We start from the raw sequence: 138,705 nt of genomic DNA, 5'->3' as shown, positions 1-138,705 counted from the left end.
ACTTAAGGAGCACATCCTCAAGTAACTGCCTAAGAAAGGGTGCATGGGAGGGAAATATTCTGGACCTTACAAGTCTAAGTGTGTTGTTTTCTTTACCCTTGCTTTTTGATGATTACAAAGCCATACCTTTTACCACTCTGCTATGCTGACCCCTAGCAAAATGAAGAAAGACACGTGGCTTACTCTGAGGTCACTGAAGTTGGAGATGTCTTTTCTAGATTCTGAGGTTGTGAACCCAGCGTTATCAGTGGAATAAAAATTACTATAGTTAATGCTTTTTGAAGGTTCACCATGTGCTAGACATTGTGCTGACTGCTTTACATAAATTATCTCATTTAATCCCCACACCAAATTTATAAAAATAAGCATGGTTATTGTTCCCATTTAAAGATGAAGCTGAGGAGCTCCTGGGTGGCTCAGTCAATTAAGTGTCCAATTCTTGATTTCATCTCAGGACATGATCTCACCTTTCGTGAGTTCGAGCCCCATGTCAGGCTCTATGCTGACAGTGCGGAGCCTGTTTGAGATTGTCTCTTCCTTCCTCTCTGGCCCTCCCTGCTCACTCTCTTTCTCTCTCTCGCTCTCTCAAAATAAAGAAATAATTTTTAAAAAGTTTTAAGGTGAAGCTGAGCACTGAAGGGTTACTTTAAGTGACCTGGTAAAGCTCATGGAGTAAGTGATAGAGTCAGGATTCAAACCCTGGTAGGTAGGTTGACTCTGGAATCCAAGTTCAGATTCAGTAACGTACATTGGAGGAGACTTAGAGATTAGTATATTCAGACTTTGTCTTCCTCCCATCCATTTTGTAAATGTGGAAACAAGACCTAAAATCTAAGTGACTTGCTCAAGGTCCCTTAACTAGTTAATAACAAGAACTAGAAACCCAGGTTTCCTAGTATCACCCTTTCAATCAAGGAAAGAGTGTTCAAATTCAGGATTCATTTCTGAAAGTTGGTTTCCCTGGTTGTTTAGTGGGGAGAAAACTATTAGAAAGGACAGATATCAAAGATTTATGTCCCATCAGATTGTAGCTGGGATGTGTAGTAGAAGCATGTATGATGCACTATGGAAACAACGAAAGCTAACTCATGTGATATGTTATGGAAAGCTTCACAGGGAAGGTGCCATTGCATTGGACCTTGTCTAAGGATTTGAAAGCCAAGGAGGGCAGTGCGTTCCAGAGGAAAGGCACAGCAAAAATGAAAGCCAGGACGATTGGTGAACAGCTTGTTTGGGGAACAACTACAAAGCTTGGTTACCACATTGCAAGTCCTCTATGTCCCTGTGAAGACAGACAGAGACACCTGCCCTCCTTCCATTCGATCTTCAATCACACATTCATTCAAGATTTTGTCAGTAAGAGAGATGGAATGGTATGGTAAGAAAGTTCTGGGTTCTATCACTAATTCACTGACCGGCCTTGAGCAAATCTCCTCTGGGCCTGTTCCCTCATATATCAAATAGGAGAGTAGATTTTTGATCTCTAAGGTCTCTTCCTGCATTTGTGATAATTACAGAATGAGAATAGGGCAAAAGGTGTCTAAGTGTCTTTGACTTTCCTCCCTTTGGAGTAAGGAAGAAAATAACATTTGTTAACTTCTGCTAAGTTCTGGGCATAGCCCCCTCCAGCCACCCTGTGAGGAAGTGTCATCTCCCCATTTGACAGAAGAGAAGACTGGAGCTCAAACTATTTGAATAACTTCCTCAAATTGTCCCAGCAAGTAACAATAAAAAATAATAGCTAATATGTATGAATGTTTACCATGTTCCAGACACTCTGTCAAGATCCTACATTAGCTCATATAATCCCTCAACAACTCCATGGTGTGGGAATTATCATCTCCATTTTCAAGATGAGGAAACAGAGATTCAGAAATTGAACAATTTGTCCAGGGTAACTCTAACAGTAAGTACCCACCCAGGTCTGCCTGATGCCACAACCTCTGATGACATCTGAGTCTGCACCATACTTCATAGACACCAATCCAGAATCAAGGCTTCCAGATGACAAGGGACAGTCCCTACCCTCTGTCCAAACCACCACTGGGCCCCTGTGGTTTGACCATGGTGGAGGAAAGGTGACAGAAGGCACCTGGCTGGCTCAGTTGGTGGAGCATACAACTCTTGATATTGGAGTCATAAGTTGAAACCCCACGATAGGTATAGAGATTACTTAAAATCTTTTAAAAAAGAAAAAAAAAAGAAAGAAAAAGAAGAAGCTATCCTTTCCCCCACTCTGGACTCTCCTGAATGCAAGCCACCCTTTGAGGTTCTGATGCCCCCACTGCTGTTCTATTAAAGGAGAGAGTATGGAGCACAGAGAATGGGTCCTTGATTCCAAGATTCTCAAGCCAAAAGGGACCTTGCAGATCAGCCATTGCCCTCCCAGACCCCAGATTTGACACCAGCCATTTTCTAGACTCAAATTGCAAACCTCCAGCAGCATGGACCTTACAGCTTCTGGAAACCTTGCCCATCCCCTGATAGTTTGGACTGTTAGAAAGTTCTTTCTTCCATTGAATTGAAGCTGATCTTTATAGCCTTTAACCACTTGTCTTTAGGACAAGTCCCCATCCTCTTCTGCAGACTCTACAGTCAAGCTTTCTGTTCAAACTGCAGGATCACCCTTTCCCAGTTGTGTGACCTTGGGCAAATTTGTTAGAGGTTCAACGCCTGAATTTTGGTTGGTTTCCCACTGTTCCTCTGGAAGCTAATGCCAGATTTACCCAGAGTGTTCCTCACTGATCCACAATCTTTTCCCGTTTTCTGTGCATCACTTTATACAATGCTTTTGCAACGGCAAAGTGTTTTCCCATGCCTTGTCTTACTAGACCCTGGAGAACAGGGTTGCTACAAAAGGAAGGGGGCAAGATAGTCATGCAGTTATCTCAGTTTTGCAGGTGAGGCTGGTCTCTACCCTCGATACCAGACTTACCTCCAAACGTATACTCCTCACTCCTATCCCTTGCTCTCCCTTTCTTCCTGGTGTTTTTCAATGCTTACCCCTCTGTCCAAACCACCATTTCCCTTACTTCACTTTTCCCTTACTTACTCATTCTTTAGGCTCCAACAGAGGTGTCACCTCCTTCAGGGATTTCTTTGCCTCCACCTACTCACCCCCCTACCACCTCTTCACTTGTTCTTATGGTACCCTATATTTCGACAACAGAGTATTTCCCTCACTTTATTATATTTGGTTATTTGTCTTTCCCGTTTGCTGCTAGAATGTAACATCATGAAGTCAGAGACTACGTCTGTCTTCTTCATTGTGTGCCCAGCACACAACACAAAGCTTGGAAAAGAGTAATAGTTTGTTAAATTAAATGTTCATTGAATTGGGGGGGGGGTGCCTGGGTGGCTCAGTCAGTTAAGCAACTGACTTCAGTTCAGGTCATGATCTTATGGAGTCCCCCATTGGGTTCTGTGCTGACAGCTTGGAGCCTGGAGCCCGCTTCAGATTCTCTCTCTCTCTCTCTCTCTCTCTCTCTCTCTCTCTGCTCCTTCCCCACTCATGCTCTGCCTCTCTCTACCTCTCAAAAACAAACATAAAAAAATGAATTAAAATGACTGTTTGTTGAATGAACAAATGAGTGACTTGCTCAGGGTTGCATGAATAATAATGGCCAAAAGTAGAATCCAGGTTTTATTTCTAAGTCCAAAAATTCTTTTTACCATCTTCTGAACCAAACCTAATTCTTACCCTTAACCCTTGCTGTTAGCCCCTGTCCCCACTTAATTCCTTAGAATCTTAGATTGTTTATCTGGAAGAAAGTTCAGAGCTCATCTGATTCAACCCCTTCATTTTGTATATAAGAAAATCATGAGGAAGAAGAAAGAAGAAGAAGAAGAAGAAGAAGAAGAAGAAGAAGAAGAAGAAGAGAGAAAAAGAAAACCATAGAGGTTAAGAGGCTTGCCTAAGGCCACACAGTAAATTGTGCTGTCCTTCCTGACCACCAGACTGGTGCTTTCTCAGAGCTCATCAGTGAGTTCATGGACTCACAGGGCTTTGTCTTCAGCGTGAGAGTAGTAGCAAATAATTCTACCCAAGTCCCTGCTTTTATGCTCTCTAGCTGCTCAAAAGTCCAGATCCCAAGAGTTTATTCTGAGATGTCTCACAAGCAGAAGTTTCAGACCAGACAGGATGGAGGGGGAATGTATGTGTTGTGGGGAGGAGCAGGTCATGGGAGCCAAGGATACAGACGTGAAAACCAGGCTGTGCAGCACAGCCCCACGTTGTGGGGTCCCTCGAGGCCCCACTGTGGCAACACCACTCCCTCTGCCCCTGATGCTGACCTTTGGGGCCAGAGATCAATAACCTGGGACATTGGCTTCAGCCCCCTTTAGCCCTCCAGTGACCACAGGCTGTTCAGAAGAGCTAGCAGGACTCAGGGTCATTAAGTAACTGTCACTCTTCCCCAGCCCCACTCAGGGCACTGCTGGGGGAGGGGCCAGGAATGGGAAACATCACAGGGAGACATAGGTATGGCCAGCTCTCCTCCCCACCAGGGAGTTACTTCTATCTCTTCTTGACCCCCACCCTTTCCCCCAAGATTAACTCCTGCTGTCTCTGTCCCCCCCCCCCCCCCCCAACATATCCCTAGCACTGAGCTCTGACCCTCCTCCCCGGACCCAATCTCTTGGTTGGGCCTCCATCCTGTTTGTTGAGCTCTATCCCTCCCTCACAGAAACCCTACATCTCTCTTAGCTGAATCTCCTGTGGTTGCCCCCCCCCCCATCCCCCAGATTGTGCTGTATAATCTAGAGATGTTTTATGCTTTTTCAGCCAAAGCAGTAGACAGGAATTCTTTATTCACCATTTTCTAAATATCTCATACCAGGTATTTTCTCATCCCCTTCTTCTCCCCAAGAGCGAATCCGCTTTCCTGTCTCTAACGTTAACAGGATCCCGTTTCAGAAACACACTCACCCACCCCAGCCTCAGCCCCTCCCAACTTTCCATGATCCTTGCCCACCATTTCTTCCCCACATCCAGCCCAATTCTCCAGCCAATCACTTCTGATTGATTGATTAAGGAGGAGGAAAGAGGATCGATGGAAGAATCTGGGCCTATTCTTATTCAAAGCTAAAGGTCCGGAGGGGGGGGGAATGGATATTAATTCTGGGGAGGATCAGAGATCCGCTATGGAGCTGGGAGGAGGGTGAGGTGTTCTGCAGTGTGGGGGAGGATGGGTGCAAGGCTTAGACTGTTCTCTAAAGGCTGGAAGGAGAGTTGGGATGGAACTTATAGAAGTGAGAAGGCATAAATTGGTAGAAGTCATAAATGAGGTTGGGATCCCCAAGACTACTGCGGTGAGAAATTTACCACCTCATCATTCTTCCCAACTAAGAGGAAGTCCTCTGTCCCTCGTGCTCTGGTGTCCAGCAGGGGGCGCTCTGTCTCCATATTTCCCCTTTATTCACCCAACAGAACCAAGTTCTTTGCTCCTTCATTCATTCAAAAGTATTGAGCCCCCTGTGTGCCAGGCACTGTGCACCGGACACAACGCCACTGGACTGCAAAAATGCAAGTACGAACCAGACAGACAAAGACCCATTCTTTGCGGTGCTAGCAAGATAGAATTACAGTGAATAAATAATTACAGAGATTTAATTTAAGGGAAAGGGGATCAGGACAGACTTCCTGCAAAACTGACTTTTAAACTGAGACTTGGCAGATTCCTAAATCTTGGCCAGGTGACGATGTGGAAAAGAGGTTTAGATGGGTGTGTTGGGGGTAGAGAACAATGTGCAAAGACCCTGAAGCAGGAAAGATCAGGACCCCTTCAGAGGGAAGGAAAGAGGCCTTCATGGTGGCTGCATTCAGCTTTGGTCAGAGCTTTAACCCTTTGTATTGTGGAACATGCACAGCTGGAGCCTTGGGCTTTCCTAGGCTCAGTTCTCTTGATAATTGCTTTTTTTTTTTTTTTTTGAGAAAGGGAGGAGCGAAAGTCAGCAGGTCGCTAGGGCCTTTCTAGAGCGACCAAGCTTGGAAGGGAGAATTTCCGTTATCCCCTTCCTAAGCTCAAAACTTTTTTTTTGTCCAGGAGTGCAACAGAAGTAGATTTAGTTTCAGTAGATTCAGTAGATTTAGAAGTAGGTTTAAGCTCAGGGCCCCTCCCGCGGCTGTGGGGCAGTGAAGTCATGTGCTCACATATTTTCATGAAACGGGCCCAAATGAGATATTTTAATCACAGCTGGGAATTTGAAAGGGGGCATACCAGCAGTGACTCTGTTGAAAAGTAGTATAGAGGTGTGCCAGGCAGTTAATTAATACAAATATGTTTAATGAAGTTTGTGGTATTTTTCAGCTTTCGAAAGATGTGATTTATCATGCCTTCTTTTCTCGTTCTAAATAAACATTCTCTAGGGGTATACATTTTATGTTTATAATCTAGTTTTCCTTTGTTTAAAGAGGACCTCCTAAATTATAAAAGCTCCAGGTCCAGTACCCCTGGATCTGCTTGAGTGGGACTCCAGAGCCCCATCTTCTGGTGCCAGATCTTAACTGGCCCCTGGCCCCTCCCTCTCCCTTTGCTCTGTGGTCCACACTCCCTGGGCAGACAGCTCATGGGTAAGGAGAATGCTAAGGGGATAGAGCTGCCCCTTGGCTCCTGGGGGGAAGCATGTTGAGGGGTACAGAGTGCCAGACTGCCGCTGCCCAGCCCCTCCTGAAGAGGAGACATCTCGAACTATCCAAGGTCTTTAGGCTACAATGAGAGTCTGTGGGAGTGCTGCCATCCGCTCATTCATTAGTTCATTCCTGCATCGTGTTGTTGACCCACCCAGCAGCTCTAAGGGGCCTTGTTGGCTTTGATGTCTGTTTCACTGGTGTGTGTTAGGCTTGCGTCAGGGGCATCTCTGTAGACCCACTTCCCCAGCGGTGCTGTGGACAAATAGGGCCCATTCCACTGGAGATGCTTAGGTATTTTGAGATGGGGTAGGGGGAGGGAGGTGAGAATGTTTTGAATGGTGTGATTTCTTAGGACAGATAGAGACTCCGAGCAAGGGATGCATCCCCATTAGACACTGGATGATACTGACCCTTCAGACCCACACGGAAGATCCCTGGATCTGAGGCTTGGAGATCTGGGTTCAAATCCTTTTTTTAATTTTAGTTTACTTATTTATTTTGAGAGAGAGAGAAAGAGAGAGAGAGAGAGAGAGAAAGAGAGAGAGAGAGAAAGCATGCAAGCAGGAGAGAGGCAGAGAGAGAGGAGAGAGAGAATCCCAAGCTGGTTCTGTGCTGTCAGTGAAGAGCCCGACTCGGGGCTTAATCTCACAAACTTGAGATCATGACCTGAGGTGAGATCAAGAGTCAGATGCCAACTGAGTCACCCCAGGGCCCCATCTGGGTTCAAATCCTGCTTCACCCATTAATTTAACAGCCTGAGCAAGTACTCTCAGTTCTCTAAACCCTGTACCCACATTTGCAAAATAAGGATGTCATGGGACTTTTTCAAGTTGTACGTGAATTGCCGATGAGATAATTGATGGCCAGATGTTATAACTTTCTTTTTTTTTTTTTAAATTTTTTTTCAACATTTATTTATTTTTGGGACAGAGAGAGACAGAGCATGAACGGGGGAGGGGCAGAGAGAGAGGGAGACACAGAATCGGAAACAGGCTCCAGGCTCTGAGCCATCAGCCCAGAGCCTGACGCGGGGCTCGAACTCACGGACCGTGAGATCGTGACCTGGCTGAAGTCGGACGCTTAACCAACTGTGCCACCCAGGCGCCCCATATAACTTTCTAATTTGAGATCATCTCAGGCTTACAGAAAAGTTGCAAGAAGAATAAATGAATTCCTGTATCCCCTTACCCAGATTATCCAAATGTTAGCAATCTACCTCATTTATTATTATTCTCTCCTCTCCTACTTCCTCTATCACACTTAACTATTTCGGAGTGAATTGCTAACCTTATCCCTTTATCCCTAAATACGTCAGACCGTGTTTCTTAAAAATGCAAAGATATTCTCAAACATAATCATAATACAATTATCAAAGTCAGCATGATATAATACAATCTACTTGACCTTACTTGAGTTTTTGCAATTGTTCTACCAAAGTTCTAATAATGTCTTTTCTTGTCTAGAATCAATCCAGGATTACTCATTCCTTTAAATTCTCACATCCCTATCTCTTTAATCTGGAATAAGTCTTTTATTGTTTCTCCACATTTTCTTTCTTTATTTTAGAGAGAGAGAGAGAGAGAGCATGAGTGAGAGAGGGGCAGAGAGGGAGAGGGAAAGAATCCCAAGCAGGCTCCACTCTCGGCACCGTCAGCACAGAGCCAGACATGAGACTCGGACCCATGAACCGTGAGATCATGACCTGAGCCGAAATCGAGTCTGACGCTCAACTGACAGAGCCACCCAGGGGCCCCATGACCTGACATTTAAAAAAATAATAGGCCAGTTATTTTGTTAAGTATCCTTCCATATGGGTTTGTCTACTGTCTCTCGATGATTAGATTCAAGTTTTGCATTCTGGGCAGGCACATCACAGAAAAGATACTCCTCTCTCAGTACATGATGTCAAGAAGGAAATGATATTTATTTGAACCATTATGTGTTGAGGTTGAATTGGTTGGTTGAAGTGTCAGGTTTCTCCACTGCAAAGTGACTATATTTTCCCTACAGGGATTTTTTAGGGACATATGCTGAGATGACATAAATATCCTGTTTCTCCAACCTTTCACCCCATAGTTTTAGCATCCGTTGGTTGGATGCTAAATCAGTTTTTATCAAATGGTGATGGTTATCAAATGGTGATTTTCTAATTACATTATCTCTGCATTTATTAGAAGAGGCTTGCCTTCGCCATTTGTTTACTCATTTATTGATATCAGAATGGACTCATGGATTCCCACTTTTCAATGGGCTATAATCCATTCTATCATTTATTTTGATGTTTAAATTGTCCTCGGTTGGGCCAGCGGGAACCCCTTCAAACTGTTTCCTGGGTCCTGGGTCCTCATCTTTCTTGGAGCACTCTCTTGCTTTCTGGCACTTTCATCCGTTCCAGGCTGACCTGTGCTTTCCCAGCCCAGCACTGAGATCAGCCGTCTCTTCAAGGAGCCAAGTGTTTTACAAACTGAGAATGATAAGCGGGAGCTGTACTCCTATTTGTCTAGGGCATTGTGTTTGTAGAGCCCAACATCCCAAATTTCTTAAAGAGCCTTGACCTTAAAAAAGAGCTGAGCATTGGGGCGCCTGGGTGGCTCAGTCGGTTAAGCATCTGACTTCGGCTCAGGTCACGATCTCACAGTTTGTGAGTTCGAGCCCCGCGTCGGGCTCTGTGCTGACAGCTCAGAGCCTGGAGTCTGCTTCATATTCTGTGTCTCCCTCTCTCTCTGCCCCTTCCCTGCTCATGCTGTGTCTCTCTCTGTCCCAAAAATAAATAAACATTAAAAAAAAAAAAGAGCTGAGCATGAACATCAATCTTGCTTAGTGGTTTTGTGATCTTAGGTAATATGAAACAGAAACAATAATGCCTAGCCCCCAGAGTTGTGGTGAGGATGTCAACTAGAGTTGACAAGAAGGCAAGGATCAGGGGCACCTGGGTGGCTCAGTCGGTTGAGTGTCCGACTTCGGCTCAGGTCATGATCTCACGGTTCGTGGGTTTGAGCCCTGCATTGGGCTCTGTGCTGATGGCTCAGAGCCTAGAGCCTGCTTCAGATTCTGTGTCTCCCTCTCTCTCTGTTCCTCCTCTGCTCTCACTCTGTCTCTCTCTCTCTCTCTCTCAAAAATAAAGATTAAAAAAATTTTTTAAGAAGGCAAAGATCATTGTATGCTTTTGACTGTAGTGCCTCTGGCACCTAGCAAACCGAGCAAGGGCCAGTGCACACAAGGAGCTTGAAGGAATGAGCTGTAGTGTGAGCATCGTGCCTGGTACGCAGCAGGCAGTGGGGACCACTGTTCGTGTTTACTGCATGTGGTCTGTTTTGTGGACTGTTTGTATATGCACAGAGTTAGAGCTATTGCCAGGAGTCACTGGTTGGCTGGAGGCCTCTGCCCCTTTTAGAGGCAGGAAGGCTTCTGGCCGAACAAGCAGAACTGAACTAGGCTGAGTGTGCGAGGAAGAAGGCCTAAGATGGGTAGTAAAGTCCAGAGAAAGCTACAGGTGGCAGCCAGAAGGAGTGTGGCAAGGCTGGACCTGTAGCACAGGACAGGGTGGAGGGCACTGATGGAGGCAGACTTCTGGGAGATACGAAGAAGCTTTGCATGAGACTTGGGGAGATGAGTGGACAAGGCTGCGTTTCGGAGGCTCCGCATGAAACTCCTGACTCAATGCAAGATACATCTCAAGGGGAGACCAGGACATGACTACCTAGGAACCCCTAGTTAGATGGGGGAGAGACAGACTCTGCTCCTGGGGATCTTACACCTTGACCTTCTCACCACTAACCTTGCCCCCTTCCTCCTCATTCTGCTCCAGATCCCCCTCCAAATCTGATTGGGCCTTCAGACCCTCGGCTTGTCCCCCATCTGTCCAGAAGGCCTTGTGATCTTGCACCAGGCTACATTTCTTAAAAACCCCCTCCTTGGAAAACAGTTTAAACATGCTAAGATTTAGGAATTTTTGTACCCATGGACCCTTCTTGAGTCTCCAAAGAATAATCATTACAACAAAAGATGACCGGGGAGGGGCGCCCGGGTAGCTCAGTTGGTTAGGTATCTGACTCTTGGTTTCCGCTCAGGTCATGATCACCTGGTTTGTGAGATTGCTTCCCTAATTTGTGACAGAAAAAAAATGACACATGGGAAAAGGATGGGCTTTTTGAAGAATCATTCTGGGTCAATTTGTATAATGTATGAAGAAAAAATAAATTTTGATCCCCATCTCCACCTAAAAGAAATAGATTTTTAAAAATAAAAAAAAAAACCCACCACCACCACCACCACCACCACAACAACGCCCTCCTTCACTCAGCCTCTGGGGGTTTCCTGGAAACGGGGTGGCGCTGAGTCTGCTTCAAAGTAGCCAAGGGTTATTTTGGAAGGTGACACCTTACCCCTGTCTACCACAGCCCCCTTTCCAAAGCCACGTCACCTTCTAGCACCCACAAGTGCTCGGACAGCTGACAGGGGGGAACCAGAAGTTCAGAAGTGGAGTCTGTCTGCTCAGGAAGGCCACAGGCAGAGGATGGTGGGGGGGCGAGGTCCCTGCTTGGCACGCCCAAGGTGGGAAGTGCAGAACCAGTAGGCCCTGGTGCCACAAAAGCAGTTACGTTGCCATGAAGTCCTCTGCCTGGGAGTTTGTCTCTAAGGGGCACTGAACAGCAGGTCCCCAGAGACAGGTATGAGCTTCTCTTGTTTGAACCCATTTTAAGGTGTAGAAACTAACAACTTGAAGAAGCTCCCGGAACAAGCCAGTGACAATATTATGCTAGAACCCACATTTCCCACTCTGTCCTGTACCTTCTGTCCACAATCTCAGTTGTCCCTTGGCTAGGAACCCATGGAATTCAGAACGCTCCAAAATGTTTTTTGAGACTTCATGTCGTTTTCTATTTTTTAAAAGATGTTTATTTGTTTTCAAGAGCGAGCATGGGCAGGGGAGAGGCAGAGAGAGAAGGGCAGAGGATCCAAAGTGGGCTCCGTGCTGACAGCAGAGAGGCCGACACGGCACTTGAACCGTGAGATCATAACTTGGGCCAAAGTTGGATGCTCAAGCGACTGAGCCACCCAGGTGCCCCTTCGTGGAGTATTTGAAAGCACAATCAAGGCTAGTGATGTTTTTTCTTTTAAAATTTATTGGAAAAGTATATGCCTCATAAAAGCTAAACACATTTCTATGATTGGCCTTGCTGTGACATAATGATTGCCTTTAATAAATGGCACGTTATGCCCAAGCATTGTGCATGCCCCAACTGTTAATGGCATAAATCCCTCACCACATTCTCTCCGAGGCCATGTTTCCCATGGCTTGCCCCCAGGCAGTGACTAGGCAGGCAAGGACTGAAAGGCAGGGCCATCTTGGGAGATGAGGGAGTCCTCTGATGGGCAATTTTGAATTGAAAACTCCCCCTTGGCTCTGCTGAAACTTTCTTAGAATTGTATCACGGTCTAAGACTTTTCCTGCCCAACCTTCATTCCTTCCTCTGTCCTCCATGCCCAGTCTTCTGCCAGGCCTCCCAGCTTCATCTAGTTCCTTTCCCATTTTCCCTCACTAGTGTTTTCCCCAATAAATCCATCCCACATCTAACCGTCTCTTGACATCTGCTTCCAGAGGGGCCTGAACTAACACCTTCCTACAAGCTCCACAAGCTATTCCCCAAGGAGGAAATGCATTGTTTCAGTCCAACAGATATTTCCCCACTTTTGTATTTAATGCATCCACCAACCACACGCTGAATCGCGTTTAAGATATTTCATAATTCAGGGCGCCTGGGTGGCTTAGTCGGTTGGGCATCTGACTTTGGCTCAGGTCATGATCTCACCATTTCGTGAGTTCGAGCCCCATGACAGGCTCAGAGCCTGGAGCCTGCTTCGGATTCTGTGTCTCCCTCTCTCTTTGCTCCTCCCCTGCTCTCGGACTCTCTCTCTTTCCAAAATAAACATTAAAAGAGAAAGATATTTCATAATTTCACTGTGTCCTGCAACTTTTCTTACAGTTTCAGTGGCTGGGATACTCAATGCTTGTTGTCTACCCTAAATAGGAATCGATTTTTGATCATTTCTTGTAGCAGTTAATTTGTGACACCTCTGTTGCTTTGTGAGAGGCTGGGATATCTCCTTTAATCTGGAGGTCATGACCTCCTGGCAGTATTCTAATATATTCTTACTTTATGAGTGTTCTGTGGGAAATGAGTTTGTGAAGAGCTGGCCCAAACCCAACTGGAACATATGTACCCTCTCAGTTCCTGATGCTGCTCAGGACAATGGGCGTTAGACAGCTTCTTCTGGCCGAGGGCAGAGCAGAGACTGGCCCTGCCATCATCTGCAGTCTTCCAGGATTGGTGCCTGCCCATCCCGTGCAGAAAAGAGGACCCTCCGTTTTGTCAGCCACCTTGTGTTGACCTCATTGGTTTCCTTTGATGTGTTACGAATGACCAGATCTAGAGGTAATAACCCTTGGGGGTTTTGATCAAGGTGTCGAAAACATTTTTGAGTTAACTCAAAAGATTTTTACTATAAATGGTGTCTTTAAATTTTTCTCCTATGCTTTCCAAAGTGTTTTCACAAGTTGTTCATTTAGTTTATTTATTTATTTATTTATTTTTGAGAAAGAGAGAGAGAGAGAGGGCACAAGTGAACAAGGGGTAGAGAGAGAGAGAGAGAGAGGGAAAGAGAGAGAGAAGCGGGGCTCACATAAAGTGGGGGTCTTGTTTTTTTTTTTACCTGAAGCAGGGCTCATGCTCACCTGATGTGGGACTTGAACTCTGGAATGTGAGGTCATGATCTGAGCAGAAGTCAGATACTTAACTTACCAGTGAGCCACCCAGGCACCCTAAAGTTTATTTTATTATTTCTTTGAGTAGGCTTCATGCCCAGCATGAGCCCAATGCTGAGCTTGAACTCACGACCTTGAGATCAAGACCTGAGCTGAGATCAAGGGTTGGACACTTAACCGACTGAAGCACCTCAGCACCCCTCATTTAGTTCTTAAAAAAACACTGATTCTTAGAGTATAGGCTCTGACGTTAGGCCTGGGTTCAAATCCTTGTTTGTTATGTACCCTTGGGCCAATCATTTAAAATCTCTGAGCCTTATTTGCTTGTCTGTGGAATAGAGATGATACCTCTTTGGCAGGATGAAGTGAGGCCATGTATACTTAGTAGTGGGCTGGCCAGGGGCTCCATCAGACTAGTTCACAGACAGAACCAGGGGGTCTGGGAAGGCGCTGAAGCATTGAGTCATTAGTGGCACTGTGAGATGGCCTTCTCAGCCACGGGTGGGCAGAAGTAAAGCTCCCTGCTCTATATTCCCTCAAAACTTTTCTCTATCTCTTAAAGCTCTTCATCATTACCCCTTATGGTGTTCTTTTCTACCCAGACCAGGAGATTTTGGTGGCCAGAAGGTGCGGAGTCTACTGAGGTTCAGACATTGTGGGCTGGAATGGATCCAGGAAGTCATTGTGTACAAGGCCTGCCCCCAGGATGATGAGATGGCCAAGACACTGAGCCACAGCCACTGGGTCCGATAGGCCAGCAAGCCCACTTGTCAGAGTTGAAGGAGCTGCTACCATGAGGGACTCTGATGTGTCAGACAGCAAGCAGTGCCGGTGTCAGCTCTCCTACCCTTTGCTGACAGAGTGGGACCCAGGTATGAGGGGGATATCCTTCCCATTACTGAGAGCAGAACATGGCTTTGGTATGGTAGGCATGACTTGGTGGTTCAGTGCTTGGGGAGCCTCAGGAGACAGTGTCCTCGGCTTCCCATGGACATAGCTGGTGGCATTCCTCAGGTGGCACGTCTGGGAGCCCACAAGACCATCCCCAAAACTTCCCAGAAATAATCCTCCTAACAGCTCCCATTCATCCAGCTTCTTCTCTGGGCAAGGTGCTGGGTTAGGACTTTCCATGCACGGCCTGCTACAACCCTCATAACAACACCAAGACTTGGATCTGTTACTAGTCCTATTTTGTACTTAAGGAAACTGAAGCTAAGGCATGTTACAGAACTTGCTCAAGGTGCAAGCTAGAGTGGCAAAGGTGGGATTTGAATGTAGTCTGGTTGACTCTGGGGCCTTGGGCTATTCACCAAAATATTGAACACCCTCAAGGAGAAATGACCGAGGGAGGCTTCAAGGTTGGGTTGGAATGAAATTTAAGTCATTTCTTTTAACATGGCCTCATTTACTCTCAAGCCTGGTAAAGCCTGGGTGTTTGGGTTACATTTGCATCCTGGCTGCTCTAGGCACCTACCTGGCATCTGTAACTGTTTGTTGTGACACAGCTATGGCAGCAGGAGTCGGGACCATGGGCTTTCCTCCAAGACTCTTGCCTCTGGTGCCCAGAGGAATCTGTCTGGCCTTGGAAGTGCCTCCTGCCCAGAGCTCAGAGGTTCTCCTAGTCCTAAGCATGAACACTGCATCTCGGTGGTCCTACCTCCCTTGATCTTTGTACATGAGCAAAGATGGTAAAAATCTTAACAGACTTGGTTTGTGATTCATTTCTGCTACTTATTGGCTGTGTGATCCTAGACAAGTTAATGAGCCTTTCTGAGCTCAGTTTCTTAACTGTAAAATTGGAGGAAGAATAGCCACCCCATAGGGTTGTGGTGAGGAATGAATGAGGGAATAGATGTCTAGCCCTTCACTCACTAAAAGAAATCTATCATAACAACAGAAAAGTTCCAATTCTTCTCCTCTTCATTATTACTATCACCATTATTTTGTATGGCTTCTCAACCTCATGGTTTCTACAGCCCAATAAGGAAGATTCTGGGTTCTCTCCCTGCAGCAGGGAGGCAAGTTAGAGCCAAACCTGAGAGCTGGGACACCTAAGTTCTCTCAGCAAGGCCACCAAGTTTGCCATGGAACCACGGGAAAATCACTTTCCCTCTCCAAAGACCAGTTTCCCCATTGGCAGGTATAATAGTGCCTTGTTCACCTCACTGGGCTGTTGGGAGATTAACAGGCTACAAGGGGCATAAAAGCATTTGTAAGGGGTCAAGCCCTAGAAGGGGTTATTGTGTTCCTTGAAAGAAGAGTAAGGGATACAGGAACCCAGAGGAGCCAAACCGTCTCCTGCCTCCAAGCCTTTGCCTAGAACCCATCCTCCTCCTTGTCTGCCTCATTTATTCATTCAACATAAACTGATTGGGATCCATACCAGGAAAAAAAAAAAAAAAAAAGATGCTTCAAACCTTGATCCTGGGCCGGAAAGGATCCTGTGAGGACACTCTTGCAAAAATGGCTGACTTAGTGCCTTTGACCTCTTCATTTTCACCCTCCAAATTTTATCCAAATGTATCTAAATTAGCAGAACCGTATTCACACCCAGAGTCCAAGCTGCAAGGGAGTCTGGAAAATGTAGTTCTTTTTTTTTTTTTTTTTCCCACGTTCCACCTGTGTCCACCTGCGCAGTACAGGAAGGCACGCCAGGAGGAAGCAAGGGTTATAGATGCTACGCCACCATTTCCACCACCCTTTCTGCCGGGGCAGAGTCTGTACATTGAATTATTCTGCCCAGGGTCTGCTCTTGCCCACATACCCTTACGACGATGGTGTGGGGATGCTGACATATAGGTTTTAATAGAGACTTCACTGAGGACTCATTTCTTGGAGCTGCCATCCCAGCAGGAGGCGTTTATGGGAAACTCCAAGAAAGCATCCTGGTGTCAGGAAAACAAGAATACCCTCATTTTTCTCTCTTTCTTAACAGTTTTAAGATATAAAACATATATTATGCGATTCATCCACTTAAAGTGTACAATTCAGGGGTACCTGGGTGGCTCAGTTGGTTGAGCATCTGACTCTTAGTTTCAGCTCAGGTCATGGTCTCGCAGTTTGTGGGATCGAGCCCTGCTTCAGGTTCTGTGATGACAGTGTGGGGCTTGCTTGAGATTCTCCCTCCCTCTCTCTCTGCCCCTCCCCCACTCATGTGAGTGTGCTCTCTCTCTCTCTCTAAATAGACTTTAAAAAGTGTATAATTCAGTGGTTTTTAGAGAGAGTTGTGCAACAACCATGATTTATTTTAGAACATCATCAGTAAAAGTAGACCTTCCTCATTTGCTCCCAAAACTGCCTGCTCTAAGCAATCACTAATCTACTTTCGGTCTTTCCATAGATTTGCCTGTTCTGGACATTTTACATAAGTGGAATCATATGTCACCTTTGTGACTGACCTCTTTCTTTCACTTAACATAATGTGTCAGTGTTCATATTGTAGCATGTGTAAGTACTTTATTTCTTTTCATGGATGAAGAATATTCCATTGTATGAGTATACAACATTTTGTTTATCCGTTCATCAATTTTTTTTTTTTGAAAGAGAGAGTGCATGAGCTCTCGAAAGCAGGGAGGGGCAGAGGGGGAGAGAGATAGAATCTTAAGTAGGCTCCATGCCCAGTGCAGAGCCCCACATGAGGCTCAATCTCACAGATCGTGAGATCATGATCTGAGCTGAAATCAAGAGTGGGAGGTTTAACCAACTGAACCACCGAGGCACCATATCCGTTCATCAACTGATGGACATTTGGGTTGTTTTCACTTCTTAGCTTTACAACAAATGCTGTGGGGAGGGGTGGAGATTGAGCCTCACGTTGGGCACTCTCTCTCTCAAAAGAAAAAAGCCAAACAAAAACCAAAAAACTAAAAAACTAAAAAACTAATGCTGCTATGAACTTTGTGTGCAAGTTTTTGTATGCACATATGTTTTCAATTCTCTTAGGTATATATGTCTAAGTAGAACTGCTGGGTCATATGGGAACTCTCTGTTTAACTTTTTGAATGACACCAAACTATTTTCCACAGTGGCTGCACCATTTTGCATTCCCACCACCAGCAATGTGTAAGGATTCTGATTTCTCCACTTTGAGCCAACACTTGTCTTTTATTATACATGCATATAATCTCTATACCCAGTGTGAGGCTCGAACTCATGATCCTGAGATCAAGAGTTGAATGCTCTACCGATGTAGCCAGCTGGGTGTCCCTTATTTTATGTATAATATATTAAAAATATTATATATATATATATATATATACATTTAAAATTACAATCATTCTAATGGGAGTGAAACAGTGATTCATTGTGGCTTTGATTTGCTTTGCCCTAATGACATATGATGTTGAACATTTCTCTACGTGCTTACTGATCATTTATACATCTTCCTTGGAGAAATGTCTGAATGAACACTTTTGCCCATTTGTAGTTGGGCTATTTTTCCTTTCTTATTGAATTGTAAAGGTTGTTTATATATTCTGGATACAAATTCCTTATTAGGTATATGATTTGAAAATATGTTTTCCCGTTCTGTGGGTTGTCTTTTCACACTTTAAACACAATAATTTATTTTTTTAAGTTTATTTACTTATTTTGAGACAGCGTGTGAGTGGGGGACAGGCAGAGAGAGAGGGAGAGAGAGAATATGAAGCAGGCTCTGCGCTAACAGTGCAGAGCCCAACACAGGGTTTGATCTCACAAGCTGTGAGATCATGACCTGAGCCGAAAGCAAGAGTTGGACGCTTAACTGACTGAGCTACCCAGGCGCCCCTAACATTAAAAACTTTTGTGCTTCAAAGGATTCCATCAAGAAAGGAAAGTGTGGTTTTACATTTTTTTTTAAGTAAAATAAATGTTGGCAAAGTTGTAGTGAAATTGGAACACTCATACATTGTTGGTGGGACTGCAAAATGGTGCGGCTGCTGTGGAAAACAGTTTGGTGGTTCCTCAAAGAGTTGAATAAAGAATTACCATATGACGCAGAAATTCTACTCCTAGGCATATACCCAGAAGAACTGAAAACAGGTATTCAAACAAGCACCTGGATACACATGTTCATAGCAGCACTAGGATGGTTGTAATTTTTTAAAAATGTTTATTTATTGATTTTCAGAGAGAGAGGGAGAACGTGAGTGGGAAAGGGGCAGAGAGAGGGAGAGTAAGACAGAGAGAGAGTGAGTCCCAAGTAGGGTCTGCACCACCAGTGCAGAGCCTGACACGGGTTCGATCCTACAAACCATGAGATCATGACCAGAGCCAAAATCAACAGCCTGATGCCCAACCGACTGAGCCATCCAGGCACCCCGGATGGTTGTAAGTTTTAAAAATAGATAATAAAGGGCACCTGGCTGGCTCAGTTGGCAGAGCATCTGATTTCTCTACATCGTTGCCAACACTTGTCTTTTATTACACACAGTTTTTTTGTAATGTCTATGCCCAATGTTGGGCTCAAACTCACAAAAACGAGATCGAGAGTTGGATAAAGACATTAGTCATTCTTGGGGTGCCAAGGACATCCACGTGCATGCTCTGTAGCGTTGCATAGCAGTTAAGAGTGTATCGGTCCTACTGGATTTGAATCCAGTGTGTCACCTATCCACTTGGAAAGGGTGAGATGAGAGGATGGGTGGAATGACTCAGATGTCGTTTGAAGACATCTCTTAATTTTGTCCCCAGGACCGGGAGGTCATGGGTAGATGCAGGAGAAGATGCAAGAATTTGAGGCCCGTTCTGCAGATGTGAAAGCTGGTGCGCCCTATCTCAGGATCTCCCCGCCCTGGGGTGTGAAGCCAAAACGAACTCATTGCATCTGACAGACTGTCCAGGGAGATGAGATAAGTGGGTGTCAGGCAGAAGGAGGAAGGTGTCAACCACAGAGCAGAGGGAGGTGAGAGCATGGAGCTCCCCACCCTTACCTCTGTCCTCGGAGTGACATCGCACACAGCTGCTTAACTTCTGAACCAGTGATGGTCCCAGATCTCCTCCTGACCTGGATTGCATACCTGGTGTCCTTCAAACTATCCATGCAACAGAGATCCAGGACCCACGCGCTGGGCCAGCCAGGAGTTCAGCCGGCTGGCCAAACGTTTGGAGGTGGCCATGGTGATGGACTGGAGAAGTTTTTGAGGTTTTCAAAGAGGAAGTAGGGCTTTTGCCTGCGGGCCCATTGTTTCTCCCTCTTACTGAACAAGTCAGCTCGACACCCCTGGCTGTGCTTTGCTTCCCAAAGTAGAGGGTGCCTATTCTAATAATAGTAAGTCCTGAGAATTGTATCCCGCTTTCTATTTCAGCAGCAACCAGCAAGCCTTCTGGTAACTGAACTGTGAATTTCCAAGGTCTAGGTCGTATTCCCACAGGCTGTATTCCCAGCAAGTAGTCCAGTGCCTGAGACAGAGTTCTCATAGTCCTGAAGGGAATCCAGACTCTACTGTTCCACGTTTGTGGCTCTTTTTACCTCTTCAAAGTGGCCCTCCAATAATTCTTTCTTGGGCTCCCCCTTCCTCCCTGGGACATTGCAGTCCCAACTTGGGTCTTGTGATCTGAAGCCAGTCCCTCTCTTTCTCTGAGTTTCAGTTTTCCTGCCTGTAAAACAGGAATAATAGTACCCACCTCGGAGGGTCACTGTGCTGACTGACTTAAGCAAAACACGTCAAAGTGCGCTGCACGGTTCCTGGCACATGGTGAGCGCCCAAATGCCGAAAACTATAATTATTGTGGAGCGTGGACTGGCGTGGGGACAGGACAGTATTGGGTGAGCACGATGGTCTCCAACTAGGGGCGGATGAATAAAGCAATAAAACAGAATGTAGTTAATCTTTCCAAGTGTGCTGCTCAAATTCTGGTCTTTCCAAAGTGAGCCAGGAACATTCATCACAATTTTAACACTATTAGGAAGCTGCCTAACTTGCTTGCCTAACTAGGCAAAGATTGATGTACAATGTTAACATTAATCCACATTTGTCAAGTGCTTGCTTTGGGCCAGGCACTGGCCTAAGAGCTTTAGGTGAATCAACTGGAGGAATTTTCAAAAGAACATTGTTTTTTTTTTTTTTTAATTTTTTTTTCAACGTTTATTTATTTTTGAGACAGAGAGAGACAGAGCATGAACAGGGGAGGGGCAGAGAGAGAGGGAGACACAGAATTGGAAACAGGCTCCAGGCTCTGAGCCATCAGCCCAGAGCCTGACGCGGGGCTCGAACTCACAGACCGTGAGATCGTGACCTGGCTGAAGTCAGACGCTTAACCGACTGCGCCACCCAGGTGCCCCTCAAAAGAACATTGTGAAGCAAGTACTATTATTATCCTCACTTGACAGATAAGGAAAGAGGCACAGAGAGGTTAAGTGACTTACCGTACGGTCACAGAGCTGGGATTAAGTCCCAGCTAGTGTTCTTAATCACTCTGCATACTACTTCCATACGGAGGTCTTTTCCAACCTTGTGTGGAAGAGGGAAGAACTGAGGAGTCTACACTACAGGAATGCCAGTTGGTCCAACCCTGCTGTGGAACACTATGCAATCAGGAAAAAGCAGGAGGCAGATGTGTTTGTTCTGCATGAAGTGATGGTCACAGCAGATTGTTGGATGGAAAGAGCTACAGAAAAGTATATGTATCTTATAAACTAGGTTGTATAAAAACAAAGTTAAAAAGTTCACTTACTCGTTTGTAGGTTCATATGTAAATGTCAGGGGCTAAACACCAAAAAATTCACATTGGTCCCTAGGAAATTGTGAAGGAGGGGAGCTTCCTTTTTTTTTTTTTTTTTTTGTCTTTTTGTTCTCTGCTGTTTGAAATGTTTACCGCTAGTATGTTTTATCTTGTAATTAACAGAACGAAGAAGAAAGTAAGCGTCCATGAGCCAGGAGCCTGAAGACCCTTGTCCAGCCCTCCAGCTCTTGTCAAAGGCCTCTCTGGTGCCCCCCGCTTATCCCTGAAGGCTCCGAATCCTCTCTCCCATCCACAAGCACTTCCCAAGCCCCCCTGTGGTCACTGAGGACTTGCCTTGGCCTGGGTCTCTCATCTGGGTCCAGGTATCTGCACAGGTTCCCTGGCTAAGAGGCTGTAGTTCTATGCCTGAGCTACCCCACAGGGATGTGAAACATGGTGACATCACAGTTAGGCTGATGACATCACGGTGGACTTGGAGGCTGACAGGACAGAAGACCTGGCAGGGCCCAGGAGATGAGAACAAGGAAGGGGTTGGCAGGTGGAGGCTGTTTTGGGTGGGAACTCGAGGCCCTATGTCCTCAGCCCACCTCCCAGGACATTCTTAGCCAGGCCTTTCAGGGACCGGACAGTCAGAAATCTCCAAGTCTACTTCCCTTTTTGTTTCGAATCAAGAGGTTTACAGACTTTTCTGAGAGTTGGGAGCAAGAGTGTGATGCCGGGGTGGGTGGAGTTAGCAGGTGGAAGATAGGAAGCCAAAGGTGCAGGTGACTCCTCCTTGGAGATGAGACTGGGGTTTTCTGTGGGTGCCTAGCCAGGCCCTGGCTCCCCTGTGATTCCAACAAGGCTGCGTGGGAAGGCAGGCTTGTGGCCTTGGAGGCTGGGAGGGCTCCAGCTTTTGGGGCATGCAGTTTGGGTGGATCAAGGCTACAAGCGGCACCAGGGAGGAGCTCCTTCACCAATCTGAAGGATAGTGAGAGGGCAGCTGAGAAAGGCGGGAAGCTCTTTGTACAGGTAGCTGACTACTCAGATCCTGAAGGCTCAGTATTCCAGCCTGAACGCTGTTGCTTATCTTTTGTTCTGGGCATATGTTATGGAGATTCTCGGGTTAAGCTACAGAAACCATTCCAGGAGGGTTGAAGAAAAGCAATTCTTTAAAAGATATGGGGAAGCTCACAGAATGTCTGGAAATGCTGTAGAGCCAGACTTGGAGAATGGGCTGGATCAGGAGAAGCTGAGACCCCCCCCCCCCCAGGACCCAGCTCAGAGAGGATTCTGCAACGCCCTCTGAACCCCTTTCTTTCCTCTGTTGCCCTGGAAGCCGACGTGGCATGATGTGCAGAGTGGAGTCTATACTTACCTGCCTCTCTAGGGCCCCTGGTTTCTGATCCAGTCTGGATGGGGGCATCCAGTTGGCCCAGTCCATGTCATGTGCCTGTATCATGTGCTGGGTTCGGGGAGGTCGTAATTAAGTGTGTGGCCATCTTGGCTTTTATAGTGGGAGGTGCATTCTGGCTCCCTCCAGATGCATGTGGGGGGGAAATTCCACATTCTGAGCATCCAAGAAACCCAACAAATGTCTGCACTGGAAATAAAAATGAGTAGACAGTGGTTCCTGTCCCTGAGACACTCACAGGCACATAGGGGTCATTATGTGGGCAAATAATTCTGATGGGAAGTGATGGAGGCCATGGTGGAGGTGGTCACCAGCCAGGGGCTGGGCTGGCAGAGAAACACCGGTCATATGCCCCTGCTCGTGGTGGAGTGTCCAAGATGTCCCTGTGTGCTCCAGGCCACCTCGATGGAATGGCTGGGTGGAGTCTGATGAGTGGTTGGGCCTGTGTCACACGGGGCCAGACATTGTGTGATACGGACCCACCAACTGGGCAGAATTTGAGTCTCTAGAAATGTGTGCCTTTTCTTGCTCTCAGAAATAATGAAACTGCTTGGCCTAAAAAACTGCTTCCTAACCAATGGAGCTTCTCTTTTGATATCTAGCCATTCCTTATATGCATTTTGCTAGGCCACTGAATCACCTCTTACCCCTGTTGGGGCCTCAGCTCAGTATCGGGATGAGAGAAAGGATTTCTCAGGATAGGCAGATCAGAGATGGGACGAGAAAGAGGAGGGTGTATTTGCTGCCTCCGGGGCCTCTGCTCCGTGAGATCAGATTCCTTCTCTTCTCTGCTCCACTCCATATCCTTCCGTGTTGCCTGCTCTGGTCTATGTCTATAACTGTCCCTGTCCCTGCACCACCATCACTGTCCTCCCTGTCATCATCACTGCCCGGTTCCATCTTGGCCAGGCCCCTGTCTCCAGAAGGACCCCAGCTTCAGCCGTTGAGCCTTGCTGTGTCCCTCTTGGCCTCACATAGCCCCACCCCACTCGCCCCAGCTCCACACACTGATATTCCAGAACCCCAGTTTGTAGTGGTCCCAAATCAGCACATTGTCCCGTAGAGTTGCCACAGGTAGGTAAAAGCTGGTGGGTGGGTCCCTCTCATCAGGTCTCACAACCTACCCCCCCCCCCCCCCCGCCTGCCCCCTTCTTCCTACTTGTGGCAACTTCAAATGAAGCACCTTCCTGTCACACTCACCGGGGCCTCAACCACAGGCAGCAGCTGCCCGCCTGCCCACCTCCCTGCATCCCTCAGAGGGAACTTCTGCAGAACCAGGTGAAGAGGCTCACGCAGGCAGGTGAAAAGCCTCTGCTGGGCAGGGTCGGGAGGAGTGGGGGAAGGGAAAAAGGAGACTGTGCTTTGGCAGGCTGAGACACTCAAGTGAGGGTCCGCGTCCGAGGAGCACTGGAGGAGGAGGGAAGTGTGGCCACTGAGGAGAGGGGGAATGAGCCTTGGGACACTTGCTGAGCTGAGGTGGTCCCTGTGCTGTGTGGCCTTCAGTGAAAAGAAGGCAGAGAAGCGGACAGCTGAGCAGAGAATCTTCATGTCAGGCCAGTCAGGGGACCCAGGGGACTCTTGGCCTGCTTTCTCAGACTGTCCCTGGTGAGGGAGCTGAGCCTGGGTAGTCTGGGCAGCAGGACCCTAGGGCTTCCTCTGCTGCCCAGAAAAGCTGTGTCGATGATCTCTGAGTTCACTCAGAAGTACCTCCCATGAGGATCTTCCTCTCCGTCCTCTTCCCCAGGGATGAGCATAAGGCCAGCTCAGCTCCTCACCTCTGATTGTCTCCATTCGATCTTCTTCCTGCACCTACCAAGAAGGCATCATTGGCTTCTAAATGTCAGTACTGAGTCCTTAGACATCAGCCTGTCCAACCCTCGTGTTTTGCAGATAGGGAAACTGAGGCCAGGAGGGGCAGTGACTCAAAGTCACACGGTGGTGTAGTGGAACGGCCAGCTCTAGAAGCCAGGCTCCTGTGTGGAGGTCCTTCACTGCTCACCTGTGACTGACCTGTCTTCCCATCAGGTAGTAGGGGCATGAAGGGGGAGTCTGCTCCAGAATTGGGTTGTTGCCACAAGACTCAACCTCTGGGGAGTACAGGGAGCTCCCTGTCCTCCGGCCTGGACTTCCAGCTCTGCCAAGGCAACCAGGTAAGGAGGGATCCCAGCCCAATCTTTGAGGGCAGCCTGCTTACAAAGGGAGAGGACATTAGGATGAAGTGGGGGGGGGGGGAGGAGGAAATCTGAAGGGACCAGATTCCCACTGGCCCCTGGTCCTGAGCACTCCTACCCCGCCTGGTACATCATGGAGATGTGCCCCGGGGGTGCCAGAGACCCTCTCCCATGCCCCAGGGGCCAGACCTTTCCTGTGGGGCGTGAGAAGGGATAGCATAGCGCCTGCAGGAGGCTTGGCTGTATGACCACGACCTGGGCCTTAGCGGGAGGGAAGCTCAGGGCCATCTTGTGGGGTTTATAGTCTTTGATGAGGGTTTTCTCCAAGTTCATCTAGGCTCCATTCAAAACAAGTAGATGGTCTGAGACACAGTGGGGCCAAAGGGGTCAGGAAGGAAGGAAGGGAGAGAGACCAGAGCTAGGTGAGGGGTTGTAGAGGATAGGAGGAGGGCAGTACTGGGGTGGGTACAAAAGTCTTTGGGGAAATCTTCAAATGAGGGATGGGGAAGCCGTTTGAGTGACAGACATGATACAGGGTGGGTCTTAGCTTCTCCTCTTTTGGAAACCAAACTGGAGCCGGGACCATCCTGGGAACACAGGTGTCCCTGTCTCCCACCCCCAAGTCCCTTGCCCCCTGTCTGCCAGGTCTCCTCAGCTCGCAGGCCACTTCCTGACACTGTGGATGCCCATGGCTCATCTTGTGCCAGCTGGCTGTGCCCCTTGCCGCTGGCACCAGCTAAGTCTGCCTTGCTGACCTGTCCCCAGGGCCTGGACCTATACCTGTGTGCCCTGCAGCCGGCATCGCTGGGCATGGCCCCACAAGGTCTCAGAAGCGACACCTTGAGCACAAGTAAGCCAGGGCAGAGGGCTGCACCGTGAAGGAGGCAGCGGGTGGGAGAGGACTCTTAGATTTCAGGACAGGAAAGGGAGGGGACCCAGTGTCACTGGTGAGGACGGAGCCTCAGGCACGCTTTACTTCCATATTCTGGCCTGGAGTCCTGGCCTGGGGCGGGGCGGGGCTTTCAGGGCGACACCTGAGCCAGAGGAGGTGGATGGGCAGTGGCTTTCTCAGGCATGAGCATGGGACCTGGAGTAGGGGTAGTCCGAGTCCTGGGACTGAGGATGGCGCCCTGTGCCTAGAATGTTTGAGCTAAAGGGGTCTTCATTATGAGATAGGAGCACTGACCGGGAGCCAGAGAGCTGAGGATAGAGTCCTGGTTCTGCCCTTCCCGGCTCTGTGACCTTGGGCACATCACCGAGGCCAGTTTCTTCTTCCATGGGAGTAGGATGTCACTATACCTATGTTCTAGATTTGCTGCACTGTAACGCCCCATTTCATCACACAACTGTAACCTCCTGGAGGGCAGACTGTGCTGCCCGGTCCCTTATTTCCCCAGCACAGAGTGAAACGACAGGTCAGCGAAGTTGGCTGAGCGAATAAATGAGGATCCAAGCAGACATCTACTTTGTGACCTTTTTTCTTTTCGGTATTTCACCTTATATGTCTCCCACCTTGTCTCCCACCTCCCTGGCTGTTGTGCCTCAGTCTCCCTTCCTCGCTCTTCTCTGCCTACCTCCTAAATATCCCCATGCTCCATAACTCAGTCCAAAGCCTTCTTCTGTCCCCTCCCCCACCCTTTAGTCTCACCTCTTCTCTTCTTTCCCGCCTCTCCTGTTCACTTTACGGAGGGTAGTAGTGCTGTTTGACAGCTACTTCTTTCCTGCAAGAAAGGAAGTGATCCGTACTTGTGCTGTTTACGACCGTACCTACTGAGCCTTTTGAACGTGGCTCGTGTGAATGAAGAACCGAATTCTTATTGTACTCATTTTAAGTAGTTGAAACGTCATCACATGAGTCAAGTGGCTACCGTTTTGGACACAGCAGATCAAGGGTCGTCCTTATGCGGTCTCCTCGGGGTCCCTGGCACCCAGATTTATGTCTTCAGCTTGGACCTCTCTTTTATAAACTCCAAACCAAACAGATAAACAAACAACCAACCAAATTCCAAACCAATTCATCCAACTACCTACTTGGCTTCTCCACTTGGATGTCTAATAAGGTTCTTTTTTGTTTTTAATGTTTATTCATTTTTGAGAGACAGAGACAGAAGGTTGGGGGGGGGGGGGACAGAGAGAGAGGAGACACAGAATCCCAAGCAGGCTCCAGGCTCTGAGCTGTCAGCACAGAGCCCGACACGGAGCTCAAACGCATGAACTGAGATCATGACCCCAGCCAAAGTCAGACGCTTAACCGACTGAGCCACACAAGCGCCCCTCTAGTAGGCTTCCTGATCATCTTCTCTCCCTAAAATGGTTGAGCACCACAGACATACTAGGTCCTTTTGTTGGCAAGTCCAAGTGCAGACCAGGAAGGCCCAGGGAGGGGAAATGCCTGCCCAAGTCATCCAACAGGCTTGCAAGGCTATGGCGATTTCCCAGCCTGAGCAGGGCAGGTTAGATGGGGAGCAGAGCTTTCCCCCAGGCAGTGGGGCCCTGACCACTGTCTTCCTTTTCTCCCCCGCTCAGCGCTCCAGCCCCCAGGGCTGCATGCAGACTCCACTGATGGCGAGAAACTCACGGCCAAGCACTCTGCGAGCAGGGACCAGAGGGGAAGCCAATGGGAAAGAGCTGGAGAGGGGGCCCGCTGCCCATCCTTCTGTCCCCACAGCAGCTCTTGCCCACCCCCCTGGCAGAACAGAAGGAGCCCCATTCCCTTAGCTTTCTGCTCCTGTCTGTCCTGCCTGCTGCCCACTCCCATCTCCAAAGAGCTCCCATTCTGCCTTCACCCCTTCTGTCCTGCATATCCACTTCTCCTGCCTCCTCCTTACCTGCTTACCTATGGGGCCCTACCTTCTGTCCGATGCCCCTGCCTCTTCATGCAGCCCCCAGATCCCTCCCACCCCATCATGGCTATGCCCAGCTTGCTGATGAGTGTCAATGAGCCTGGGCCCCCCACGGCCCAGAGGGAGACCCTGTATCCTTACCCAGGGGCCTCCCAAGCCTCTGGCCAGATCCAGCCTTTCCAGGCCTGGAATCCAGGCCCTGGAACTGCCAGGACCTACTCCTCAGGGCAAAAGAGTGCTGGCAGGGCGGCTCCAGCGAGGCGGACCCCACTGGGCTCCCGGACAGGCACCGCAGCGCTGCCTTACCCACTGAAGAAAGAGAATGGCAAAATCCTGTACGAGTGCAATGTGTGCGGCAAGAACTTCGGGCAGCTCTCCAACCTCAAGGTATCTGCGTCTTGGGCTCCGCTGCTCCCCTCGGCATCCTTCAATGACCCCGTGCTATCCTGCTTCCAGAATCAAGGGCCTTAAAGCCAGAGCAACTCCTGGGCAGCCTCTAGGCTGTGACCTGGAATGCTTCCTTTGGCCTCTCGGTGTCATGTTTGTGGAGAGGAGACGACAAAATGGCCGCCAAAAGTCCTCTCCACTCTAAGAGATAGTCTGTGAGAGCGTCCACTGCACTCAAACATGGGGAAACTGAGGGAAAGTTTTGCCCAAAGTTACTTCGATTTAATGGTGAAGTTAGGCCTTGATATTAGCCTCTCAACATCTAGTGCAAAGCCCTTTCTGGATCCCCAGTTAAGCCTCTTCTTGTTTATTTGTTTGAAGGTCTGGTGGGGGCATAAATTTTAGTGAGCCCAGGCCACCCACCTGACAACCAGCTTTTTTCACGTGGGACCCCATGAAGCAGCACAGTGCCGTTGGGACCATCATCCACATCGCCCAGAGGGGACCCCATGGGCACACCTCTGTGTGTCAGCAGAGATGGGGATCTACGCACATGTTGGGGGCACTGAAGTTGAGGAAATATTATGGTTGTTGAGGAGGGACGCTTCTGGGTCCCCAGGGCATGGGTGCTTAAATTTTAATGAGCCTCAAACCACCCAGAGAGGTAGGAAACATGCAGACTCCTAGGTTCCAACCCCAGGGATCTTGAGTCAGCTGGCCTGGGGCAAGGCCTGAAAATCTGCATTTTTAAAAAAAATTTATTTTGTGAGAGAGAGAACACAAGGGAGAGAGAGCACGAGTGGGGAAGGGGCAGAGAGAGAGCCAGAGAGAGAATCCCAAGCAGGATCCGCACTGTCAGCACAGAGCCTGACACGGGACTCGATCTCACGACCCGGGAGATCATGACCTGAGCCAAGATCAAGAGTCAGAGGCTTAACCAAATGAGCCACCTGGGCACCTCATTATTTATTTGTTTGTTTGTTTGTTTGTTTGTTTGTTTGTTAGTTAATGAGAACGTGCATCTTTAACATGCTCCCAGATGGTGCTGACGCTGCTGGTCTGTGGACCACACTTTGAGTCGCACCGCCTTACCTAGCCTTCTGACCACTGTCATGTCCCCTCCTGCAGGGCAGCAGAAAGAGTGAGGGTATCCTGGGGAAAGGCAAGAGGGGCCCTGGGGGCAGTGATAGAGAAGCAAGGGGATTGAGAAGCCTCAGGGCTAAATAGGGGTCCCGTGGGGATGTGGGGAGAGATTGGGACAGGATCCCAGACCCTGCCGGAGGGGTCTGGGCAGTTGGCAACATTTGTCCCACACCTGGCTCAGGTCCATCTGCGTGTGCACAGCGGGGAGCGCCCATTCCAGTGTGCCCTGTGCCAGAAGCGCTTCACTCAGCTCGCCCACCTGCAGAAGCACCAGTTGGTGCATACCGGGGAGCGGCCCCACGAGTGCCTGGTGAGACCCTACTTCCCCTCCCCTGTACTCCTGGGGGCTGGCGAGTAGTTCCAGGGCCCCGGAGGGATGGCACCTGTAGCCTCTATTCCCCAATCCTCCCGAGCAGGTGGAGACAGGACTGGAGGCAAGGGTGGAGGTGGGGAGGGAGGTGGAGGGAGGTGAAAATGACCCGAGTCAGCCTGGAAGGGGCAGAATGTGATACGGGAGCTCACTCCCTGGGCCTGGCGTGAGGAATAGAGATGAAGGCCTATGGGAGGAGAATAACAAAGTTGGGGGTGCTGGGGAGTGAATACCTATTACCTGCTTCCCAGGGCTGCTGCAGAGTAAAAGGCCCAGTGTGTGAAAGTACGCACTACGGGTAACACCAGCTTGGTGTTAGCTCCCTCTCTCTGAAACTCACCACAGCCCTTGGGAAGTCAGAACAGCAGGAATGCTTCCCCCGTTTTACAGAGGCAGTCGTGAAAGAAATATAGAGGTTCTAAGTCTGGGCTACTTGGGTTCAAATTCCAGCTCTACCTCCAGCTTGTTGTGTGATCTTTGGCTAGTGGCTCCCCTCCTCTGAGCCTTGCTCTCTCGCTGAAATATAGGAGCTATACTGGTACTTAGTCATGCTTCTCCAGGGTCCTGGGGAAGACGATGTGAGAGCAACTCCTGGCATGCCGCAGCTCCCAGTAAATGTTAATTACGCCCGCTAAAGCTGTAGACCCACGCACGAGGGTCCTATGTGATTATCTCGTTCAGTCCATCATCCCTGTGAGGTTAGGTGTTTATAGTAACGTGTTTCCAATAAGGAAACCAAGGCTCAGACAGAAGTCACCTATGCAAGGTCACACAGGGAGTAAGAACCAGGATACTAACCCAGGTCTGCCTGGCTCCATCCAATGGGCCAGACGCTGTGGGTCCCAGGGAGAAATCATCAGGGGAAATCTTCCGGGCCTGCATTACAGGGTGGTGGGGGGTGTCCAAGGTGGGGAGGGGAGCAGAGCTCCTGAGCCAGCCAGGTGAGCAGAGCTGACACCAGCGCCCCTTCCCACTAGATGTGCCACAAGCGCTTCAGCAGCTCCAGCAACCTCAAGACCCACCTGCGGATGCACTCAGGGGCCCGGCCCTTCGGATGCAGTGTCTGCTCAAGTCGCTTCACCCGGCATGTTCACCTGAAGCTGCACCAGCGGCTGCATGCCCGCCGGCCCTGCGGCCTAGCTCACACCCACCTGCCCCTGGCGTCTCTTGCCTGCTTTGCCCGATGGCACCAGGAAGCCCTAGGTCTTGTGGGGGTGTCATCAGAGAGGCAGCTGGGCTGGGATTCGGAAAAGGTCAAGAGGTCCTCGGCATCTGGGGCAAGTAAGGGCAGCCAGCCTGAGCCCTGGTGCCAGGACTGTCCTGGGGAGGGGGCAGGGCAGAGCGATTAAAGGATTTTTCTCTACGGCAAGTCGAGGCCTCCTGAGCTTCAACAGTGGCGGGGGAAGCCACTGTGTATTGGTCAGACTTCGCAATCCACCAGGTCAGGGGACACAGCCACGGAGATTCTGTGATGCTCTCCCCTGGGGTGGGGCAGGCAGCCATCTCCTGCTCCCGGTCTGGGACGAGGCCCTCCAATCTCAGCTTGCCAGTGGGTAGTTCGGCCTTCCAGGACTCTGCACGGTGCAGACTGCTGCCACGCACCGGGCACATTGCTCTTTTTCCTGAACAGATGTTCCAGCACCTGCCCAGATGCATGTCTGCTGCTTCCCACCACCTTCTTGTCTCACAGTTCGTAAGAAGCCACTGTGCCTCCTTAGCTGGTATTCCCTGCCACTGTCAGGGGGCGGGGTGAGCTCCTCCCTCTGCACCTGCTAGGAGCTGAGTCCCCTGTGGGGTGGAGGGACAAGAACACAAGGATGTCGATGTCTACTCATGACCCGGAAGCAAGATATCCCCCTGTGTGCCAGGACCAGCCACCAAAGAGGGCAAAGGGCTAAGGAGGTGCGAGCTCAGGGAAGAGGTAGAGGCTCTACAAGGAGTATAAGGAGGGAAGAACTGGCAAAGAGAGCCTGAGGAGCTAGGACCCTCCTGATGACCTTTCTCTCTGCAGTCCCAGAGGATGCCCTCAGATGTGCAAGGTCTTCTGCCCCCCACTTGGGAGTTAGCAACAGGTGGGGAAAGGGCACTGCCTGAGAAGCAAGATTATTAATCACAATAAACAGTAGCTATTATTGGGGTGCCTGGGTGACTCAGTGGCTAAGAATCCACCGACTCTTGATTTGGACTCAGGTCATGATCTCACGATTTGTGAGATCCAGTACAGAGCCTGCTTGGGATTCTCTCCCCCTCTCCCCCTGTGCCCCCCACACACACACACACACTCATGTGAGGGCGCTCTCTCTCTCTCTCTCTCAAAATAAATAAAGTATAAGAAAATACCAATAGCTATTATTAAACAGTAATATGGGAATGCAAACTGGTGCAGCCACTCTGGAAAACAATATGGAGGTTCCTCAAAAAATTAAAAATAGAACTTCCTTAGGACCCAGCAATTGCACTACGAGGTATTTACCAAGGGATACAGGTGTGCTGTTTTGAAGGGGCACGTGCACCCCAATGTTTATAGCAGCACTATCGACAATAGCCAAAGTGTGGAAAGAGCCCAGATGTCCATTGGCTGATGAATGGATGAAGAAGATGTGGTTTCTATATACAATGTAGTATTACTCAGCGATGAGAAAGAATGAAATCTTACCATTTGCAACTACGTGGATGGAACTGGAGGGTATCAGGCTAAGCGAAATTAGTCAGAGAAAGACAAATATCATATGACTTCCCTCATATGAGGACTTTAAGATACAAAACAGATGAGCATAAGGGAAGGGAAGCAAAAATAATATAGAAACAGGGAGGGGGACAAAACTTAAGAGACTCTTAAATATGGAGAACAAACAGAGGGCTACTGGAGGGGTTGTGGGAGGGGGGATGGGCTAAATGGGTGAGGGGCATTAAGGAATCTACTCCTGAAATCATTGTTGATCTATATGCTAACTAACTTGGATATAAATCAAGAAAATAAATTAAATAAACTAAAAAAACCCCAGTAATAACTGGCCAACTTCCAGCAGGGGGCCTCCATTCGCACCCCTGTGGGTTTGAGAGCGGCTTCCCCACCAGGGACCGGGCAAGATTCACCCTGTGTTGTAGGCTCCCCAGGAGCGCAAGAGAAAACTCTTATGGGGAGCCCCTCTTGTCAGGGCAATGGCGGGGTGGGCTTTGGCCTTCCCCGCAGTAATCAAGGTCCGAGTTTAAGCCCACCTCGTCACCTCTTTGGCTCTGCGCCAGATGCCAACCCCTCGGGCTAGGCCCCACCCACTCCGCAAGACCAAGCCCACACCGGTCTTGATCCCGCCCCTGCGTTCTAGCCCCTCCTTCTCGGGGGAGGGGAGAGACCTCTCATTCCTCCCTGCCTCTTGACCCCCGCAGGACCTAGGTTCCTCTTTCCCCGCCCACCTCGTGCAAGGCCAGCATGGGGGCTGCCAGCACCCGGTGTACCCCTGGCGCCTCCCCATGCCTAAAGAAGTAGCGCGGACCTGACTGAGAGCATGGCCTGGGCGGGGGTGGGCGAGGCTCTGGCGGAGCGGCCCGGGTTGGGGGCGGCCCCTGCGGAGCGCACCCGGTGCCCTGCGCCGCGCACCCCGTGCCCTGCGCCAAGGGTAGCATCTGGGTCAGTCCCCCGCCCGTCCCGAGTGCGGGCGGGGCCGCTGTTTGCTCCGGGGGGCGGGCCGGGGAAGGCGTTTCCCTGCAAATAAGCGGATCCGGGTGGCCCCCGTGGCTCCGGAGCGGTCTGGTGTCCCGAAGCCCGGGGCTTTGCCTTTGCCATGGCCGAGCGGCACGGGGGCCTGGGGGCACGCCTGGCCCGCCGCTTGGCAGGGCTAGGGCTCGGGAGGAAGCGCAGGGGGAAGAGGACCCCGGAGGAGGCCAGAGCTCGGGATAGGTGAGGGGGATGGAGGAGGGCCGCAGGGGCTCCCCTTGGCCCTAGGGATGTGTGTGTGCGTGTGTGTGTGTGTGTGTGTGTGTGTGTGTGTGTGTGTGTGCGCGCGCGTGTGTGTGAGTGAGCGCGTAGTGGATGTTCAAATAAGCATGTATGAGTGTCTCGGAGCATAAAAATATACGTGTCAGTGTACTAAGATTTTGGATACGTGAATGTGAAAACGATCTTTATAAAAGTATCTGTGCTCTTTTAAAACTTTAAAACAACTTTTGCAATTCCGTAAACGCGACAGGCGGCCTGCAGACAGTGATTTCCTCTCCTGACACAGTTTAAAGGCAAATGCGGTAGCTCCCCCTGCCCCTGTGGACTTTGATTCTCACATCACAGTCCAGTTTACCTCTGGTCTTCGTTCCCTTTGTCATGAGCAGGACAGGTACCTGAATTGCCTCCAACTGCACTGCATTTCCCTTATGTGCCACAGAAAGGATTTCCCCTGTCGTCCCAGACTGTAATAACAATAAACTTTATTTGCCTTTCATGCCCTACCTGGATTATCTCGTTTAATCCTCACAGCAGCTCTTACGAGGCAGGTATTTCATGTGATTCAGATATAGAAATGGAGGTTCAGAGAGGTGAAGTCACCTGCCCAGTCACACAGCTGGGAAGTGGCCGAGCCTGGTTACAGGCTTAAGTGGCCTGACTCCAGAGCCTACATCCTGAAAGCCCTGGATGTGCTAGAGAGATTTCAGGACTGCAGAGCCAGGGGGCCAGAGCCTCATCCTAACCCTAGGTGCCACTGGGCTTGTCACCTTGAACAAATTGCTTCCTCTCTGAGCCCATTCACTGGTGGCTAATGTCTAAGTGAAAGGGAAAAGGCTCTGGACGGCAAAGCTGAATGGCTGGGAGGGAGGACAGTGAAGAGGATCCCAGCAGCTCACAGTGGAATCTGAAAAGAGCTAGGAATGTGCTCTCAGGCACGGGGGTATTGTGTATCTACGGAGTTATCCAGCAATTTGTTCTGATCTTATCATGACAGAGCTGTCTTTGGCCCCTCTGGGAGGGGTGGGAGCGTGATGGGGGCAGAGTGAGAGGAGGGGTTGTACTGTTCTTCCACACCAAAAAGAGAGGGGAGGGGAGGGCCTAGCCACCCTGAAAGCCTGGAAGCCTGGATGCCCCGGTGGGGGGGGGGGGGGGGAGTACCCACACCCTGACACTGCCCTGCCCGCCCCCACTTGGAAGACACACCCTCTCCCATTACCCTGTATGGCAGGAACCTGCCCTATAGGCCCAGGTGGCACTGCCCCTCCCTTTCCCCACTTGAGAGGAGGCAGGGTTGGCATGCAGGTGAGTCAGGGGTTGGGAGGACAGGGGAGGGACTGCACATGCTCGTGGGCCAGAGTGATGATACATCCCATGCATGCACTTGGAGTTGGTTCTCACCAGACATGGGAATAGGACTCCAGCACTAAGGCACAGGCCTCTGATCCCTGCTGATTGCCTGGAGTTGGGCGCAAGGTGCATGGAGGAGGCAGTCAAGGCACTTCCCCGTCTTGCCCCCATTAGTGCTGTGATGTCTAACCAGCTTTTGGAGTGGGACGGTCCTAGTGTCTTAACTCCAAGGGTCACTAGCTGTGTGACTCCAGGCAAGTCACTTCACCTTTCTGGACTTCAGTTTCCTTACTGAAAAACTATGGGCATAATATCCACCTTCTAGGATTATTGTGAGGCTCAAAGAAGATCATATGAGCACCATACCTAAGGCTAAGCCCGGCATGGCATGGGGAGGGCCTCCACAAATGGCAAGCTTTTGAATTATTGAGGTGCTGTCCTGCTTCTATATTCTGACCCTGCTACAGACCTAGTCCTCATTTTTGCCTCAAGCTTATCCTTGTCTCTTTCTCTCTCTTTGGGAGTACACAGCTGGGGGAGGAAGCAGAGAGGAGGCTGCTGCATAGACCTTGCCCCACTCGCAAGGTTTCAGGAGCTCAGCCTGCCTGTGTGCCCTGAGAGAAGTGGGGAAGGACCCCAAGTTCCAGTCTAGGGGTGGGAGAGGAGGAAGCTACTTCACTCCCTTCCCTTTGCTTCCTTCCTAGGCCCTGGGGTGGCCAGAGCTGCCCTGACCTGGCCCAGGGTCTGGGCAGCACCAACAATGTCAGCCTCAAGGTAAGAAAGAATCCGAAGGGGTGGGAGAGGAGGAGGGCCAGAAGCTTGGGGAGGAGCTGGGCAGGCCCTGAGAACCCCGAGTTCTCTCATCCTCCCTCTGCCACTGATTCACTGTGTGACCCTGAGTAGATGTCCCCCCTCCCCCACCTCTGAACTTCAGTTTCCCTATCTGCAAAATGGGGACAATAATGCAGCTCAGAGGTGTTGTGAGAAAGAAAGTAAACATGTAAAACATCCAGCATGAGGCACTAGCTGTTCTGGAAGCATAAGCTTCGTAATGCTCAGACCCTCTGGGGAGGTGCTGAGGGCCAGTGCCTATTCCCAGGACCCCCTTCTCCACCCTCCCTCCTCTAGCTTGACCTTGTCTCATCTTTGGCCCCCGCCTTCCTGGCATGGCTCCCCAGGGGGTAAAGCTGGGCCAGTGGTTTAACCCTCTGGCCACAGTATCCCCGTCTTCAGTGGGGACCCGAGCCATGGCTTGAACAGTGACGGGGTGTCCTCCCTTTAGAGAAGCAAATAGCCTTCTCTGGAAGTGGCTCAAGCAGCCATGTGTCTGTGGTCCTGAATGCCATTAGTAATAACTAGCATTTAATTGAGTACTCATTATGTGCCGGTTACCCTGCACGGCTTATCTCCTACAGTCTTCACAGCACTCCCAGGAAGCAGGTACTGTTATTATCACACCCATTTTACACACGGGGACACTGAGAGTGTGCCAGGAAGTACCAGAGCTGGGATCTGAGCCCGGGTTGCCTCGCTGCAGGCCCCTACATTAACCACTGTACCCTCTTGAGGTGTTTAGCCCCTGAGGAAAGAGAGACTGAATCTATTTCATAGATGAGTAAATTGACGTATTTGGGATCAAGGGCCGCTGCTAGGAGGAATTTTGACCCCAGACGTGGCTCCTCTGTTGCCAAGGACACAAGCCTGTCCCTGAAAATTGGTGGTTTGGGGAGCAGTGTCCATATGGATCTGGGATCCCTGGCCCTGTCTTCTCATTCCCACGGCCCAGCTGGGCCCCAGAGGAAGACAGCAGATGGAGGTTAGGTTTGCCCCACTTTCGGGGGAACCCCCTTCCCTGGCTCCCCCACGGCTCAGGTGCACCTCTGCGCCCAGTGTGTTTGGAAATCTCAGGCTGTGAGGGTACTGGGGAGGGGGCTGCGAGCTGTCTGGAAGCCCGAAGCAGGCAGAGGCCACAGGCACTTGTAGCACGCATGCCCATGCAGCCCCTAATCCCCAGAGCAGCTGGTGCCACGGGGCCAGAGGCCTGTGGATGCCTGGGAAGGCAGCAGTCGGCCTGAGAGTTAGGCCCTCACTGAGTGACTTTAGTCAAGTCAGTGTCCTCTCTGGGCCTCACTTTCCTCATATGTAGAATGGGAGGGGGTGAGTTAAATGCCGTGGGCCTTCCCAGAGCTCTGCCCTTTTGTCTAGTTCTCACGGGCCTTACGGCACCTCTGCTCAGCTTCTCCTGTGCCAAGGAGGGCAGTCAAGGGTGTTCAGAGGCACTTGGGGGGACAGGAGAAAGTGCTGTTGCCAGACCCCTGTCTCTGCTTTCCCCCAGGCCCAATCCCAGAGCTGCTCAGAATGGGACCTTCGGGCAGGGAGCCGTGGTTCCTGGCTTTGGAAGAGACGACACAGCTCAGGGGGACCCAGTCAACCCCTGGGGCGCCTATGGAGGCCAGCTGTGGGCAGTGCTTCTGACCTGGCCAACTGTGCCTCCGTGGGACCGGAGAGCCTGGCGCTGGCAGCAGAGACTGCTAGAGACTTGGCCCTCGTGCCCGCTGCTGCTCCTGGGTGTTTGGAACAAGGAACCTCAGGCTGCGCTTGCCTGCAACCCCCCTACACTGCTCCAGACGTTCCTCTGAGGCCTGAGCCACACGGCCGCCTGGAAGACCTGTTGCCCCGCCCAGCATCCTTCCCCACGGCCCAGGGGGCAAAGGGCGAGCCTGTGCCAGCAGGGCCGGCGCTGCCAGATCCAGCCCAGACCCTGCCCTGGAGTCCCTCTGCCAGGAGGACCCGCTACCACATCACTATCACCCTACAGGGCCATGGGCAGGCACCTGGGGAGGAGCACGAGGAGCCTAAACCGGCCCAACCAGCTCTCCACCCCTGCGGCCCTGAGGAATCCAGGGGCTGGCGGGAGCCTCCCCAGGGGCCCCGCCCCATCACGGGGTGCCTGACAGACCTGCCCCAGGAACCCCGGCCGAGAGCCCCACTGCATCGGGAGATCACAGCCCAGCAGCAGGAGCTCCGGGCCCACTGGACACCTAGATCCCCACACAGACGGTGAGTAGAGGTCAGTCCCCACATGGGGCGACAACAGGAGGGGAAACCGGCCTGGCTGTCCCGCTCTCGGGTCTCTGGTCTCTGGGCTTTTCCAATTCAAGGCTCATTCATTCAGCTCCCTGAGCATGAGCTGACTGTACCATCTCCTCCCGACCCCAGCTCTGCCCTCCTCTCCCTCCCCTCACCCACAGGCTGCCTCCAGAAACGACTGCCGCTCTCCTCCTCTGTCCACCTGAGGAGGGAGATAGCCTGTCATAGAAGAGATGGGGGAGGGTCACCTTCTCAGCAACACCCACCACTCACTCCCTGGTGCTGTTCAGGAGACCTCAGACCCAGCCTGCGAATGGGCACCCAGCCTAAGCGCTGGGTGTCCGGGGGCAAGCTGCTTAACCTCTCTGGGTCTTGAGTTGTTGAGTAGATTTGGTAGCTGGAGGTGAGGAAGGAGGAGGTGGACACAGGACATGCTTTGAACTCCAGGAGTTGGTCTGTCCAAATAGTAGGGATGCTTGTTACTAACGCCTCGGTCGCAGCATAATTACCCTACCTGGCTCTGGGGTGGCTACCATAGGAACAACACAAGGCTCCCAAGCCTTCGTTTTTATTTGTATTGAAATGACTCTCCTAAATCTGCCTGGTAGGCCCAGAGCTAGAAGGGTGGGTCCCCTCAAACTCACTGAGGAGGGGGTAACATCTCTAGGGCCGCCAGGCCTCAAACCGGGCTCTGAAAAGTTCCTAGTGATGATGGTGGTGGCTATTATTTGTGGCTTGTTTTCTAAGCATAATTCGTTTCAGTCCTCACATAGCCCCATGAAGTAGGACTAAAGTTGCTCACCGCCCCCATTACAATAGGGACACTAAGGCTCAGAGAGGTTACATCACTTGCCCAAAGTCAACTAGAAAGCAAAGGGGTCAGATATTTGAACCTGGATGCCTGTGCTCTAACCACTGCTTTATCCTGCCTCTCCCGGAGGCTTCGCTGGTCCTGTGCAGACAGCAGAGGGTCGAATGCGGTTGCCGTAGAGGGTTTACAGGGACCTCGCGGAGGTGGATTTGGCAGCAGCAGGAATGCCCAGACCCCTGGGCAGGAGTTGGGGTCCCTCGTCCTGTGGCAAGGAAGAGGGAGAGGTGGACCCGGGCTTGCTCAGAGACCTGCTCCGGTGCCCCAGCTGGCAGAGAAGGGCTGCAGAGAGAGGAAAGGTAGGCAGCAGAGGCAGACCTCGGAGAGGAGAAGGAAGAAGCAGTAGGTTCAGCTGAGGGGACCTGGGCTCTATCTGCCACTCCCTGGCTATTTGGGGACTCGGTAGCTAATGACAGACTCTAACCAGAGGCTAAGGCTCAGGTGCAGAAGCAGGAAGCAGACCTCCAGGGATAGCCTCCTTCTAGGTCCCCTTCCTGGGGAAGCATATCTGGGCCAGGATTGGCAGATATTGGGACGGGGGGAGGCGCGACACAGTTGGGGCTGTAAGTGGGAATGTGTAAGATACGTGTGCGTCCATGTGTGTGTCCGTGTTCAAGTGCAGGCAAATTTCACGAGGAGGAGGAGGGGGACGGCTGTGAGTGGCCTGTGTGTCTTGTGAACAGGCACGTGTGTCATTGTGTCTGTGCGTTTCCGTGCGTGTGTGACCTGCATGTCCACTGTGTCTCTGAGTGTCTGTAACTCTGACTCTGTGTCTGACCGTGTGGGTCCGTGTAAGCGTCCCGGTCTGTCTTTGTGCCTGGGTGACTCGGTGGGTCCGTGCTAGTGACTGTGTGTCAGTGTGTGCCTGTGTGACGCAGCGTGTGTTTGTGGGCCTGTGGGCCTGTGGACTGGTTTGGCCTAGTTTGGGGGTGACTCACAGGTAAGCGGGGAGAATCCAGGACTTGTTGGGTTAGACGAGGCTCTTTCCCACACTCCCCCCACCCCCTCCTCAGCCTCTCCCTTTTCCTGCCCCACACACCTCGCTTGGAGGTCACAGTCACCCTGCCAACAGGTCCATGTTGGTCTGGGCCCCTGAAAAAGAGATGGCTGTGGGAATGAGGACTTCTGCTAGCCTAGAAAGGGCATCCTGGGTCATCGGGGGGTGTCTTCAGAGCAAGGATGAAAGGGGGAAGCTATGGGCAGGCAGATTTCCAGCAGAGTTTGAAGAACACCTTAGCAGTCATGACTGTCCAGGGATGGGACAGGTCAACTGTCAGATGGTGACCTCTGTATCCTAGAAATGTGCAGGCAGAAGGCGATGAGCACATGTTTATGGAATGAGTGACTGGCAGGGGTGTTGCTCACGGGCTGGGCTGGCTTGAGAAAGGCGTGGAATCCTACTTGCTGGCAGGTCATTTACAGTATTTGATCTGATGACCAGTGGCTTCCTTTGAAGCTCTTCTTCAGTTGCTTTGCCAAAACCAATGGGGCCTTCCAAATGTGGTTCCTGTTTTTAAATCGAATTCTTTGATCCCTGGACTCCTAGGATACCACTTCTGGGTACAACAAAGCAGGGCCTAGCACATCACCTAAAACTGTTAGCATTGGATGAATGAATGAATCAATCAATCAATCAATCGATCGATCAATGACTTAAAACCCAGGCTCTGCCACTTACTATCAATGCCCTCGGGGGTAGGGAATCTCACTGAAATCGTACTTACTATTTTTTCAGAAATTAAGAGGAGACTCAGTGGGGGGCTCAGCGAAAAGGTGAGCTCCTTGTCAGGAGTCCCAGCAAGCAGACAGGGTTCTGATGGAAGAAAAGGGACCCCTTAGTGAGGACAGGAGGAGGCCAGGGCCTCAGCCAAGGGCTGTGATCTAGGGCCTCAGGCGTCTGGTTATGTCCTGCTCTCAGGAATTCTGGTCTGAGGAAAGGATTGGGGATTCATGTCAGCCCCCTACCTTTCCCATTCACAAGGCTGTTCCAGGGCACTCATAGCTTCCATGGTTCTGGAGTCAAGCAGGCTTCCCTGGGCCTCAACCCCTTTCATCTCTGCTCCTCATAAAACCTGAGTCACTGTGAGGGCCACAGAGCAGGATCAAAGTTCTGGGTTCCACCAGGCTCTCAGGAGGGAAGAAGATAGAAATGGGGGAGGGAAGTTGGGGGCATAGGTGCATTTCTGGCCTTAGCTTCTCTTATAATGGCCCCCAGGGGCTGCCTCATGGATAGGAGGAGTGGCCTTAAAGACAGGCTGGCCCTGAGGCTAAGGATGAAAGGCCTGACCTCTTGGGTCCTTGAGATCTGACAATAAGACTGTCTAGGTCAGTGCAGCTTGGAAGTTGGGGTGGGAGCCGGGTGGTCCCTCAAGGACTACTGTGGTTCCCTTTAAAAGTAAATCTCCAGGGGCGCCTGGGTGGCTCAGTCGGTTGAGCGTTGAGTGTCGAACTTCTTCAGCTCAGGTCATGATCTCGCGGTCTGTGAATTCGAGCCCACGGGCTCTGTGCTGACAGCTCAGGGCCTGGAGCCTGCTTCGGATTCTGTGTTTCCCTCTCTCTCTGCCCCTTTCCCATTCATGCTATCTCTCTGTCTGTCTCTCAAAAATGAATAAATGTTTAAAAAATTTAATAAAACAAAAAAAAAGTAAACCTCCAAACCAGGGTCTCCGTTCACCAGATAATTACATTAAGGAGTTTGGTTTGGTGGTTAAGCATATAGAGTTGGGGTTCAGTCTTGCCTCTGCCGCTGTGTGATTCTGGGCAAGTTTCTTTTCTTTTTTTCTTTTTGAGAAAGACAGAGAGAGTGCAAGCAGGGGAGGGGCAGAGAGAGAGGGAGAATCTCAAGCAGGTTCTGCGCTGACAGCGCAGAGTCTGGGCGAGTTTCTTAACCTCCCTGAGCCTTTTTTTTTTGTCCTCTTCTGCAAAATGGGAATGTTTGTTTATAAGTTATTCTTTGAGGCATCAAATGCATGAGATTCTTTTGAAGATTCAGTAGGACAATGAACATAAAGCAGCTAGCAAGCCTGGCCCAGAGTAAGCCCTCAACACATGGCTGTTATTATTACTATTACCATTCTTTTTAATGTTTATTTATTTTTGAGAGAGAGAGAGACAGAGCAGGAGAGGAGATGGGAGGAGATAGCAGAGAGAGAGGGAGACAGAATCCGAAGCAGGCTCCAGGCTCTGAGCTGTCACCACAGAGCCCCAACACGGGGCTCGAACCCACGAATCGTGAGATCATGACCTGAGCCGAAGTCGGATGCTTAACCACCTGAGCCACCCAGGTGCCCCTATTATTACTATTCCTATTAAACCACAGAGATTCACCTGAGAGTTTCTAGAGAACAGAGGTCTTCGTCTTAGGCAGTTGGTATTATGACCCCCTATCCAGTAAAGGAGGTAATGGAGACCCAGAGAGATCGAGGGAGTGTCAGAAAACAAAGTAAGACCCAGGCCCCGGCTCTCAAGATCGGAATTTGAGATGTGTCTACTGAAGAGGCTCACAGGAATAGCGGGATATGCTCAGAGCCTTGGCCTAGGGGACAGGAGGAAGCTGTCTGGACACGGACTCAGATGTGATTTCTTTTAAAAAAAAGATTTTTTTTTAACGTTTATTTATTTTTGAGACAGAGAGAGACAGAGCATGAACGGGGGAGGGTCAGAGAGAGGGAGACACAGAATCCGAAACAGGCTCCAGGCTCTGAGCTGTCAGCACAGAGCCCGACGCGGGGCTAGAACTCACGGACTGCAAAATCATGCCCTGAGCCGAAGTCGGCCGCTCAACCGACTGAGCCACCCAGGCGCCCCTCAGGCGTGATTTCTAACCGCAGCCTGGCGACTCAGCATCTCCTTCACCCTGGGCCCGCCGCTCCTCTTCTCTGACCCTCAGTTTCTTCATCTGCACAAATAATCCCAGAGGAGAAAATTGAGGGAAAATACATTCAAATCCAAAGTGCTGTGTCCTGCTGGGCTTCGTTCAGGCCCACAGATGCACTCAGATGTGCACACTTAGGCTCGGACAGCTATCACCAACATGCTCTTGCCGGTACACGCGTGTGCACGCCTGCTAACATTTGGTCACGGTTCTCCGAGGCGACTGTGGGAAATCTATGCGCCAGTGGTTTCCTTTTTATTTTTTAATGTTTACTTATTTTTGAGAGAGAAAGAGAGAGCTGGGGAGGGGCAGAGAGAGAGGAAGACAGAGGATTCAAAGCAGGCTCCGCGCTGTCAGTGCAGAGCCCGATGCAGGGCTCGAACGCACGAGCCACGAGATCGTGACCTGAGCTGAAGTCAGACGCTTAGCTGACTGAGCCACCCAGGTGCCCCAGTGGTTTCATTTTTAAGCAACTTTTCATTCTTTTTCTCTTACTGGAGCCGGACAATAACTATGAAACATGTCCTTACCGTTCCAGTTTTGTGGCTGGGGATCCTGAAGCTCGAAGGGGAGAAGCGGCCGGCCCAAGATCATCCAGCTAGTAAGCAATAGGGTCAGGGGAAGCTCAGCTTTGCCTGAGGTTACAGCCCACCTTTCCTTCCCTTCCCTTATAATGGTCAGGAACAGGGTCAGAACAGTTGCCTGGTTTTCTAGTTTTTGGCTCCTTGGAGGACTAGACCCAGGGCTCCTTGGGCAGAGTCGCAGCCCCTTCCATAGACCAGTGAGTCTGCCCCATATGCTTTTTTGCTGTCTCCCTTCTCTCTCCTTTAGGCTCAGGCCTCAAGTTCAGCCCTTGAAGAACCCCTGGCATTGGGGACCATCTGAAAGTGGGGAGATAGTGGGAGAGCTGGGAGTATCACGCCCATTTTACAGATGAAGAAACAAAGACCCAAAGAGTCAAATGACTTGCCTGGGGTTACTGAGCTCGGGCTTGGCAGGGGTGGTGCCTCTGTCCTGCCGAGAATCACTCTCACCACCCCCTGACTCTGTCTCTCTTCTTCCTGGCACCATCTGCAGGCAGCTGGACTACAGTGAGCCAAGGACGCCTCAGGACAGGTTGCTGGGGCCCAACATGGAGGAGGCAGGTGGGCCCCCAACTCAGGCTGAGGCTCCAGTGGTGAGTGCCACGCTGATGTGGCGGCGGCCCCCTGCCCAGGAAGAGATGAGACACCGATTTCACAAGGTGTCCCTGGTGTCGGGGGCCCGGATAGAAGCCCCCTCGGAGGAGACGCTTGAGTACAGCCACGGCCGAGAGGAAGTCAATGGTTTTGCAGCACGGGAAGAAACAACGATAAATTGCCAGGGACCCCGGGATGAGGCTGACTCCAGGAGCTTCCAGAGCCATGGGCCTATCTTTTCCAAGAAGTACATACTAGCCCCCAAGGAGAAAAGGCCAGTGGGAAGGCTGAAGGAGGCCATAGGCCAGGGCGATGGCAGTCCCCAGGAGCCCAGGACTGAGCCAGCAAGCCGGGGAGCCGTGGCCAGGACTGAGATTTTGGTGCCCCTGCCTGGGCCCCGCGAGCCAAGCCCCCACCCGGGTGTAAGTCTCATCAGCGGGAGCCCCCGGAGCCTCGAGGAACGGCGAGTGACACGCACTGTGCAGACCACCGTGGTGGTGGGAGGGCATGTGGAGCGACGGGTGAACAGCTCTGTGACTGTGGGGCCAGTGCTCTCGGGCGAGGCCCTGCCACGGGGCCGCAATGTTGCTCGCGTCGCACGGGCAGTGGTGGTGAGCCCCCAAGCTGAGGGCTCACCTAGCCGCAGTCAAGCCCGGGAGCTGATTAGTAGCCTTGTGCCTGGCGAGCGTAGCCTATCTGCCAGCCGGCTTCCTAGGCCCACGGCTGTTGTGCCAAGGAGCCCGGGTCTGGGCAGCACGGTGGGGGCAGCCTTGGGGCAGCTGCCTGACACGGGGATGGCAGAGCCAAAGGACAGATCTGCTCTGGCCCCTGCACGCATCCCAGAGGATGTACACCCACCTCAGAACCTGGACGTCCCTGCAGCTCACCCAGACCAAGACCAGAGCAGAGCCCTAGAGGCCAGAGCCTCTGAGGTCCCAAGGGTGCAGGGAGCCCCCCGCTCCACCCAGCTCCCTCTCCAGACTTCTCAGGACCATGCACCATTACCTTCCTCTCCCAGACACCAGGCCCATCCCCCCTCCCTGGGCCCAGTCCATCCTCCAGAGCAGCCTGTGGTGCCTACTCACCCTAGGACCCAGCTCAGTGGCAAGCCCAGGGGACCCCAGGCGCTGCCCTCTGTAAAGAGGGAAGGACTCACAGATCCCTCTGCTGTCACCATCCCGCCCGCGGTGAAGACCGAAGTTGTTGTTACAGTCCCTGGACAGCCTCTTGCTCCATCTTCTACAAGGAGGAAGGCTGTCCCCAGCTCAGGAGGGCTTTCTGCTTCGTCCCCCCCAAGGAATAAGTTTGTTCAGGACTCTGAAGATGTCACTATTTTCTCCTTTACCCAGAAAGAGAGAGCACAGGGCCCTGGTGTTCTGGCTGACCCACCCCCCGCCCAGAAAGAGGTTGTGCAGGGTTGCCGTGCTCCTGTCACCTCATCCCCCAAGCCAGCCAAGGTTGTCCAGGCCCCAGAAGGCAGCCCTAGCTCCCAAAAAGAGGCTGTCCAGAGTATAGAAGGCGGCCTTGCTCCTCTCATCAAGGATGAGGCTGTTCGAGGCCTGACTGCTTCCACTCTCCTATCCCCCCAGCAGGGTGAGGTTGTTGGCGGCTCTGCAGTGAGCCCCATCTCATCTCCAACCCAAAAGGAGGCTATCCAGGGTCCTGGTGCTTCTGCTGCTCCGTTTTCCACCCAGAAAGTGATTGTCCAGGACACTGCTGTTCTCCCTGCCCCCTCCTCCGTAGGCAAGTTGTCCCCCAGCCCGGGAGGCCTTCCTGCCCCAGTAGTGATGGGGGCAGAGGCCAGTCTAGAGTCGCAGCTTGTCCCTGACTCCATTGAGGGCAAGATGCTCCCAGAGACAGCCAAGGAGGAGGAGGTGGCCCTGGCTGCTGACCTGGAGATTTTTCTGGATACTCTGCGGAGCATGGAGCCCCCGGAGATCCTCCGTACTCACCGGCTGCCACGAGCCCCCCGCTCCTCCTACCTGGCCATGTACGCCACGTTGCCCGCCATCGAGGAGGACCAGCCTGGACCATGCGTGCTGGGACCCGGCCCCCAAGAGGTGCCCACACGAGAAGAGAAAGAGGAGGAGGAGGAAGAAGAGGAGGAAGAACCAGAGAATCCTTACTTAAGTGATGATGAGAAGCTCCAGCGTAGGCAGGAGAGCTCCAGGCCCAGCTCCTCCTGGGCCTCTCGCCCTGCCAGGTCCCCCCAGGCCTCTAGTTCTCCTCTGGAGATGATGAAGAAGCACGTAGCAGATGCCAAGGGCCCCCACCCAGAGCTGGGGCCCGAGTGGCAGGTGGGGAGCAGGCCCATTTCCCGTCTTGGAGGCAGCCTTCTCTTTGGAGGTCGGGTGCCTGGCACCCAGGAGGCCCCCACCTTGGAACCACTGGGCACAAAACTGTCTGCTCTGCCACCCCACGTGGCACCAGGGCTCAGGAAGGTGCCAGGACAGCTGCCTCTGCTCTGCAGTGAAAGGCTACTGCCAGAGAAACCTGCATGTGCCCGGCCCCTGGAGGAGTGGGTGAGTGAGGCCTTGGGTGAGCAAGGGAGGGTGCCTGGCCTTGCCTGGGGCAGGGTCTGGATGGTATGAGGACCATGGTGCTGGGAACAGAGTCTTGAGAAGCCAGAGGATTGGGTCTGATGTCTAGTTCAGTGTGACCTTACACAAGCCACATCTTTCTGGGCCTCAGTTGCCCTATTCACACAGCAGAAGGTTTGCACTGTGAAGTCCAAAGGGCTTAGTGGCCCTGATCTCTTGGAAGCTGGGGAAGGGGAGCAAGAGGCACCCACCCCTGGGATGGGGTGACAAGGTCCCTGGAGGTTGGTGACATCCTCTGCAGGCCAGCTCCTTGGGAGTGGAGGCCAACAGGGAATATGTGGGATCCTCGGAATGGCAGGTTGTGGGGAGGCGGTAAGGAGGCAACTCCGTAAGACTTTTTATCACCTCCATGCCAGAGCCCAGCATTGAAGACCCAGGGCAAGTGGAACACCAGGCCTGGAAAGGTAGGGTGGGCATGTGGGGTGGGGGGGCAGCCGGAAGCAAGGACCTAGGGACAGGGCCTGAGGATTTCCTCTGTGTCTTCTCCAGATGATCCTCTTCTCAGAGCCTGGCTGCCAAGGCAGCAGCAAGGAGGTCTGGCAAGACGTTGCCGACACCTCCAGCTGGGCCAGCATGGCCTCCGTGAGGGTGGTTCGAGGCTGGTGAGTGCAGACTGCCAGGGCGGGGCTGGGGGGCTGCTTGTGGACCTGGGGGATGCCAGGGCAGTGAGATGTGCCCAGGCCAACCTGGCAGAAACCCCTTTCAACCACCCTGCCTTGTGGGTACGTCCTCTCCCCATCACTGACCCTGGGTCTCTGTGCCCACAGTTGGGTGCTATACGAAGAACCAGAGTTCCGGGGCCGGAAGCTGGTCCTGCCGGAAGGAGATTTGGAACTAGGAGCCCTGTCGCCAGCAGGGAGCAAGCAAGGCATTGGCTCCCTGAGGCGGGTTGTCCGGGTGAGTGGCTGGGATCGGGGGTCAGATGTTGCCCTGCCTTCCCCAGGCCCCAGCTCCTGAGGAAGGGGACAGCCGCAGGTGCCTGGAGTTGTCTATAGGTAGTCGCCTCTAGCTTCTTGACCTCCAAGCCACCTGGGGAAGAAAGAGGTTTTGGGGTGCGCAGCCTGGCTTGGGGAGGGGCAGGCAGAGGCCAAGCCCCAGCTTCGGAAAGCAGCCTGGGGAAGTCTGAGCTGGCGTTGGAGAAGGTTCGGTTAGAGCAACAGAAATGGGGGGAAGGGTCTGTGGGTGCTGGCCCACCACCCAGGGCCCAGGATTTCAGGCCCACATGCAGACTTAGGGTGCCACAGACGTCTGTTCATTCATTTGCTCACTGATGCTGCTTAGTAGTTTGCTGTGTGCCAGGCACTGTGCCAGGCAGTGAGTTGGAGGAGGAGACCTGCCCTCTGCCCTCTGCCCTGCAGGACTCATGCACATGAGCGTATGAGGGTTGGGTTTGAAGCAGGAAAGCCATATAAGCAGATTAGGGATTTACAAACATCCCTCTGGCTGCCGGGAGGAGAAATCCCTGAGCCGGGAACATGAGGCAGGGCTGTGATTTCCAGGTGAGGGGCCCCTCTGAATTTTGAGGGAGAGGTGTGTGGTTTGAAAAGGCATAGTCAAGGGGCGCCTGGGTGGCTCAGTCGGTTAAGCGGCCGACTTCGGCTCAGGTCGTGATCTCACGGTCCGTGAGTTCAAGCCCCGCGTCGGGCTCTGTGCTGACAGCTCAGAGCCTGGAGCCTGTTTCAGATTCTGTGTCTCCCTCTCTCTGACCCTCCCCCGTTCATGCTCTGTCTCAAAAATAAATAAACGTTAAAAAAATTTAAAAAAAAAATGAAAAGGCATAGTCAATATTCTAGTTTCATATCCGTAAAGTGGGGGAAAAAATACCGTTTTCATAACCCAAATTTACAAACTACCAAAATTAAGCTGGGTAACACCATCTTGACCACCAGGGAGACACAGAAGAGAAAGCAATAGCTCTGAAAGCAAGGCTGATCAGAATTTTTTTTTTTTTTTTTAATGAAAGTACAAATAACCCTAAGACAGAGCTGTTGCAATCCTCCTGGTAAGAGAGGACGAGAGCTGACGAGTCTTAACTAGGGCAGTGGCCCAGCTCTGCGAAGGGGGAATAGTTTTGAAAGCCTCTCCAGAAACACCCAAGTGTTTGTGGACAATTTATTGTGAGCTTCTCACAATAAATTCATCTTCATGTAGGAGGTAACGAGGTACGGGAGAAAAAAAAACAAGGGCTTTGAAGTCAGGTGGACCTAGTTTCATGTCATTCGTTCAGCATTGATTGGGTGCCTAGTGTGTTCCAGGCACGTGGGAGGTGCTGGTTGCAACAGAGAACAAAAACTACATTGCTCTGTTCTTTGCCCTGCTACGCACAGGCTTTGTGCCCTCGGGCAGCCCGCTCAACTTCACTGAGCCTCACTTTCCTAGCCTGTGAATGGAGTCATAACTCCCGTTGGGAGGGCCAAGTGGGATGGGGTAGGGCACGCCCTTAGCATCGTCCCCTGCCCTCAGTAGATGCTTCCTAAGCGTTTGATGAGGAGTGAGGGAATGAAAACGATCCTAGTGGGGAAGAAACACCCAGAATGCAGATAGGATCCGCTGCTGCCTAGGATAAGATGTGGGTAAAAGCCAGTCTGGACAAGGGCGGGAATTGTATACAGAGGAAGAGTCAAAGTTAGGCCTCAGGAAGTGGCTGTCCATCCAGTTCGTCTCTCAACCGGGCTGGAAATCAGGCTATCCGGGGCATGGCAATTGGCAGGCTCTTGCTGGGAACTTTGGTAACCGGTACCAAAGGCCCAGCGCCAAAGAAAGGGCTTTGGTCTCAGGCTTGTGTGGCCGACCTTGCAGAGAACACCCCAGTCACCCTCCTGGCTTCTGCGGAGATGGCCACAGAGGTTTCCTAGAAGTTCCCTGGGGCCTGGGCTGGACAGACTTGGGGAAGCAGATACTGGTGGGGAGGTAGTCTCTGAGGGGTTCTGTTTTACTCTTCCTTTTCCACCTCTCTCCTTCTGCAGGACTACATTACCCCAGAGATCATCTTGTACTCTGAAGAGAGCCTCAAGGGGGAGCAAGTGAAGCTAACGGATGCCTTGGAGGACCCCCAGGGCCTGGAGAGGCCCCTACGGGTGGCATCTGCCACTGTCTCTGCAGGACTGTGAGTCTGGGCTATTCTGGAATCCCTTCATTTGGCATTCATTGTGCTGGGGACATAGAGGTGATAGGACACAGCTCTTGCCCTCAAGAAGTGCTTAGTCTACTGGAGGCAACAGTCGAGTAAGAAGACAGTGGCAGAGTTCTGGGATGGGGGAGCATAGAAAAGCACCAAACCAGAGAAGAGCACCTGAAGTCAGAGAAGCCTTCTTGGAGGAGGAAGCACCTCAGCTGGGGTGAATTGGCCCCAGAAGAATCTCAGCACAGTGAGAGCAGGGCACGAAGGGCTTTTGTATATTTTGTTCACTGCTGTATCCCTGATGCCTGAAGCAGAGGCCAGCACAGGGTTGATGCCCCTAAATATTTGTTAATTGAATGGGGAAGAGTATATCTAGCAGAGGGAACAACACCCGCAAAGGCCCAGAGGTGAGAGATCTAAGCCTCGAAAGTTCAGGCTGGCCCAAGAAGGCAGCAAGTGGGGAGATGTGAGGCCCAGGAAGAAGGCAGGGAGACAGATCAAAGGGCCTCTGTGCATCTGGGCTGTATTGTGGGCTAACGGGGAACTACTTGGGGTCCCTAAGTGGGTATGTGTGCAGGAGAGAACTCTCCAGCTGCTGCATGAAATTAGAGAGTGCCAGGCCAGAGGAAGGGGGACTGATGGAGTGGTTACTGCAAGAGATTATGGGGGCCTGGGGTGCCTGGGTGGCTCAGTCGGTTAAGCATCTGACTTCGGCTCAGGCCATGATCTCTTGGTCCATGAGTTTGAGCCCTGCTTCAGACTCTGTGCTGACAGCTTGGAGCCTAGAGCCTGCTTCAGATTCTGTGTTTCTGTCTGTCTCTGCCCCTCCCCTCCACCGTGCTCTGTCTCTGTCTCTGTCTTTCAAAAATAAATAAACATTTAAAAAAATAAAAAAAAAAAAGATTATGGGGGCCTGAAATATCCCCCAGCATCCCCTTGCTGGGGGGCCTCTTCTCCTAAAACTTCTTCCCTCTAAGCCTTCCCCCCCATCCACCAGTCTGTGTCCCTGGGTATCTGGGATACAGCCGCCTCTCTGCCTCCCCCCCACCAGGTGGCTGCTGTACCCTAAACCCTTCTTTGAAGGCACTCCCTACATCCTGGAGCCTGGAGAATACTCCACCTCGGAGGCCTGGGGTACATCAGACCCCAGTGTGGGCTCCTTAAAGCCCATGAGATTGGTAAGGGGCAGGTGGTCCCAAGTTACCTAGTCCTGGAGCCTGGGGGAAGAAGCAGGGCCTGGGAGCTGCTTCTGGGAATGGGGGCTGAGGACAGGGGGAATTAACCCAAGGGATGGGGGAGAGGGAAGTCACGGGGTTGGCCATTTTTAGGGGGGGTCTCAGGATCAAGTAATTCCTGAGTCACCAGCCCCATCTGTCTTCCTCTATCTCTGGGCTGGTGTCTCAGCTCTGTCTCCTCTGCAGGGCTGCCCAAATGTGGAGAAGCCAGGGGAGCCCAAGGTAAGAGTCTGGGCTGCAGGGTCAAGGAGGGCCTTTGGGTGGGTTGTGTGTATTTGTATGGCTCTCATAGGCTGAAGTGGAAGACAGGAGAGGAGAATGCTGGGAAACAGAAGCTGAGAAGCTGGGTCTGGAAGGGTGGAATCCTATGAGCTCACTGGGAGATGGCTTCTGATGTGTAAGGACCAGGTCAGAGGTCAGAGAAGAGGCAGGAGTTACCTAAGGGAATGGAGCTCAGTGAGAGAGTAGGAGGACTTAGCTCTGGGCTGACGCTGGGCAGAGCCATCTGGGCTGGCTGAGTGTATTTGGGTCCAGATGCCTCCCCACAACCCTCCCACCACCCTTTCTGCCAGGTTGTGGTTTATGAGGCCACAGGCTTTCAGGGCCAGAGCTGGGAAGTAAGCAGAGACATCTACAACCTTCAGCAGCCAGAGGACAGCCAGAGCCCCCACCTGGCCTCCGTGGGGTCCCTGCGAGTTCTTGGGGGCTGGTGAGGACTCAGAACCTTTCCTTCTACTTCATCCTCCCTTCTGGCCTCTACCCTCAGAGATGGGGAATGCCCCGGGCTGCCTAGGGGTGGGGGCAGCTGTCTTAACCCACCCGAGGTCCTTCCCTGACCCTGTCTGCCTCTGCCTTTCCCCAGCTGGGTGGGCTACCAGAAAGCAGGCTTCCGGGGCCACCAGTATCTGCTGGAGGAAGGGGAATATCCTGATTGGTCACACTGGGGAGGCTATGACGAGGTGCTGACCTCCCTGAGGGTCATCCGGACGGTAAGCAGGAGCAACTGGGCCATCCCTCTGCCTGTGGGTACAGGCGGACTCCCCCCAGTACAATCTGTTGAGCGAAGAGTTTGTGCTCTCTTTCCCTGTTCTCCAGAGCAGCTGGAAGTGTTCCCTGAGGTCTAGCTTCTCTCCGGCCTGCTGCCTTTCCCGGGGCCACACTCACTGATCGCCTCATTCCAAAGTCCCCTGGTGGGCTGCGTCCGCGGGGCCTGGGCACTCCTTGGGGTTTCCGTGGGTGGGTAGGAGAAACCTGACTATCCCTGGGGCCCAGGACTTCGGGAACCCGGCCGTGGTGCTGTTTGAGGCCATGGACTTCGAAGGGCACGGCGTGGAGGTGAGCGAGGCATTGCCGGACGTGGAGCTGGCGCGACACGGCCCCCACACGCAGGCCATCCACGTGCTCAGCGGCGTGTGAGTGACCCTGGCTCCGGGAGCTAGGCGGGTCTGGAGCGGCTCCAGCGGAGAAGCCGGCTTCGCCCTGCTGACCCGCGCCCCGTCCTTCCTGCAGGTGGGTGGCCTATGAGAAGGTGGGCTTCTCCGGGGAGCAGTACGTCCTGGAGAAGGGCGTGTACCGCAACTGCGATGACTGGGGAGCGGGCAACAGCGCCCTCGCCTCGCTGCAGCCAGTCCTGCAGGTGCGTGCCGGCGGTGGGGGCGGGGCCATGAGGGAGGGGCTTAGTGCCTGGGAGGTGCCCCCGCGGTGGGGGCGGGACTGGAAGAAGCCGGCTCGGCGCGCGTGGGGCGGGGCCTCTGGGAAGGGGCGGAGCTAATGCCTGCCTGAGAAGCGGGAGTGCTGTGGAAAGGGTAGGGAAGCTGAGGCTAGAGTCTGGCACTCTCCTTGAGTCTCGAAACTTTGGGCCCTCCCTGCAGGTCGGGGAGCACAATCTGCACTTTGTCTCAAAGGTAAGGAGCCTGTGGGGGTCTGTCTCCTTTTCCCCATTCTCTCCCACTGCATCGCCCTCCATTCTCATCTCTTTCTGTCTCTACCTCCAGATTCAGTTTTTCTCCGGCCCCAACTTCCTGGGCGACCACATCTCCTTCGAAGATGACCAGACCTCTCTGCCTGCCTCCTTCCAGCCCCAGTCCTGCCGTGTCCACGGCGGCAGGTGAGGACGTGGGGGGTTGGGGGGAGTGGGGCGCACCTGCCCAGAAGTGCTTAACTCAGTTTGGAGATCTGGGCTGCAGGAAGGTCTTTCAAATGATTTCTTTCCTTGGGCTTCCTTGAGATTAGCTATTGTGTCCCAAAGCATTCAATCTTAACACAAACAAAGTAAAATAAAGTTTTAATGGAAAACCTAAAACCTGATGGTATAATATAAAGAACCCCAATCTTGTTTCATGTATCTCTCTGCCTTTTCTTTTCTTTTTTTTTCTTTTCTCTTTTCTTTTCTTTTCTTTTTAGTGGAGGATTTAAAATCCCCAACCCTTGGGGCGCCTGGGTGGCTCAGTTGGTTAACCATCCAACTCTTGGTTTCATCTCAGGTCACGATCTCACAGTTTGTGTGTTCGAGCCCCTCATCGGGCTCTGGGCACTGGGCTGTCAGCTCCGAGCCTGCTTGGGATCCTCTCCCTCTCTCTGCCCTTTCCTTGCTTGTGCTCGCTCTCTCTCTCTGTCAAAACAAATAAATAGACCAAAAAAAAAAAAAAAAAAAATCCCCAACCAAACATAAAGTTTCACAGGTAAACACTTCAATATATATCTCTAATAAGAAAGAAACCCTCCCAACCCACATAGCCACAGTTTATTATCACATCTTCTAAAATAAATAACTTGTTAATATTACCTAGTACCCAGTCTATGTTCAAATTTCTCCCATTGTCTCAAAAAATGCCTTTGTGAAATTGGTTTGTTTTTCTCAGAATCCAAACAAGGTCCACACATTGCTTTTGGTCAATTGGTCTTTAATTTAGAGTAGTTCCCCTTCCTTCCCTTTGTTTTATACCATTTGTTTGTTTAAAGAAACCCAGTAGGGGCGCCTGGGTGGCTCAGGCGGTTAAGCGGCCGACTTCAGCTCAGGTCACGATCTCGCGGTCCGTGAGTTCGAGCCCCGCGTCGGGCTCTGGGCTGATAGCTCAGAGCCTGGAGCCTGCTTCTGATTCTGTGTCTCCCTCTCTCTCTGCCCCTCCCCCGTTCATGCTCTGTCTCTCTCTGTCTTAAAAATAAATAAAACGTTAAAAAAAAAATTAAAGAAACCCAGTAATTTGCCCTGTAAGTTTCCCATCTTCTGTATTTGGCTCATTGCTTCCTTGTGGTGTCTTTTTTTTCCTTTGTGCCCCATATTTCCTGTAAACTGGTAGATCTGAAGGCTTGATGAGATTCAGGGTGTTTTCTGGGCAAGAAATCTATGTAGGTGGTACCCTGTACTTCTTACTACATTACCTTATGCACAGGTCTGGCTGTCCCGCCTTTAATGATATCAAGATGCCTACTTTATAAGATCTGCAATTTATCTCTCACCTAATGGTTTTAGCATCCACTGATGATATTTGCCTAGACTCACTATTTCTTTAGAGGTTACAAAATGATGTTTTTAAGATTTGGGGTATTCCTTCTATAGATGTTATCTGGAATACTTCCATAAAAAAGAACTTTCCTTTTCAACGATTTGCTTACCTGAAATAGTTTATACAAAAAAGGCAGTTTGCTCCTTTTCCAAGGATCAATTCTCTTGATCAATTTTCAGGATAATTTCTGAACTGGTGCCCTAGCAACCTCGAGAGCTGAGTAATGAAGTATTTTTTTTTAAGTGTTACGAATGCATGAATTTATATGCAATTGAAATGTCTTAGTGCATTTATGTGCTCTAATCATTCTATCTTTGGCAAATGGGAGCCCCTTCAAATTGCCTGCTTCTGAGATGACTCCAATAGTTTTTTGTGATTTCCTTGTTTTTCTGGTACAATAAGATGCTCTAGGATCACTTTGTACATTTTCCCCCTAAACTTGGAATCAGTTATGTACCAAGGGACTCTGATTCCAGTGGTATTTAGATGGAAGCTGGGTGTTTCAAAACTATAATACTAAATTACTACTAACAGCATAAAGCAGTGAATGCTGTTTGAGGCTTCTCCATGGTTCTTTTTGTCCTCGGGACATTCACTAAAATCCCTTTTGGTATGAACAGTTCAAAATATCATTTTTAAGACATTTGAAATAATACTTTTGTGTGTGTGGTTATGCCACCAACCTGATATACAGTTAGGTTCATTTGTTTTATTTAATTTATTTAAATTTTTAAGAATACTTTTCATTTTTATTTGTTTATTTTTTTTAGAGAGAGAGCATGCACAAGTGGGGGAGAGGGGCACAGGGAGAGAGAGAGAGAGAGAGAGAGAGAGAGAGAGAGTATTTTAAGCAGGCTCCATGCTTAGTGTGTAGCCGACATGGGGTTCGATCCCATGACCCTGGGATCATCACCTGAGCTGAAACCAAGAGTCAGAAGTTCAACCGACTGAGCCACCCAGGCACCCCTAATTGTTTTTGCATTACATAAAGCATTTACAATATCCCTGTCTTAGCTTGGGCTGCTAACAAAATATCATAGACTGGGGATGGGGGGTGTGTTTGGACAACAGGAATTTGTTTTATCACAGTTCTGGAGGCTGGGAAGTTCAAAGTCAAGGTGCAGGTTCATTTGGCTCTCCTGTGAGGGCTTGCTTCCTGGCTGGTAGATAGCAGCCTTCTTCCTGTGTCCTCACCTAGTGGAGACAGCACTTCCTCCTCTTATAGGGACACTGTTCCCATCATGGGGTGCCACCCTCCTGACCTCATGTGAACCTTCCAAAGGCCATCGTTTTTGAGGTTAGGGCTTCAACATGTGAATTTTGGAGAGACATTCAGTCCAGAACAGTTCCAAAGCCAAGTCAGTCAATAAGATCTATCTCTATCCCTGCGATCTTTCCCCCCCTCCTTCCCCATAGGTAATCTTTTTATTTTTATTTTTAGTGTTTAGTTAATTCATCTATTGATCTTTTTAATGAAAATATAAGCAAATATACTCTCTTACATAAATTTGCATCTAACTATAGAAGCCAAATATATTTGTTGCCCTTCTCCCTCATTTTCTTACACAAAAAGAAGCATAGTACAACCTGGTGAGTATACTGAGGACCACTGAATCGTACAGAGTGAATTTTATGGTATGCGAATTTTATCTCAATTTTTTTTTTTTAAGGGAAGCATACTATAAACGCTGTTCTGCACCTTTTTTCCCTAACAGTTTGGAGATCACTTTACATCCCCTTAAGAGCTCTTTCTCATTCCTTTTTACTGCTGTATTATTATACTCGACACTCTTAGTTGATTCAACTATCCCCCACTGATGGACACTCAGGCTGCTTCCACTCTTTGTCCTTGCAGACAGTGCTGTATGAAAAGCCTTGTGCGTGTGCCATTTCCTGTTTTTGAAGGAGGTTTTGAGATTCCATGAAATGGGATTGCGAGTAATTGTGACTAGAGTTCTGCTCGATGTTGCCGAATTTCCCTCCATAGGGGCAGTAGGATTTCATCCAGTCAGTTCTTAAGTCTTGACCTCAGTCTCTGCTGCTCAGGGCCTGTTCATCCTTGACCTCCCATAGACGAGGGGTGGCGGGGGGTGGTGACAATCAAGTCTGCATCCACTCTGCTGCATCTCAGAGGGTCTGGGAAGGCCAAGCACAGGACAGGGCAGGCTCAAATACCTACTTATGCCCTCCTACTCTTCCCCTTCCCTAGCTGGATCCTGTTTGATGAGAAAAACTTTGAAGGTGACCAGCACATTCTCTCCGAGGGCGAGTTTCCCACTCTCACGGCCATGGGCTGCCTAGCCTCCGGAGCCCTGGGCTCTCTCCAGAAGGTACCCCTGGTGAGTACCCTTGTCCAGTTCCGGGCAACCGCTGAGGCAGGGGATGCTGCTGGGGGAGTGTGGGCGCCGAGTCTGTCCTCACTGTCAGCTCGGCTGCTGGGGCTTGAATCCAGTCTTCCTCAGAACGACCCCAGCTTCCCCTGACCCCATGGCTTCAAAGTCAGTTCCACTTACTAGAGATTTATTGAGCACCCACTGTGACAGGTCTTGGGGACACTGACACAAACCAGACACAGCCCTGATGTCAAGGAACCCATGACCACACTGACATGAAGATTACAATGCAGAGTGGTGTGTCCAGATGTAGAGGTGGTATGGGGACAGTAGGGACTAGCGCCTCTGGGGTGGGCAGGGGACGACAGCCAGACTGCTGAGGTGGGGCTTCTGTGCGGGAAGGAGTGGAAAAGAGAGCCATCTCTGCTGCGCGGTGGAGGACAGAAGGGTGGGACAAGCCAGTGGGGTTGCTGCTACAGTAAGCCAGAATAAACGATGATGTCCTGCGCCAGGGAGGAGACGGAGGGAAGTGACACAGGCCATGTTAAGGAGTCAGAGTCTATAGGACCGGGTGGGCCCGCTGTTAGAGCACAGCAGACAGCTGACCACTGAGCCCCTACCAGGCTCTGGGCAGTGTTTCAAAGGCTTCCATGCACTAAGATGTTTAGTCCTCACCAAAGCCCGAAGAGGTTTGTTACTACCATCCGCTCCCTTTTCCACATGTGAAACTGAGGCACAGAGAGGTCATGCGACTTGCCCCAGGTCACACAGCTGGTAACAAGCAGAGCCAGGTTCTCCCAGAGGCAGCCCCGCTGCTGAGTCCAAGCTTTACAAACTATGTGCTGGGCTCTGAATGCAGACAGACCGGATTCTGAAGCCCAGCTCGAGGGATTTGAGCAAGTGGTTTAATCTCCTCCAGACTCAGTTTCCCCTCTGTTAAGCAGGGATAATCAGAACACCTACCTTATAAGGTTGTTGAGAAGTTATAACGAGGTCAGGTAAAACACTTAGCACAGAATCTGGTGTGTGGTAAGCCCCGAATACGTGAGAACTGCTATAATTACCCATATTATTATTATTACTGTTCTTAGAAGTACCATGGACTGGCACTAGGGGGAGGTTTGAGGGGACAGTAGGGGGCCCAGTCTGGTACATGCTGCATCTGAGAATCTGGGGGACACCGAGCTGGGGGTGTCCAGGAGCCCAGGACCCTGTGAGGCAGACCTCAGGAGGGAAGAGGGCCTGAAATACTGATCTGGGAATCGGAGTATCTGGAATTGGGGGCTGAGTCTGGCGCCGGGGCTCTCTCAGCCTCACCCCTTCTCCATACCCCTGGCCCCAGCACTTTTCAGAGCCCTCCATTTTTCTGTATGGACTGGAGTGTTTTGAAGGGAAGGAGATCGAGCTGGACAGGGAGGTCCGCAGCCTGCAAGCCGAGGGCTTCAACAACCACGTGCTGTCCGTGCGGATCAGGGGGGGCGTGTGAGTGTGTTGGGGGGGCATAAGGGCGGGGGCTGCTAGGGAGCGAGGGCTAGGTCTCTGGCCTCTTGCCCCTTCCCACCTCCCCTCCACTCCCCACCCCCATCCAGGAGGGAGGGAAAGGTTCAAGCTAAGGAGGGTCTTGGACCCCAGCCCATGTTCTCCAGGACCCTCCTCTGCTCTGCAAACTGCCACTTCCCAGCCTCCCTCTCCTCCCTCGGGACCCTAACACCAGGCAGAGAAGTCTCAGCATGAGAGAAAAGGAGATGGAGAATGTTCTCTCATCTGTGCCTCCTCCTCTGTCTGTGTGTCTGTCTGTCTTCCTCTCTGCATCTCTGGCACCTGCTGGACCCAGCTGGGTGCTGTGTGAGCACAGTGACTTCCGGGGACGCCAGTGGCTGGTGGGCAGCTGTGAGATCACCAACTGGCTGACTTACAGCGGGACGCAGAGGGTGGGTTCCCTCTACCCCATCAAGCAGGTGGGTAGCATGTCGGGTTGTGTGTTTCCCATATTTCCCAAACTCAGCCTTTGTGTATTTTTGTCACAGTTTTGCCATGTCGTCATTCCTCTTGAACCATTATCTACTTAACACTTTTCTCTAAACCAGCTCACTTGTTTTTTACACTTTGTCCTTATCCTAAGGGCTGATAACCATAAAATCATGGGTTTGATGTGTATGTATGATTTTTCTTTAATTGACATGATAATAAACACAGTACCGTTGAATTTTTAGCAATAAGTTCATCCACTTAGGGTGAAAAATCATCTCACGTACCAACCAGAAATAATAAGCAGGCCTCACTCTGGGAGACACTATCCACTCCTGAGTTTCTCTGTCTGTGAGCACGTGTCTGGACCTGTTTCTCATTTATGTGCATGTGCATTGAGGTGGAGGCATGGCCGTGGTGTGTGTGTGTGTGTGTGTGTGTGTGTGTGTGTGTGTGCGGGCGCGCACACATGCCTGTCTGAGGATATTTCTGTGGCCGTGATATCATTTGTATCCACGTGTCTGTGCTTCGCAGGTGACACGGTTGGGTGTGAGGTGTGTATATGACCACACGTGCCTGTTTTTGTGACACTGTTGAGACAGTATGAGGGTATTTGTGTGGCCCTTGTATTCACACTCTTAGGGCATCATTTCTAGAAGAAACCTTGGAGGTTATCTCCGGCCCTCACATTTACAGTTGGGGAAATAAAGGTCCACAGAAGGGAACAAGGATTCGCTCTGTAATCTTGGGCAAGTACTGTACCTCCATGGACCTCACTGTCCTCATCTTTAAATGTTAAAAAAGAATTTCTTAATGTTTATTTATTTTTGAGAAAGAGAGAGACAGAGTGCAAGCAGGGGAGGGGCAGGGAGAGAGGGAGACACAGAATCTGAAGCAGGCTCCAGGCTCTGAGCTGTCAGCACAGAGCCCGACGCGAGGATTAAACTCACGAACTGTGAGATCATGACCTGAGCCGAAGTCGGATGCTTAACCAGCTGAGCCACCCAGGCGCCCCTCAATTTCTTCATCTTTAAAAGAGGGATAACATAGGGGTGCCTGGCTGGCTCAGTTGGTAGAGCACATGACTCTTGATCTCGGGGTCGTGAGTTTGAGCCCCATGTTGGGTGTAGAGATTACTTACCAAAAAACTAAAAAAATAAAATCTGTTGAATAAAATAAAATGAGGGGGTGCCTGGGTGGCTTAGTCAGTTAAGCGTCTGATTTCGGCTCAGGTCATGATCTCACCACTTGTGAGTTCAAGCCCCGTGTCGGGCTCTGTGCTGACAGCTCAGAGCCTGGAGCCTGCTTTGGATTCTGTGTCTCCCTTTCTCTCTGCCCCTCCCTCGCTCATGCTCTGTGTTTCTCTCTCTCAAGAATAAATAAAACATTAAATTTTTTAAAATAAAATAAAATGAGGATGACCTATATGATGGAATTTTCTGGAGGACTAAAGACAGACAGTGTTTATAAAGCCCGCAGGATAGTACTTGCGTGGGTAGGCATTCCACACACGTTAGGTATGATTCTTCTGTTATTACCATCACCACTATTCAAGGCTGCCGGCCGATTTGTGGCAGAGCCTGGTCTGATGTGTGACAGCTGGATGCCCTCCCCACCATGGTACTTCTTCAGCATGGACGTGTGTGTGTGTGTGTGTGTGTGTGTGTGTGTGTGTGTGTCTGTATTCCTGCATACATCCATCCTTTTAGCAAACATGGGGTGTGGGGTAGGCCGGGGGAGGGGCCTGCACATCACTTAGGAAGCGTGTTTGCACAGCTGTGTGTATCCGTGTGTTTGTATCTGCCACAAACTTCTGTGCAACCGTGTGGACCTTGGGTGTTGCTGCCAGTGCGTCCCTCTGCACATGGCTGTGGGTGTTTGTGGACGCGGAGCCGTGTGGCCGTGGGTGTGCACCACGGATGTGCCCCCCGGTGCATGGGTGTGAAAGAAAGGGTGGCTTAGAAGCAGGGCCCAGGAAGGGTTCAGGGCATGGAGGAGGGCTTAGGAGCTTGGGATCCTGGCGGGTCCAGAGTTGAGGGTGTCGGGGGCCCAGGTGGGAGCATCCCTGCCCAGGGGTCCCTCACTCAACCTCCCCTGCTCACCAGCGCCGGGCTTATTTCCGCCTCTGGAATACTGCACTGAGGGGATTCCTGGCCATGCCGGACCATGCGGAGGACATGAAGGCGGGCCGTGTGGTGGTCTCCCAGCCCCAAGAGGGAGGCAGCTTCATCTGGTACTACGAGGACGGGCTGCTCAAGAACCAGGTACGAGTTGAGGGGCAGGGACAGGGACCCCGGAGCCTCAGGCACTCAAAGGCCCATTTCCAGGGGAAATGCCAGCCTGCCCGTCAGAAGCAGGACCTGCCCTTGGGCCAGAGAGATAGAGAGATACACACAGATGCCAGGACCCTGGGCAGGTAGAGGATGCAGGCGCTGCTTCCCTGGGCAGTTTGGGCTCTTCTCTGGGCCTCGGTTCCCCATCTGTAAAACGAGAGCGTTGAACCAGACCCTTCTAAGGGACCTGCCAGCTCTGATATCCTGGGGAGAACTTGGGTCCTATTAGTAATGACAGATTCATGGGGCGCCTGGGTGGCTCAGTCGGTTAAGCCTCCGACTTCGGCTCAGGTCACGATCTCACGGCTCGTGAGTTCGAGCCCCGCATCGGGCTCTGTGCCGACAGCTCAGAGCCTGGAGCCTGCTTCAGATTCTGTATCTCCCTCTCTCTCTGCCCCTCCCCCACTTGTGCACGCGCGCGCGCGCTCTCTCTCTCTCTCTCTCAAGAATAAATAAACATTAAACAATAATAATAATGATGATAGATTCACTCCACAAACATCTCCCGAGCACCTACTATGTGCTAGGCCCTGTTCTAGGGGCCGGGAATACAGCAGTGAGAAGACGGAAATGACTCCTGCCCTCCCGAAGCCTACATCGTAGGAGGGGAGAGACAGAGACAATTTAAATGAGTCAAATATCTCTGTGCCTTAGGTGATGCGAAGCGCAGGAGAAAAAAGTAACTAGAGGAGACTAGGGAGTACCGGTAGCTGTGACAAGGCCGACTCTCCCCCAGAGGGTGGCATTTGAGGGAGCCATCTGTGTAGATGTGCGAAGGAAGAGTGTTCCAGGCAGAGGCAGCAACAAGTGGAAAGGCTCTCGGGTGGGAAAATGCTTGGCAGCAGGACTAGAAGTTTCCCCCACTGGCTGGAGCGAGGCGAGGGAGGGAAGGTTACGGCGGTGCGCACCTTTGTAGGCCATCGAAGGGGTTTCGTCTTTTACTTACTCTCCATTTCATAGGTGACGAAACTAGAGCACAGAGAAGTTAAGTAACAAGCTGAAAGTCACACAGTCAATTAGTGTGTGAGAGCTTGTCCGATGTTAAATCCTGTGCGTTGGGAGGCAGCCATGAAAGTCTTCCTGGACGAGCTACTTTTTTTCCAGACCTTTGATGGTCTTTCACACCGAACCCTCACAACAGCCAGCACTCAGGGATTCCCATCCCCAAGGAAAACAAAACTCAGAAGAATTAAGAGATTGGCCCAGGGTCACAGTCCACGAGAGCCAGGATTCAAAGCTGGGCGTGTCAAGGGTGTCGGGCTGGAGGAGACCCTGTGGGGAGGAACAGTGCCTGATCACCTGCTGGGGCCTCAGGTGGCCCCTACCATGAGCCTGCAGGTGATTGGGCCCCCCAGCACGGGCTCCAAGGTGGTACTGTGGGCTGAGAGCCGCCTGCCCCGCCAGACGTGGAGCATCAGCGAATCGGGCCACATCTGCAGCGAGATGTTCGAAGGCCGGATCCTGGATGTGAAGGGTAAGGGGGCACGTGTGCGGGAGAAGGCACCTGAGGCGGCTGCGGGCAGTGGAGTCCTCAGCAATCTTTGACCATCTTCCCCATCTCTTACCCCTTCCCACAGGCGGCCGGGGCTATGACCGGGACCACGCAGTGCTGTGGGAGGTGGCCAAGGACCGGGCGTCCCAGATCTGGACAGTCCATGTGCTCTGACCACCCCCACCTCCCAGCCCTGGAGGCTTTCCCTGGGATGAAATGTTTTTATAGGTTTTTTGTCGTTGTTGTAACATAAGCTATTTTCTAATATGCTCCCAGGTATCCTCATCTTTGTGCACCTCGATATTTGGGGCTGGGGTGCGGAATTGTTCACCTGCCTTCTTTGCCCGGTACTCGCCCTACTTTTCTCCCAGCTCAGGTTCTAGGGCTCAGGTGTAAGGCCTCCCTCTGCCACCAGAGGGAGCCCTGGGCCCAGACTAACCGTGAGTGTGGTCTTTAAAGCTGTCTGTCCCCCTTCAACTGATGGGTTCCAAGAGCCTGCTCTGAGTCCAGTCTGGCGCTGAGCTGTGGGGCACAAACACGAGCCAAGCCCCTTGGTACCTGCCCTCAGAGAACTCACAGTCCAGTGGCAGATTTTGACAGGTAGGGTGATACACTGAGTGATAAGAACGGAAGTAGAAGGATGCACCGGGGAGGAACCTGAACCACTTAGGGGCACAGGGCAGGCCGCTCGGAGGAAGGGATGCTCCTTCCTGAGGTGTGGAGAATGGGAAGGAGTCAGCCAGGCTAGGGGGTGGTACAGGGAGAGTGTTCTAGGGAGGCAGACAGTGTGATGGGGTCACAGTGGGCCAGGCAAGGGAAGTGAGTGGGAGACACAACATTCGCCTTGCCCACCAGCACTCCTCTTAATTTCCCCCCACTCCGGTCTCAAGGCCTAGAGGTCTGGCCTCTCAGTCAAAGAAGCTAGGACAGGGGGTCTGAGTTCTTAACCCAGCCCAGAGATGGCAGGACCTAGAAGAACAGCCCCCTCCATCACCCAGTTGAGCCAGCACTTCCCGGTCCCTTGGCCAAGGTCTTCTAGGAAGAGGCAGAGACGGTCAAGGCCCTTGGGGGCTTCTCTGGGTCTCCCTTCCCTCCTCATAGCTCCCAGTACCACCACCGCAGACCCAGGAGGGTAGAAGTGGTTAGAGCAGTTGTGCGTCCTTCCTGCCTTCCCGGCCTGGGGTCGGCGGGGAGGAAGTGGGCGGCCTCCTCTTCATCCTTCTCAGCACCCCTGCTGGACCAACATCCAGTATCCGGTGAGGACAGGAGGGTGACTGTGGGGCTGAGCCCTTGCAGCTGGGGACGTCCAGGGATGGGGTTGGGGCTTCCTCTGGGACCATCGTGCCCAAACACCCAGGGATGGGTGAAGCAGGTGCAATTAAAGAGGTTGGTGAGGGTGGCAGGCTCTGGGCCATGTCCCTGCACAGGGATCCTAAGGGGAGAGGCCAAGGCACTGGGACTTCGAGGCAGGAACGCTGGGGTCAGCGCCCTCTGGTGCTACCTCTCCTCCTTCCCCTGCATGGGAAGGTCCTTGGTGCTACCGCCAACCTGGCTCTTGGGGCCCAGTGACGTCCAGTGACCACACACGGGACCCCACTCCAAGTACAGGACAACTTTATTGACCTCCAGCTGGGTGGTACTTGCCCCCTGCACATCAGTACCTCCTGGTGTTGGTCATGCCTCCAAGGCACTACCTGTCAATTCCCACAACCTGGTCATCTCTGGCACCAACCCCTCCCAGGGGCTGGGTGGGAGGAGCTTCTCTTGCTAGAGATGGTGGCAGCCGAGCGATGGTCTCAGGGGGCACGGGGCTAGGGCTGAGGCATGTCACCTCAGCTGAGGTAGAAGAACTGGACGAGGATGTTGGCCAGGAAGAGAAGGACACTGCCGCCGCTCAGGCTGCTGAGGGGCGGGGTCGCACTCTTGGGTTTCTTGGTGGTGGTGGCGGCGGTGGTGGTGTTTCCCAGGACTCCGGTCTGTATCTGCAAAAGAAGAAGTAGGACGAGCTCGGGGCACTTGCAAAGCTCATGTTATCTAGAGACCTAGTTCCCCTACCCTGATACCATAGTTCTCAATTCTCTGTCCCTCATGACCACGACTTCTGCCGCAAGGCCCTGCAAGGACAGTTGGTTGCTTCCTGCCATGACACAGCCAAGGTGAAAGGGGGTTCCTCCTCCCCTTACCACGGGACCTTCCTTTCACCTCCGCTAAGCCACCAGCTCCTCCAGGGCATGGGGGATGGGAACCTGTGGTCTCGGCGCCTGACCTGACTAGCTGGGCTAGGGCCTGAGACTCTGAGCCTGTTTCCTCATCTTCTGAATGAGCCCATCATATAGTCTTGAGGTCCTGTGTCACACGGCCGGGCAGGGAGAAGGTACCTGGCAACGGGTGGGTGGGTGCGGAGGTGGGGAATGTGTGACCTCTTGCTGGAGGAAAGCACCAGATGGTTGATCAAACTGTTCTCAGTGCTTGATCAGGCTGCAACTAAAGCTGCTCCTGATGGAGATTAAGCTGTTTTTGATGGTGATCAAGCTGTTCTTGATGCTTGATCAAGCTGTTCTTGATCAAGAACTTGATGGCTCTGGTCTCCTACCGGGACTAGTGCCCTCAGGGCACATGGGATACTGTGAAAGCTGCCTCCTGGAATAGCAGCTGAGTCTGAGTCTGCGGCTGTTTCTGGAGCAGGAGATTTCCTTCTTCTTTGCATTCCCAGACACACTGGCTTCTCTCCCTGGGGGGATCCCTGCTATCTCCACGACCAGATCTGGCTCCACCTGAACATGTCTTGGCCCCTTCCCAACAGGGCCACTTCCCCAGCTCCCCGTGGATTGATGCCTTCCTCACTCAGAGATGCTTCAGCCCTTATCCCACAACACCCCCTTGCGTGCCTCAGTGTGCCTGGTGCCCTGTGAATGCTCCCCAGCCTCAGGTCCAGGATTCTGCCCAGAGACAGACCTCAAGCAGTCTGACCCCAGCCAGAAGGGCTGGAATGCTGGGACCAGGCCCCTGAGTCCTCGGTTCCCCTGCTGGAGCCTGTGTTCCCATGCAAGAAGGCTCAGTGCTGGGAAGCCTGTATTTCCTCCCTCCCATGCCAGGCAGGTCTGGAGAATCCTGGGCGGTGGTGCCAGGGGCTCCCAGGGTCTGTTCTTACCTGAATCATAACCAGGAGACTGATGGTGAGTAGGAGGAAGAGGAAGCCCTTCATCTTGGGGGAATCTTGGTGGCTCTCTTGGTAGCAGCTTTTAGAGATGAAGGCAGGGTTGTCTGCAGGCTGCTTGGCTTGGCTGCTTTTGAACCAGGAGGCAGGGGAGGCGGGGTAGAAGCGGGAAGAAGGAGGGCCCAGGGGTGGGGGTGCTGCTTCCTTTTTACAGAATTCAGGATTGAGTACACCAGGCCCTAGATTCATAAGGCCCCCTGTAGATGGTGGGTTCTGGATGGGGACCGAGGCCAGTCTGGGGACGGAGGTGGGCAAAACAATGCAGCAGCTGCGGAGACAGTAAGCAGGGCTCTGGGCCTGGAGTCATGCAGAGTGGGCACGGAATCTTGGTTTAATCACCTATCAACCCTGAGACCCTGGGCCAGAAACTGTCCCTCTCTGACTTTTAACACAAGAGCTGCCAGGGATTAAATGCAATGTAATTAAGACCGGAGCAGGGGAGGGGAGCGGATTTAAGACCTAGAATTTTGTAATTTGGATACAGAAAATAGCAGATCGGTTGTTTGTACTGCGACCTTAAAACATTTCTTTGATCAGCAAAAATGGGTTTATTCAGGAAGAGCAGAGAATTGCAATTTGGGATAAGCAAGTGACACCCCAAACCAGAAGATATATAAGCAAAAGAGAGAAACTTTATTTAAAACAGAAGGAGGAGGAAGTTGGGAGGGGTTGTTTTGAACAAAAGTGCCAGAGTCATGATGATTTCTCATTGGCTGAGTTGCTGGGTAGTCAGTTTCTTTCAGGAGTTTGCCGTGTACAGCTTTTCCTGTTGGGGTCTGTAAACGGACAGTTCTTTCTGTCATTGAGGTTGAGTGGTATGGCAGGAGAGCTCCCCCTTCTAGCCTCTTTGACTCCATTTTACTGAGGTTTCCTTTTATTTCCACATTTCCTTCTTCTGATCAAGAACTTTCTTGAAAAGCATCTCCGATCAAGAGTCAGGTTTTCCTAGTTCAGTGGCCTTTTGTCCCTCAGTGCCAGGAAGTGCCTTTCCTGGGTGTCATGTCCCAATCCAAGGGCAATTGTACAGGCTGGAAACTCACATCTGAGTGAGAAGGAGGGGAATCAAGAGAATTCTCAGGCACTTCCCAGCTAGAGTCCATAGTTATCAAGGATGTAGTATTGGAGATCATCTCTTTATTGGGTACATTATTTTACAAAGGTTTGACAGGCAACAAGTATAGAATCAAAAGTAACACGACAGGGGTGCCTGGGTGGCTTAGTCAGTTAAGCATCCAACTCTTGATTTCAGCTCAGGTCATGATCTCACGGTTCATGAGTTCGAGCCCCACATTGAGCTCTGTGCTGACAGAGCCTGTTTGGGATCCTCTCTCTCTCTCTCTCTCTCCCCCTCCCTCCACCCCTCCCCCACTCATGCTCTCTCTCTCTCTCTCTCTCTCTCTCTCTCTCTCTCTTTCTCTCTCTCTCTCTCTCTCAAAAGAAATAAACTTAAAAAAAAAAAAAAAAAAAGGTAACACTACAATTCCAAATCGTATGGTGGTTCCAAACCAGGACCCTTGCTCTGAGAGTAGCCAACTGAAAATATCGGCACATATTCCAACTTAGGGGAGAAAAGTTCTCCCTGTGGAGGCAAAACCCTGAGTCCCGTATGTCCTGGAAATGCCTGCTTAACTTGGCCACAAAAGCAGAACAGTGAATACTTTGCAAGAACCCATTGAAAGAATTAACTGAGTGCATTTGCGAAAATACAGTGCAGGTATGAACATAAAGCTCCAGTTGGTGAACTTTTTGCAAAACAGCAAAACTTCAAATGTGTTTTTTGTTTTAAATTTTTTTAACGTTTATTTATTATTGAGAGAGAGAGAGACAGAGCATGCGCATGGGAGGGGCAGAGAGAGGGGGAGACACAGAATCCGAAGCAGGCTCCAGGCTCTGAGCTGTCAGCACAGAGCCCGATGCGGGGCTTGAACTCACAAACCGTGAGGTCCTGACCTGAGCCAAAGCCAGACACTTAACTGAGCCACCCAGGCGTCCCTCAGTGTGTGTGTGTGTGTGTGTGTGTGTGTGTGTGTGTGTGTGTGTTAAATGTCTATTTACTTTTGAGAGAGTGAGTGGGGAAGGTGCAGAAAGAGAGGGGGACAGAGGATCCAAAGTGGGCTCCATGCTGACAGCGGAGGGCCTGATGCTGGGCTCATGAACTGTGAGATCATGACCTGAGCCAAAGTCGGATCCTTAACCGACTGGCCACCCAAGCGCCCCCTACCGAAGTGTGGTTACTTTTAATGGAAGCAATTAGGCCTTTGCAATATTGAGGTATATCTCCTTCTATTAAATGTGGGTCAAAGGAGGCAGGGGCCAAGTGCATTGGATGTCCTGTGACTATCCAGGGGGTGGATCTGAGATTTAGAAGGAACAATGGCAATGTGTCAGGCCAAGGTATTTGGAGGGTTTCTACAATCTTTGCCAGTTGAGGTTTATTAGTGCCGTGTTCAACTGGCCCTGAGGGTGGAGGCACAATTGTGTGGGGCTCGAACTCATGAGCTGTGAGATCATGACCTGAGCTGAAGTTGGACACTTAACCAACTGAGCCACCCAGGCGCCCCTTAATGGTCTTTCTTTTAAGTGACTCATCTAGGGTACAAGTGAGGTGGTTTGCCAACTCAGTTAAATCTGGAGTAGACATAGTTTCCCATTCCATCCTGGTCCTTTTAACTAAAAGAGAAAGATCCTGGCTTAGCCCATTAATAAATTTGAAGGTCTCCCCAAGAGAATCTAACATCTAAAGGAAGACCAGAATTTTCTTTGGAAACAATTTGAAGTTAATTATAACAGTCATGAACAGGTTCATCGGATTTTTGTGTGCAAGCCTGAATTTTGTTCCCATGACAGGTTTAGGAAAAACTATTGCAATTGCTCGGTTGAACTTTTTGGCAAGTGTTCCAGCATTTTGCCATGAGTTAGGGGCTTGTTTTTTAAAATCCTGTTCATGATGTTCCCATCAGGTAAGCTTTATCCAAGGTTTGGCCTGGTCCTCACCAACAAATCTGAGAAACTGGTCTGGTGAATTTGAATAGCTAGTAATTCTTCAACAATCCTGTGAGGGTCTTCAGTCAGTTTCATAGGAAACTCTTTAACTATGGCTCACAATTCAGCCTTCATCCAGGGAACAGAAGACTTTTGGGGGTTATTGAATCCTCAGAAGACTTTCTTTTTATTATTTTTTTTTAAATCCTCAGATGACTTGACTTTAAAGGGGTCATGTGTCTGGAAACAAAGAAAAACAAAGAAAAGGCCTCATAAGCACTTTGTCTTTAATTTTTTGCCTCGGTCTAGAAATTGTATTTTGCAGAGAGGCGATTTTAGATTCCTGATAACATTTGGAAGCTTTAAAACATCAAAAGAGGCATCCCATTCAGTTTTGACAATTTTAGATCCATGGTTGTTCAATTCAGTTTTGAGAAAAGTAAGTTTGAAGATATCGAAAGTTCCCCATAATGAGCATTCATGTTCTAAATTACTTTTGGTTAAGTGATCCATTTATTTAGAAATGCACATGAAAAGGGACTGAAATTTTTAAACATAAAACCAGCTGGTGTGCCAGAAAGGAGGGACACATTCTCAAAGCATTTTGGTTCCTGGGATCTCATTTGATACAGGTTTTTCTAGAGGGGAAAAAAATATATATCCTAAACAGTCTAGTTCCAATGGAAATAGTTTCAAAAAGCAGTCAAACCAAAAGCCAAACAAGTACTCTAAGAAAGGACAAATCCTTAAAACAGATCCTGAATAAAGCCTAGAGAGCTTAAAACACAATAATGAGTGGAGCTTGAAATCCAACAGAGAGTTACCTGCAAGCTCCAGTGTCAGTGAGAAAGCAGTGAGCTCAATGGTCCTGGTAGGTACTAGCACCTGTTTGCTCACCAGCCTCAGAGTTGTTGAGGCGGTGGGGTGGGGTGGGGAGGGGATAGGGTCATCTCTGGATCCCACTTCTGACACCAAGTAATGTCAACCTTGAAATAAAACTATCAGTTATTCTACTAGCAAAAATGAGTTTATTTGGGATACTAGAGAATTACATTTTAGGACAAGCAACCTACAGAAAATACCATAGGCTAGTCCAACAAGCAAAGGAGAGAAATGCTATTTTATGAAGAAGGAGGAAGTTGGGTAGAGTTGTTTTGAACAAAAGTCCAATAGAGAAAAGCATGAGATCAAGGTGATGACAGTTTCTCATTGGCTGAGTTGCTTGGGGTAGTTGACTTCTTGTAGGAGATGCAATGTACATCTCTTCCTGTTGAGGCCTATAATTCATGGTTCTTTCATATTGACAATTCTTCTGTTGGGGTCCATAATTGACAATTCTTCCTGGAATTGGCCTTGAGTGAGATGGCATGAGAGCTCCCCCTTCTGGCCTCCCGACCCATTTTAATGAGGCTTCCCTTTATTAATTTTCACAGTATCAATCTAGGATGGATGGGAGGAGGGCTAGTTGAGGGACAAGCAGGTGACTAAAACTGTAGCAGAAGGGATTCCGGGTGGGGATGGCCATGAAGTTCCAGCATGGGGTGGAGAATGAGATAAATCACAAAACTGCTTAGATTGTGCTCTATTCTATTTTTTTTTAATTTTTATTTGTAATGTTTATTTATTTTTGAGAGCGAGCACGCGAGCTTGAGTGGGGGAGGGGTGCAGAGAGGGGTAGATAAAGAATTCAAAGCAGGCTCCAGGCTCTGAGCTGTCAGCACAGAGCCTGAAGTGGGGCTTGAACCCACGAACCACGAGATCATGACCTGAGCTGAAGTCTGGCACTTAACCGACTGAGCCACCCAGGTGCACTGGTGCTCTATTCTTTATGCATTCTCTTACTTTATTCTTTCAGTGGGGCTCTACAATAGGTTTTATAAATATCCCCATTTTCTGATGAAGAAACTGAGACTTAGATATTAAGTGACCTGTACAACGTGGCAAATGGTGGAGCCAACCCCATTTGAACTTGAATACCACAGCCATGTATGTAACCTCTGGGGCTTCCCCAGAAGTTACTGTTTAAGTCTTGATTTCCCGCCCCTCTCCCTCCTAGAGGACTCAGTGGTTGACTCAAGCCCAGCCATAGCCTCACCCACTCGCCCTTCCTTTGTCTATTTTGTGCCGTATTTGCATGGCAGGTAGTAAAAGAAAACCCCTTTCACTTCCCTTCTGTAGTTTTAAGCCTCATGTTGCAAGCCTTAGAAAAACCTGAGTGGGCCTTAGGGGCCTCTAACCCTGGCTAAAAAGAAAGAAAAAAGAACTGAGAGTGGAGACCCCTGGGAGAAAGCCAGGAAAGGGAGGGAGCAGGAGTCTTGAGGCCCCAGGGGGGAGGGGGGTCCGGAGGGAAGTGGGAGGAGCTCTCAACTACCCATCACTGGAGTCTGAGCCTTGGGAGGAAGAGGGAGGGGGCTGCAGCACATATTACAATATGGTCTGTCCTGCATCCTTCATCCCCACTGAGAGAGGGGTGTGATCCAATAACACCACAGAGCACTCTAAGGTAAATCTTCCTCAATCCGCCCATCCATCCACCCATCTGCCTATCCATCCATTTCAGGCAATTTATTGACACCTACCGTGTGGCAGGCAAGATGAATGAGTGAGGGTCCCTTCAGGTGAGGACTTCATAGAGGGAGACAAATACCGTAATAATCACAAAACTGAACAGGAAATGCTGTAACAGCAGCAGGACTATTAGAATGCATAGTGTGATTCTGGTTGGGAGGAATAGGGGTATTCATGGAGGAGGGGACACTGGAGCTAGTTCTTGAAAGATCAAGGTGGGTTTTCCCAGGGGAAAAAGGCAAAAGTATATGTTCTCATTGAACACAGGACAGAGCATGATAGTTTCTGGAACACTGAGAAGGGTGGAGGGCAGAACTCATAATCTGAAGGCCCTTTAAACGCCAGGCTAAACTAAACTAGAGATGGTGGGTGCTTGACTCAAGGCAGCCTTGATATGGGTAGGGGAGAGGGGAAGGTGGGAGAGATGGCCAGGGTTTTATTCAGAAGGAATGTATGGACTCGGAGGACTTCTCTCTCCTTTATTATTTACTTTTCCCTCCTCAGCTGCTAGGACCCAATAAACTCTTTAACCCCAAAGGAGTCATAATTGATAAGGGTCTTTCAGGAAATGATCTAAAAGCAAAGAGGACTCTGTCCATTCTCAAGAAGAGAGACTTCCACCACCATCTAATGCCAAGTCTGGGGTCTACTTCCTCATCTTACAGGTGGGAAAATAGACCCAGAGACAACCTTGTTCTGGGCCTCCCTCCTGTCAGTCCAGGATCTGTTGTCAAATAGTGAACACCCACCCCGGGACGGAATGAAGAAGAGGCCAAGTGGCCCCCACCCCAGAAGTCCAGAGGGAATCCTTGGAAGCCAGACAGAATGGCCTCCAATATCCTCCCACACCTAAGTCTTATATGAGCCTGGAGACCTCGGAAAGATTTCCAGAACCATCCAAGGTGAGGGATAGTGAATTCTAAGTCCAAAAAATAACTATGAGGTGAGCTTAGACTCTCTTGTTTTGTTTTCCTAACTTTGTTTCTAGAAAGCAACTTTTTAAAATCAGGAATGTGGGGGCGCCTGGGTGGCGCAGTCGGTTGAGCGTCCGACTTCAGCCAGGTCACGATCTCGCGGTCCGTGAGTTCGAGCCCCGCGTCGGGCTCTGGGCTGATGGCTCAGAGCCTGGAGCCTGTTTCTGATTCTGTGTCTCCCTCTCTCTCTGCTCCTCCCCCGTTCATGCTCTGTCTCTCTCTGTCCCAAAAATAAATAAACGTTGAAAAAAAAAAAATTTAAAATCAGGAATGTGACAATGGTATGAGATTTCATTTGCACAAGAATCCTATGAGGTGGGTTCTGTTAGTATCTCTATTTTACAGATATGGAAACTGAGGTTCAGTGAAGTAGCTTGAGCAGGAACAGCCAGCTAGCAAGTGACAGAGCTCAGCTTTATAGACTTGATAAGTTATGCTGGCCCATAATATATCCTCGATAAATGATGGCTATAATTATTTGCAAGTTTCTATGTGAAATGTATACTTGTTTTATAATAAGGCTCCTACTTGTTGCAATAAATGTTTTTTAAAAGACTAATAAACTGGCCTACTGGGGCAGAGGGCTCCCACCTCTCTCACAAGAAAGAGATATTTGCTGAGTGTCTGCTGTTCCAGGATCTCAGGCTGGGCTTCAGGCTCTGGGTAGGAGGGAGTTATGTGGTAAATCCTGATGCCAGGGTAAATGCCAGTTCATGCTCTCCAGTCTTGTTGAGGTGGGAGGCAGTAGACAGACCACAGCAGTCTCATGAGGCCAGAACCCCTTCCCCCTGACTTCCCCATGCTTTGGTCCTTGCTTACCTTCAAGAGAAGAATGAATGTAAGTGAGGTGACAGTATAAAGTTGCTAATCCCCTGACCATGGCTCCAACCCCCCAAAAACACTTGGCCCAGGATGACCTCAAAGTTTCTCAACTCCTGTACCTCAAGCCTCAGAGAAATTTCTGGGAGCAGCTCAATGGCAAGAGAGCTCTCCCACCTCCGACTTCCAGTCACACCTTCCACCTGAATCCCTACCTTGGCAGTGGGCCTGGACCACCAGCACCTTGGCTTATCTTTGCCTGCCTGTTTTACCAAAGTGGGAGCTTCTAGAAAGAGCACAGATTTTGGAGGCAGACAGTTCTGGGTTTGAATCCACTTTTACCGATCACCTGCATAGTCCCGAGCAAATCATTTTCCTTTCCCGAGCCTGTTTTCTCATCAGTAAACCTCATAATGTTGGCATCTGGCACTTGGAAGACACACATTAATTCGTAGTTGCCTCTCACTCCAATGGGTGGGTAAGGAACCCCTCAAGTTGCTGCCCCTCCCCTGAATTCAGTAGTCAAATGGAAAATGTTACAAAGTGCAGTCTGAAATATGCAGAGAGACAGCTTTGGTGGTTGAGTCCAGGCATAAGGAAGTGGGTGCCTGAGAGTAGGAGTCATAGGTTTTTAGACCACCGCAGCTGAAAGGTTGAGAGGCAATGATAAAGATAGTTAAAAGCAGGAAATGTTTTTGAAAACTTACTTTGAATGGGTGTTGTGATAGGTACTGTGAATACGTTATTTCCTTTACTCCTCAGGGCAACCCTGGGGGGGAGGGTATTATCCCCATTTTACAGATGAAGAAACTAAGGCGCATAACTTGCCCAAGGACACACAAGTCAGACACCTGGACTCCTGAGACTAGAGTCCATGTTCTCTAGTTGATCTAACCTAACATCTTACTTTTTAAGATGAAGCTGGGGAGAATTGTCTCACTCAAAGTCAATGTCTTATCCAAAGGCAAAGGGAGTCTCACCTGAACTTTTACACAAAGGAACAAGGATTTGAGCATCCCTGTAAGGCGCCATCTGGTTAAGAAGTGAGCAGAGAAATTCAGATTTAGGAAACATTTATTAAGTACTTGCATCATTTCAATTCATGCTCAAAAAAGCCCCCGCGATGTACTGTACTGATCAGATGGGGAAACAGACTCAGCGGGATAATCTCCCCCAAAAATCAACTTAGCGAAAACGGTTGCATTGTCCGATTACACATTCAGGTTTCAGCGGCTTCGTGAGTCTCCCCACTTTCGCGGGGGGAGGGAATAAAGAAACCCTCCATTTCTCCAGACTCCCGAGTCCCCTCACAGTGGTGGATTCTGGGATTTGCAGCATTCCGCGAAGAGTTCAGACTCGTGGGCCAATAGAATCCGAGCACAGGCGGCGGTACTCTCGAATTAGCCAATGAGAAGCGCACGGGTCCCGGTCGCCTGGGAAACCGCGTGACAACAAGATGGCGGCGCCGCGGGACGGCTCGGTGGCCCTGCGTGGTGAGTCTTTGCTCAAACCTTTGCGGCTCCGGAGTCTTCCACGCAGGCTGGGGTCCTTGCTCCGAGAGCCCGAGGACCCGCGAGCCCCGCGGCCGGGTTGCCCAGCAGCCTCTCGCGTCATGGGAGCGGCTTCGAGTCCCCGCCGACCGTGGCTTCCCGAGGAGGCGGGAGGAGGCGACGCAGCTCCCAGGGAAGGGTTAGGTCGTGACAGAAGTCGCGTCGTGAGCGCTTCCAGCTGGAGACAGAGGACTTGAAGGCGTGCAGGCGGCCGGGTCCTGTCGGCGCTGGAGAGCACTGGGGCCTGGGGTGGGGGGTGCCAACAGGCTGAGTACGTGCGACGAAGGACGTTATCAGTCAAGCACAGCCCTGACTTGGGTCCCAAAGATGTAGGGGCATGGGACACAGCTTTCCTCTCAAAGCCCCGGTCTGAAGGGGAGACAGTCCAACCTTTAGGAGCCTCCAGCCTGAGGGGGAGGTCACAGCCCCTGGAAGCCCCCTCGTGAGGGGAGTAGACGTGGCTCTATCCTCCGGCCCACCCGCGGTCTGAGGGAGGAGGAGACGGAGTCCTGCGCTGAGGAGTCCCCAGACTATAGGGAGAGGCAGCCGTCACGCTCAGGGGTCCCTTATAACCCATGGGAAAATTAATCTGGAGACAGTGTGTTGGATTGGCCTGGAGTGAGACAGGAATCAGGGAAGTCAGGTGGCCTCCGTTGTGATAGCCCCAAGGAAGGGCAGTGAGAGCCCCACTAGGATGACCAAAGTAGGCATGGAAAGGAGGAGCTCTGTGAGAGACACTGCAGTTTAACCCACAAGATATGGTAATTGATGGGATTAAGAGAGAAGGAAGGAGAGGAAAATTTTGTGGTTGGATGATGTGGCCCCATTAAGAAGGGAGAAGTGGGAGGAGCTTATTTTGAGGGAAGATGTTGGGTTTGGTTTGGGGACCAGATCCCTTTTTTTCTGTGATAGCTTTGTTGAGATATAATTCCCATGCTATGTATTTCACGCCTTTGAAATGTAAATTTCAGTAGTTTTTAGGATATTCATGAGAGTTGGGCAACCATCACCACAATTTAGAACATTTTCATCAGTCTAAAAAGAAACTCTGTACCCTTTAGCAATTACTCCCATTAACCGCCCCCCACCCCCACCCCCACCTGCTGCGCCCAGCCCTAGTCAACTAATCTACTTTGTGTCTCCAGATTGTCCATTCTGAACATTTTATATCAGTGGGGTCATAACATGTGGTATTTTGTGATTGACATCTTTCCTTTAGCATAATGTTTTCAAGATTCATTCATGTGGCAACATGGGATTCATTTCTTTTTATTGCCGAGAATACTCCATAGTAAGGATGTATCAGATTTCTTTATCCATTCATTGGTTGATGAACATTTGGGTTGTTCCCATTTTTTGGATATTATGAATAATGCTGCTATGAACATGTATACAAGTTTTTGTGTGGACGTAAGTTTTCATTTCTATTGGGTACACCCCTGGGAGCAGAATTGCTGAGCCAGGTAGGTAACTGTTCAGCCTTTTAAGGAGCTGCCAGACCATTTTACACAGCTACTGCACCATTTTACATTCCAGCTAAGGTTCCAATTTCCCCACCTCCTCACTGACACTTGTTAATTTCTGTCTTTTTTTTTTTAACCAGTTTCTTTTGAAGGGTCGTTATGGTGATGAAAATTTGGAGAAGGGGGAATGATCGGGTTTGATGAAAGTTCGTGGAGGGCAGTGTTAGCCACAAAAGGAACATCGCCTGTTAGCATGATAAAAACGTTCTAAAAATTGATTGTGGTGATGGTTTCACAAATCTAAGAATACACTACAAACCACTGAATTATACACTTTGAAAGGGTTAAGTATGTGAATTAGATCTCAATAAAGCTCTTTTTTTTTTTTTTTTTTTTAAGGTCAGTACTGTATGATTCCATTTATGGAACATTCTTGAAGTAAGAAAACAGTAGTGGTTGCCAGGGGTTGGGGATGGTAGAGGGAGGAGTGTGGGTGTGACTAGCAAGGGGCTGACATGAGGGAGATCGTTATGGAAATGGAATCTTTGTGGTGATGGAGTAGTTATCTTGACTGCATTAGTGGTTACCTGGGTGAAATAGCAGAACAGGGTAGGATACACACGTATAGTAATGTAAAATGTCACTGCTGGGAGCCACTGGGTGAAGGGCACACAAATCCCCTCTGTACTATTTTCCTAGTTTCCTGTGAATCTGTAATTTTAAAATAAAAACTTAGAATATAACAAAACAGACAAAAACAATTAAAAAAAAAAAGAGCCCAACCAAGGGAAGGGTGCACTTAGGAGTGGGGACCACATTCCAGGAAGGGGTTCCAGGCCAGGGGAGCCATGTGTGTAAAGGCCTGGTGCATTGGAGGCTGGGCTGGCTCAAGTGTGGGGGCGGAGGGTGGGGCAGAGGAGAGATGGGAGAGGGAGGTCAGGAGACCCGGGCGGGGACCGATCACCTGTGTTATGGAATTTTGAATTTCTTTCCTCTGGTGAGAAGGAGCCATTGGGAGCTTTTAGCAGGGAAGCGGCATGGCAGCTTTGTGTTTAAGAAGAGCCCTCTGGCTGGAGGCTGGCACAGGGGACCACGAGGGCCATCACACTTGGCCACAAAAACCATGAGGATGCCTGGATGAGCCGGCAGGGACTGGGGCAGGCTAGGAGCATATTTGGAAGGCTGGATGATGGGGGCATGAGTCCCAAACTCCAGAAGGCCGTCTCCAGCTGGTACCAGTCCCCTTGCTGGGAGGCTTCAGGGGCACCAGTGGAAGCCAGTGCCACACATTTTCAAAGTGGAACTGCCTTGGATTTGTCCTAAAAAGACTTGATTCAAGCCCTGATAGAGGTCCTTTGGTTCTAGGATTTCTAGATACTAGCCACATAATATACTTAATTCATTGAATAGAGTAGTGGTCTTTAATTCCATCCCTGATGTGCATTCATCTTTCCAGAAGGAAGAGGGAAGGAAGGGAAAGAGGGAGGAAGGGAAATGAGCATGTGTGAGTGTCCCCGTTGTCTAGTAACAAACGTCACAGCAGCCACAGTTCACATTAAAAAAAATAATAAATTTTTTTTTAAGATTTTATTTTAGCTTATTTATTTTTTTTAAAGATTTTTTTTTTTTAGGGGCGCCTGGGAGGCTCAGTCGGTTAAGCATCCGACTTCAGCCCAGGTCATGATCCCATGCTTTGTGGGTTCGAGCTCATCAGGCTCGGAGCCTGGAGCCTGCTTCCGATTCTGTGTCTCCCTCTCTCTCTGCCCCTCCCCTACTTGCGCTCTGTCTCTCTGTCTCCCAAAAATAAATAAATGTTCTTTAAAAAATTTTAAAGTTTTTTTTATTTTTAAGTAATCTTTATACCCAACGTCGGGCTTCAACTCACAATCCTGAGATCAAGAGTTGCAGGCTCCACCAACTGAGCCGGCCAGGCGCCCCCACAGTTCACATTTTTAAGTGTTTCCTTTCAGTGTGGCACTGGGCTCCGTGCCTTATGTAAGTTTTCCCTGAATCCCTTTGATAACCCTGCCTGGCTGGTACTACCACCAACCCCACTTTATACCAAGGAAGCCAAGGCACGGGTTATTCTGGTGGATGGCAGAGCCTGTGCAGAGCCTGGGCCCTTGACCTCCCTTCCACAAAGAGTGCCTTGGCCGCATTCTGCCCTTGGGTTGCCCCTCTGTGGCTCTGAGAATCAGAGTGATACCTGGGTTCTTGTGGGAGGGGAGGGGACATTTGGGCTTTGTGTCAACCAGCTCCTTGATGGATAGACAAAAACTCCGGGCCTTCTGGGTAGTCTTATGCCCCGGCTCTAAGTTGGGAGAGTCCCAGGCTTCCAGCCCATCTCTGTACCCCACCCCTCCCCCATCGCCCTTTCCCAGCCAGGCCAGGGGCCTCCAGGATCAGAGCAGAGAGCAGGATATCCAGAGGATCGGGCAGACATCCAGCACAGGGGGCCTGAGGCAAAGATGCCTCCAGAAACCTCTTCAGGGGAGTGGGAAGAAGTGAGGGGTGCTGCTCCCTGGACAAGGCTCCCTCCTGGGACAAGGGGCCAGGAAGAGGATGTTTCCCTGGTCCCGAAGCCCTGGGTCCCCTCTGTCCCCAAGGACTGACTTCCTTCTTTCTTCTCAGGGAGTTCCTGACAGCTAAAATCTAGAAGTAGAACTATGAGCTCGCCTTTGGCCTCCCTTGGCAAGACCCGAAGAGTCCCCCTGGAGTCAGAGCCTGTGAATCCAGGGTAAGGAGCCAGCCTCAGGGGGGGTGTCTTTGTGTTCATGCCCCTGCCTCCTCTTGCCACTACCCCCCCCCCCCGCCCCTGTCCCCCAGTGGACTAGGAGAATGGCTCCTAGTGTCTCAGGGAAAACAAGGAGGAGTCACATAGCTTTCCCTGACCCCTTTATCTTTCTCAAAAATTTTTAACTCCTTCATCACGTCTGAGCAAACACTGGGCTGGGCCCTGTGGTAGGTATGGGCCGGGTGGGAGAGGCGCAGCCCCCATGTTAGTCTGCAAGCATTGATGGTACCACTTCTCCGGCCCGGCCATGGGGGGGTGGGAGGGTGGGGTCTCTCGGCAAAGGGAGTCCTTTACATCTGTCCAGCACTTTCATCCTTTTGAAGCATTTTCTTTACCTCTCTCCTTTCTCTTCTGAATACCGCTTTGAGTCATTTGAAGGCCAAGGAGATCCAGAGCGGTTAAGCGACAGGCCTGGGGTCCCAAAGCCATTTCAGAACAGAGCTGGGGCTGGGCTCCTGGGCCTGGGATCTCTTGTCTTCCACCCAAGCCTCTGCCCCTCAGCCCTTCCCCTCCCTTCTCCGTTGGGAGGAGGGGACACCTCAAAGCCTGTCCCTTGGCTTGTGCCAGTGCCAGGGATGGGATTCGGGGAGGGGATGGCCCTGGGAGGCAGAGGCCCAGCCTCCCTCTCCTTTAGGCTCGGCTGGGGATCTGGTGTCCAGAGCCACTCCCCTGATGACATTCCTAACTTGTCTGTCTTCCTTCTCCTTCCTGCCCGGGTTCCCAGGAGGCGAGGGATAAAAATCTACGGAGATGGTAAGTGTGGGGTCTGCCCTGTGTGTCCCCCTCACCTCCCACCTGCTGGGTCTTCCTGGGGTCGTGCAGATGGAGAGAAGGAGAGCGATTGCTGCACTGCTCCCTGTGGCTCCCCCAGCCCTCGAGGACAGGGCGTCCTGGCAGCTCTCTGATCAGAAGGCCCCACACCCTTAGCAGAGGTGTCATTGCTAACATTTGAAGCCCTCCACTCGCTGTGGGGTTGGCTGGTGGGGTTTGAGCCCTGTCCTCCTCCTGACAGCCTCCTCTAGCCCATTACAGCCTTTTCTCCCTGAAGCCCCATCCTTGCTTTGCTGACCCATCCTCGCTGCAGGCTCAGACCTTTGCATCCCAACCCCATTCTTGCCTCCACCGTGCTGCTGGCATTGGCCACTCGGGTCCCCTCCAGAGCCAGGCTGGGAGAACTGCAAGAAGAAGCCTGTTCTCATTGGATCCTTGCTCCCTGATGTCCCATGTGTTCTATCCGCATATACTTGGGGGTACAGGGTACAGGCTGCTTCATCCTGGCCAGAGCCCAAGGCCGCAGTTTCCTCCGAGGCTCAGCCCCAGAACAGTGACCTGGGCATCTCTGTCTGCAGAAGACGAGGTAGATATGCTGAATGACGGACATGGCTCAGAAGAAAGGATCTCTGTCCCTTCCTGCTATGGAGGTATAGGTGCTCCAGTGAGTAGGCAAGGTGAGAACAAAGGCCTAAACAGGTCTGGGTCCCCAGCAGCAGGAGAGGGCCTCAGAGAAGGGGTGAGGCCCAGAGACTCATGGACCTACTCTTGCCTGTTCTGGGTGAGCCCACGGTTCCCAGGCTGCCCTCCTTACCTGGCCTGCACTGTCTCCCAAGGGCTGTGGTGACACTGACCCCAGAGGTGCCCAGATGGGGCTCACAGGGAAGCATCCTGGAGGAGGGAGAATGGAATGGGCCTGGGCACAGGGGAGGCATGGGCGGGCAGGGTCGGAGTTTGCTGTGGGCCTGGAGGAGCTGGGCATGAGGTCAGAATGTTCTACTAGCTGTGATATCTTGGATAAGCAACCTCCTGTCTCTCTGCCTCCACTTCCTCTGTGAGGTGGGAGGCAGTCCTGCACCAAACACCCCTCCTTGTTATAGGACAGGGAACTGAGGTGGAAAAGGAGACTAGAAGTACCTGGCCCCACAACCATTCAGACACAGAGTCGGGATCTCCTGCATCCCAGCCGGGGACACTTTCATTAGTAACTGCAACAACCAGGGCTCCTTGAGGAGCCATCCTGCGTGCTCTCTGCCTCTCCCCTGGCACTTGCTCCCCACCCCACTCTCAGCTGGCGTTTGTCCCCACCAAGGTCACAGTCAAGGACTTGCCTGCCTGTCTCGCTTCTGTGCACGGCAGCATTCCACATCGGCCACCGGGCACCGTGCCCTCCTCCGATCGCCCTGGGCTCTTAGCTGCCATGACACTGCTCTCCCAGATTTCTTTCTGCCTCCCAGGCTCTTTCCTCTCTTTGCTAGCTTCTTCTTTTCCTCCCAGCTTTTCAGTGCGACGCTCCTCCCCTGGGTTCTCCTCTCTCTCCCTGCTCCGCCTTGGGAGCTCATCAGTGCTGTCTGTGCTAACCAGGCCCAGAGGTCTATATATCCGTTACAAAGCCTTGACTACAAGTCAGAGAGAACTCTTCTGAACATTGAGGAGGACTTGTCCTGCCCACCAAGAAGTCCAGGAAGCAGCTCCAGGGTTGTTAATCCATTGACTCGAAGACATCCATGAACAGGTTTCTCCGTCTTTCCACTGAGCCATCCTTGACATGTTAGCCCATGTGGCTGGATGGTGACAAATGCAGTTCCTGCTTCACACACAGGGCAGCACGCAGGGGAAGGAGAGGACCCATTCCTTCCTGTGTGTCTCTCTTGTTTTCCTTCTTTTCTTTCTTTCTTTCTTTCTTTCTTTCTTTCTTTCTTTCTTTCTTTCTTTCTTTCTTTCTTTCTTTTTCTTTCTTTCTTTCTTTCTTTCTTTCTTTCTTTCTTTCTTTCCTTCTTTCCTTCTTTCCTTCTTTCTTTCTTTCTTTCTTTCAATTTACCTCCAAGTTAGTTAGCATATAGTGCAACAATGATTTCAGGAGTAGATTCCTTAATGCCCCTTCCCCATTTAGCCCGTACCACCTCCCAGGACCCCTCTAGTCACCCTTTGTTTGTTCTCCATATTTAAGAGTCTTTTATGTTTTGTCCCCCTCCCTGTTTTTATATTAGTTTTGCTTCCCTTCCCTTGTATTCATCTGTTCTGTGTCTTAAAGTCCTCATATGCTTGAAGTCATATATTTGTCTTTCTCTGACTAATTTCGCTTAGCATAATACCCTCCAGTTCCATCCACGTAGTTGCGAATGGCAAGATTTCATTCTCTTTGATTGCCGAGTAATACTCCATTGTATATATATACACACCACATCTTCTTTATCCATTCATCCACCGGTGGACATTTGGGCTCTTTCCATACTTTGGCTATTGCTGATAGTGCTGCTATAAACTTTGGGGTACATGTGTCCCTTCGAAACAGCACACCTGTCTCCCTTGGATAAATACCTAGTGGTGCAATTGCTGGGTTGTAGAGTAGTTCTATTTTTAATTTTTTAAGGAACCTCCATACTATTTTTCAGAATGGCTGCACCAGTTTGCATTCCCACCAACAATGCAAAAGAGATCCTCTCTCTCCGCATCCTCGCCAACATCTGTTGTTGCCTGAGTTGTTCATGTTAGCCATTCTGACAGGTGTGAGGTGGTATCTCGTTGTGGTTTTGATTTGTATTCCCCTGATGATGAGTGATGTTGAACATTTTTTCATGTGTCGGTTGGCCATCTGGATGTCTTCTTTGGAGAACTGTCTATTCGTGTCTTTTGCCCATTTCTTCACTGGATTATTTGTTTTTTGGATGTTGAGTTTGATAAGTTCTTTATAGAATACTAACCTTTATCTGATATGTTGTATGTAAATATCTTCTCCCATTCTGTCGGTTGCCTTTTAGTTTTGCTGACTGTTTCCTTCGCTGTTGCAGAAGCTTTTTATTTTGATGAGGTCCCAGTAGTTCACTTTTGCTTTTGTTTCCCTTGCCTCCGCAGATGTGTGGGGTAAGAAGTTGCTGCGGCCGAGGTCAAAGAGGTTTTTGCCTGCTTTCTCCTCGAGGATTTTGATGGCTTCCTGTCTTACATTGAGGTCTTTCATCCGTTTTGAGTTTATTTTTGTGTATGGTGTGAGAAAATGGTCCAGGTTCATTTTTCTGCATGTCGCTGTCCAGTTTTCCCAGCACCACTTGCTGAAGAGACTGTCTTCAGCAAGGATATTCTTTCCTGCTTTGTCAAAGATTAGTTGGCCTTACATGTGTGGGTCCATTTCTGGGTTTTCTATTCTGTTCCATTGATCTGAGTGTCTGTTTTTGTGCCATCTTGTTTTCTTTCCCCAAATTTCTAATTTTGAGGAACTTGCAGCCTACAAAGCAATTAAAATAATGGTACAGTGCACACCCATATAAATGTCTGTTATCTAGATGCCACAGTTGGTGATATTTGGTCACTGATTTGTTTTCTCTCTGTCCGTATACACATATGTATGAATGTAAATGTCTTTTTTTGAGGAACCGCTTAGAAATCAATTTCAGATATCATGACATTTCACCTCTAAAAACTTCAGCATGCATCTCCTACAAAGAAGGACTCATGTGACCCCGGGACCGGGACCGCACCCAAGAATGCGCAGGACTCAGGACTGCTGTGGAGCACCGCTTCTGCGCTCAGATCTCCCAAGTTCTGAAGTAGCTCATAGCTATTGTTTTTCCTGATCTAGGTTCTGGTCAGGGCTGTGCACTGCATTTGACTGTTACACCTCTGTGGAACAGAGTCCTTGCCTTTTGAAAAAGTGACACGGACTCTGAGGAGCCAGGCCATGCGGGTCTGTGTACTTGTTTGTCATTGGTGCGGACTTGCTCCTCTCTCCGCTGTGTTCCTGTAAATGGGGGGTGGGGGTGGGGGTGGCAAGGTGTAGGTGCTTCATTTGATTGAGGGTGACTTTCTGAAAATGCTTCACTGGTCATGTGACCTGTACGGTACAGCACTCACTCATACTCATTGGACACCTCACTGCACCTCTGCCTCAGTTTCCTAAAGCAGTTCATTTCCTCAGGGGCACATTGTGAGGACAGCATGAGCTGATATGTGTGAAGTATGTAGGACAGTCCCTATTATCTAAGTGGCAGCTGTTAGTATCACCCTTATTTCTGCTTCTGCGGACCCCTGTCCCCCCTCCACTGGACCCCCACACTTCAGCCTCAGCTCTAGGACTTTGTCTGTTTGGTAGTCCCTGTATTCCATGACTCGGAGCTGGTGGCCACCCTGTCGAGGAAGTTGCGGGACCTGGAACAGCAAGTGAAGGCTCAGACTGATGAGCTGCTGTCCAAGGTGGGACCCCCAGCGGTGGGGGTAGGCCCAGGGTCTGGTCTGAGGGGTGGAGGGGCCCAGGCTGGGGAGGCCAGTGAGTTCACTGCCACAGTAGGCCAGGGTGGGTGGGTTCTAGGACCATCTCTTCCACTGAACTTCCCAGTTCAAGGGCCAGGTATGGCCTGGGGCTGATCTGGGTCCCCGGGAGCTGAGCAGAGAAGCTAAGGGTCTTCTCTATAGCTGAGTAAGGCCACTAGCCTTGGACCACGTGGCAGCAGTGACTGCTGAGCGCTGGGCCACTTGGGCACACTCCACGCCTATCTCCATTTCAGTGGAACCACAAGGATATCTGAGGCATAGGAGCAGCGGCTGTGCCAAAGGATGGCAGGGGCAGGGTCTTTCAACTCCCCGGTGCCCCACAGAGGCAAAAAGTTTGGATCTTCCCATCTGGAAGATGGGTTCTCTTGTGCTCTGGGAACCCCCAGGCCTGCCTGCTCCCCCTTGTCTTGTTGCTGTAGGATCGGAAGATACGGGCCCTGGAGGAAATGTTGCAGACCCTCCGGGAGCACCAGGGTAAGGGGCACTCCCGGTGGGCTGGTCAGCCTTCCTGGGGGACCTCCCTTGGGCCGGTGGCTCCTGGACATCAGGGCTCCAAGAGCATCAAGCTGAGTCCTTTGGTGAAGCCTGGACAGCTGAGCCCGGAGAGAGGCAATGACGCACTCAGGGCAGTGCCCTCCTATGTGGGACCGGGTCCCCCTGAATGCAGACATAGCCCAGCCCCGAGCATAGGGTGCGCCATGTCGGGGAACATGGTGCCCTCAGGAGCCCCCGGTCGGGGGGCTGAGAGGGGTGGCTGGCGGTCTCCTGAGAGTCAGTCCAGGCATCCCCGCCTCAAGGTCAGGGGGAGAGTTTTCAGGGGACCCCTCGAGTTCTCAAGGGGCAGCTTCTCCAGATGACCCTCAGGGCAGAACGCCGGGCGAGGCCAGAGGTGGTCTGGCAGCCTCCTTGCTGGGGCGGCAGAACCCTTCCTGATCTTTCCCTGAAGGCAAGGTCACCCTGCAGCGGCAGAAGCAGCTGGAGACCACGTGCTTGCAGCTGCAGCGGCAGGTGGGGGAGATGGAGGTAAGAGAGGCGCCTGCCCCTCAGGACCTGGCTGGGAGCCCGCCTGTCTGGGTCTCCCTCCCATATATCCCACGTGGGGCCCTGCCCCGTGTTTCCCTCCTCGGGACTAACCTGAGGAGCTGGGGCAGAGAGGAGGGATTTGAGTCTGCTTTGCGGGTGGCGCTCCCGGGCCTCTCAGGGTCGTGGCTGAGGCCTGGGTGGAGGGGCTGCCACTGACTGAGACCCGGAGGCTCAGAGGTTTAGGAGGCGGGGCAGGGGGGGGGGGGGGACCCGGAGTCGTGACCGTTGGGGATGAGTTCGTGTTGAGTGAGGCAAGATGTCTAAGCGAAGACGGCTGGGAATGTGAAACCAAGAAGGGGTGATGTGTGTTGCAAGAGATGAAGACGGAAGAGGGCCGCTGGGTTTGGCACCAGGCAGGCTGTTGGTGGCCGCACCCGCGCAGTTCCAGTCAGTTGTGGAGAAAGGGGCTGGGTAGAGTGGGTTCAGGAGAGAAGGAGCTGAGGAAGCAGTGACAGGAAGTGTAGACAAGTCAGAAGTTTTCCTGTGGTGGAGGGGACGTGAGGCCCGGCCCTAGAGAGGCTGCGTGTGGCTCACCGCGTCCTCAGTCCTGTGCAGCCCGTGTCCCTGCCGCTCCTCCGCTCAGGCCAGATGCATGGGGTGCCCCGCTGCCATCAGGGCCACCTTCCGTGCGGCCCTCCATGCCAGACCCTGCTTTAAGCACTCGGCCTGAATTACCGTCCTGGGTCCTCACAAGCTTATGGGCCAGGCGTTGTCATCTCTGCTTTACAAGGAAGAGCCCGAGGCTCTAGGAGGTGAAGTGGCTTCCCAAGGTCACAGCCATAAAGCTCCCAAGACCCTGGGGCCCATCTCTTCTGCCCAGTTGACTCTGGGAGCCGAGGCCTGAGGCTGGGGCCTGGGCGGATGCTGCCTGTTCCCCGAGGGGCTGAACTGACTGTGCCCCCTGGGACCTTTCCCTTCTCTTTGCATAGCGGTTCCTCAGTGACTACGGGCTGCAGTGGGTGGGTGAGCCCGAGGACCAGGAGGACTCAGAAGACAACTCAGACTCAGAGGATGGCAACACAGACTGGATGACAGCCAAGAAGTTCTGGAAGCCAGGTAGAGTAGGGTGTCTGCCCCTGGCCCCTCCTACAAAGGGAATTCTCCAACAACACCTTCCTTTGGGCCAGTAGCTGTCCAGAGACCATGCCATTCGTGCTCCTGACACAAGAACTGGGAGGAAAGGCCTCAGCCTCCATCACTGACCACCTAACCCGCCACCACTTTCTTCCTCTGGTCTTGCCTCCAACTCTCTCCTGGCTCATCTTTCGAAGGCCCCAGGGACCCTGAGATACAAGATGTAACAAGACCCCAGGCTTTGTCTCAGGCTCCACTCCGTAGTTTACAAAATGTCGTCCATCCAGAAGATTTTCAAAAACGATTTCTCTGCTTTGGAAGCTGCCCCTCAGTCCCAGGGCTCAGTCCCCTCTTTGGACCTCCTTTATTAGCTTCACTTCTAGCCAGACCATTGAAAGGGACCTGTTTCTGTGAGATTCCACCAGTCTTTATTTTTAACTTGACTGCTAATATCTAGAGGGCTGCACCCCATAGATTTGGGGCCATAGAAAGCCCGGGTCCATTCTCTTCAAAGCATGGAGGTGATTGCCCAGAAGGTACACTTCTCCAGGCTCCGGAGTCAGTCAGCCCGGGGCCCTTCTCTTCATTCCATCACCCGTTCCAGGTGTGGCTTGGGCACGTGACTTCTGTTCTCTGAGCCTCCAGTCCCCCATCAATAAATGATGGTGTACCCTTCCCCGCAGAGTTGGAAGGAGTCAGTGGGTTAGACGCAGAGCACCTAGCACTGACCTTGCATATCATCAGCCCAACAAGTAGGGGGTTTTATTGTTCTGCACAGTCAGATGGCAGTGGCAGCCTCATGGAAGCACTGATGAGCATAGCTCCCGAGGGGAGTGTTTGGAAGATGACAATACTGTCCTGATTTCAAGACAGACTTGTTGCTGAGTGAAGAATGAGACTCAAAACATGGGAGTCCTGCCTCCCATTCAGGCCTGCGCCCTGGCCAGACCCCCTAAATCTTAGGGCACAGCTCCCTCACTGCTTTGTTCTACTAAACACGTCACTTCCCATCGGAAGTGGAGCTTGCAAAGCATTTTCGTGAATAGCTTTGACGTGGGCCAGGGCTTGTTCCATTTTATAGATGGGAAAACGGAGGCACTTAAGTCTCTGACTGTTGAGTGAAGAGGGCAAGACTTAAGGCTGAGAGCCTATTTAGGAGGTAGGTACAGTCATCCAGGCAGACAATGAGATGATGTCCTGTGGAAGGGTGATCCTGGCGGGCAGGGCGAGGAAGGGCAGGGCAGAGATTTAGGGGGTGGAATCCATGCCCTTGGTGATTGTGCGTTAGGGAGCTGACAGGAGGAATTGGGGATGACCCTGGGACACCCCCTCCTGCGGTGAGAGGCCGAGCCCTGGAAGGTGACTGTCAGATGCTGTAAGGGCGTTTCTGGGGTCCAGGGCCAGAGGCCTGCCAGCACCATGCCCTGGGCCCCCCGCATGTCCCTGCTGGCTGGAGGGCAGGCTTCCTCCTGGCCAGTGGGGGCCTTGCTGCTCCTTTGGGGGTCAGACCAGCCAGCTGGTTTCCAGACCTGGCCCTGTGGATTCCCACCCTCTCCCGCCAGAAACAGAGCTGACTTCACTCTGCTCTGTGTTGTTTGTTTATGCCCACAAGAGGCCGGCTCTGAAGCTGAGTGCCTCACAGCCAAAGCAACTTGTGAAAACCCTCTGCCAAAACTCCATCTGTGTGTCCTCTTCCTTTGGCTTTCTTTTTATTTATTTTTAAAATGTTTATTTATTTATTTTGAGAAAGAGAGAGACAGAATGGGGAAAGGGCAGAGAGAGAGAGAGAGAGAGAGAGAGAGAATCCCAAGCAGGCTCCACACTGTCAGAGCAGAGCCTGACATGGGGCTCGATCTCACGACTGAGATCATGATAGCTGAAATCAAGAGTCAGACACACTCAACCGACTGAGCCACCCAAGCACCCCTTCCTTTGGCTTCCTGATTCTTCAACATGGAGGGGCCTCAGCTGAGCTCTTCTGCCAGATGAACGAGATGCTCTTCATCTCCAGCAGCTTTTCCTCCTGGTCCGTTCCTTCTCCTCCCCCTGCTTTGTCCCCAGGTGCCAGGCTGCTTCTGCCCCCGGGGCCCTCGGGTACACAAAACCGGCCCTTTGCTGGCCCCATACCCTGGCTCGTTTCTCTGGCTCTCCCTCTGTTGGATACCACTCCCCGCAGGTTCCAGGCAGCAGACCGGTTGAGGGTGGCCCAGGGCATCTGTATTGGGCCAACCAGTCTAGAGGCAGGACTCCTGCCTTGGGGAGGGCAGTCCACTGCCCTTTAAGGGGACCCAGCACAGGGGAAGCCTTGCAAGGACTTGGCCTCAGGCTGGATCATTCACCCCTTCCCACCCTCCCCGCGGGTAAATTGAGCATTAAATAGGATGCCAGGTGCTTTGGGGTATGCGGAGACATGAAAGGGACAGTCCTACTCTGGTCACAACCCATGGCCAGGTGTTGAGCCTCAGGGCTGAGAGCTCCTCACTCCCCCTTGTCCCCTCTGAGCTCCCTGCTCTCACTCATCTCAGTCTTCTCTGAGCTCCTCCTCCTCCTTCCCTGTCCCCCGTGAAGCTGCTCACTCTCCCACCCTTCACCAGCAACTTCCTGCCATCCCCCTACATCCCCGCTCCCCCTGCAGCCTCTGCCTGTCCCCTAGCACCCTTCCTCCCAAGCCCCAGTCTCCTGCACCTGGGTGGAGCCTCTTCCCTCCCCTGCCCGGAAGCTGTGCCGTTTCCAGTCTTCACTCATCCCTGAGCCTCCCTTGAGTCCCTGGAACTGGCCTGGATTAGACCCTAGGCAGGCTAGGCTCCTCCCCACCCTTAGCCCCCCCGTCAGGCCTGTGCTGTGTCCCCTGAAGTGCCTGGTCCTCTTTTGTCCCCTCTTTGAATTTTTTTTTTTTCAACGTTTTTATTTATTTTTGGGACAGAGAGAGACAGAGCATGAACGGGGGAGGGGCAGAGAGAGAGGGAGACACAGAATCGGAAATAGGCTCCAGACTCCGAGCCATCAGCCCAGAGCCTGACACGGGGCTCGAACTCATGGACCACGAGATCGTGACCTGGCTGAAGTCGGACGCTTAACCGACTGCGCCACCCAGGCGCCCCTTTTGTCCCCTCTTTGGAAGCTTAGCTCAAACCCAACCTCATGGAGTACCTGCTCGAGTGCCTGCGGCCAAGACTGTGCCACCTGCACTGTGCCCAGCATGTGGGAAGGGGCTCTGCATTGGGGTGACAGGGTTAAAGGCTCCAGCTGAGGAGTGGGGGACCTGTGTGGGCAAACTGCTTCACCTCTCAGAGTCCGTGTCCTCATCTGTGGAGCGAGGAGATGGTGTGTGACGCCCGGGCCCCTGAGAGCACCGAATGCCACAATGCACGTGGGGGTTCTTGCAGGCTGCTGCATGGTGGCTGATCGGTGACCACGAGCATGGCTGCTTGGCCCCTGTCAGGCCCCAGAGTGCCCAGCACGGTGCTTGGCCTGTGGGCAAGGGCTTGGGCCCACGCACATATTGGTGGGGGTGCCTGGGTGCCCAGGCCTAGACAGTCAGGCATGCCAGGACCGTGCAGAGCACGGATGAGGTGGGAACAGGCAGTATGATGCTCAACCGTGGGGGCCAGAGAATTGGTTGTGGTCTCCCCTGGCAGTGATCAGACTCTGAGGCCTTGTTTTCTTTCCACTGGTTCCCCTGAGGAGCAGAGTGAATGCAGGTCCCCAGAGCAGGGCCAGGCTTGCAGGTGTGTGGAGATAGCGGGTCTATTTCTGGTTCAGCCTTTGGGGGAGGTGGTGGGGACAGGCCTGCTGGGGCCCCGGGGCACCACGTTGGTATTCACAGCAGCACGTGTGTCCTTCCTGCAGGGGTGATGAGCCAGCCCAGGGCAGGCCCACCACTCACCTGCTGAGAGTGGCAGGGTCTGGCCCTCCTCTGAGCTCCGCAGCCTCCACGGTGGCACTTACCACGTGCCATTGTCCCTGCTGTCACCCTGTCTCCTTCATTCAAGTATGATCTTGAGGGGGGAAGGACTCTGGGTATGGGGATACCCATGATTCTCAGGGCCTTGCAGAGCTTGGACGCTCCGGACATGTTGGCGGGATGGAGGGATGGATCCAGAATGTGCTTCCTGAGCACCCACTAGGGCTGGATGCTCTAGCCTGCATTCAAGGAGTGTCCATTGTGGCTGGCAAGACCAGCAAATGGAAAAGGACAACAGCCTGTGCCAAGGCCCGCAGGCTCCAGGGACTCGGGAGGCTTAGTCTCCAGGGGAGGGGCTCCTGGCAAGGTGTCTCAGAGGGCATGGTGAGTGAGCACACTGAGCCAGTGATGAGCAAGAGGGTGTGGTGTTAGTGACAACAGCCACCATCTGCCAGGCACTTCCTGTGAGCCTCAGAGCCACCTGTGAAGTGAGGACTTTTATTATCATTTTATAGAAGAGGAAGCCAAGACCCAAAGAGCTAGGCCCACTTGCTCAGGGATCACACAGCTTGGAAGCAGTAATCCTGGCACCGTGGCTCCAGAGAGTGATGGGGGAACAGGCAGAGGGGAGGCTGGGGTACTCGGGCTTCGAGGGTCTCAGGAGTTGAGCCAAGGAGCTTGATCTTGGTCTCCATGCCTAACTCCTCTTTTTAATAGAATCACGGGCTCCCAAAGTTGTCTGAGGCCTCAGAGATGATCTCTCCCTGAACCACACCCCTCCTGAGAAAGGGACCCCAGGGAGCAGAGGCAGCCTGCATGAGGCACCGAGAACAGAAGCTTAGAGTCACCTGGGCCCTGAAAGCTGCAGGAGCAGGAGCAGGTCGCTTTCCAAGGTTTAGTTTCCTCACCTGTAAAACGGGAGTGGTAACAGCTGCCTCTAGGTGCTAGGCACAAAGTAAACACCGAGTCGTCCTTACAGTCCATTCCTCCTGCTGGATCTTGTGGGCGGGCGGGATAGAGGTTCCTATTCTGTCCCATCCCAAGGAAGAGAGAGAGAGGAAATGCCTCATTAGACCTCTGACCTGCCTCACCCCATGTGACCTGGCAAGAGGCCCGGCTTCTTGTTGCGTACTCCCGGCTGGCCGCGTGGTGGCCATGCCAGGATTCCTGCCTTATTCTCTCAGCCCAGGTCCGCCTGGTGCTGTGGTTCTATCTCCTGGGCCCCTTGTCTCCCCCTGGGCTGCTGCACCCCATACGTGCCCAGCCCACCTGGCTTTCACTTCTCCATGCCTTAGCCCCACTGGCCGAGAGCCTCCAGCACTATTTTCCTCAGCAAACTCTTTTCCCTCTAGTTGCTTCTTGGCATCCTCCCCTGGGCTTCCACCAGCCCTTTCCACTGCCGACCATCCCGTGCCCATCAGCTCTCTGAAAAAGCCTTGGCCCCAGCGTATCTGAGTGGTCCTGGGTCCGCTTGATGTGATCTCCGTGGGCCAAGTCATCTGACTTTTCTGGGCCTCACTATCTCCACCTGTAAGAGTACAGGGGTGGGGACAGGAGTTCGATGAGATGAGCTTTCGCGTTATTTTTAGGCTCACCAATGTGTTCTGAATGTAGTTTGTTGTTAAAGCAAAATAGTGGCTTGATATTGTTCTGAGTCATACCAGGAATGCCCAGAATGTCCTGTGAGTTTTTCTTGGGAATCTCAGGAACTCTAGGGGACCCCAGGAGGAGGTGGGGGGCCGGTGCAGCCCCTGCAACCTAGGAGATGTAGGGGAGGGGGAAGTCCAGCTGGGGCCTACCATTTCAGCAGCCACAGAGGCAACAGGAAACAGAGCCACCCACATCTGTACTTCCTCCGCACAGCCACCACACCTATAGAGCCATTGCACCACTCTGAGGAAAGGAATTCGGTCCCCAGAGTCCCGACCCACATCCTGTCGCAGCCTGGCTGTCCTGGTGAAAATAGCGTCCAAGAAGGCCCTGAAAGTCACTGAGGTTTTGTAGGGTCACACCCCTAGTAGATTGGGAGCCAGATCGACTAGGGACTAAGACCCTTAGTCAAGGACTAAGGACTAAGAACAGGCTCCTGGCCTGTCCCCCTCCAGCATCCCACCTGCCCTCCAGCCTTTCCACTCTGGCATCTGTTGTGGCTGTCCCCACCACCCCCTGAAGCGTATGCACCCCTGTGTGCACAACACATTTTTCAGAAGAGGAGGCCAAAGTGTCTTTCAGCTTCTCAAAGGGATGTGTGACCCCGGAAATAGTTGTGTGTCCCCTATCTGTTCTGTCCAGCAGCTGTCCTGACATCCCCCCCAGTAACCACGTGTCCCTACCCCAGGCTCCCCATCCGGATGGTGCCGATGGGTGGGAAAAGCAGACTCTAGAGTCAGTTCCTCCTCTAATTTGCCAAGTGACCTGGGGCAAGTCATTTTTTATCTCCGTGGGCCTGTTTCCTCATGTGTAAAATGGAGATCAGTGACTGCTGCGTCATAGCCTCTGGATCGGCCTGAGGTCCGTTTGTGCAAGGTGGGGTTGGTAACAGTAACCAGCTGGACAGAGTGCTTGCTCCGAGCTGGCCCTCACTTGGCCATCTTCCTGGACCTCGGTAGCCATCCTGGGAGGCAGACACTATCATAGCCTTCCTGGGAGGCAGACACTATCATAGCCTTCTAGGAGAGAATGCTGTCGTGCACAGCATTGAATGACTTGACCAAGGTCACACAGGTGGAAGCCGCAGAGCTGGGATTTGAACCCAGACAGACTTCATCCAGAGCTGGGAGCTCTGCATTGCGCTTTTCAGTGGCTGACCCCGTGCCTGACACGGGCAGAGCTGGGATCAGATCCTGCTCCTGCCACTTACTCCATGCATCCCTAGGCAGCCATTAACCCCTGACCTGAGGTTTCCTCATCTGAAGAATGGGGGTGATTGTAGCCCCTACAGCATAGGGTTGGTATGAAGAGACAGTGGCATTATAGGCATTAAGCCTCTAGCATACGGCGGGTGTTCAATACAAGACAGCTATTATCTAGTGGTAGTTGTCCTTCTTCCTCCCCAGGTGGCCACCTAAGGAGGTGCGAAGGCCACTGCTTAGCATGCAAGGGGCCATGGAAACCAGGGCTGCTGGGGCACACAGCTGCCATGAAGAGAGGCTCATGGGTGTTTATCCTCTTTACCAGGGGACTCATTGGCGCCCCCCGAGGTGGACTTTGACAGGCTCCTGGCCAGCCTGAAGGATCTCAGTGAGCTGGTGGTAGAGGGTGACACCCAGGTGACACCAATGCCTGGGGGAGCACGGCTCCATGTCCTTGAGCCCATCCCACTGAAGCTCTATCGGAATGGCCTCATGATGTTCGATGGGCCCTTCCGGCCCTTCCATGACCCCTCCACACAGGTAGGAGGGGTGGGGAGGGGAGACAGGCCACTCTGGTGCCCTTGCCCCCTCCCCTTGCTCACCATTAGTTGGTGGTGGGGGGCCCAGCTCACCCCCCACAGGTACCCAAGCCCACGTGCAACTTGCAGAAACAACCCCTCCCCCCCACCAAGTCCTGGGGCCCTGAATATGTGCAGAGTGTGACCCACTGGGTAAGCCCGGGGCCCGGGGCCCGCCGTCTGGACAGGAAGCAGAGCGGTAGGTGCCGCACGGGTCCAGTCGGGCCTCACTCTTCTGATCCCTGCCGCAGCGCTGCCTCCGAGACATTCTGGACGGCTTCTTCCCCTCAGAGCTCCAGCGACTGTACCCTGACGGGGTCCCCTTTAAGGTGATGGGCTGCTCCTCAAACCACCCTGTGTGGGGATTTGGGGGGGGGTGGGGACAAACAGCTTCCTCAGGCATCACCCAGTCTGAGGTGGGAAGCCACTACCCCACCTAAGGGGACCCCAGTCTCTGATGACCTCTGGGGAGGAGGGTGAGCCTGAAGCCCAGCCAAGAAGGGCAGGGAGGCTGCAGGGGCTGCAGTTGCCCGGTTAGCAAGGGCACCGGCCTGTGGCTAAGCGGCAGGCAGTGCCCCCTGCTGGCACCCTGGAGGCACAGCCTTCGGCCTTGTAGGCCCAGCGCCCAGGACACCCTGACAGCCTGGGGTCCCTGAGACTCCATGCAAAAGTGGCCTGACTAGGGGCGCCTGGGTGGCGCAGTCGGTTAAGCGTCCGACTTCAGCCAGGTCATGATCTCGCGGTCCGTGAGTTCGAGCCCCGCGTCAGGCTCTGGGCTGATGGCTCGGAGCCTGGAGCCTGTTTCCGATTCTGTGTCTCCCTCTCTCTCTGCCCCTCCCCCATTCATGCTCTGTCTCTCTCTGTCCCAAAAATAAATGTTGAAAAAAAAAAATTAAAAAAAAAAAAAAAAAGTGGCCTGACTTGCCCCAGGGGCTCCTGAAGCCATCTGATGGGTACGGAAGGCAGTGCCGTGGGGACAAATGTGGGCCTGAAGGACACGGCATGAGCCATCCCCCTGCCGGCGGGGGTGAGATGAGGGGTGCAGTGGGGGGAACTCCTGAGCCGCAGCCGGAAGGCGGTGCGTCATGCCACAGCAAGGGTGCACGAGGGCGTGTGTGCCACCACCACCCCCCGGGCTTGGAAAACCGTGTGAGTCACGACTGGAGGTGTTGGAGGTAGTGCCTGCCAAGGCGGGCTCTGCCCTCTGCTAACACCCTGGTCCCTTGCTTCCTGGCTGGCTCCTGAGAGGGGCTGTCTGGGGAGGATGGCAGTACAGTGGCTCTAGCCGGCATGGCGAGGGGTGCTTGCAGGAGGAGCTGAGCCCAGGTAGGTGAGAGCAGCATGAACTGCAGCTCTCTTGGGGCCTCAGTTTCTTCATCCGTAAAATGGGGATTGCACCAGACCGTCCCTCGAGCCTGTTCCGGGGGGTGGGGGGGTGGGAGGGCGTGCTCTGGGCGAGCAAGGGTGGGGGTGGAGCCCAGGGCTGAAGGTCGAGGCCCACCACTTTCACCCTTCTTTCTTGCCAGGTCAGTGATCTGCGCAATCAGGTCTACCCGGAGAATAGGCTGGAACTGTTCCCAGGTGAGGGCCGCGTGGTGGGCTGGCAGAGGATTCGCAAGCCCATGGACAGGATGGAGCCCCCAGGTGAGCTTGGCCCTGAGGCCGAGCCAGGCGGCAGGGCCACTGTGTGGGACAGGCTCCAGGTGGCCTCCTCCACCATCACCCGTCACTCCCAGTCCCTCCCCAGGCCAAGGCTCCCAATGCACTCCCTGCAGGCTCCAGGATGACTGCTGAGAAGTTTCTGAACAGGCTCCCCAAGTTTGTGATCCGGAGAGGCGAGGTGATTGACATCCGGGGCCCCATCCGGGACACCCTGCAGGTGAGGCCAGCCCTAGCTCCCCCAAGCCATCTTGGGCTCCCTGGCCCAACCTACCAGAGCAGTGGCTTGTCTGGAGACTCAGGCTCGAGGGCTGCTGAAGGGGGCCTGGAGGGAGAAATGAGGCTCTCAAGGCAGTTCCACTGTCTCCTGAAAACAGTCTGGGGAGGGCTGCATCCAGAGATGGGCTGTCTCCGTGGCAGTATGGCTGTAAGAAGGGGAGAGCCAGAGTCTAGGCCAGGGGTGAGCCCAGGGCCCACGCCACCCCCTCGAGGTCCAGACCAGACTATCCAGTTCAGTCCTGGATACCCCTTCCTGGCCCTCAGAAACATCCTCCTCCTTCCTCACTCCCCATCCCGCGGCTCCTCCCCTGTCTCCACCCGTGAAAGTAACAAACCTCAGTTTCCCACCACACTGCCTCCTTCACCGCACATTGCCAGAATCCACGTCTTCTCTCTGTTCCCTCTGCCCGCCATGCTAGTCGAGGCTCCAGAGTAGCCCTCTCAGATACCTGCAGTGGCCTCTCACTGGCCTGCCACCTCCCCTCCTGCCTTGTCAACTGTCCTCCCCCAGCAGTCCTTGTGCTTCTGTAAAAACATAAGTTGGATCTGGGCCTTCCCTGTTGAAACCCTTCAGTGGTTCTCGGGTAAGGCCAAGCTCTTATCTGGCACTCAAGGCCCACCACTCCTTGTCGGTCCTCTTCCCACCTCTAACCTTTTCTTTTTTCCAGTCCAACCTGATTCTCAGCTTTAGCCACATGAACTGCTGACACTTTCCCAAATATATCACCTCCAGAGAAGCCTTCCCTGACCAGGGGATCTCTGCCCATGTTGTCTGGAACATCCCTGTGCCCATTCCATTTCTATGGACTCCTCATCCTTAGTCACTGCTCAGGGGTGGTTTCCCCTGGGAAGCTTCCCCTGGGAAGCTGGTCATTGTGTGGGGTTCTGTCTCCCCCACTATGCCGAGGGACTTCAAGGCTTCTTAGGGGAATGATGGGGTTGCCTTCCAAAGCTTCCCTTCCATTTCTTCTGCTTGGGCCCCAGTTTACACAGAACACCCCTCCCCTTTTGGCTCACTGGTCTCATCCATCCCTGGTAAGGAATAAGTCCCCTCTAAGGATGGGGGGGAAGGGTGTGACTCTAGCAGAGCCCAGGGCTCTGTCCTCTTTCATCGATGCCTTCCAGAACTGCTGCCCATTGCCTGCCCGGATCCAGGAGATTGTGGTGGAGACACCAGCCTTGGCTGCTGAGCGTGAGAGGTGAGGGCATGGTGAAGAGGTGAGGACCTTGGGGTTGGGCCACCAGGGGGCACTGATGGCCTCTAGGTCCACAGGAGCCAGGAGTCCCCCGAGTCACAGGCACCCCTGCTCTCCATGCTGCGCATCAAGTCTGAGAATGGCGAGCAGGCCTTCTTGCTGATGATGCGGCCCGAGGACACTGTTGGCGATGTGCGCACCCTGCTTGCACAGGCCAGGTGGGCATGGTGTGGGGCCGGCAGCTACGGGGAGGGGGGTCTCTGGTCCCAGGACACGGCCTGATCAGTTCTGCCCGGTCCCCAGAGCCGTGGACGCCACGACCTTCGAGATCATCAGTACATTCCCACCCACGGTCTACCACGACGACACGGTCACGCTGCAGGCCGCAGGCTTGGTGCCCAATGCAGCGCTGCTGCTTCGGGCTAGCCGGGCCCCACCGCCTGCCCCAGGCCCTGGCCCCTGATCCAAATAAAGCGCCCGCTCCCACACTGGCTGCTCCGCGCACACAAGGCTCTCTTGGCGGGGGCAGCCCAGCTGGGCGCCAGAGAAGGCTGGGGGGAAGGGGCGGTGCAGACCCGCCCCTCGGTAACTCGAGCTCCAGCTGGCGGGCCTAGCTGCTGGGTCTTTGTCCTCTAGGTTCCTTTCTCCCCAGAAGGGCTAAGCAGATCCAGTGGAGGGAAGGCAGGCTCCAGCTCAGCCTCAGCTGGTGCAGAAGGGCCTCATGTGCAAGCGTGCCGCGAGCAGGTCCCTGTGGACAGACACAGAGAACCACACGCACATGTGGCCACTTCCCCAACATTCTGCACAAAGCCACTGTGCCCAAACTGGCAGAACTGCGGCCATGAACCCACTTCCATGACACGCCCATACTTAGCCAGGATGCTGGAACCCAGGCAGGCAGCCACATGGCGCGGTCACATTACCAACAGGCATACAGATGTGCTACACTCACCAAGCCGGGCGTGTCAGGACACTATCACATGCATGTGAATCAGGAAGTGACCCACCCACACCGTTTGGAGAAACGCTGGTCCACACAGTTATGCATATGCCAGACATACACCCACATACGTGCGCAATCATACACAGAGGTGCCACACAGGAGACGGCCCGACCGACCTGCCCGTGGGACCACGGCCTCAGACAATCCCATCTACCAGCCTTGCTCAGACCAAGGACTCAGGCCATATCAAACAGACACGGTGTCAGTGGAATGGGACATTTAATTGTCTCTAGGGGACAAGGAATGCGGGGCCTTTGGCAGAGCCCTGGCTAATGGAACCCACAAAGGTGCCCATCAGCCAGTGCCAGGCAGGGTGGCAGCCTCAGGGCCTGGCTGACAACAGCCAGCACTTGGGCTGTTGCTTAAGACAATTTCTGAGACTAGTGGGTAAGGAATGTTGCCTTTGAATGGAGAAGAGGGGGCTAAATTAGAGAGGGGGAGGAGGAGGGCTTGGGTTGCGGGGAGAGATTCTAAGGTCGGAAGGCTAGGAATGACAGGGAGTTGGTCACAAGGTCCTTCATGGCCGGCGGTGGCTGCGGGGGGACGTGGTGATGGAGTCCAGTGGGCTCAGGCCAGTTTCAGGAACTCCTGCAGTGTGTTTTGTTCCACAGCCTCCACGAAAAGCTCATAGTCCTAGGCGAGGGGAGGGGAGAGATGGTCAGCCTGAGTGCTGGTGTTTTGTCCCAGGTCTGACTGACTTCTGAGTCAGCAGAAGTCCTACACTTCCCCACTCCCAACCCCCGGGGTTCATACCCCACAGTACTGGTCCCCGTTGACAATCTGGGGTGGGGTGGCCTTGGGGTTGCCCGCCAAGGCTCGCATCTCATCCCGCAGGGCGTTGTCCTGGGAGATGTCCACTAGCTGGTACTGGATGCGCTTCCCATCCAGGATGCGGGTCACCTCGCTCTGCTGGGACTTGATCTGGGGGTAGAGGGCGGGCAGGGGTTAGTGAGCAGGCTGGAGGATTTACGGGGGAAACCTGGGCAGAAAGACAGGGACTGTGGCCAGTAGTTTTTGTGTCCCTCCACACCCTGGGCGAGGGTTCTGGCCACTAGGGAGTTAGGAGGATGAGTCAGGTTTGCAGCGGGGCAGGATGAGAAGAGGGACCACCATGAGGAGGGGAGTCAGAACGAAGGGAAGTGGGATAAAGTTCAGAGTGGAGAGAACCAGGAACTCAGCGAGGGGAAGGCAGGGCAGGCCTTGGTGGAGGCAGGTTAAGGGGCCACCCCTGCCTAGGTACAAAGTGGGGGAGAGGAAGAGCACGATCAGGACGTGATCGGGGTCGCAGGGGGGTTGCAGAGAGTGTCTGAGAGATGGGATGGGCGCGGGCAGCTCGTCCTGGGGCTGCTAAGGATCCAGGATGCCCAACGGAGGAGTTCAAGGCACAGACTCGGGGCCCGCGTTGGGACTCGACCCAAGAGGCCGAGCCCCGCACCTTCTCGCCCCCCGCTCCGCCCTGGGGGCGGGTCTCCGGCGCCGGGCCGTAGCGCCCGGACTCCGCCGCCCAAGCTTTCACCCGGGGCGTGCACTCACTTCGCGGGAGCCGGTGACCGACGTGCTGTAGACGCGCAGGCCGCTCATGCTGCGGGTGGACTGGCAAGCCGACAAGCGGACGGATGGCTGGCTGTAGCGGCAGCCGCACGGCCTGGAGACGACGCCGCCGCGCTCGGGAGCGGTTTCCTTCCTGCTCTGCCCGCGAGTCACCGCTCTCAGGACCAATGGGCGGCGCGGGCAGGCGTGCGGCCGGGGCGGAGCCTGCGCGACCCCGCCCCGCGCGCCGCTGCCCCCTCCCCCCCCCCTCAGTGACGGGGCGCGCCGAGGACCCCAGTGCTGCGCGAGGCCGTCCCCTCCCGCGCCTTCCCTGATCTGGGGTTCAGCGTGAGGTGGGGGGAGGGGGCTGGTGGCCGGAAAGGCCAGGGAGGGCCTGGGTGACGGCTTGGCAAAGGCCTTTTCAGCGTCGCCCGGGTTTGCTGCACCCAGCTACCCACCCTCAGTGCCACGATAGCACGGCGCAGCTGGAGCTTTGAAGGCTTGGGCTGTTTTGAAACTTACAGTTCCTTGGCTAGGGAATCTTGCTCCAAGGGACCCCTTCCCACAGTCCCCGGGTGACACTCATACATGGCTAACCCCATGGCACACCAAAGCAGGGACAGCCCCTGCTGGGAGATTTCCCCACAAGTTCCTCTCTACTCAGGCAAGTCTAGACAAGGAAGGGTGGTGGCCGGAGACAGGGCCACACCCTCAAGGCACCAGATGGAGGCCAAGGTAAGAGTTTGCTAGCTCTAGAACGGGTGGAGGCAGCAGTTGGTCGGGACTCCGGGGAGCCCGGCCCGCCCTTGTTCAAGATCCACAGCTGGTCTCAGGGTGGCCCTAGCTCAACTCCAACCCCAGATGTCATTCTAAAGCTGCTCCTGCTCCCAGAAAAAATCCAGGGGGTTGAGAGACTCATCAGCCCAAATTGGGCTCAGCTGTCTGTCTGGGGTTGGCCAGGACTGCCCTCACAGGCCCCCCACCCCACCCCAGGGCTCAAATAGCAGCCCAGAAAGACCACCTTAGCTCCGTGAGGCAAACAGGGCCCTGCCTGGCTCCAGGGAAGCCACTTCCTCACAGCAACCTAGAAGCAGACTTCCTCTCAGAGACTTACTGAAACTCTTTCCAACGACAGACTTGCTCAATGACTCAGGGCAGCTTCACCCAATAGAAAGTAATGTCAGAAGAGATCTTATTTGTCCCCATAGAGAACACCAGAGGAGCGGTAGTGGTAGAAACACAGATGAGAGGCTGGACCTGCCAAAGGTCCCTCCTTGCTGCTGTCTGGGGAACTTGGCTAAACACCCGGGCCTTGGTTCCAATAAGGCAAAATGAAGGGTGGAGTAAGGGATGGTGATAATGGTGATGGAAAACTGAGGAGTTTGTTAAATATTTTATTTTGTAATCAAAATAGGCAATACAAACCAGTTGACATAACAAGGATTCATATAAATAACTGCTTATAAACTTTGAGGAAAAATACCCGTGAGCATGGTGGCTGGGCTCCCAACACAGGGTGGAGACCAACCAGGCAGCTCTGCTTTTAGGAGGCAGGAAGGAGCCCAGAGGCTGAGGGGATGGCTGGGTGGGGCTGCTCTGAATGGAAGCGATACATCACTCCATAAATAAGACACAAAATTGTAAAAACACTTAACGAGTCTCATTCAGACCCAAGAATGAGGTCCAGGATGCTTCTCTGACAGCTCAAAGCTTAGCAACAAACTCAGTGGCTGGCTTCTGAACTGCTCAGTGCTCCTCCATACCCTTACAAAGCCTTGGCTTGGCCTGGCTCCAGATCTAGAGGAGGCCTGGGGCCAGCCCAACAACCGGATACAAACAATTGTGTTCTGAGATGCTCCATACATGAGAAGGCAAGAGAAAATAAAAAGCACAGGGTCCCCAAAGGCCCCAGAGAAACAAAACCCAGCAAATACGGAAAGCTAGAACTTAGAGCCAAGCTATACCGGGTACTCTGAACTTTCAAAGGGGCCCCAGAGCAATAAAGGGAAAGGACCCTGCCCCTAAACAAAAGAGAGGCACAAATCAGGACTGGGCTCTGGCCTCAGCCCCAGGAGGAGGAGGTGAGTAACTTGACAGTTGCCCTGTGGCAATATGAGGGAAAATCCTGCCCAAACCCAGAACCATAGAGAAGAGTTTACAAGGGGGCTACCTGGATGGCCTGAGAACAAAGGAGAAGGGAGCTGTGCTAACCACATGGCCAGGGCCCCATGGGACAGAGCAGCTGGAGAATGGAGTATCCTGTAAAATGGCATGACAGCTCAGATTAAGGAGACCTGGATACAATCCCTAGGCCAATTCTAGTGGGTGCTTTGCTAATAAACAGATCACCCTGAGGCATCTGTGAGAACAAGAGTCCTGAGGAAGCAGCAGTGGGACCAGGCCAAAGAATACCCCGAAAGCCAACTTAGATCCCAGGCAGGCTAGCCGAATGGTCTGAGAATTCTCACATGGCCACTGTGACTGGTACTCAGCCTTTCCAGTGGACATCAGCAGGACCAAAGTATGGAGTGGGAATGAACGTGGATCCATCCAGAGGACAGAAAAGGGAAGTGAGCAGCCTGTTTACCTTTGACGTCAGCCTGGGGCTGGGAACAGTCTGTGAGGACTTATCAGTTAACCTGCAAAAGTTAATTAGTAACTCACCCTCAAAGGGTAAATCAGTATGACAGGACAAATGCAATCCAACAAGGCAAAGCCAGTGTGGGGCAGGGCAGGCACAGTTCCTTAATCAGCCCTTGGCCCCAGATGCAGGTTCTTACCCCCCTCCATCCCTTCTCTCTGGGAACAGCAGCAAATAGGAGGCAAGAGATTGTCAGGGCAGGACCTGCAAGACTGGGCTCTCAGCAGACCAGATCTTCCCTGGGGGAACAGAGTCTATGCCACCCCCAGCATTCCTCACTGAGTGACACAGTTTTCTCCCATATCCTGGGCATATCTGTCTGACATGGTGGTCCTTAAGTCCTCGATGTCACGGCGCAGCTGTTGAACCTCTTCTAGTTTCCTCCTGATCACATCTGGCTTCTGCAAATCTAGTTGAATCCCTGGGTGCTGTGCAGCTGGGGAGAAGAGCATTTCAAGAGAATGTTAGTCAGTTAGGAGATGCTTTCAATGGAGGGGGTGGTATGGATACGCAGTACTTTGAGACCCATGGTCTTAAAACGCATGTTTTTAAAAAAGCAGATGGGGATAGTGGGCTGAAAACTTGCTAAGGGCCATTTTCTGTTTGTCCCGCATTCAAGTACCCATAAGGATGACTGCTTCCAAAACAGATTTACTGAGTATCTACTTTGCAAAACACATAAACTCCCAGGGGCAGTGACCAGGTCTACAGAGCCTTGATCACACAAAGGATGGGAAAATTGGATGGGGGTGACAGAAGAATGAAAGCCACTCTCTCCTGTGTCCCAGACTGGCCTGAGGACTCACAGTGAATGCCCAGGAGCAGGGAGAGATTGGGGTCATGGCCCTGGGCCCTCTGGGTCACAATGCTACAGACAGCCTGCAGATCTTGAAGGCAACTGGCCAACTCCTGGTGCAGTTCAAATGCCAGCTGGGCTGTATCTGGTGAAGATGGAGACCCTGGTTGGGCTTGACGCAGGTGTTCCTGGAGTGTCAGATTCTTCTCGATCAGGTCCTGGTTCTGTACTGAAAGCTGAGCCGACAGATGGGCAAACACATTAACCCAAGCCCAGGGAAGGGCAGACTATTTATACATGTACGTGAATACACGAGTCACAGGGGATATCGCCCCCTCCCCACCACTACCAACAGGCTTAGCACTCCCCCTATTCCCAAAACTGGGCCTAAGTTCTCCTGCAGGTAGGTCAGGCCCATAGGGTTCCAGTACTGGAGTCTTCCCCAGCAGACTCTGAGTCATCAGCCTCCAGGTTTCTGTTCAGGAACCAGAGAAGATACTCCCGCCCCTCGGAACTCTATCTGAAGGCAGTCCCTCAGCCAACTCTGTTAAGCAGGCTATTAGAGGAGGCTTAACGTGAACTGTGAAATCTGAGGAGACACTGGTTTCAATCTCTCCCTGCCACCCTGACAAAAGTGGCCACCAGCCAGCCTGATCAGAGTGTGTCAGAGGAATAAAGGGGGCAAGAAAGACAACAATACAGCTAGTGGCCACTGGGTGGGGGCCTGAGGGAGCTAGGAACCTGGAGGACACAGCACTGGAATGTGCCCTGCTTGCATTTTTACACCTTCACCTCAGTAGAATCAGGCTTTTCTACAAAGATCAGCTATTCATGTATGTCTGTGTCTCCTTCTCTCTCTCTCCCTGAACAGCTTAACCCATTTTCCCCTCCCTCCCTCTATTCTGAATAGAGTTCTTCCTCCAGTCCCAGCCTTTCACGTCCACTGGGCCATGTGACAATCCCAGCTCTGAGAGACTCCTTCCTAGGTCAGTGAACTTGGTCACCCCTTGCTGACAGCTCTGTATACTCCATGAGGACCACCGAGCTCTCAGTCTTCTTGAACCCTTCCTCCCCAACCCCACAAACCTGTGGCTAAAGGAAAACAAAGGGAGAGAGACTGACTTCTTGCATCCAAAACACATTCCTGGGTAAATATGGCCTAAGATGGGATTACGACCTTTAACAGAAAGGATGATGCGGCGTCCCTTTCCATTCTTCTGTCAAAAACAGTTGTTCAGCAGGGACCTCTCAAACATGAGGGCTCTTGTGGGAGTAGGGATGGGGAAGGTACACTGAGAAATCAGGCTTGTGGAGGCAGTACCACAAGGCCCAGATGCTGCTGCTCACCTCTTTCACGGCTGTGCGAAGCTGCTGCAGGGCTGTCTCCCTCCGCTGGGCCTCCTCTTTCAGGGCCTGGCTTGCTCCTTCTTCCTGAGCCACCTCCTGCTCTAGGCTCTGAATCCCAGGGCAAGGAGTGGTAGGATTGCATATGAGGAGTAACAAATCTGGTTTAGACCATGTCACCTCTGGCCTGGACTATATAGTAAAGCCCCACCCCGCCCATACACAGCTTAGAGATTATCTTAGAAAAGCCCTGATCTGCTACTTCCCTTTGAAACCCTCCTATAGTTGCTGACCAATTAGAGGTCAGCTCCTCAGCAGGGCATTCCAGACTAGTCTGGCCCTTACCTACTTTTCTAGCCACATCTCTTTTCACCTTCCACACAGCCTCTACTCCAGCCACATCAAATGACTGCACAGCCTTCATTCCCAAAGGCTCTAGCTCCAAACTTGCTCACTCTCCTTCCCCTTTGTCTAGGCTACTCTTCTGCTCTATAACCCAGGAAACCTTCAAGGCCCACCTGAGCCTTCCTTAATCCGCAAATCAGATTCTATTAATCCTACTCTCGCCCTGCTACTCATACTTCCATCATGGCTCATGAGTACACTTGTTGGCAGTGCACATGGTTCCCCCCCTCTCCATAACTTTCTTGAGGGCAAGAAATGTCTATTCAGTTGAGTTCAGTACTTACTGAACACTGTGACAGGCACTGAGGATACTGAAAAGAATACCAAACAATACCAGTCTTTGAGGAGCCCACAGCCAAAGCCCTTGAGAATACTGTGTATTAAATGCTTCTGACAGAGATAAGGGGTAGGAGTGCTCCCACAGTCACCTAATCTAGTTAGGAGGGAGAGGGGGAGAGGGAGGGAGAGAGAGAGTGTGTGTGTGTGTAGGGATGGTCAGGGTCAGGGAGAGGGAGGTATTTATGTCTGTTATTTTTTGCCTCTCATTCTATTCATTCCAACTCCCCTCCCCCAATTTTGAAACTTATTTGAATAAAGTATTTAAAAATTTTCTGAATTTTCCCATTTTGTATTAATAAAAAACTGCCAAAGGAGAACATCTCATCACCATGAAATACCCAAGGTGACAGTTTTGAATCTACTTGATTCCAGCAAATTCATCTGATATTTTAATTTGCCTGAGAAGTTTCATCATGGGTAAATGTAAAAGGTGGGGCTTTTTTGGGGCGCCTGGGTGGCTCAGTTGGTTGAGCATCTTACTTTGGCTCAGGACATGATCTTGCAGCTCGTGAGTTTGAACCCTGCATTGGGCTCTGTGCTGACAACTCAGAGCCTGGCACCTGCTTCAGATTATCTCTCCATCTCTCTGTCCCTCTCCCACTCATGCACTCTCTCTTAAATATAAATAAAATATTTAAAAAATATATATATTTAAAAAAAGTTGGGCTTTTTCAACCTTTTTGAGAGCTGAGGGTTTCAGGGTATGTATTTGAGACACATTAAAAGCTCTACTAGGAACCTGGGATTTTAAATGGATATAAACACTCACTAGGCTTGACTATCTTCTTTTAGGACTTGAAATAGGGGAACTAGACAGACGTAGCCCAACCTACATGATGGCAAAGGCAGGACTGCAGCTTTGAGCTGCTCTCAGAGTGAGTGCATTTCACAGTTTTGATGAGAAAACCTCTTTTGGAGTCCAAAGAGAACCTGAGTGCACCTGCTTTACCTAGGGTTTTTTGGAGAACCCAATTAAGGACACCTCCCTACTCTGGCCCAAAATAGAAACCAGGAGTTGTCTTTAGTTTTTCCTTATTCTCTAACCCCCTACATCTTGTCAGTCACTGATTCCTCTTAATTCCACTTCCTAAAATTCACTTGAATCTGTCCCTCACAGCTTCTTCTCCTTGCTATGCTGCCAGGTTCCTTCATCATCTCTCACCAGGATTTCTGCAATAATCCACCAGCCTCCAGCCTTGTTTCTCTCCAAGTGCCAATCTTTCCACACTCAAGCCTGAGTTGCAAATCTGACTACCTCACACCTAAATTACATTCTATTCGCACTGTCAGTATGGAGCCCGATGTAGGGATTGAGCCCACGAACTGTGAGATCATGACCTGAGCCAAAATTGAGTTGGACTCTTAACCGAACGAGCCACCCAAGCGCTCCGTGTGCTATTCCTTCTATGTGGAATTCTAAAACCAAAGTATTCAGCTCTTCTTTGCCTAGCTAACTTTTCCTCCTTGTTCCAGGCTCATGATCTCCAGAAACCCTTCCTTAACCTGCCCTGCTTTCACTGACTCTTCTATGCTCCCCCAAAGCAGCAAGGACATTGTTCTCATAATATTGTGCTAAAACCTCTTCCCCACAAGATTGTAGGCTAAAAGCACTGATTGGGTCTCATTCTTGCTATACTCCTAACACTGAGCAAATTGTATGACAGAGAATATAGAGTTGGCCGAATTCTAGAGATTCCATCAAGTCCTGCTCACCGTGTCATAAGGACACCAGCTCACCTGTACTTGTGAACGCAGCTGATCCATCTTCTGTTGTTGCTTCTCCACAATCTGAAAGGCAAAGTTATCAAGGAAGGCTATAAGCACAGGCTGATGGTAAGGTCAGAGGGCAAGAGGCTACATCAGGATCTATGGTCTATTAGTGCCACTGTGGCTATAGCCAATCAATAGTGAAACCAGGGTGAAAGCAATTTAGCTCTACTTACAGAAAAAAACCCAGATTCCCTATCCTAGCTAGCTAGCTTCACACTTCTGTACTCTACTCACAAAGAGGTTTAAACAGGAATGTAATGTGGACTATGACCACTACTGGGAGGAAGTGGGGAATTCACTCGGATAACTGTGGGCCAGTAGAATAAACTTTATATATAACCAGTGTACATTTTAATTCTTTAGTAGAGGACAGGACCAAAAATTCAGTTTAATGAAGTCTGGCCTATCCAGAGCTGTGATGAATGCTATTATTTATAGCTTTGGTCACAAGGCTGTTCAAGGAAGAGACCACGAATAGGCCATTTCCTGTCCTTTGAGACCTCAGGTATTCTCTGAACCATTTCTGGGGTATATTTATTTATTTTGAGAGAGCAAGTAGGGGAGGGGCAGAGAGCGGGGGGATAGAGAGAGAATCCCAAGCAGGCTCTGTGCTGTCAGCACAGAGCGCAAGCGGGGCTCAATCTGATGAGCTGAAAGATCATGACCTGAACTGAGATCAAGAGTCGGACACTTAAACAACTGAGCCACCCAGGTGCCCCTCTGGGTCTTTTTTTTTTTTTTTAACCTACCTATCAGTCTCACTAATAGGTTTGGACTGTTTCTTCTCTGCTAAATTAGGGCCACTTTGCCAGTTAGAACTCTGCCCGATGCAAGAGGTTCTGTGTGGGGCCTAAGCCATGAATGAAGTGCACCAAGCATCAATGTACCATTTTGGAGCATCTAGTTTGGATGTTCAAAAGCATATCCTCTCCTAATTCTGCTTGCCTGTTGTAAGAATAAATATCTAAAATGCAAACTTATTATGCAGGGGTGACTTCTCAGAAAAGAGAGGAAAGTTCTGGGTAATGCATCTTAGGTGGCCCAGGGCCAGAAATTCATGGTTCCTTCCCAGTACACAATCTTCTCTTCCTTCTCAGCCTGCCCTCTATTACAGCCTGGACACACTCAGTCACCTTTCGGAGGGAATCACATTCTTTCTGCCAGGACTCCATTTCCACTTTTGGACCTTCTCCCTGTTGGGCTGGACCTTCTCCACTGGCCTCCTCCACACACTGCTTATCTTGCAGGCTGAAAGACAGTGGCCTCTTTAAGAATTTTGAAGTCAGGCAGATGTGGCTTTGCCTCCTGATTCTATTATTTATTGTACGTTTGGGGTAAGACACTCAGGCCCTTCCAAGCCATATCTGGGGATAACGTGTTAGGTCTGTTGTAACATAGGGTGTACCACACACAAGTTGCCTAGCATATGTTAGTTCTCTTCCCTAGAGGCCAGCATCTATCCACTCTTCCACCAATTCTCTACCTGCCCAATGCTCTTGTATATTTGTTTTGATATTTAAAAATAAACACTCATCACATGTATTTAGATTATAAAAGTCATACATGTATGCTGTAGAAATTTTGGAAAACAAAATCTTTTTTTCTTGGCACACATAGTCTGGGGCAGGGTCAACTTTGACCCCAACCTCTCTTCTGACTCCAACCGAAGGTCTCCTCCAATGGATCCCCACAATCACTTTCATTATGGCTCATCTGCTGAGACAAACAACAGGGTCACTATGGTTGAATTTGGGATGAGAAATCCAATCCATCCCATTAGAAACTGGATTTGGTCCAAGAGGCTGTCGAAACACAGCCATCACATTTTCAGAAACTGCAACTGATATGGAAGAGGCTCTCAAAATACCCTGAGAGTACATTATGGCATCTTGTTTTGTTTTTAGAACCTGTTGTGGCAATTGAGAACAATCCCTAGGGCTGAAGAGAAACAGATGTTCCTAGTAGCCTTTAGCTTACAAGGTTCAAAATGTAGATCACCCCCCACCCTCCACCCTTAACATCAGGATCTGTAAATATACAGTTAACTAATTTCCCAGTATATAAAGTAGTTCCCTTCGCTCAACACATACATACTCAAGGATTACTATCATTATTATTATTATTATTATGCCAGGCACTGGGTTGGACCTTCCAAAGGATATAATGACAAACCCCCACTGCACTACTACACCCTCCACTCTCCATCTCAAAGACCTATTCCTTGCCCATAAGCAGCTATCCTATTATTCATATTCTAAAGAAACGAAGCTCAGAAAAGTAAAGTGATTTGCTCTAAGTCACACAGGTAGTAAGTAGGATAGACCTAACTCTCCACTCCTTTCCTCAACTACACAAGAGTATTTATTTACCTATGTCTACTGGAGAATTCTGCTCCTCTCTGTCTCAGGCTTTCCAGTTGACCCTCCTTCTCTCTGCAGGCTGCCTGGGTTTCCTCCAGCAAACTCTCCAGCTCGGTTACTCTCTCCTGCAGCTCTGTACTCTTCAATTCAGAATCCTTAAGCTGAGAGACAGGATCCCATACTTACGGTCAATAAGCCAAGGAATACTGCGTATCTCAAAAAAATGTGCAGTCCAATTGCAAATTGGACAGATGTGAGTCTGGACTTGACTCCTTTGGGTTTTTCCTTTAGGAAGCCACAGGGTAACTGCATACAGCAGAGGCTGAGGAAGTCCCCCTGCTTGGCCACTCCTTGCTAGCCCCAGGTATGCCCAGACATTGCTGCTACCTGCTGGCTCTGCTTCTGATGATCTTCCAGGGTGGGCAGGTCAGCCAGGTAACGCTCCAAGGTCTCAATACGCTGCTGCTTCTCCCGGTTCTGCTCTGACTCCTTCTGACATTTCTTTTTCAAATTATTGATATGTTTATCACGACCCTTGACCTAAGGAAAGAAGTCAAGAATCTGTCTCCACTGACTCCTCTAGGACTCTGAACATCACCTTTTTTTCTGAAATGACCATTGTCTCTGCCCTTAGAGCTGTAAATGTCGTTCTACTACAATGAAGACAGGGAGCTGTTCAAATTTTGCCATTTGAAATTAGGGCATAAACTGCAGAGTTAACACACCTGAACGTTCCAATCGAGGGTAGGGAAGAAGGGCTCCTTGGGGAGTTTTTAAAAACTGGTAGCATTTCTACATACAGGCATACCTGGGTGACACTGCAGGTTTGGTTCCAGACCACTGCAATAAAGTGAGTATCACAATAAAACAGGTCAAATGAATTTTTTGGTTTCCTAGTTCACATAAAAGTTATGTTTACACTACACTGTAGTCTATGAGGTGTGCAATAGCATTGTGTCTAAAAAACAATGTACATGTCTTAATTAAAATATACTTTATTGCTAAAATATGCTGATCATCATCTGAGCTTTCAGCAAGTCTTAATCACAGATCACAGGTCACTAAAACAAACATAATCATAATGAGAAAGTTTGAAATACTGCAAGAATTACCAAAATATAACACAGATACATGAAATAAGCAAATGCTGTTGGAAAAATGGCACCAAAAGATTTTTATCAAGGCAGGGTTGCCACAAATCTTCAATTTGTAAAAAATGCAGTATTTGAGACACACGATAAAGTGAAGCACAATAAAACAAGGTATGCCTGTAATAAAGAATCCATCTGGTTTTTGTCCTGGGGTTCTGGGAAAAAACTTCTATACTCTTAGGATTTGCCAAACAATATGAGCATCTTTGTTATTCATAGTGGTCTGGTCTGTTCCAGTGAAATAGGTAATGCTTTCTTCCCTGAACAGAACATGTGATTTAAAGCTAAGCAATCATCTGGAAGGGCTAATGAGACTGTAAACTTCTTGAAAGGAGGAGCTGTGTCCATTTTGCTTATTATTATAGCCCCCACACATAAAAGCCATAGCTCAGTGCTTGGCACAAAGTGGGCACTCAACCAAGATTTGCTGAATGTACACTTTTTCTCCACTATTATGGTTTTTTCTTTGGCTTATGAAAAAAGGATGCTAGAGAAAGTAGAGAAAAAGTAAGGCATATCTACTGATGTCAAAAGGAGACACAGACCTAATTTAATCCAAAGGTAAGAAAGTATTAAGAGTGGATCCCTGAAAATCAGCCAAAGGCTTTATCCCAGGTATAATCTCTACCCTTTCAAGCTCTAAACCAGTGAGTCTCACATTTTAATATGCATCAGACTCAGCTGGGAAACTTATTGAAAATGCTGATAACCAACTCTGAATTTAAAAAAATGGTGGATTACCCAAAGACCTTTATCTCTTCTTCTAAAACATCTCTCAAATGACAGGAAGGAAATTAGAGTACTAATTTTAAAAAGCTAATAGAGGAAGAGATAAAAGTATATGAGAGATTTCAACGTGTTTACAGAAGATGAAAGTGGACAGGGGATAAATTACTCAAAGAGTTATAACCACAGTGGGCATTACAGACAATTTGGAGAACAATGTGCCCTTCACACCCTCCCAGTACTTTTCAACTCAAAGCACCAGGTACATCTGAGGCAGGTATCAGCCATAGATCTGAAAAATAGGGCACTCATTGGAAGTCTATATACAGGTTAGCTGGATACCATTTTCACCCTAAGTTTCCCCAATAGGAGACTGCAGATTTATTCTCCAGAGAAATCAGAGAGATTCCAGACTCAAGGATATCAGTCACAGCAGAGCGTGCAGCACTGGGTTGCAAGGAAGTATAAGTAAAAATCTATATAGAGAACTGTGGGACTCTAAGCCTAATCTCCTTGTCAGTATTGAGATCCTAAAAGCCAAAAGCATTCCTGTCCCTAGCCTCACAACTAGGCAGGAGGCTGAAGATTCTTTTCTGGAGAGAGTGAGGTAAGATACTCAGATACTAATATTTGAGGGTCCTCGAGAGAGAAGGTAGTCCAAGTCTGATCATCCTATAGTGAACTCCACCAGTCAACTATCACGAAGCTAGAGCTTCTATCCAGTTTTTAAATACTTCATTCTTAAACAGAAGTGCCCATTCAAGGATCACTAAGCCTCTGACATGAAAGACACCAAAACAAAATAAAAGGTTCTGAAAAAAACAAGAAACAATACTATAAGCAGATGTAGACATGCCAAAATTATAATCAGTATTATCAGAGAGAGAAGATATTGCATCCATGAGACAAAACGAGCAAAAATCTCAGGAATATACTCAGAAATATAGAGAAAAGAAGAGTTAAGGGTAGAAATCTTTGTGGAGTGGAGCTGGGCACAGAGCTACTAATATTTATTATAAACATATTGGTATTTTATTATTTCAACTTGGATACACGTATTTTGATTAAAAGTTTTTTTTAACAAGCCTCTAAGTCCTTGCTATACCAGTGGCACCAACATCACCTGGGAACTTGTTAAAAATGCAAGATCCTAGGCACACCCCACCCCAGAATTACTAAATCTGGATCTGTATTTTATTTTATTTTTATTTTTTTAAATTTTAATGTTTATTTATTTTTGACAGAGAGAGAGAGAGAGAGAGAGAGCGCGAGCATGAGCGGGGGAGGGACAGAGAGAGAGGGAGACACAGAATCAGAAGCAGGCTCCAGGCTCTGAGCAAGCTGTCAGCACAGAGCCCGAGTGAGGCTCGAACCCACAGACTGGGAGATCATGACCTGAGCCGAAGTCAGACGCTCAACCAACTGAGCCACCCAGGTGCCCCTGGATCTGTATTTTAAACAAGATCACCCAGTGATTCTTAGGCGCATTAAAGTTTAAGAAGCACTGATCTGGTTGATTTTGATGCAAGTGGTCCAGAACTAAACATTATTAAACTGGTTTCCAAGAACATCTGCATTAGAGCAAACTGTGAACAGAAGCAAAGATTTTAAATTGGCTCCTTCTATGATGACCAATCTTGGCCTAAGGCAATTCTTTGTTTTGTTTTTTAATGTTTATTTATTTTGAGACACAGAGAGAACACAAGCAGGGGAGGGGCAGGGAGAGGGAGGGGGGAGGGGGAGGGGAGGGGGAGGGGAGGGGGAGAGGGAGGGAGAATGAATCCCAAGTTGGCTCTGTGCTGTCGGCACAGAGCCCAACAACACAGGGCTTGATCTCATGAACCATGAGATCATGACCTGAGCTGAAATCAAGAGCTGGATGCTTAATGAACTGAGCTAGGCACCCAGGCGTCCCACTCTAAGGCAATTCTAAGAGCACTAGCACAAATGTAAAAATTCCCAAACTGGCTGCACACACGGAATTCTTCTCTACTTTTTAGGCAGAATAAGGAAAAACCAGGCTGAATGATATAAATTTACCACAGGTGTTTAAACACTTGCAACAGTACCATCTAGTATGACTGCCCAGGCTGGTTTTCTACCCAAGCCAGCTGGGGGCCTATCACGACCTGGGGTAGTGAGGGACTCTGTGGTATTTTTGTGGAGATAAGCAAAAAGGAGAGGTGCCATTTCCAGTAGACCAGTCCTGCATGAAAAGTCAGTGTAAGATCTCACCCAGTTGGCTCCTCCTAGTTCCAAGAATGGGGGCCAGAAACAGCTTAGGGTTTGACAGGAGAGGGCTTACTGCCAACTCCTTTGTGAATTAGAGAGCTACCAGCTCCTTAGCTCACCCTTTCTTCCTGTTTCTTCCCCTCCTCTGAGTGCTTCTGCAATGCCACTTTGAGTGATTCTCTGATGAGCTGGATTTCAACTTCTGAAGCAGAGAGTTTCTTTTCAAGCTCCATCTTTTCTTTGCTTAGGGCTTCTGTCTTCTGTGCAAACTGCGCACGTAAGAAAGTGTTCTCTCGCTGCAATTCCTGCATAAAGATTCTGGATATGTGACTGTTCCTTACCCTTACAGCCCCATGTACTTTACTTATCCTCAGTATTCTTTGTGGTCAAATATCATCTTTCTCTAAGAGTTTCTTTAAGTAGTGCTTCTCACCGTGTGGTTCTAGGACTAACATCTTCAGCATCACCTGGGAATTTGTCAGAGATACAAATTCTTGAGCCCAACTCCCAGCCCACCAAATCAGAAACTCTGGGGATAGGGCCCAATAATCTGTGTCTTAACAAGCCCTCCAGGTGATTCTGATGCACACTCAAATTTCAGAATCACTGCCTTAAAGCAACGCCTGAGGTGCTAGTAGTAAAATGGAAGGAACACAGGATAAGATCTCAGAAGACCTGTGCTCAAGGCCTGGTCCTCCTCTATTGTCTACATGACCTTAGGCAAAAAATTCTTCCTCTTTCTTGAGCCTCAATATTTTCATCAGCAAATTAGAGGACTGAACTAGATTTTATATAAGGGCCCTTCTCACTCTAACATTCTGATGCCATAACATAGAACACAATCTTAATAGGTCCACTAGGTGACAAAGCCAGTACTATAATCTGCCTAATACCCATCACTCAAAAGCTCATATTGCAGAAGAAGCTTGGTCAACAAAGCAAGGTTTTTTTTTAGGAGCCATTGCCATTAGTGAAAACATGGCTTCCTTTAGCTGCTTCTAGACATGGAAGAATAAAAATGAGAATGGCTGTAAATCCCGTTACCTCTGCCTCCCCCTCCATTTGGCTAAAGGCTGGGAGATTAAGACTTAGAACATCACCCAACTCTAGAACCTTACTATGTACCTTGCTCTGCCTTCCTCTTCTCCCAAGTATGTCCTGACACCAAGGCATACCTGATTTTACCCTTAAATCTTTTCTGCTCCCACAAAGGCAGAACAGGGGATGCTTTATAATTAGGATGTCTACTCTTTGAGGGCTTTGCTTTGTCCTTCCTTTGAGGGCAAGGACATTTTACATCACTTGATCCCTTTTCTATCTCCTGGATACCTAACAGTACGAAGCAAAGGGAAGATATTGAGTTATGACAATCAGAGTACCATTCTGGCTGCCAATGCTTACCTGCAGCCTCAGCAAGCAGACATCCCCGAAGGGGGCAGGGCGGCCCAAAAGGGCACTGTGGACTTGTAGTTCACTCTCTCGTACTTTCTGCTCCAGCTGAGAAATGTGCTTCCTTTGCCTGCAAAAGCCAGCAGAATGAGGTCCAGGGTCCTGACACTAACCTACTTGCAATATGAGCCCCCACCTTCCTTAGTTGAGTACAATTCATAGTATATAAAACAAAGGCCTTGCATTATGGGCAGTATTGTTTTACTGAAGGAAGAAGAGAAAATAAGAAAACTGACTTGGGAAATAAGGAAAGATCAGCTGCAAAGAACTGGCTGCCCCCTACAGGCACTTCCAGAGCCCCTGAGGACACACAATTCGCCTATCACATTAGTCAGATAAAGGACTCGGTGCTTATCAACCTAGCTCTACCAAGAGGCAAGGTGTAGACCCAAACAGAGGGGGATGTGCTATCCTTGGGAAGACCTCATTAGGTGCCATCAATGGGGGCTGGGAGAGCAGAGGCTGATCTTAGGGCACCCCTTGCCCTCTTACTTGTCAATGAGGAGCTCCTTTTCCTTCAGAAGGTGTTCATTACTGTTCAAGATGCTGATCCATTGTGCTGGTTCTAATGTGGGCAGTGGAGGAGCAAAAGCAGCGGGATGATGGCAGACGGCTCCATTCTGAAGCTGGAAGACAAGCAGGCCCAGAGAGGCTTGACCTTGACCCACAAGCACCTGAAAACACCTGAGGAGTACCCAGCTGGGTCTCTAGTCAAGGTTCACTTTGGCTCAGCCTGAGAAGGCCCAGTGTTTATGAAATAATTTTAGCTCTGATGCATGACTGGAAAGAACCTGCCAGGGAGACTTCTGCCAACTGGACACTCCCTGCTCAGAAAGGCTCTAGGTTCTAAGAAAAGGTCACTTATCTTTCATTATCTGGCAAGAGAGGCAAACCAGGAGCTAAGATGTCCTCACCAACTAGGAAAGGAGAATGTATCCTGCTTCTTTCCTTTCCTTTCCACTCTTAAGCAGTACAAGGCCTTTTTTTTTTATCTTTTTAAACACAAAATTGATATAATAGAAGGAAAACAGGAGTTTAGAGATGGGTTTTAAACCCTAGCTCTGCCACTTACCAGCTTTGTGACTCTGGACAGATTACTTATTCTAAGAACTTGGTAAAATTTTTACATTTACCTCATCAAAGTGCTACAAGATTTAAATAAGATTCTGTATGTGAAAGTCCCTGCCCTAGTGACTGGTACACAGTATGTAGTACATGATCATTGTTAATGTTATACTTTTTGGGGTCTTCTGCTGTAACCCTCTACTCTGGAGGACCTATCTGGTATTTAATGAGACCACCAACATGGCATTCACAAGCCTTCACTTCCTATCTACAAACATCTTCTCTTTTTCTTACAAATGTTTTCTTTAGAATCGAAATTTATAGGACAAAACCTATATAGTTCTAAGATCTGCACAGAACCTGTGAAATCCAAGGAAAGGGGTCTCTACCTGCATTTGCTCCATCTGTAAACGGATCAACTCCAGCTGCTGTCGACACGTGCTGAGCTCACAAGATCGCTCACGGGGATGCCAAGGGTCAGGGTTCGGCTGCCATACCTGAGAGGGTATAGGCTTGGAGAAGCCAGGAGCAGGCTGGAGTCCCAAAGGGAGCACTCCACTGCTGTTAGGGTGAGGTCCATTCCGCTCACATACCACCCCACTGCCCGGTGCCTTCTTGGTCTCAGGCAACACTTTGTATAACTCCTTGTTTGTGTCGGCTCTTGGGTTGTGGAAGTGGACTTGGTAGTGGGGATCTGAATAAAATGTCTCCATCACTGCCGACTGATTAAGGGTAGACTCCATACTGGGAATATCAAACTTCCTCACCTCTTCTTCTCTTTCATGGCCCACTGCTGGAAACCAGGACTGCTCAATTCCATTTTCTCCGGTAGCACCACAGAGATACATGAAATCTCTAGATAGGCCTGGAGAACGTTTCATTGCACCAAGGTCTCCATTTCTTGTCATCCCCACACCTTCAGCCAGCCCTGATAAAGGGAGTTTGGAGGAAGAGGGTCCAGAAGGTATAGAATTTGGCTTGGCAGGAGAGGTCCCCAAAGTAGAAGGTATCACATGGGCTGTTGGAATGGTTATGTGGCTTTTGATGGGCTGGAAAGGAGGGCTGCTACTTGAGCTACAAAAATCTGCAAAGAGAATAGATTTCCGTAAGTCAAAACTGAAGGAGCATACTTTTTTGAGTATGGCTGCCACACCAGACATTCTCTGTCCTGAGACCAGGCAGAGTGGACACTATTATCACAAGTATCAGGCAGAAAGACAAGGCAGCCTAACTTAGAAGTATGTATTCTAGGATCTCAAATGCCATTCACAAGGTAAACCAACCAAAGGCAACATTAGCTTTACTTTTAATTTACACTCTGTCCTTTGTATATGAATAAAAAATCTTGCCAGTCAACAAACAAAGCTTAAAACTGAACTTAAAAAAAAAAAAATCACTTACTTAAGGGAAATGGATTAGGTCTTACTCTTCTGGGAGTTGGGGAACTCTCAAGCTATAATCCGATCCAATAAAAATATTCTTTCCAAGGGAGGGCTGCCAGAATCCTCTGTGGCCTCCAAAAGCTTCCCAGCAAAGGTAAGCAATGAATCTAAACTATCCAAAGAAAAAGGTACAGTGGATAGTGCTGCTCTGTATCCAGGACAGGGAGTACAGCATCTGAATCAGGATTCTATTCTCTCTCCCACGCACCAGACCTGACTGCCTGGATATGTGAAGTTATTCTTAGTAACTCTCAGGTTTCACTCCAGCACAGTAAGCACTCTCAAGTGGGTACACACTGAAATCCTCTATTTTATATTTTGCCTTTCACTTCCCCCTTGTTTGTATCTAACTGTGACTTTTCACTTTTCCTTTAGATTCGATTTATGTTTCCTTTAGCTCTTGATTGGTCTTGGGAGACAACTCTCTGATTAGCTCCGCTGCAAAAGGTTCACATTTCTACATTATTTCCAACTTTCAAGTACTACTCTGAAAAAGATTACAGGGTCACAGAACTAATGTGCCAAGGAAGTGGACTGCAAGCAAACAACAAGACAGTAACATTAGGAAACATACCTGTTACTTTCACCAGGAAAAAACTGAGTAAGGGGACAAGGAATAGAAATGTCTTCCTTTTTCAACTATGTCCAGTACTCATTTCCAAACCAAGCACATCTACCATGGAGAAGAATGGACTACCAATTTAATTCATTTCTCTTTTTCCTTTCCATCAACCAACACAGAACACACTCAGCTAATGAAGACAGATACTATAACCTTACTATAGATTGGCTACCATCTTCTGATATGCATTTGTAAGCAGCTCTTTAAAAACATGGACATGCCAAATTATCCCTTATCATGTATGGGATAAGGCAAAGTATCTAATCTCCTATACTCAGATGATCTTGGGGATATAAAAAGCCATACTAAAACAAAACAAAAACCAAATCAAAACAACAACAGTTATTTCTGATAAATGTGTCTGCCTCTCAGGACCAAGACAGAAGAACATTTCAGAGGCAAAGGATACAGTTTTTGATGTCCCATAACATAAACATAGGAATAGTCAACAAGGATAAGGTAGACTGGTGGTGATGAAAACTTCCAAGGATAGTAAGCTCCCAACTTGAAATCCTCTGTTAACAACATCATAACATCCACTCTCACCAAGGGTCTCTGCTCTCAAAGTATAACTATGGAACAGAAGACAGTGAGGTTGCAGCATATGAGGGGCTGCTATTACACTGAACTTTGCGACACCTCCTTCCATTCTTCATCTACAGCACCATTCACTCTTAAGACTCACCAAATTCAGTGTTGAGCCCACAACTCCCAAAGTAGTAATGCCAAAACCAAAGCCAAGAAGAAAGGTACCAAATGACCCAGGAGAATATGGTTTTCCTAATTTTCTAGGAGTGTGTTTCATCTACAGACAAAAGAACAAAGGAAAATCTTGGGGCGCTCAGTTGGTTAAGTGTTTGACTCTTGATTTCGTCTCAGATCATGATCTCACGATGGTGAGATCAAGCCCCATGCTGGGTTCTGCACCGATGATGTGGAGCCTGCTTGGGATTCCTCTCTCAACCTCTCTGCCCCTCCCCAACTTATATGTGCTCTCTCTCTCTCTCACACACGCACACACACAAACTTTTAAAAAATAAAAAAATAAAAAGAATAAAGTAAAATTTTCATCATTTGTCACTTATCTATTAGGTTTATCTACTTATAGTAAGGAATCTGCTGTGATTCTGATAAACTGGTATTAAATGTCAAGTTACACCTTAAGTCTGGTTTGTATTTTGAAACAAACAGCAACACTTATTTTCAAAAGGGCCACTTACCTTCTACAATTTTCAAAGGCTTTCAAAATTTAAAGTATAGGATATGTGATTTTTTGGAGAGAAAAGTCTACAGTTCTCAGAATCATTGGGTTTTGGCCACTTTAAGGGTATTCATATTTCTAAATCTCTCCTCTCAACAATACCCACTGCCCTGCTCCACCCTCTCTCCCCCAATTCTAACAACTCTGCTTTCTTGGTAAGGGGTAGATTTCCCTATAACTAAATCTTTTTTTTTTTTTTTAAGTAGGCTTCATGCCCAGTGCAGAGCCCAATGTGGGGCTTAAACTCACCACCCAGAGATCAAGATCTGAGCTGAGATCAAGAGTCAGACACTTAATGGACTGAGCCACCCAGATGTCTCAGCTATTGCTAAATCTTGATCATTTCTGTCTATATCTCATACTGGTTTATGAAGTAAGGTAGTCTGAACTAAGCCAGAGACTATTTCAGTCTTTAGCAAAGAGCTGAAAGCCTCTGAGTTCTCAAGTATATATCTCCACCAGTCCCTTGAGAATCTTCAAGGTAAAACATCTTAATGAGGGGTGGAAACAAAACCAAGCCTGTTTAGTTTAAAGATGCAACAATGAAAAAAAAAAAAAAAAGATGCAACAATGAACTATATTTTATACCAGTCAAAAGGGTTCTTGTCAACTGGGCTCCAAACAAAACCAAGCTAGATTCATAAACAAAATGAACAAGAATTAAGATAAAGACCATTGTACAAAACTGTTTTGGCAGAGAAGATACCTTGGATCCTTTAAAAAAAACAAAAACAAACAAACTTCTAGACCAATGGCTTTGGTCACTACATCAAGGCTACTATAATTTTGGGGTGCCTGGGTGGCTCAGTCAGTTAAGTGTCTGACTTCGGCTCAGGCCATGATCTCGTGGTTCCTGAGTTCGAGCCCCGTGTCGGGCTCTGTGCTGACAGCTCAGAGCCTGGAGCCCGCTTCGGATTCTGTCTTGCTCTCTCTCTGCCCCTCCCCTGCTCACGCTCTCTCTCTGTCTCAAAAATAAATTAAAACATTAAAAATTTTTTTTTTTTAAGAATGCACAAGAGGAAATATATATATTTTTTCCCCAAAGGAATAAAAAGCATACAATCTGTGTAATGATGTGACTGAATTAAATACAGTCAGTCAATTCAGTAGGCAGAGTATCTAGACCACTGTTTGATTTTTAAAAGATTATTTAGTCAAAATGAAAAAGGTTTCATGACTGCACATGTAGACAAAACCTAGGGGCGCGTGGATGGCTAAATCAGTTAAGTGTCCGACTCTTGATTTTGGCTCAGGTCATGATCTCATGGTTCCTGGGATCGAGCCCGCATCGGATTCCATGCTGACAGAGTGCAGTCTGTTTGGGATTCTCTCCCTCTCTCTCTGTCCTGCTTGTATAGGCACACACGCTCTCTTTCTCAAAATAAATAAACCTAAAAAATTTAAAAAACAGAAATATAACTCACATCCATTCAATTCATCCACTTGAAGTGTACAAGTCAATGGTTTTTACTATATTCAGTGGTGTATAACCATCACAAAAATCAATTATTGAACATTTTATCACCACAAAAAGAAACGTCTTATCCTTTAGCAGTCACATTCCATTTCCCCTAACTTCCCTAGCCGTGGGCAATCACTAAGTTATTTTCTGTCTCTATAGATTGGCCTATTCTAGACATTTCACATAAATGGAATCATACAATATGTGGCCTTTTGTGTCTGGCTTTATTTAGCATAAATATTTTAAAAGTTCATCCGTTTTGTAGCATGTATTAGTACTTAATTTCTTTTTATTGCAGAAAAATGTACTATTATATGGATATACTACATTCTACTCATCCATTCATCAGTTAATAAACATTTGGGGTTGTTTCCATTTTTTGGCTACTATGTATAATGCTATGAACATTCCTATAACAAGATTATGTGTGGAAATGTGTTTTCATTTCTTTTGGGTAGGTGGAGTGGAACTGTTGAGTCATAGGGTGACTCCATGTTTACCTTTTTGAAGATCTGCCAAACTGCTTTCCAAAGCAGCTATAATATTTTACATTCCCACCAGTACTGTATAGAGGTTCCAATTTCTTTAGATTCTCACCAACACTTGTTATTATGTTTTTGATTATAGCCATCCTAGTGGCTGTGACATCTGATAAAATACTAGTGACTAGTTTTGTGACTTTAATCAAGTCATCTAAACACTTTGAAATTCAGCTTTCTCATCTGTAAAATGGAAATAATAAAATATTTCATAGAGTTCTTAAAGACATTAATGAAAAATGTAGAAAAAATTTAGTATAGTATCCATCACAAAGTATTTAATAAATAGTTTTTAGTTATTATTATGAGGTCCTCTGCCCTCTAAGAACTCACTATCTAAATGCAAAAATAAAATACTCTTGGGGCACCTGGCTGGCTCAGTTGCTAGAGCATGTGACTCTTGAGCTAGGGGTTTTGAGTCTGAGCCCTACATAGGGTATACAGATTAAATAAACAAACAAACTAACTAACTAACTAAAAAGAAAAAACTCTTGTAAAGTACTGTCTGGCAGTTATTACTTAATTTATGTGCCCCCAAAATGGCAGGCACAATAAAGATACAAGATTGCAGAGAGGGAGATCAGTAATGGGTGGAAGGGATGAGAAAAGTCTTATCATACACTTTACTAGATTTTGAAATATAAGATCAGCATAGCTGGGAAGGGCAAGAGGAGGTGGAAACAGCACAAATGGGCCCAGATTAAAGAAGGAAAGCACTCAGGGACATGTGGCTGGCTCAGTAGGTGGAGTGTACAACTCTTGATCTCAGTTGGTGTTGTGAGGTCAAGGCCCATGCTGGATGTGAAGATAATGTAAAAAATAAAATCTTAAAAAAAAGGAAAGAGTTCAGATAGCCAAAAATAACAACAACAAAAGTTCTGTGCTTTTTCATAACATAATAAAACACCATACTTGGTGACAGTTAAGAAATATGTCTGAATGGGTGGAATAAGGCCAGATCACAGAACTCAGCAAGGCTCCTGAACTTTATCCTCCAAGTAATAGAAGCAGTTGAGAATTTACAGGAAAGGAAAACTATGAAATCAGGCTTTTAGAAATTAGTCTGGCAGTAGAGGGAAACACTTGAAGCCAAGAAACCTACTAGAAAGTTGTTTAAGATAGGACAAACAGTAAAAATTGAGAGGAAAGGACCAGTTGTAAGAAACATGGGAGTAAGAAAAATCAAGCAAACTCCCTGGCTGAAGGGACTGAGTTATGAATACTCTGGAAATGACAATATACCTGGAACACAATGTGAAAATGACAACACATATTGGTAATCAAAACATTAATTCACACTTACCCTCTGCAATGTCTGAGCATGATGTGCCAATGGCTGTGTCCCCACTGTCAGCTACACTTGAACAGCGGCTGAAGCGACTCCGAAAAGCCTCTGAGATAACTGGGGTCTGCCATTCAGTCCCCAGGGAACTGCCCTTTTGAATTACACCGGAACCTGAAACAAGTGTCATTTCCCACCTTTAGTGTGAACCAGCTGATATAACCCCCACAAGACTGTTTAAATAAATCACTTAAACCTATGAAAAAATAGCAGCACCTACCCTTCTCTCTCCTGAACCTATTTCATTTCCTGTACCTAGTTAATTTTATTTTTTTATTTTTGAGAGAGAGTACAAGTAAGGGAGGAGCAGAGAGAGAGGGAGAGAGAATCTCCACGCTGAGCATGAAGCCCAGTGCTGGGCTCAATGTCACGACCCTGAGCCTAAATCAAGAGTCAAACGCTTAACCAACTGAGCCACCCAGGTGCCCCTGAGTTAGTTAATTTTAAATGGAAATAGCATGAGAGTTGAGAATGTTCACAGACAGAAATAAGACTTACCAAGAACCCAGAAGTACTGGGATGGAAAACAATACTATTTAATAGTAGCTACTACCATGTTTTGAAACCTAGAAGCCATAACACTTTATCAACATGATCTCATCTTCCTTACTGAACAGTATCATCACCCCTATTTTACAATGGATAGAGCTGAGATTTGAACCCAGGTTGTTTAGATTCCAATATCCACATTCTTTCCCCTTACAGGGTTGCTTTTGGCATTCTGAGCATGACAATTCTTCAATGTGTAGTCTATATGTGGCAGGATGGCTTAGTATCCCTGGTCACTATTAAAAGCCAGTAGCAGGGGCGCCTGGGTGGCGCAGTCGGTTAAGCGTCCGACTTCAGCCAGGTCACAATCTCGCGGTCCGTGGGTTCGAGCCCCGCGTCAGGCTCTGGGCTGATGGCTCAGAGCCTGGAGCCTGTTTCCGATTCTGTGTCTCCCTCTCTCTCTGCCCCTCCCCCGTTCATGCTCTGTCTCTCTCTGTCCCAAAAATAAATAAACGTTGAAAAAAAAAAGCCAGTAGCAGCCCTAACCCCATCCCACCATCACTGTGAAACCTGAAAATACCCCATATGCTTCCAAATGTTCCCTAGGTTAATAGGCAGTCCAGTCTGTTGTTGAAAATCATTGCTTGACTGAACAAGGATACCCTGTGGGCAGGGTGAATCCAGATCAAGGTAAGTCTTGAAAGTCAATCTGAAGAGTTTAAGACTTTGAGTGCAATGCAAAGAAACCACTAAAATTTCCGAGTGGGTAAGACAAAACAAGACTGATGAGATATTTTTAATTCTGTTAGCTTGCTATTTAAAGGCCAGTAAGTAGAAAATATTCAATAAATAATTTGCTAGTATTTATTGTTAAAAAACCACTATTTTCGGGGCGCCTGGGTGGCGCAGTCGGTTAAGCGTCCGACTTCAGCCAGGTCACGATCTCGCGGTCCGTGAGTTCGAGCCCCGCGTAGGGCTCTGGGCTGATGGCTCAGAGCCTGGAGCCTGTTTCTGATTCTGTGTCTCCCTCTCTCTCTGCCCCTCCACCGTTCATGCTCTGTCTCTCTCTGTCCCAAAAATAAAATAAACGTTAAAAAAAAAAAAAAAAAACCACTATTTTCTAAACTGTATCTGATGATCAGTGTAAACAGACAAAGAGGAAATGGTGTCTACTTATCCATTTAAAGTGTCAGAGTTTGAGTTGAAATCAGAAAATAAAGTTCTACAGACTCTTTGATTTAGTGGGAAGCAAATGATATCTCAACACAAACCACCCTCTCTCTTGTTCCAGTTTTAGTGCTTCTCCCATCTTTTTCACCCACTTTCTTCTAATTTTGCTACACTTCTGCTTTCTACTGAAGGCACCCTAACTTTCTCCAAGGACACCTTTTTATTCTTTGGGTCACAGTGGACTGCCTGATTTGAAAGAATTTATATACATGCAGTAATCAGTAATAATCTTTCATAGAAGATATACCCAACAATCAGAGCTTCTGATCAGCCTAAGATTAGCTGGTGTTACTATCTGTACTAAGTACTAGAAAGAAAGTAATCTGACTTCTTGATGAGTCTATATGGCGTTCTCTCTCTAGTTAGCTTACAATTTGCCAGACCCTTTGAAATAAGGAAAACTGATTAAGAGCCTCTATTACCATCTTCCTGGCCTCTTACTGGAAATCACTTCTTGTTTTACTACTAACCTTCCATTCTTTATGGGTACCACTTTTCTATCTGCTCACTCCACACATCAATTTGGAAGAGATATTTGTTAAAATAAAATTTTATTTTGATATAGGTAAAGAGGCTTATGCTTATTTCCAAATTCAAATTTGAAAGCAAAATTTTTTGTGTGTTATGTCACATGTCCTATCACCAGCATCTTCATCAAAATATTAAGACCATCATTATTGAATGAGAGATTACTAAAGACAAAAGCCATCAGAAGAGCAGTGAGTTTTGTTAGAAATTGCTACATCCCAAAAACTTGTGTTTTATACACATAATTGTCGTAAGAAATTGTACAATCCAGCCCTGAAACAATGTGTGGCATATAGCAGATGATCAATAAATATTTGCTGAATGAATCTTGAATTGATTCAACAAATGCTTTTTAAAATGCATAATTTCTGCAAGGCAGCATGCCTAGGAGAATACAACAAATATCTAACAAATGTCTGCTATAAGGCACTGTGGGATTTTAAAGTTAAATAAAGCATATCCTGGGGCACCTGGGTGGCTCAGTCGGTAAGTGTCTGACTTTGGCTTGGGTCATGATCTTGCATTTCATGAGTTCCAGCCCCACACCGGGTACTGTGCTGACAGCTTGGAGCCTGGAGCCTGCTTCGGATTCTGTGTCTTCCTCTCTCTCTGTCCCTCCCCTGCTCACCTTCTCTCTCTCTCTCAAAAATGAATGAAGATTAAAAAAAATAAAATAAAGCATATCCTTAGCTGAATAAAATGTACCCTTTTCTTCATAAATACCCCAGATTCAAAAAGTTATTCTTCTATGCTACTTCCTACTTGAATATACTGTATCTACTTAATATGTTTATTGTGTATACATATATTTATATATGTTTAATATACTTAATATATCCACTTAGTATATCTGCTGAGCTTTCAAAATCTTGTCAATCCACTCTAAAGATAAATTCCTGAGTCTCTAGTGACAACATAACTGAGACTGTAGGCATCCAAGAAGAATTCCAATCTTTGTGGGCTAGCAGATGACTGACACACCCACAGGACTACAAAGACAACATAGAACACAGTAATTTATGCTGTGTTTTTCTGATTTCAAATGAAACTATGTTCCAAAGTCATTCTGTTCCTTCATGTGTCCTCCCCTCCCAAACAATCACGTGGGCTTGTTGGAAGCCATGTAGGACCCGAGATAAACAGTTGTTCTCTTGGAGAGGACTGTTTTTCTATTGAATATAGCCTCCTGTTATTTTTGTTCTTTTCAAGCATTTCAGTGAATGCTTGTTTGCTGAATATTTCCTTTAAAGGAAACTTGTTACGGAACAACAGAGCAAAAGTCAGAATTTAACCCAGAAAACTTTGACTACTCACCTGGTGAAGTCACATGAGAGATCCTCTCACTTGGGTATTTCTCCTGCATGGCCATCAATAGTTATTTGAGCCAACTGCAGAATGAAGGAATAACCAGTCAGATCTCTCCATTACTTTTAATTCCCTATAACTCACTCCCATTCAACCCAAACTGCCAAAACCACACAGAATAGTCTTTAGTCCTCCACTTGTTTTACTCCTAAAGATATTTTTTAAGGCAAAGCAACTCCTAATACTCCTTCCTACTTCTCTTCCTAAATTAAGGGAGAGAAAACCTAGAACCAAATAGAGATTCCCAATACTGATCCTATATGATCCTAGAACCCCTCAATTGCTGCAAAAATTAAAAATGATATATTTTTTAAATGTTTATTTTGAGAGAGAGAGCATGAGCAGGGGAGGGGCACAGAGAAAGGGAGAGACAGAATCCCAAGCAGGCTCTGCATCACCAGCACAGAGCCAGAGGTGAGGCCTGAACTCACTAACTATGAGATCATGACCTGAGCTGAAGCCAAGAGTCACCAGGCACCCCCAAAATAATATTACTTTTATTTATTGTTTTAAGTTTATTTATTTGAGAGAGAGAAACAGAACACATGAGTGGAGGGAGGGGCAGAGACAGAGGGAGAGAGAGAGAATCCCAAGTAGGCTCTGCACTGTCAGCGCAAAGCCCAATGTGGGGCTCAGACTCACAAACTGTCAGATCATGACCTGAGCTGAAGTCAAGAGCCAGATGCTCAACCGACTGAGCCACCCAGGCACCCCTAATATTACTTTTAATTAACAAACTTTGCCATGGATTTTCTTAGCCATGAAAATAGGATGGGGGAGTGGAGTGGAGAAAGAACTAAACAACCAAACCACCAGTGGAGTATTATACCTTCAGTTACAATTAACTTAAGTTCTCCTATTCCTCCAGTAATGAAAGTTAGTCATATGATTCACAAACAGAATTCTTGGTCATAAGCATAACTCCAATTCTCAGCTGGGAACATGAGGTTTTCTTCCCATTTCCCCACTTCTTAAAACACTTACATTTATTCTAATGTTAGGCTGTGAGAATTCAGCATAAGTCTGATTACTATCTGTGTAAACAAAAGCTTTAATTAACTGTAACTAAAAGTAGGAAATATCTTATTTTTGAATAGTATTTAAAAGGCATGGCAGTACAGGGAAGTGGTTCAGAGTATGCACGTGTGATCAGACAGCCTGAATGTGAAGTCTGACTTCTCAATTAGCTGTGTAACCTTGGGGAAATTTCTTAATATCTATGTGCTTCAGTTCCTTCATATAAAAATGAGGATAAAAACAAAACCTAATTCATGCTAATTCATTTAGAATTAACTCACAACAGTGCCTGACACATATTAAGTGCTTAATTACATTTTTATTATTATTACTTGTCAGTTTATGTCAATAAAAAAGAGGTACATTGTGGTCCCTGGAAGATAAAGTATGAATTTAGAAACTGAATTTATAAGAGCTCCCAAAGAGTTTGGAACAAAATCAGTCAGTAGATCACAATTCTTAAGAGGTGAAATTCAACTCTGAAGGGAAAACAAAGGCTATATGGGTACAGATTTCTCTAGTATGCTTTACTGACCTCTATAGTTTTCTCTTAGTAACAACAACCCAAACCCTCACTTATTCACTGCATCTACATTAATGGTACTATCCCCTGAAATCCCAGGTCTTGACAAAGTGGGTAAGAGATTGTTCAGTAAAAGCTTCAACATATACGGCTATTATCATTCAGTGTGTTAATGGTGACACAGAAGGATTAGATTATCTGCCTAGTAGTGATATCAAATGGTCACTATCAAAATCCTTTCCTTCACTCATTTCTTTAAAGTATAACAAAAATAGTAGTAGGCCCATTGGATTCTGAGACCTTTGCAAATTCAGAAGAGTTGAAGATAGGATGACAAAAGAACTCTCAATTAAAGAGTTACTCTAGGGGCACTTGGGTGGCTCAGTCAGTTAGGTGTCAAATTCAGCTCAGGTCATGATATCATGGTTCACGAGTTTGAGCCCCACGGTTGGCTCTGCTGACAGCTCAGAGCTTGGAGCTTGCTTCGATTCTGTCTCCCTCTCGCTGACCCTCCCCTGCTCATGCTCTGTTTCTGTCTCTCTCAAAATAAATAAAAACATTTAAAATTTTTAATAAAATATTTTTTTTTAAAAACTTACTCTATAACTCAGCAATTCCACTACTAAGTATATGTTCAGGAGAAAAAAAAAACATGCTCACACAAAATCTTGTATATGAATGTTCAGAGCAGCATTATTTATAACAGCCAAAAAGAAAAAAACTTCAAATGTCTATCAACCGATGAATGGATAAATTCCACTTATATGAAATGTCCAGAACTGGCAAATCCACATAGATAGATTAGTGGTTGCCAAGGACTAAGAGGAGGGGCAATAGGGAGTGACTGCTAATGGATATGGGGGTTCTTTCCAGGGTGATCAAAATCTCCTGAGATTTGATAGTGGTGATGGCTGCACAACCTTGTGAATGTACTAAAACCACTGAATTGTACACATGTAAAATTGAATTTTATTGTATGTGAATTATAATTAAAAAAAAGAACTCCCAAAAGAAGCAAAACAATATGGAAGAGATCATTCTTAACTTTTTCCTACTAAGTTCAGAAGTAGATGAGTTATTGGTGGAAGTTTTTAGGATCATTTGAAGGAGATAAAGATTTCCTGAAATAAAAGTGAGAGAAATGAATATACAAGAAGTAATGTAAATAACCAATTACACAGTCAAGAAAGGTAGGAGTGAATGGAAGCAGACAAAAAAAAAAAAAAAGCACTCAACATTGATGGTTTCTATCTTCAAAGCCCTTTAAACTATTTATTCATCCAACAAATGTAATATGTATTCAGTACTTTCTACTCACCTAGCACTGTGCTAAACACTCTATAAGTATCATGTCTTATCAATGCTCACATCAAACCTATGAGGCAATTACTAGTATTACCCTCATTTCATGGATGAAAAAATGAAGGCTTACAGAGGTGAAGGTTATACAGCCAGAAGAGGCTTCAAAGCCAGGACTGTGCTCTAATGCTAAAGGAGTCTAGTTAGCATTTTTCTGTGTGTGACAAAAAGAAATAAAGGAAGTTACCAAGGCACCACAAGTTGGGGGTTTCTGCTTCAGACCCAGCCAGAGCTGCAAGCCCCAAAGAAGTTGGGAGCAGGGACAGCTCATACAATTTCTTCACTTTGCCCCTGGTCACCACACAGGCTCTCTTTTCCAAGGTGCTACCCAAGAGTTAGGTTTGACTGTTATATTTCTCTCCCTAAAGAATTATAATCTTAGTGTGGAATGTCACACTTGGCAGCTGCTGAGAACCACATCAAGACAGGAATGGATTTGAAAGGATACACAGCTGACACAAGCACAGTAAGAATCTCACACCATCAGGGTGCCTGGGTGGCTCAGTCAGTTGAGCCTCCAACTCTTGATTTCGGCTCAGATCATGGGCTCGCGGTTCGTGGGATCAAGCCCCGCATCAGGCTCTGTGCTGTTAGTGCAGAGCCTACTTGGGATTCTCTCTCCATTGTGCATGCGGTCTTTCAAAATAAACAAACATACATAAAAAAAAAAAAAATCCCACACCATCACACTGTCATGATCATTTAATGATCATTCATTAAACCATACCTAAAGAAAGAGAAGCCAAATCCTTGCCAAGAAGTTATCTTTACAAAGTCCTGAGAAAAGGACTTTGGATAAGTAATGAGGCGTGGTTATCTTAATCATCCTGGTATTATCGACCCTCCTGACCCAGCACACAGTATTCAATTCATCAACCAAAATTTACTGAGTGCCTACTATTCGCCTGGCTCTGTGCCATATGCTGGAAATATACTGGCGTAAAAGACAAACAGGGCTCTGATCCTCCTGTTTTATCGTGAAGTGCTGGATACCTTCTATTGAACAAACATGCTGTAACCCACTAAACTTATGGTTCATCCAAAGCACCAGCTCCTCCTCGTCTAGAGCAGGGTTCGGAAATCGGGATGCTCCTGGCATTTTCGGTCAGATAAGTGTTGGGGGGGGGGCCGGGGGGGGGGTTCTGTCCTGTGTAAGGTGGATGTTTAGCGGCATCCTTGACTTCTAGATGCCAGGAGCAATCCCCGAGCTGTAGAGCTGCAAATGTCTCCGGACGTCGTCAAATATCCCGTGGGGAGCAAAGTCGGCTCAGAAACTCTAGCCTGGCGCCTTCACAAGTGCTGTCTGTCCCCCAACCATAACTCTCTACTCACCCTTTAAGCCTCAGCCCCAACTTCGCTTCCTCATGGAGGGCTCCCTGCCCTCCCGAACTACACCGGCGCCTGGTGCTTAGCGCTCTGCGTACTTGACCAGCCCACACCACTGAGTGCTAACGAACGAGTCGTCACCCGAGCAATGTCGCCTCTTCTCCCGGGACTGCGTACCGCGTGAAGGCAACCAACGTGCTTCCCGCCGTCCCGCCGGCGACTGGCACGGGGCCTACCCTTTACAAAGGTAAAGCAACTGCTGTGGAGTGAAGGATGGAGAAAGCCAGGCAAAGAGGGCGGGGACGTGAGCGAGTCGCGAGGGGGCGTGAGCGGGGTATTATTTTAGGAAGCCCAGCGGGTGAGAGACCCATAGAGGACGGCTTAGCGGCTCTGCGCATGCGCCTCGCTCTCCTGCGGCCCCCGAAGAAGGCAGGTCAGGAGTGTTTCTGGGGCTCCTCCGGGGCTCCCCAAGGTGGGGCGGGGTCTGTCAGCCCGTCAAGGGCTCCCGAGGGGAGGAGGACTTACGTGGGGCCGAAAGCGAGCGGCGAAATCCCTCACCCCGGGACTCCGACTGCGGCCACCACGTCAGCCGCAGGCAGCAGTTCCCTCCCTCGACTCGCCTAACGGCCGTTACACACCCGCCAGGCCGCGCGCCTCAGAGCGCGCGCCGCCCCGCCCCCGCCCCCTTCTCCCCGCCTGGGGCCAATCAGGAGTCGGGCCGCGCCGGTGTCCCGCCCCTGCACGCTGCGCTCGGCGCCGGGAGCGGACGGATCTCTCTGCGCATGACCTCACCGCCCTTCGGAACCTTCTGCCCTGCCCCTAGCCAGGTCTCGGCTGTGGGCGGAGCCCTCCAGACTCAGGTCTGAAGTGGTTTGCTGGGCTTGGGCGGATCAGGAAGCTGATGCCAGGGAAAATCTTTCAGGAACCCCTGCCCCCAACCGGTCCCACCCTTCTCCCATTCCCCACTACCTATAAGTGGGCCCACCTGAGATAAAGCAAAGGGTCAGGTGGTGGTTCGGAGTTAGGGTGTGGCCTGGGTCACTGCCTCGTCAGGGTTAGGGCTCATCTGTGGCTGGGGCAGGGCGTGGGCTGGGTTAGGGTCGCCAGTGGTCAAGACTGTGACCAGGACTCAGGTTGAAGAGTAACTAACAGATCGATCTTGCCTCCCTACCCAAACTCCGTCCCCAGGAAAAGAACTAAGTTCATTTGCGTTAATGTATACTTCAGAATCAGACCGGGGAATTGTTAAAAGGAGGAACAAAGCCATCAGCCAAAGGATAGTGACAAATTCTGGGTTTCTGGAAACCCGACCTGGGAGGGAGAGGCATTAAAAAGTTGGGATTTCTTAACTTTGAAGAACCAGACTTAAAGAGAATTAATTACTGGATCAAATTCAGTCTAGAGTTAGGACTCTGGGGATGTGCTCCAAAGTTCTATCCCCACCCTGGTCTCATAACATTTTAAGGTAACGATATAGAAGGCATAAAATAGCAGATTTAATGGATAATGAATCTGGGTATGATGTGATAGATGCATTTAGGGGATATTCTCTAAATTAGGACCAGAAACCTTTCTTAAATAGTAAGGATAGGTGTCTGAATAAATTTGTAGACTGGTGGGTAGGAGATAGACTAATGGGTAGTGGAAACCTCTACTTGATTGCTTCTGTTTCTTTTGTGGAAAACATCTGTGAAGAGGGAGGGAACGGGCATATAGGGGACTGAGAAGAACAGAGAGTATTTGAAGAGCTGATACAGAGAACGGAAGACAAAGCTAACTGGAAACATAGTGGAAGTGCTGAGATTTAAATTTACAAATGGCACATAGTGCATTTATGCAGTTTTCTCCAATGGATATCTGTCCTTTTTTTTTTTTTTTTTTTTTTTTTTTTTTTTTTTTTAGGGGTGCCTGGTGGCTTAGCTGGGTAAGCATCTGACTCTTGATTTCAGCTTGGGTCATGATCTCGTGGTTGGTGGGTTCAGGCCCAGGGTCAGGCTCTGTGCTGACAGTATGGAGCCTGCTTGAATTCTCTCTTTCCTCCCTGTTTCCCAGTCTGCCCCTCCCTCACTTGCTCGCTCTCTCTCTCTGTCTCAAATTAAAAAAATAAACTTAAAAAAAGATTTTATTTTTAAGGAATCTCTACACCCAATGTGGGGGCTCAAACTCACAACCTGGAGATCAAGAGTCAAATGCTCCACCTTGACTAAGCTGGCCAGGTACCCTGGATATCTGTATTTTAAAAGTAACTCCATTATCATACTACTAATTTTCAAATGTGAATGAGTCTTCATGTCTTAACAAAGATCAGATGTTAATTTCAGAGAATATTCACAATCAGTTTTTAGATATGAGATAGTCTTAAATCTTCAGTTACTTTATTATTTTTAAAAGACCTGGCGTTCCTGGGTGGCTCAGTCAGTTGAGCGTCTGACTCTTAATTTCAGCTTGGATCATGATCTCATGGTTTGTGGGTTCAGGCTCCATGGGGGGCCCTGTGCTGGCAGTATGGGGCCTGCTTGGGATTCTCTCTCTCCCTCTCTCTCTGCCCCTCACCCACCCGTTCTCTCTCTCTCTCTCTCAAAATAAACAAGTAAAAAAAAAAAAAAAGACTTGCTGCAAATTTAATAAAATTTGGAATTATCACCTGAGTGAAAAAAGACTTGGCCAGATATATCCCACCCCAGCTTAATCAAAGAAAATAAGAAAATAAACTAACTGCATCTTAGTTGTAATCATATCATTAGAGATACTGCTTTCACATGCATTAGTGTTGTCTAATGGCTTATTTTATAAGCATCTATTGTTACACAGCACAGAGGCTTCTTTCATTGGTCAACTAAATATAGTTTAAGCTCAGTAGCTTCTTTGTTTACTTAATTTTGTTTCATTCTATTTTTTTGAGATATTTAAGCATAGTACAATCAGTAATATTTTGCCTTTTTCCTTCAGGATATATATATATATATATATATATATATATATATATATATATACTTTAAATGTTTATTTATTTTGAGAGAGAGCAGGAGAGGGGCAGAGAGAGGGAGAGAGAGAGAATCCCAAGCAGGCTCTGCACTGCCAACACAGAGCCCGATGTGGGGCTCGAACCCATGAATTGAACCAATAGATCATGGCCTGAGCCAAAATCAAGTCAGACACTCAATGGACTAAGCCACCCAGGCACCCCACCTTCAGGATATATTTTAAATAAGGGCAAAAGTGGGGCGCCTGGGTGGCTCAGTCGGTTAAGCGTCCGACTTCGGCTCAGGTCATGATCTCGCGGTATGTGAGTTCGAGCCCCGCGTCGGGCTCTGTGCTGACAGCTCAGAGCCTGGAGCCTGTTTCAGATTCTGTGTCTCCCTCTCTCTCTGACCCTCCCCCGTTCATGCTCTGTCTCTCTGTCTCAAAAATAAATAAACGTTAAAAAAAAAAATTAAAAAAAAAATAATAAGGGCAAAAGTTAAGATTTAAATAGACCAAAAGGTCTATTTAAATACTTTACTCCAGGCCTATAAAGTGAATATGAAATCCCAATGAAATGTAATTACTTGCATGCTGATTTAATAAATGTGTGACTTTTTGGGTGCCTGGGTAGCTCAGTCAGTTAAGGGGCTGACTTAGGCTCAGGTCATGTTCTCATAGTTGGTGAGTCTGAGCCCCATGTTGGTTCTGTGCTGACAGCTCAGAGCCTGGAGCCTCTTCAGATTCTGTGTCTCCCTCTCTCTGCCCCTCCCCTCACACACTCTTCTCTCTCTCTCTCTCTCTTTCTCTGTCAAAAATAAATAAACATTAAAAATTTTAAAAAAATGTGTGACTTTGGTGTGCTTAAAATAATATAGGGGTTCCTGGGCGGCTTAGTTGGTTGAGTGCCCGACTCTTGATTTCGGCTTAGGTAATGATCCCAGGGTCATGGGATCAAGCCCCACATAGGTCTCCATGCAGAGCATGCAGGCTGCTTAAGATTCTCTCTCTGCCCTTCTCCCTCGCTCGCATACACACCCTCTCTCAAAAAATTTTTTTAATTAAAATTTTAAAAATGATAATATGGACTGATCATCTGATTTAATTTTTAGGAGCTATTAAAGCATTAAATGAGAAGAAAAGTTCTTGCAAATAAAATGTTAAGACTGTTAAATTTGACTTTTTTTAACGTCTTTTTTTTTTTTTTTTTTTTTTTTAGGGAGCACAATTGGGGGAGAGGGACAGAAGGGAAAAGAGAGAATCCTTTTTTTTCTTTAAGTTTATTTATTTTGAGAGGTGAGGGGGAAGAGGGACAGAGAGAGAGGAGAGAGAATCCCAAGCACGCAGAGCCCAATGCAGGGCTCAATCTCATGAACCATGAGATCATGACCTGAGCCAAAATCAAGAGTTGGATGCTCAATCGACTGAGCCACCCAGAAGCCCCAAGACTGTTAAATTTAACTTTTATTGTTTGTACCAAAATACTTTCCCAAGAAATTGATTTCCAAAATGGTCATAGATATCAATCAAAAGTATTTCAAAAACAAAACAAACAAAAGAGGCACAAGGGCCTTCTTGTGGTTTTGTAAAAGTGCCACTCTGCCAACCTGTTAAGCCTGTCCTGTCTCCTGGTCCACACCACCTACTTCCTGCACTCAGCTGTCCTTTCTGTAAGGTTAACAACTGTGTCTTGTGTAGGCTTACCACAGGAACTGGGGCATAGTAGGTTCCAACCCATTTTTGAATGGATACATGATAGTAGCACAAACACTGATGCCTATAGAGAATAAAGTGACTTCTCACAACTACACACACTCATGAAGTGCTGAAGCTTTGTAGTCAGATTACACAGAAAAGGAGTCAAAGTAGGAAAATTCCTTGTTGTTTATTGGCTATACTCCCTGCCCAGTCCCCTACCGTATTGAGCAGCCCAATCCTATCCTTGGAAGAGTTCCAGAGATGGGAAGGGATGGTGGGATGAGGAAGCACAGCTTGAGGCTCAGCAGCCACATTCCTTACCAGATAGTAGTTGGGACACACTGGGGTTTCATCTTGTCTCCCTAACTAGAGGACAGACTACTCGTCTCTCCCTAAATCTTCCTCTACCCCACCCTTACTTCAGGCAACAAAACTAGAAGCCAAGGGCTAGAGTTGGGGAAGATATCTCGGCAGGATTTTATCACAGCATCAAGCCTATCACCATCAGAATAAAGACAGCCATCCAGGCTTCTGCAGGAAAGAAACAAATGATTACCAACAGGGTTCAGTGGATTTAGGCTTAGATATTCCACTTTGGGGAATTATTTAGTAATCCACTCATGCATTCTTTCAACAAAGGTTTCCCACTGTCCCGACAGTCCCTCCCTTGGGGGTGAGAGATGGAGTACAGGGATGAAACGTACTCTAGTTCAATGTGGACCCCACTCATCTCCTCTCACCTATTACCTGCCTGACCCTAACCCCCTACTCTAAGTCATTTCTGTCTAGTCTCAGGTTCTGACAAAGTGTAAAGCTCTAACTGTAAGTACCAACAACCCACAATGACAACTCTGCTGTGTACTGCTGAGGAATCTGAGACTCTAAGAGGGTAACTGACTTTTCCCAAGTCACACAGAGATGAGCAGAGATAGGATCCAAGACCAGCACCAGTCAGAACCCAGTGTGCACCCCCCAGACCCTGGTGCACCCGCCAGAATTTCACACCAATCCCTGTGTACCAATCTGCCAAACACGTGCTGCTGGAGGCATTGAACTCAAACCACATAGAAAAGAAGATTGAACTCCAGGAAACATTCTGACAGGATTCCCATTGTTGCATCAAGATTGGGCAAGAGGGCTGACCCTTTGTTGAAGCAGGGCCTCACAATGGTGTGATGATGAGTCTTCTGCCTCTAATAAGAACGTACTTACTAAGATAGGCTTTTCCATGAGGGTCGGAGTTTTGGAGGACTGTTATGAAAGGAGAGACTGTTCCAGACCAGCAAGGAAGATACACAAAAGTAGGCTGGCACAAGGGACAAACAGACTACAGGAAGAGTGAGCTGGTGTGGCGGGAAAGGTGGGAGTGGGAGGAGAGGAGTAGAAACTGAATGAGAACATGATCCGTGAGGAGAGGGGACCCTTCCTGAGCAGAGGAGAAGCTGAAGAGGATATAGGTTTGGGGAGGATATGGACTTGGATTAAGAGAGGAGTGTGAGGACATGAAGGTAGGAGGGGTCTCAGAGCAGGTCAGTGGGATGCTTTGCAAGAGGAGTCAGAGAGGCCCCTTAATGACCCAGTTACCGCTAATCCGGATGGGCTCCGAACACCACCCAGCCAGCGCCGGTCTTCAGGCGCCCTTGCATCGGAATCTCCCAGGCTCGATTTCTCCCAGGCGAACTCTTCTGCCTACAGGTCGGCGGGGGACAAGCAAGCTTGAGGGTAGCGAGGTCCCTCCCCGCCCCAGCAAGGGCGGGCATTTGCGCGAGACTCCGGGGAGCCAGGTGTGTTCCCCCCAAATCCCGCCCCTTAGGTCAACCACTGGACCCTTGCAACACAAGCCCCGCCTCCGGTTCCTGCCCCCGGCAGGATAGGCCAATCCCCAACACCGCCATCCTTAGTCCCGCCCCCAGGATGGCAGCATTGGTGTATTGCTACGTGTCTGGCTCCAGTGGGCCGCCTCCACCGGCGCCAGGCGTAGGCTAAGGAAACTGCCAGGATCCCCCAGGGCTGCCAGCTCACCGGCTGGCAGGGGTGTCCCTCCCGCTTGTCACACAGGGTCACTCGGCTGCGTAAGTAGAACGTGTCGCTGGTCACGAAGTGGAACAGGTTGAAGGCCAGCGTCACCTGCAGAGAGGCCCCGTTGGCCCGCAGGCCTCCTAGCAGCCGGTTGCTGACTGGGCAGCTGTGGAAAGAGGCTGCAGTCATTGACTGTTAGGAGTCCTGGCTTGGGCCAGCGGTGTGGACGGACAAATACTGATTTCCCCCTTTTCGCTTGTGCCGTTTGTGAACGCTGCGTGTCGTACTGAGAACTTTACGTGCATTATTTGATTTCATCTTCACATCAATCCTATATACTTTATATACTTTTGCCTCTTCCCCTTTCTCTCCTCTGACTCCTTTCTTCCCTCCATTTCTTTCTTCCCTTTCTTTCTTTCTTTCTTTCCATCTTTTCATTCCTACTATGTTTTTATTTCTTCTCCTTCCCTTCTCTTCACTATTATTATTTTGATGGTGTGTTAGGGGTAATTCATGGAAAGATGATCTTTTAGTTTTCTTTGTCTTAGTTTTGTTTTTCTAAGGCTCTCTCCTTTCAATAATTTTTTGCTTGACTGGGCATAGTTTATCAGTGATCACTTATTTAGCAATAATTTTTCCAAGTTGAAAAAAGAAACTTCAGTTATTGATGGCAATGTAGGGATTAGTGGCAACCTCTGATAGACATAGAAAATTCTGAGCTAAGGGATTAGGAGCCAATGGTCTGAACTGTCCATGCTATTGTCATGGTGACTTTTTTGAGGTGACAATAACCTAAATGTAAACGCTTCACTATAACTAGTAATATTTGGATCGGCCTGTGCTATAGACTCCATGGTGGAAGGAAATTCTTACTATATACAGGTTCTGTTCTAGGTCCTAGGTCCTTGGGAGAATTAGGGAACATGAGTGAACAAAACAGACCCAAACCCCCTATTCTCTTGTGGTTAAGGGAAGACAGACAGAAATAATTTAATTTTTTAAAAAGCAAATTATCTCATGTAATATGGCATATAGTTTAGGAGGTGATACACAGAAGAAAGAAACTGATCTAGAACGGATGAGGGGAGAGTAGTTGCAATTTTAAATAGCATGGGCCAGTAGGCTTCCTTGAAATGGTAACATTTTATCAAAGACTTGAAGGAGATGACAGTTTTCCCTATGGGTATCTCAGTTGAGGGTTTCTAGGAAGAGAAACCAGCCAATGCAAAAGCCTAAGGGACAGCAAATTACTTACCCACTGAGTTACCTGTCCACACAGATGCCACCTCCTTTGGGCATTAGGGAGTCACCTGTCTGATCTCTGTCTCTTGTACTCCTCAAAGCCCATTTAGTCTTTTTACTCCATGGTCTTTATTCTGGGGCTCAAGCTCACCATCAATAAGTCCATTCTAGGTACCACCTTGACAGAGCCTTTCCTTTTTAAGGAGATAAGGAAACTGAGGTTCAGAAAGGTTAATTAGGTTGCTCAAGTTTCTTCAGGGAGCAGCCTGGCTGCTGTGCCCCCCCTCCCCCCCATCCCTTTAATCACTAGGTTCTATTTCCTCCTGACAAAGGAAGAATTACATGCTAGGACAGATTTGGTGGTGTTTCAGAACCCGGACTCTAAAGCGTGAATAGACCAATGGTGTGCCCTTGGTCAGGTAATTTCAACTCTCTGAACCCACTCTAATCCCCTCATCTGTAAAGCGGGGGGAAATAATACTTCCTAGGTCTATTTTCAGGAATCAGTGAGGTAATGAATGATTCACTGTGCTCTGTGAAGATCTGTTAATATTAATGAAATACAACCTAGAAGTCAGGAGACCCAGCTTGTTCTTCTGACCACAAGCTGTTAAAGGTAAAGACCTGGCCTTCCCAGCACCAAGAAAGGTCTACCAGTTGTGTGAACTGAGCCTCAGTTTCTCCATCTATAAAATGGGAATAAAAATGCAACTATCTCATACAGTGTGTTGTGAGGCTTAAAGGAATTAATATATGTGAAGTAATTTGAACTTGCCTGGCATGGGGTAAATGCTGTGTCAGTATTAGCTATTAAATGTAATGCATGTCAGGTATATTGCATAGTGTGTAGCACTTTGAAATGTCAGTTTTGGTTTTGTTTTTTTACATTTATCATTGTAGGCCCTTAATACTTGAAGAAAAAGTAAAAGGAATGAATGTTATTTATTGGCTATAATCTTGGACAGGCTTT

The 138,705-nt window shown here is 49.7% G+C and overlaps 6 protein-coding genes and 1 long non-coding RNA gene across 12 annotated transcripts; 3 read left to right on the top strand and 4 right to left on the bottom strand.

Annotated features, from left to right (window-relative positions):
- Window positions 1-18,869: 18,869 nt before the first annotated feature.
- Window positions 18,870-21,557, bottom strand: LOC147577856 (uncharacterized). The gene is made up of 2 exons (XR_015254144.1): window positions 20,746-21,557; window positions 18,870-19,976 (listed from the first exon to the last, which is right to left on the bottom strand). It is a non-coding gene; the product is annotated as an uncharacterized LOC147577856 (long non-coding RNA).
- A 2,108-nt stretch (window positions 21,558-23,665) lies between these two features.
- Window positions 23,666-30,850, top strand: ZNF683 (zinc finger protein 683). The gene is made up of 6 exons (XM_086716122.1): window positions 23,666-23,755; window positions 24,481-24,605; window positions 25,272-25,476; window positions 27,153-27,856; window positions 29,181-29,309; window positions 30,347-30,850. The coding sequence occupies exons 2-6, from the start codon at window positions 24,492-24,494 to the stop codon at window positions 30,716-30,718; spliced, it is 1,524 nt and encodes a 507-aa protein (XP_086572248.1). The 5' UTR covers window positions 23,666-23,755; window positions 24,481-24,491; the 3' UTR covers window positions 30,719-30,850.
- Window positions 30,851-32,768: 1,918 nt separating this feature from the next.
- CRYBG2 (crystallin beta-gamma domain containing 2) lies at window positions 32,769-62,536 on the top strand. Its single transcript, XM_025912583.2, has 22 exons — window positions 32,769-33,267; window positions 35,358-35,427; window positions 36,989-37,713; window positions 43,563-46,185; window positions 46,620-46,667; window positions 46,753-46,865; window positions 47,031-47,160; window positions 49,230-49,369; window positions 50,436-50,562; window positions 50,806-50,841; window positions 51,192-51,328; window positions 51,482-51,608; window positions 51,892-52,031; window positions 52,129-52,255; window positions 52,491-52,523; window positions 52,614-52,726; window positions 56,335-56,464; window positions 57,801-57,940; window positions 58,293-58,416; window positions 60,532-60,690; window positions 62,074-62,233; window positions 62,337-62,536. Exons 1-22 carry the CDS (start codon window positions 33,152-33,154, stop codon window positions 62,423-62,425), a joined length of 5,607 nt encoding a protein of 1,868 aa, XP_025768368.2. The 5' UTR covers window positions 32,769-33,151; the 3' UTR covers window positions 62,426-62,536.
- A 1,312-nt stretch (window positions 62,537-63,848) lies between these two features.
- CD52 (CD52 molecule) lies at window positions 63,849-113,151 on the bottom strand. The gene is made up of 3 exons (XM_025931741.2): window positions 113,144-113,151; window positions 65,403-65,515; window positions 63,849-64,233 (listed from the first exon to the last, which is right to left on the bottom strand). Exons 2-3 carry the CDS (start codon window positions 65,454-65,456, stop codon window positions 64,084-64,086), a joined length of 204 nt encoding a protein of 67 aa, XP_025787526.2. The 5' UTR covers window positions 65,457-65,515; window positions 113,144-113,151; the 3' UTR covers window positions 63,849-64,083.
- Window positions 74,208-96,990, top strand: UBXN11 (UBX domain protein 11). 3 transcript variants are annotated; one of them, XR_015254553.1, is made up of 15 exons: window positions 74,208-74,304; window positions 78,456-78,561; window positions 79,343-79,371; window positions 79,968-80,066; window positions 83,696-83,796; window positions 84,294-84,348; window positions 84,821-84,897; window positions 85,887-86,013; window positions 93,113-93,327; window positions 93,617-93,694; window positions 94,892-95,009; window positions 95,141-95,244; window positions 96,429-96,502; window positions 96,569-96,717; window positions 96,803-96,990. XR_015254553.1 is itself a non-coding variant. In XM_086716120.1 (15 exons), the coding sequence occupies exons 2-15, from the start codon at window positions 78,491-78,493 to the stop codon at window positions 96,960-96,962; spliced, it is 1,386 nt and encodes a 461-aa protein (XP_086572246.1). In that variant the 5' UTR covers window positions 74,209-74,304; window positions 78,456-78,490; the 3' UTR covers window positions 96,963-96,990. The 3 variants fall into 3 exon arrangements, 2 of the variants coding, with proteins under 2 accessions (XP_086572246.1, XP_025781588.1); XM_086716120.1 differs by having other exon boundaries at window positions 74,209-74,304; window positions 94,892-94,946; window positions 96,577-96,717; XM_025925803.2 differs by having other exon boundaries at window positions 74,209-74,304; window positions 96,577-96,717.
- On the bottom strand, window positions 97,705-99,212 carry SH3BGRL3 (SH3 domain binding glutamate rich protein like 3). Its single transcript, XM_086716121.1, has 3 exons — window positions 99,036-99,212; window positions 98,256-98,423; window positions 97,705-98,135 (listed from the first exon to the last, which is right to left on the bottom strand). Exons 1-3 carry the CDS (start codon window positions 99,081-99,083, stop codon window positions 98,070-98,072), a joined length of 282 nt encoding a protein of 93 aa, XP_086572247.1. The 5' UTR covers window positions 99,084-99,212; the 3' UTR covers window positions 97,705-98,069.
- On the bottom strand, window positions 100,411-136,178 carry CEP85 (centrosomal protein 85). 4 transcript variants are annotated; one of them, XM_086716117.1, is made up of 14 exons: window positions 136,059-136,178; window positions 125,540-125,613; window positions 121,940-122,092; window positions 115,700-116,394; window positions 114,738-114,871; window positions 114,198-114,315; window positions 112,916-113,101; window positions 109,075-109,227; window positions 108,697-108,848; window positions 107,461-107,575; window positions 106,295-106,345; window positions 103,817-103,924; window positions 102,480-102,705; window positions 100,411-102,109 (listed from the first exon to the last, which is right to left on the bottom strand). In XM_086716117.1, exons 2-14 carry the CDS (start codon window positions 125,592-125,594, stop codon window positions 101,949-101,951), a joined length of 2,307 nt encoding a protein of 768 aa, XP_086572243.1. In that variant the 5' UTR covers window positions 125,595-125,613; window positions 136,059-136,178; the 3' UTR covers window positions 100,411-101,948. The 4 variants fall into 4 exon arrangements, with proteins under 4 accessions (XP_086572243.1, XP_025790863.1, XP_086572244.1 ...); XM_025935078.2 differs by lacking the exon at window positions 136,059-136,178 and adding an exon at window positions 130,341-130,485; XM_086716118.1 differs by lacking the exons at window positions 121,940-122,092; window positions 125,540-125,613; window positions 136,059-136,178 and adding an exon at window positions 116,712-116,961.
- Between the last annotated feature and the right edge of the window lie 2,527 nt (window positions 136,179-138,705).

The sequence above is a fragment of the Puma concolor genome, chromosome C1 (genome assembly GCF_028749965.1).
Source record: "Puma concolor isolate L17-30 chromosome C1, mPumCon1.1.hap2, whole genome shotgun sequence".
In the NCBI taxonomy this organism is placed as follows: Eukaryota; Metazoa; Chordata; class Mammalia; order Carnivora; family Felidae; genus Puma; species Puma concolor.
This window is presented reverse-complemented; position numbering and strand designations above follow the sequence as displayed.

Coding starts and splice junctions, on each gene's coding strand:
- ZNF683 (XM_086716122.1), top strand. CDS start 24,492: ATGAAGGGGGAGTCTGCTCCAGAATTGGGTTGTTGCCACAAGACTCAA. Junction 24,606..25,271: donor AGCTCTGCCAAGGCAACCAG/GTAAGGAGGGAT, acceptor CCTGTCTGCCAG/GTCTCCTCAGCTCGCAGGCC. Junction 27,857..29,180: donor GGCAGCTCTCCAACCTCAAG/GTATCTGCGTCT, acceptor CACCTGGCTCAG/GTCCATCTGCGTGTGCACAG.
- CRYBG2 (XM_025912583.2), top strand. CDS start 33,152: ATGGCCGAGCGGCACGGGGGCCTGGGGGCACGCCTGGCCCGCCGCTTG. Junction 57,941..58,292: donor GTGCGGATCAGGGGGGGCGT/GTGAGTGTGTTG, acceptor TGCTGGACCCAG/CTGGGTGCTGTGTGAGCACA. Junction 58,417..60,531: donor CCCTCTACCCCATCAAGCAG/GTGGGTAGCATG, acceptor CCTGCTCACCAG/CGCCGGGCTTATTTCCGCCT.
- CD52 (XM_025931741.2), bottom strand. CDS start 65,456: ATGAAGGGCTTCCTCTTCCTCCTACTCACCATCAGTCTCCTGGTTATG. Junction 64,234..65,402: donor GTCTCCTGGTTATGATTCAG/GTAAGAACAGAC, acceptor CTTCTTTTGCAG/ATACAGACCGGAGTCCTGGG.
- UBXN11 (XM_025925803.2), top strand. CDS start 78,491: ATGAGCTCGCCTTTGGCCTCCCTTGGCAAGACCCGAAGAGTCCCCCTG. Junction 84,898..85,886: donor GGCAGGTGGGGGAGATGGAG/GTAAGAGAGGCG, acceptor CTCTTTGCATAG/CGGTTCCTCAGTGACTACGG. Junction 95,245..96,428: donor CCATCCGGGACACCCTGCAG/GTGAGGCCAGCC, acceptor GATGCCTTCCAG/AACTGCTGCCCATTGCCTGC.
- SH3BGRL3 (XM_086716121.1), bottom strand. CDS start 99,083: ATGAGCGGCCTGCGCGTCTACAGCACGTCGGTCACCGGCTCCCGCGAA. Junction 98,424..99,035: donor CGGTCACCGGCTCCCGCGAA/GTGAGTGCACGC, acceptor CTCTACCCCCAG/ATCAAGTCCCAGCAGAGCGA. Junction 98,136..98,255: donor ACGGGGACCAGTACTGTGGG/GTATGAACCCCG, acceptor CCCCTCGCCTAG/GACTATGAGCTTTTCGTGGA.
- CEP85 (XM_086716117.1), bottom strand. CDS start 125,594: ATGGCCATGCAGGAGAAATACCCAAGTGAGAGGATCTCTCATGTGACT. Junction 116,395..121,939: donor ATGCTCAGACATTGCAGAGG/GTAAGTGTGAAT, acceptor TTCTCTTTGCAG/ATTTTTGTAGCTCAAGTAGC. Junction 107,576..108,696: donor GAATTCTCCAGTAGACATAG/GTAAATAAATAC, acceptor ACTGTCTTTCAG/CCTGCAAGATAAGCAGTGTG.